This window comes from Solea senegalensis, linkage group LG5, assembly GCF_019176455.1.
Source record: "Solea senegalensis isolate Sse05_10M linkage group LG5, IFAPA_SoseM_1, whole genome shotgun sequence".
NCBI lineage: Eukaryota > Metazoa > Chordata > Actinopteri > Pleuronectiformes > Soleidae > Solea > Solea senegalensis.
This window is the reverse complement of record NC_058025.1, coordinates 16,867,867-17,012,045: the sequence shown is the minus strand read 5'-3', so window position 1 is coordinate 17,012,045 and position 144,179 is coordinate 16,867,867. Positions and strand designations below refer to the sequence as shown.

The window sequence follows — 144,179 nt, the reverse complement described above, 5'->3', positions numbered from 1 at the left end:
GCCAAGCCCATTAATTCCTGTGTTTACCACTGCCCTTGTCATACATTGATTCCAGTTCCACACGGTTCCCTACAATGGGAGAGAATGAAGCAGGAAGATTAGCTAACACAAAAGGAAAGTAAGTCACAAACAGCCCAGTGACAACACCATTCACAAAGTACTAACTCGACGTGTTTTCAGTGTCACAGGGAGAAATATCCTCCCTGAGGCTTCTTGTTTTGTGTTTATATTTGATGGCTGGCAGGAAAGAAGCAACCCAAACTTTATAAAGTGTGTGTGTGCGTGTGTGAGAGAGAAAGAAAACAACAAAGTGCCAGAAATTACCATGTGCTGGTTCTATTTTGTGGGAGACTGCTATAGATGAGTGAATAAATATCCTTGCTGGCACCATGAAGGAGCAGATGCCTCTGATTAGCTGCCATTACTCTTGTGTGGTGTCACACAAACATATTCCTGCTTCCCCCCATGGGCGATTGGGTCCAACGCTATCTTCTCTTTGTGTGTGTGTGTGTGCGTGTTTGTCAGTGAGTGATAAACAGGGAGATGACACACAAAATGGAACAATGAGATTGAGGGTGCACGGCAGAAAATGAAAGAAAGAAGTCTGTGCAAGGAGAGAGTGAAGAGGCATCCAACCACAGCTCTTACACTCAGTCTCTCTCTTCCTTCATGTCAACAGATTCAGGTTGGATGACATCATCAGACGCAGTCACACACACACACACAGACAGGATCCTCTCAACACTAGATTGAAGCCAGACAGCTAGCTTTGTTGCTGGCTGTGCTCTGTGGTGACTGGGGTGGAGTGGGATGGAGAGCTGGAACTCCAGCTTCTTCTCCCTGGCTGTAGAAACAGTTCCCAGTGGTTTGGACTTATAAGCAGCGCTCATGCCCCTCATAAGAGCCAGATATCATTCATGAAATGATGATGAATGATTTTACTAAACTGGTATTTGCTGATGCTGAACTGATGCTAATGTGACACCACGTGACACTTTTTTAAGTGGCCACCAATTCACGGGCGCTATCAACCTACACTTTTATACGCGTGTTGCTGCTGAGATTGAAATTTCTGAAGTTTGCTATCTTATCTTCTTTATCCTTTGTTTACTTACTTACTTGCCATACCGAGCTTGTCAAGATTGAATGTGCATGTTGCTTCTAAAATATCAGTTGTTACGTTTAGAAATGAGTCACCACGACTGATATGCAGTGAAAACATGAATATATGACACTTCAAGTAGGAAATCTTGATGTTGTCATACTTTAATTAAACCTGCTGTTAACTATAGGGTAAAGAACAACGTGCAGGGAAGGTCATCGACTGGATTTTATGGAATAGCATATACAGAATGTTTGCCCTATCATACTGAATCACCAGGACATCAATGAAGCGCACTATAGCCGGCAGAATCAATCAGTCTTTCTTTGTTAGCGGTGTTTGTTTGTGTGCTTCATCTCCTCACTGCTGATGATCTTGAGGGGCATTCAAGTCTGAGAAAATTAAGGCCATCAGTGCATGTGTCATGTAGAGTGGCTGATTGCAAATTCCCACATCGGGAAGCAAAGTCCATTATCATTAGTTTTTCTCAGATACGTGCTACTGAAAGTCAAGGATGATAGAATGAGGGGACGGCAAGGAAGGAGGGAGGAGACTGAAGGAGAGGAGAGGCAGCGAGGGAGGAAAGGCAGCAGCAAAAGAGTGGTGAGGGGAGAAAGTGAGAACAAGAGGGAGCTATTGATTTTTGCCTCTGCACCTGCCATAGTGAAAGAAAAAGCACCCCACAAAATCAAATGTCATTATTTGGGAGGAGACTGCCAGGTTCCCTGACTCATCTCACCGAAAGGCCACTCTGGCTGTCACCTGACATTCCAACATACTTTCATCAGCATTCATCACCACGGCCCAGAGTGAGGTTCATGGACAGGAATGTGCAGGCATCAGTCAGAGGAAGGTGGTGCAGTGACGTGTATATATGTACAAACAAGCTGACAGAAGGCATTTGTGTGAGGATTACAGTGGAAACGTTTTTATTCCAGCATTGGAAACTACTGCCTTTGCTGTAAAACAACCTAAAAGAAAAACAATTTTAAAGACAGTTTGATAGTAGTTAGTTAGTATTTAACAACCAACTGTTTGTCATCTTACCTATTTAAAAGTGCAAATGGAGTGGTATCAATATCAATATTCATCCTCTCAGTGCATGTAGTTTTGAATCAGGACAAGCAAATGCGTGAATGTTTATTTTACTGTGTCCTTGACTAAAATACACCTCTCATATCTGGTAACACACAGCTTTTCATACTTCAGTGTATGAACTAAAATGGTTGTCGACACATTATTCAGATTAGACAAAATGCTATTGAACCCCGGCGCTGGAGGCCATGATTTCTCATGCTACCTCTTTGCAGTTTATTAATCACATATTTGGTCTGACAGTCCTATGTTTTTCACTCCTCTCTTTGGCTGGACGGCATACTTTCAAGGACCTCCTCACAAAGATACTGAGAAGAAAACTGTCTTCATTTTCAGAACCAGTACAAAGGTCAAAGTGTGTTATCGGTAAGAAATAACGTTTTTAAAATAACCTGGTAACATGTTCATGTCAAAGCAGAAAACAAGAGTAAAAATCCAAATTTGCAACCTTGAGTTGTACATCAGGTGGTCGATAAGAAAGAAGGCGAACTGCATGTTGTTTTTGAAGCCACCCCAGTCGTGGCTCTTTCTCTTATGAAGTGTATGATTATCCAAGGTTCATCTCTTACAATCTCTTCTTTTGTGACTCTTCTTCAGCTGCTTTTGCTTCTCCGTCATCACAGTATCATTTCTATGAAAGATTGAGTTATTTTTGTCTATTTGGCTGTTCATAAAGACATACAGTTAACATACCTGTCCACTAGAAGCAGGGTCACCATGGCATCACTTTGCAGGCCTTTCTGTGCTTTCAGTTGTCACCACCACTGCACACGAACGCAGCACTGATGTTGACTCTGGACTTGGATTGCTCTGCATCCCCTTTTTCTTGGCAGTAGCTTTCCCCAAAAAAAACATCTTTTGTTTACGACCAACACACTTTTCTGCTATAATGTTGCTGCAACTGTCTCGTGTCCAGTTGAATGTTTATCCAGCTAGCACAGACTGGGGCGTTGTCTTCTGAGGACTTTATAAAGAAAAAATCTTCTAGAGCAAACACCGGGGCACTGACGAGAGGAGACTGTGATGTACAACGGCGCGGGACTAAATTTGGGCAAATAGTAGTGTCCATCAGAGGGACACAGGTTTGGAACACACTGAGGACTTTTGACCTTTGTGTGAATCGGGATTGACTTGATTGAATGTCCAGTTGTCATGGTGTATTGTCTGCATATGTATATATTTTTTTTATTTTTGGTGCGTGAAGAGGATTTTAAGCAATACAGTACAAAATGCTCCAGTAAATGATCTCCCACTCTGCCTTTAAATGTTGTCTATTTCTGCTTTAATGAGATATTCATTTTGTTCTATTCCTTTGTCTTTGAGTTAAATGTCTTGTTTGCTACTAGTCAACCTAAATTGCTGCCTTTGCTTGGTGCCTTCCTGGTGTGCAGTCTGGGCCTTGATACCTGCACAACACAAGCTTCTGTGGATCAATTGCCTCTTGACCTTGGATGGTAAGATTCACAGTGGAGCTGAAGGTAAAGGTGTGAGGGAACGCACTCTCAGTAAAACTGCCTTGACATCAGTGCAGGAGGGCAGGGTCCTTAAGAATACTGTTTATCAATGTGAAGTGTTTCCAATGACGGTGTCACATAAGGGTCCTTTTTTTGGAGCCAAAGGAGAAGGAGAGGCAGGGCAACTTCACAGGTTATGTTATGCAATATCCATGTTTGAATGAATTCCACACATCTTTTAAGCCTCGGGATTCAAAGAAAATGTTCCAATGCTGTTATATAATAAAGTAGTGAGGTGGAAACTGTTTGCTTTATTAAAAAAGAAAAAAGGCAGTGAAACTATGTATTTCCATATTTTTTATAGTCACAGTGCTATAGGCTGTTTACTTCACTACCATTACCTCCCGTTTTGTGTTTCATCTACTTTGATGTTTTTAAGATCCTATAAGTGAAACACCCAAATGTCAATTTACTGTGGTTAAAAAACAGTTTTCTTCAACTCTTCTTGTTTCTGGGGAAGAATATTTCAGTACTAGATACTGCAGATAAAGTCTTCCACTGAATCAAATAACCATTGAAATACACTTTCCAAATACAAATTGAGACCATATATGCATTTTACATTACTATCAAACACAATTTAGTTTTTTAGCATAAATAGTCACAACATCTAAAGATTGCAAACAGCAAATATTGGTTTATACAGGCAGTATTTCGAAGCCTTTTCAAAAAATATAAATGTATATACAACTTAAATCGATGTGTCTGGAAGCTTTCACACAGACCCCCAAGGGTACATGGACCCACATTTGAGAACCACTGCTGTAAATAGATTGGGTAGACCCACTGCATGACATGGTGACCCGTCTTTTTGCAGCCTGAATACAGTGTTCCACTGTCTGCCACTCACAGCAGATGTGAGCTGTCAGTCACAGAACCAGAGGGTGAATGACGGATCAAAAGGTCAACGCCGGAGGTGACGGAGCTGGCTGACACATGTCGTTTCTTCCTGCTGAAATTCAAAGAGACATGTCTACACTGCTGCGGCACACACTTTGAACTCAAATGTGACAGTACATTTTTACATGTATACACACTTACACACACACACACACAAACACACTGATACTGCTGCTTGTCATTCCTTCCTTTCAACCTCACTCTGCAGTGACATGCTCCCTTTTCCCTTTCAAAACCTATTCCTCCGTCCTTTTAAAATGGAGATTTCATTGCCATACCTTTGCATTAATCCGTCCGACTATAACGCCGTACGAGCAAGGCCAGAAAAGTCTATGAGGGACTTTCAAATGGAACATTAATCTGAATATGCTATTGGTGCGTTTGCATTTGAAAACGTTTCCTGCAGTGCCAGTCAGGAGAAACGTATAAAAACAAACAAGAGTTTGTAAAATCCCAACAATAAAAATGATTGTGAACAAAGGAGAACGAATTTGGCACCTACAACCCAGCAACGTGCCATGACGGCAATCTAGTGGGAGGATTTAATCCTTAGAACACCGAGCATTTCAGCTCCGTAAAACGTACAGTATATATAGAGGCTATAAGAATGTGCAATATAGAGTGTCTTATATCCCTTTTTTCAGCACAACCTTTAGGCAATCTAATGAAATTTTTTTTTTTTTTTTTTAATTTTCACCAACTATATAAACCAACTATATTAACACACCTGAGCAAAAAGTACTCCCAATGTTTAAATCTGGAAATAAGTCAGAGTTCAAAGTTCATTTGGCTCATTTTTTATGAACAAAAAGAAAAGTAATTGTGACTTCTGCACAATTATTGCTAATTTATATTACTCCTGAAAATGTGATATAAAATGCATCGTAACTTTGACTCAACAACACATAATAAGCCTGCATATGTGACCTGTAAACACACACCCCCAGCATGTCCATATAAGGAGTTGTGTATTACTCCCACTAAGGGTTAAATGAAGGACCACCAGGCATCACAAGTGCAGGTGGTGCGAGGGGACAGGGTGATCACAGCGCTGCAGTGACAGTGAGTGAGAGAGCATTTTGAAGTTTGACAGCTGATGAGTGATTGGCAGTCGGGGAGGTGTGAATGCATGACATTTCCCACAAGATTATAGAGCAGGAAATGTGTAGATTATAGAGCAGGAACTGTGTTTGTGACTTTGAAAACTTGCACTTTTCTCCAATCTGTGTATAAGAATAAACCTCCACAAATAAAAGCAACAAATAACCTTCTTTTTCTGTCTTATATTTACATATCGTTCCTTGTGACGCACATTGTCAGACATTCTTTAAATTATAGTAGCTGATGCAGCAAGCAGTTTTTATAAACATCTAATAATTTAGGGGGCACAGGTGTAGTTCGCTTGTTAGCAACACAGAAAACAAGGGATGTGCCTAATTTCGTGTCTTTACCTGTTTCCCTTTCTACGGTCATCTGTTTTTCTTTCTTAAATGAAGTTTTTACCTTCAATAGTTTTCACTGTATAGTTTTTCCCTGATTGTGTAATATTCTCTCCTTGTTGTTACAGTGCTGGCATTTTTAATTGCTTTATTTTTCTACTTGTAATGGACCAAATCTCCAGTGCAAATTCCTTGTATGAGAAAACCTACTTGTCAGTCAACATGGTTATACGTTTCATTCAGATTATTTTTGTGCACTGCATAAGTGGTAAGAATGTATAAGGTGAGGTCTATTTGCTTTAAGCTGCAGTGCATTGAGCTGTACAGTTTGGATGGACTCATCGCAACCTCTGTTGATGGGTTTTGTCATACTTTAAAGGATGGAAATTCAATGAATGGAAAGAGCTGAGCTGGCAACTGGGACAAAACATCACACCAACAACATCTCCCCAGCACCATGACGACCCTGAGCCTGAGCATAAAACCATAGACAGTGCTCCCATGCTCTTATCCTGAAAAATGTACTCACTCCCAAGGCCATGGAGTGTTAGGCGGGGTGGAGCTCTGGGCAGCCATTTGTGAGAAAGCTCAGTGGCACAAAGCATAATGCCACTTGTAGATAAAATAAAAGGACAAAAAAGAAAGAAAAAAAAGTGGAGGCTATAAAAAGAGCAGAGCTTTTTTTGTAACTGGGCGACTCAGTCTCAACAAAATCAAGGTTACAATGAGAGAGCAGATACACTTTTACAGACACTGTAACAGGATTAGTTTCACCACAGAGGATAATGCCGTTCTCAATGTGCTACAGTGTGTGTTTGTTTGATTTCAGGACAAAACCATCCCCCCACACACACTGGTCTGGTTTCCATGACTTCCGAGGACATTACATTGACTTACATTTATTTCCCGGAGACTCTAACCTTAACCATATCTCTACATAACCTCATCCTATAACCATACGACATGTCTTCACCTTAAAATGTAATTTTTTTGTAATAATTGCTTTTTGTTCCCACAAGGACCTTTGAGATAATGTATGTATTGATTTAGTGCTGCACAAATAAAACTGAATGTTCAGTAATTACTGGTTGTGAAGAGCAATCCAAATGGTGCCAGACTCTATAATAGATAATATAATAGTCTAAACTAGTTTATAATAGCCTGACTACAATAGACTATAATGTTACATAATGTAAAAAAAAAAACTTTCTGTCACACCTCCTGTGTTCTTGTTGAGGATTCATCCCACACCTGTCTCCTGTGAGTTGCTCGTGACCCAAAATTGACTTAAGAGAGTCGCTCAACTGTGGTGCCTGTTGCCAGAAGCCTTTCAGAATTGATCAAATATATTCATTGATCAAAGATATTAATGCATAGGGCAATTTCAAGACCATAGATTAAGTGCACAGTACAAAGATGTCCAAGCTGCAGTGATGAGGATTTCAGAAAAAGTAGCTCTGTTGTCACATTAGGACTCTGAGACATATCTTTAAGTGAATGAAAAGTGATAGAGATCAAATACAAAACCTTTAGGTGGACAGGGAACCAGGCCAGGCAATTATGTTTCTTCCTTTCTCAGGTATTTCCAGGCAGCCAGCAGTGCTAATTGAGATTCCACTCCAGTGGTATGGAGGTCCTATAGGGGACAATGTAGTGGGAAGCACAGGACGTCTTATCTCCTCCTGAGAAATTCCTTCTGAAGACTCACTCCCACACACAGCCCAAAATCATTTAAAAAAAAATAATCTTTGGTTTTTCACTCCTGGGGTGATTCTTCTGCTTGGAAAACATGGCAGTGGCATTATGAGAAAAAGACAATTCTCTCCCTTTTTGCAATACTAAAAACAGCAGACGACACAAAGCTCACAGTGGTTGGTAGAAGAACATGAAGAACAAAAACACAGTCAATGTTTGGAGTGTCAAATGGTGTGAAGCTTGTGAAAATGTAACATGTCTGCAATTGCACTGCAATGTACCTGAACTCCAAGAACTAATACAAGTTGTAAATGAACAATTCATTACTAATTGTTAGAAAAGCAGGTATGAAAGGGTTGGACATGATAAGCATTGTGCTACTTCCTGCTCCTTCTCAATGGTTTTGAATTAGGAACATTGGAAATTGTATCCCTTTGATGTATGGATTTCTGTGTTTTTTCAGCTTTATTATACTTTTTCCTAACAATGCTATTTGAGAAAAAGAAAGGAAGAAAGAAAGAAAGAAAGAAAAATGTTGTTTTTTACAGAAAATGTTGTCATTAGTATGATATCATATTGTTTGACTTGATATTAACACATTTTCTACTAATTATCACCTGTCTAACTGACACAATGTGTTTTCGAACAATCAGATAATAATTTTACCGTATTTAAAATATGATATGTATAAGATGCATTCAAATTTGTCTGCTTTAGCTTCCTAAAACTAACTGATATATCTTTATGTTTACAATTATGCTAAGAAAACCAGCTGTATCTGCTGTATACACAGTATCTAATAAAACAAAACACCAAAACAGTATCTAATAAAAACTCCAACAAAGAGACACATTAAAATACATTGTTTTTGACAAATTTAGCTTTATTTCTAAGACTATTTTAGAGTTTGCCTTTTTTTTTTACTCAATGGGACAGGAACATTTGTCTCTTTTTATCTTTTGATGAAACGTGCAGTCAAATATATTATCTCTGCTGCAAAATAAATGCACCATCTGCTTTGTAACATTAAATTAAGACTCGACAAGGATAATAACTGATAACACAATATTAATTTCCTTCTCAGTTACAAGCACACGACCTTTCAAGGAGGAAGACAAATCTTCTACCAATGATTGTATCAGGACTGTAGCTCCCACCTCATTTTCCCACAGTCAATGTTACAGGTACATGACGTAAATACAGCACCTAATAATCATGGAATGTCTATATCTGTTATGGCTCCTGATATCAGCCAATCTTCTAATTTAGGAGAAATATTCATGATTGCCAGAAAATAATGTGCTAGCCCATGTGTTAATTGCATTTTGGGATTCAGAATTGTACACCAGTTGGAATACATACCATTTCAAAGCAGCTACTGTGAGGATTCTTGGTGAATATTAAGAGCTGGGATTATATAAAGCAGAAAGCAAATGCGACGCATACAGCTAAGAAAAGTAGCAGTGGGGGAGATAGGCTGTTGGTATTGTGAATACAAATATTCACCTAGTCTGACTTTAAAAAAGGAGAATGTTTTGTTGTAACTGCTTTCCAACTCAAAGTTGAAATGCTTAATGCCAACTAAAAGCCAACTGAGTGTGTTCACTCTTCATCTGCATATGTATTATTACTGTTTTTTTTGTTACAAGATAACTTCCTGTCAAAGTTGTACCTCGTATTGCTTAAAAAAACAACAACAAAAAAAAAACAGTCTGTACTGTTGAGTTGAATCATTATTTGTGTTTTGTCAGTCAATAAAAGCCAAAAATGGGTTTGTTTACAACAACTCTGAAGACACAAAAGATAAAGACACTGCCATCTAAAATGACAAGAGGTCACCAAGACAGTATTGTGAGCTACAAAGCATTTAGTGGTACATGGTACATTGGATTTTAAAGTCAAAGTCAAAACTAGCGTCAATATAGTTCATGAAAATGCTCAGGCTGCAAATCCTTTTCCCAGCTGCTGTTCTTCCTTGAACAAACATGTAAGTGAGGGGAGAACTGCAAAGCAAAGTGGTAAATGTTTATGTTCCATTATCAGGGATTTACAGTGGAACAACAGTGAACTGCCTCTGTCACTTGAACAGGCAGCGAGCCAAGGGAAATGTGATGATGAACATTCAAGGCAAAACTAAACAAGATTCGTCTTCAGGTTTATCTGCAGGTTTAAAGGAGATGAGCGACACATGGCCCAAATAAAATACTTATTTAATGTTTATAGTTCACTGAATACATTAAACATGGATACACTCACACAATGTGATGAGAAAATGGTTGACAAAATAATGGGGGGGGGAAAACAGGGACATCATTTACTGTTAAAAAAATTGGTGGATAAATCATTTGCAAGGGTCATAATCTAGAAAATAAAAAAAGGACCAACAAATGAATCCCAATGATTTGTGTCAGTAGTCTGGATTATTTATTTTGTTGTAACAATACTTCTTGGCAATACATATAATACCATTGGGAAGCCTGCTTATTTCCCTTTTAAATGGTGCCACATGTGTAAGGGATAGGCATTTATGGGTTGAGCAGCAGAGTTGTGTTTGTGGGTTGCGCCCATGTAAATCTTGCCAATTTTTTCTCTGCCAATGCCCATAGTATAAAATGTATTGCCAAGAAGCATTGTTACAACAAAGAGATAATCCACCAAACACAAATGTCCTTAATTTTGTACTACGTTCAGTTAGCTTTATCTGATTTATCCACAAATAAGTAAGGGTATTGGTGCAGTAGCTAGAAATTAAACCGAATACCAGAAAACAATGTAGCCTTAAAAGTATGATACAAGAAGGCTGTCATTTGAAAATATTGAAAATGAAGTAGACCATTGCCATAAATCTGCCACTACTTTATAATCCTTCAAACACAATGTATATCTTGTAATTAAATACAGAAGGACAGACACTAACCATTGAGAACCGCAAACCACTTTGAAATTATTTCTTGTTCTTTGTCATTCAGTTCAACAATCTATTTTGTTTCACAAAACATAAGGACCCAAGCGTAAAAGGACTGCCTTGCAGTGCAGGGATTTACAGATCCAGAATCATACACAAGGTGCACAAATTTCTGTTCCCTCCTGCTCCAAGGTTTTGCGTTTTGTATACGGTTGGACTCAAAGACAAGGCCCTGGATCCAAGATATTTTTGTATTCAGTTTCTTAAGACACCATTCAGGGGACAAATCTTTTGTCTTTTAAATGTTTGCTTTTCCTCTCAGTGTGAGGCGGGAACAATTACCCGAAACATTTCCAAAGCCATTTTGTGCATCACAGTGGGAGCTGATTGCAGTGAGGCACTACATAGCTCTACCTGTGCTATGTATAATGCAAACACCATTAAGGTTTCCAATAAAGGCACTGCACATTCTTTCACATCGCTAGCTCAGTTCTGTGGCCAAATGGAAATGGCAAGGTGGGAACACAGCGGCCCCCTGCTTCCTTTGCAATATTAGGTTATAGTCTGTTTATTTTGCAGTTGACAATACTTTTAAGTGTTGCCCCTCTGGTCTGTGAGTAGAAACTGTAGAATTTATTCTCCAATTAAATACATATTGTATGACCTGCTGGGATGACAAACAAGTGCTCAGAAATATACAAAAATAACTGTTCTTGTTCTCTAACTGCACTTAATATATATGGAGCCTGTAAAGCCTGTACATGAAATAACCTCAAATTGTCTTAATTACGTTGTAGATACATTTTTAACAATTCAATGATTTCCCCACATTCCTATAAACGCTGGCAAGGACTAGCTTTGAATAATCTCTGATATTACAAACATTCACAAATTACAGTGTGTAACATAAATGCACATGGTAACTGTTTTACAGTTCACAAAATGTCTATATTAGCCCTTTAAGTACTTTCACATTCATAAACAAAACAAAACAAACCTCCTTCATGTGTCTAATTAGCATTTCTATTGTTCCATGCCTGTTAGCTAGCCTATTAGCCACAGGTCTGCTAGCAGTTAACATCTCTATTTCCTCAAATTACAGCAAAACGACTCAAATTAACACATGTCCAGTTATCACCAAAGATTCACTAAATTCTCATCCTCATACTGGGGCATGTGCTGCTGGTTTTAAGGAATATTTACCCACCCAAAAGAAAGAGTACCACAGTCGGGGATGAGGGTAGCTCAGTGGTCTTTCAACTCGAAAGGTTGTGGGTTCTATTCCCGGCTTCATGTGTCCTTGGGCATGAGTGATAGAAAATGTGCTGTATGAAGGTGTGAGTGAATGTGTGAGTGGCAAAACTGTGTAAAGCATAGATTTGAATGTTCATCAAGACTAGAAAAGCACTATATACACATCTATGTGTATACACAAACCATTTACCACAGAGAGTGCTGATGGAGAGAAGGAGATGCATTGTGTCTTTGTGGATCTAGAGAAAGCTTATGATCAGATGCCAAAAGAGGAACAGTGGTAACGTATGAGCAAGTAAGGAGTAGCAGAGAAGCATGTGACGGTGGTGCAGGATATGTATGAGGACAGTGAGACAGAGGTGAGTTGTGCAGTTAGAGTGATGGATGGGTTCAAGGGGAAGGTGGGATTACATCAGCCCCTTCCATCTACCTTTGGTTTATTAGCTATTGTTACAAATGAATCGCTGCTATTTTCACAATGTTACATGTCTGTGATTCAATTTTGTTTTATTTTTTTCTAATCTGGTGAATTGTTTCTGTGACATGTGACACCTACTCCACTGAACAAGTGGAGTAGGTGGATCTGAAGGTCAAAGGACAGAGTGTAAAGCCCTTAAAATGGACAACTGTCACCCCAGAATTATGTAAAGACACTAGAATATAAGTTGGGTTACAAGATCAAAAAGGCTTACATGTTGTCATAGAATTTAGAAGCTCGAGATTTGGAAAAGCTATCTTTGAGTTGAGTAAGTGGTAGCCTTGTATAAGTTGCTGATCGCATTCTGCACAGTTGTTCCTCCACTGATCTATGAAATCTTTCCCATCATTTTGTCATGGTGGATGGATCTAAATACAACAATATGAGCCTTGGGCACCGTAACTATGGAGAGGAAGTAGTTTAGAGCACAAACGGAGGATCCACTTAGATTTTTCCAAAAAGCACAGCACTATATACGTGTGTGATCAATTCATTTCCTATGCCTTAAGTCAGGATTGAAATGTTGAACAATTTGTGGTCCCTGAAAATGACATGATCAGTAATAGGCTATAACCGCTATAAACGGATACCAGAAAGTGGTATCCGTTTCCCCTATTGATTTTTACTATGGGGCTGTATCTATGCTAACACTACCTTTGTATAATGAATTTGTATATAATTTTAATACATTAATCAACAACCACTGCAGCTGTAGTTACATCTACATATCAACAGCAATAGACAATCTCATGTAACCATTTTCCTGGCCATCATTTCTCATGTACCCATCATAGCTACTGGAGCTGCCAAGCTATAAAGGAGGTAGACATCCCCATTAATCCCAATAATCATACTTTTTTATCATATGAAAACAAATTGACATAGTCAGCATCTTGGGGTGATGTCATCTTTCTCTGTCATTAAAAAACTGCCATTCCTCACCTCATTCTTCAACTCCCATCGCCCCAGTTCATTACCCGATACTGTTATGTGCTCAAAGCATGATGGATAGCGATCTAGTGTTTTGAACACATTTTGCACCTTAGTGTTGCAACACACACATACAGAATAATAAGGGCAAATATCGCATGGTGCATTTAATTCTAAGTTGGTCTATTGAGCGTATCCCCTTTTTACTGGCCACAGTTTGCTAAACTGTTTTCCTATGGCAAAAATAAGATCACATTATAAAGTGACAGCAGGAAAAAAAAGCTTTGCATATAGCTTTACAAAGCAATTAAATAAAGGCTGCATTGCCTGAAGGGGGTATAGTAGAGCGTGGTCACATGAGACTCCATATGGACCTGACGTATCTGTCTGAATCCTTTCAGACATTTTTCAAATGTTCAATATATATATATCTTTCTTATATCTATAACGTTGTTGACAGTGATTTATAATACATGTGTTTTCAAACAGAGAAAACAAGCAGTAACCACAGTAACAGTTATGTGTTATGACAGAGTGACATTGGATATGATCATAAAAGCAGAATGGTCAGTACTCCCTCAGGGTTGAGTCAGGTTCTAACATGAAAATGCTTCTCTAGTTTATACATGACATATGTGCATTGTCCCACTGAAACATAGCTTTCCCCCCCTTTCACGTCTTAAAAACCCACACATGCTCAGGTTGGTAACAGATAACAAATGCGATGGATTGAGGGAATAGAGTCATCATGAAAATATGCTTCGACAAACAATAGCCCTCTCTCCATATTGTGCAGTCTTGACTGTAATATGTTATAACAGCAATAGAGACTCAGCAACTCTGACAGTGCAGCATATCAACTTCCATAGCCAGAAGTCTGTGAGGAGCAGACTGTGTATATTAATAATTTGTGATATTACTTTGCTTGAAAGAAAGTGGCTTCTGTGTCATTATGAATCACTGTCAAGATACATTAGTGACAATGAAACCTCTGTTTGTTGTGTTTGTTGCAATGCTTAGCTATAAATTATATTTAAGAACTGAGGCTTTGAATTCTAATGACACGAGAGGCAGTTAACAACAAAGTCATCCATCAATAAAGAAAAACTCAGAAGCAGCTCAGAAACACTCCAATTCCTTCATGCCCTCGGAGAACACAGAGGCAATCTAAAGCTAATTATAATGAACAGCATGCTACAATAGCATTACAGTGAGAGTTCCAGCATATCATTAATCCCATGGCAACTGATGCAGTGTCAATGTGAGACACAGCAGGTCCTCACTTACATTTCTGAACTCGTCACACATTAGTTGAACGCAGGTGAATTGAAACGCAGAACCAGTACGTACCATTCAAGAGGCCGCTGCTTCTTCAGGACATTAAAACACTACAACCAGTACATACCATTCAAGAGGCCACTGCTTCATCAGGACATTAAAACACTAGAACCAGTACGTACCATTCAGAGGCAGCTGACATTAAAACACTAGAACCGTACGCCATTCAAGAGGCGCTGCTTCTTCAGGACATAAGAACACTGAACCAGTGCACCATTCAAGAGGCCACTGCTTCATCAGGACATTAAAACACTAGAACCATACCATTCAAGAGGCCACTGTCTTCAGGACATTAAAACACTAGGTACCATTACCATTCAAGAGGCCACTGCTTCTTCAGGACATTAAAACACTACCAACCAGTGCGTAACATTCAAGAGGCCATCAGGACATTAAAACACTAGAACCAGTCATTCAAGGAGAACCCACTGCAAGAGGTCTTCAGGACATTAAAACACTAGAACCAGAACGTACCATTCAAGAGGCCACTGCTTCTTCAGGACATTAAAACACTAGAACCAGTACGTACCATTCAAGAGGCCTTTGCTTCTTCAGGACATTAAAACACTAGAACCCCTTTTCCACCTATGGTCCCAGCTCCACTCGTCTTGCCTCGCCTCGGCATGGGTTCGGTTGCATTACCATTATAATAATAGTACCTCGTCAACATGGGCGGAGTCATCACCGCACGGCTGCATGAAACTGCCGTGACTTTGTTTGAGAAAAAAGTGGAGAAAGCAGATGCTTGATCATATGAAACAGAGACCTCAAGACATCAACGCTGTACTATACATTTACAAAGATTTTCTTATAATCTTATAAAGAATGTTGCTTAATGCACCTTTAAGTAAAGATGTAACCTCTACATTCAAAGCTCCTATTTTGGATTGACCTGGCAGATTGGCAAATGAGTTCTGAGAGATCCACTCTTTTCTTCTTCAGCTTTGTTACATCATCACAGCCTTCAACCTCTCTTATACACCCTCACAATACTTGCTTTGAGAGGGGGGGAAACAAATCTCGTCATGATTCATGATCCTTCATGTGTTTGTTTGTTTGTTTGTATCCCATAGCAGGCGAAAATCTCAAGTGGGAAAGAGAATAAAGCCTAATAACCTGAGCTGCTGACTCCACTGCTTCATAATTTTTGTGAGTTTTGGTGGTGTTTTGAATTTTATTATCGTTCAGGCTTTGTGAGGCTTTCAAAGTACAGTATGTTGCTTTCATTTCCAAAAGAGTAAATTGGAATTAGCTTTAGTGTAACATTAACTGCAAGGCTTTCACTTTTGTTTTTAACGTTCCTCGTAATATTCAATATTATCTTACTGCCTTCTGAGAGAGGGTAGTAACCTAAAATAAAATTATATGGCATGAATATGTGAGTTTTCTATTAAAATAATGTGCTGGAACTACAGGTACATAGAGGGTTGATCTCAAATGGGACGCTGCATTTACTGATAGTATGATTTTCATGTAGGAAGTGATAAAGAAATGTTTGGCCATTTAAAGAATTGCATTCAGCTTTATGGTCACTTTCTAAACAAATGCTTCTAAGGTTTATTACTCAATGTTTCCAAAGAGAACATTTACTGATGCTCCACTGATAAAAACAAGAGACAAGCTTGTAAAAAATAAAATATTAATAACAGTAATTGATGTTAAGCCTCAATGTGTGTTTGTTTTTTGCTTTGTAGCTGCAGTATTATTAATGCAAAACTACAACAAACAGAAACATGTAGCAAATGTGATGTGATGATATCACACAGCTTTGTACCGTTCGACAAACGTTTGACAATTAGGAGATAAATACTATTGGTGTTTGCTCTGTTTGTTTTGGATTTTTTTCTAATCCCTCGCAAAAGGCGAGGTACGAACAGGTCCAAGACTGCCTTTGTTCATAGATATCAAATTATATTAGTGTATCATAGACATGAATCACTGACAAACCAATTGATCTATTGAAAGATAAGATTTATGTCTTTTTTTCTTCTCCTCTGAAGCACAACCCTTGGTTGTGCATGGTGGATTGTAAGCGTACATCCCACTGTGCTCCCTGAGTGAAGTAAAATGATACACAGGGTAATAATTGTTGTTTTTTGAAGTAGTGCTTGAGACAAAGACATTTTCCTCTATTAACTTTGCCAAAATCTAATTGTACTGAACATAAGACCCATTTTACTTTTAAGTCTTGTTATAGATCACCAGTGGCCTCACTGATCAGATGTTTTTCTGTCTTTTAGCTATAGTGATAGTCTCTGTTAGGCAGTCCATTACTGATGTCTACAGCAAGTGAAAGGCCCTTTGAGCAGATAAGGACAAAGCATCTCATCATCAGTACTGCTTTTTGAAGAGAAACCACATTCAAAAGTGCTTTGCTTCAATATTATTTTTCTTCTGGGGCTATCTCCTGTAAGTGTGCTCACCCAGTGACCACTTTGACATTTAGTCTGCATGGAATGACCACTTGGACACACACACACACACACACTCATGCCTCAGGCCAGAGGGTCCATCAATTAGAGTGGATTCAGTCAAGTCATCATCATTGTCCTCTTTTCCATTTTACTCCCTCAGTGCACAGAAGTGGCACAATGGACTCTCAAGGCCTCTGAGCCCCTTATATCTGGAACACTTGCACGGGAGTCTGATTTACAGGCACGTAAGCGACAGTAAATCTTAGATTCCATGCATTTTTGGGAATGGATCTTATTTTACGTCAACGAGGAAAGGTGCGGAACTCTGGAGGATATGTTGGGGAATGGATATTGGTGGAATGAAGCTCTGATGTTCACTGTCATGGATACAAATGCTGCTGTGCACGACTGCTCGTGAGTGGTGTGGGGGTGTTTCTACTGGTCACATTACAAAGTGTAACCTAACCCTAACCGTAATAAAACCAAAATTCAAATCTTAGCCCTTAACTTATCCAGTTCAAATAAGTATATGGCATATTAGGACTAGGAATGGGAATCAGTATCGGTCAGTATCAGTAAATACTGACCATAGTGGTCAAAATCAATGGAAAATGTCAATCCTAAAATATCATATATTGAATGTAAATAGAAATCAGCAAAAGCATTTTAGCTGAGTCATGTTTGGGCATGTTTATTTCTTCTTTTGGCGAGAATAATATTTGTTACATAGTTGGAAAATTATTCCTTAATGGTTCATAAATTGTCTAAAATTACTGTATCCGACTAATATTGGTATCAGTCGTTTGTTATATCGGTATCGGACACAAAACAGTGGTATTTTCCCATCCCTAATTAGGACCCTGTAATTTGTGGCCAGGAAGTAGATATAACATGTGCACAAAATACTAATTAATAACATTAATTTCATTCCCATGAATTAGCTGTGCAAGAGGGCTGAAGCTGCACAATATGATGTGATTCTAAGTTGGGAATGAGTTACAAAGACATTCTCAAAAGCCTGGCATTGCAAATAATCATTATTACTGAATTATTACACAAATGAATAAGTTGTGTGCATGTTATTTTGAGTTTTGTCCCTCCCCCATGTCATGTCTGGGGCTCCTTACCACTCCAATAGTAAATGTTTCCGCTCTCAAACCTTTATTTGCCTTGCTCCATGCTGTGCCCTTCCTGGTCAACCTGTTTTGTAAATGGAATGCACTGATGGAGTTCTCTAGCACAGGGGTCAGAGCAGTGGCCATATTGTTTTTGCTGTTTAGAAAGACAGTGGAAAAGAAACCGAGTCTGAGCGCCTGAGGGTGTATCTTTTTTCACATCTCAGCCTGCCTCTCTGTTTACCCTAAGTGCATCTTTCTGCGTCTGTGTTCTCACCATCACTGTCGCAATTCTGTCTGTCTCTCTCCTTTCTTTTCTGTCTTTTCTCTCTCTAGCATCTATGATCCACATACACTCCTCTATATAGATGGTAATTTTAAATAGGAAGAAAGAAAATAATGACTGTCTGCCAGCAGCTGTTAGGAAACCAAGCTTCACAGAATATGGTGTTTGGACTTTTTTTTTTTTTTCCAGTGCTGTCATGGATTTTCCCTGACAAGTTGTGAAGTAATGCAATTAAATGGGCTGCATGTTGTTAAAAAAAAAGGGATTGTTTTTCACAGCTAAAGCTCATTAAATTTTCTTTGTGCTTTTGGTGCATGTTTCATACTGAGAGGTTTAGTTAGCGCAGATAAAACCAAAAAAGAAAATGGAATAAAATTGGACAACAATTTAGGGAGGGTGTCTCTCCGTATTGCACTGAAATTCAGTGGCAATTAAATTATTTGGTCATGACCATGGATGCAGTCTTCTGGGTTTTAGAGAAGCCCAAGAAGTAGAACAGAATTAGCACCTGAGGGCGACTCTGCTGGTGCAAAAATAAACCCCTTTGAATTCAAATCTATGGGGAAATGAGCTTAGTTATCATTTGATTTACGAGCGCTGGTATTGTTCAATAGGCTGCAGTTAACGTCTTCTGATTTCAAGGCTTCAAAAGTGGGAGTTTGTTTTGAAACCTGAAGACTATACATCCATTTTTATAATGAGCCTGTGACCCAGATGATTACATCTTATTTAGTAATAGATAGCTCAAAGTACAGAACTATTGGAACATTTTTATTTGAAATATTATTTGAAATTCCCCACACAGTATAAATAAAGGTATAGTGCAGAGGGAAATGTATCCTGCACACTTCGTCCGTGTCCCACCCAACCACCAGGTTTGAGGAAAACTGCTTTATCAGTTTATCTGCAATCCTACGACCATGCAGACACAGACAAATGTCACAGAAAACAAATGGCCCTCGGCCCTGGCAACAATAAGAGATCAGGTCATGATAAGATAAGAATTTAACAGCAGCAGTTTTTGTTTAGGATTGTGACTACTGCAAATTATTACGGACCATTTGAAAACTCTCAACATGTTTGCTCTCCGCCTGTTTGAAGAACTCACCATGGATGAGCATTATTCTGTGTCCTTAGTGTCCAGGAGAAGCAAGTTTGATCCACAGAATCGTCCCCAGTCTATTTATGCTCGTGTGGACTCGTAAATTTCATTTGGCAGGATGGGAGTGTCCTCTCAACCCTTGCCCTCGTGCAGCTGGATCTCTCCTTCAGCTGTCTGGGTGTCTTTGCTTATGCTGTGTCATGACTTAAAATATATTTATCTCCATGGCAATTTTTTGGTTTCTGGTCAAGAAATAGCAGCTGTGTTTTTTGGCTTTTCTGTATTGCATTGGCTCACATATCATATCTTATACCAGCGATCCCCAAACTTTACAATGTTGCAGCCAATTTTAAAATTTCAAAAATCTTCAAAAGCTTAAATTATAATGAAGTTCATAAACAGACAGAATACAACATTTGCACTGAAAATGTGATATGTTCATTTTTATCTCTTTTTTTTTTAGATCACCTGCAAGTGATCCACATTTGGCAGAACCTTTTTTTCTTTCTGCTGAATGCCCTTCCTGACTCAGTCCTCTGGGCTCGGGACCAGCACTGGGAGTACACTGGATGTGCCAATTCACTCAATTAACCCAATCAATAGGGAGCAATGAGGATTGAGCACCTTTGCTCAGAGGTACCGTAGCCGTTGACCTGTCGGGATTAGGATGAGAAACCCTCCTGTTACAAGCCAAGTTCCTTTTTCTACCAGGGCTGCCCAGTTTTGTTTAACTTACAAATAGCATGGTTAATAACCTGTTTTTATTTACCTTCATTTTATTTACAAGGTCAAGGCTCCTTGACCATGTAAATAAAATGTTCTTAAATCATACAGAGCTGTATATTTAACAGGAGCATTATTTTTTTATATGTTATATTATTTATTTGAATTTGATTATGTACCTCTGTGCACAGTTACTTTATATAACATTCATTAAAACTTCCAAGTAGCTATAATTGTTTTGTGAATTAAAAAAAATAAAAAATTGCCATCATAAATAAAGACCAACATTTCTTTCCAGCCTCTCGTTTTCCTAACCTTTGTTAACGTTCAGATTAAAATGAGCAACTTTTACATTCATTTATTAAACTAAAAAAACAACATGCAGGTTTATGATAAAGACTATCACTGTAGCGTAGAGGCACGTCAAGCGTGAGGAATTATCTATAATTTATCGCCGCAACTAGAGAAAGATAAAAGAGTAACGAGCTACAGCATGATTGGTAGTTACCGCGAGAGACTGACTGCTGAAACGCTTTTCTTTACATGAATCCATCCTTCTCTCTGTGACAGCGCTGATAGGCAGATGGAAATCCATTTATATTCTGAACAATGTGATCATGGAAATTTCCCGCAAAGGCAAAGGCATCCGACCACATCACACAGTTAGGGAGTAACTCTGCTAATTGTGAAAAGATATCTGTTTGAATGGAACATCTTGTCTATTTCTCACTTTCCTGATTTGTAATCAGTAAACATTTTCCTGAGGAGTTATTGATTATGATTGCTCGTTTCAGGTATTTTCCAAAAGGGCTTTAGTGAATTTAGTTTTTTTTTTTATTTAAAGGGAAATTAAACAATACATCATGCCAGTGTAAGGGAGTGTGACCGACAGTTGGTATTGTCCAATAGGTGCCTGCTTGGAAATGACATCTGTCAATTGTGTATTAGAGACATGATCTCACTACAGCTTCTTATAATAATTTGTCGGACTTATCATCAAACACACGTGCAGGGTATACAAAGCCTCTGTGGTGCTTTTCATAATGACCATCTTAGGGCACCGCAGACTGTTGAATATTTCAAAAAAGGAACACTTTCAAGGGACATTTGAATATTTAAATGTGGCTTGTTTTGATTTGGCTTGTTTTTACTGCTTATTTTTTCTTGCCACAAACTGTGTGCACTTTATGATTTTATTATAAGGTCATTTATGAATAAAATGTATTATTATTATTATAATTATGAATGATTTTCAGTGTGAGGTCAGAGGTCATGTGAATTGCAATGCCTGAATTATATGAATTATAGGAAACACCTGATCCGAACGCTCATATGAATAGACAATTAAGTGTTATCTGATATGACCATTACAGGCTTTGTCTATTGTGAGGAGGTGAACCTGAAGCGTAAGGCAGGTGCAGCTCAAGCTGAGGTGAGTTTGTATTAAGACAGGGCCACTCTTAATCCGTGTTACAGAGGGATGTAATCTCACATGGGTGACAATACGAGAGTTGAGAGTACCACGAGCTCCGCTAAATTCACAGCTGTTACGTGTTATGTGGGTTTTTGTTTTCCTACTTGCTCCTTAGGTGACACCATCCTTCTCAGCCGACTGCACAGTTGCCTTCTCTCAAATCATCAGGCAGAGCATTAAAGCACGGTACAGCAGTCTCCTAGTGTCAGTGGACCCACTTGAGCTGACTTCTGTGCTGTGCAGAAGAAAGTGATTCAGTGACCTTGGTCTCTCTACTCTTTCCCGGGTGTTAGGCTTGTGTTAGTAATTAGTGGACGCTTGGTTGAGTTGTATTTTCTAGTTAATTGGCTTCCCTCCTCTTTTGAAGCTCACTTTTTGCTGTGATTTGAAATATTGAATATTGAAATACAGACTTTTATAAACACAGCTTGTCAGTCTTTTTTTCCTTACATGGACATCCTGGGGTCACATATTCAGGCTTGACAAACTGTGTTATCAGCAAAGTTATCAGCAATTTTATATCAAATGTTTAGTATGATATAAACTAGCAATAAATGTGCGGAAGTCACAAAATTGACCGCTTTTTCTTTTCTTTTGTTCATAAAACATAGTGTTCATAGTGTTTTTGTTCTGTCATGTTAGTTTAGGTTTAAAGTCACGTTAGGTTCATGTCACTTTTGGTGTGACTTTGATTTTCACTTCCCCTTTTATTTTGGTAAATGTCATGTCTTCCTGTCTCATAGTTTCCTCAGTTGTTTTGACACATCTCCCCTAATTCCCTCATGCACTTCACCTGGTGATCTTTAAGTAATCACTCACACCTGCCCCTGATTCCCTCTCCCTTATATAGTGTCCCCAGCTCCTTTGTCTTTGGCCAGTGTGTCATTTATGTTTTCGAGAGAACACGTTAGACGCCAAGCCTGTTTTGCCTTTTGATTCAAGTCAAGTCTAGTTTAGTTTTTCTTTCTGTGAAGAAGGGATTTTGATTTTGCCTGCTTTTTTCAAGAGAAAAATAAAGACACTTGAAATCACACACCTAAACACACCTAAAACATGTTTCATGTGACCATTCAGTTACACACGTCGTGACTAAATGACATCTTAGTTACAGTTTTCTTGTCTGCAGTTGTTTGCTTACTAAAGACAAAATAACAGCGATGAAAAGTAGGACAATGATTTATTTGTATTAGGAGAAGAGTTGTAATACAGAAACGTTGTGGTTCAGAAGAGAAACAATTATGTGTTCTATCCCATCTACTCTAAAACACAGCCCCCAGAAAGTATCTTTGTTCGGGAGCAAGAAATTCCCCATCACACATTTCTTTTAGTGTTCATGACTAATTAGCCGAACTTTGAAGTTTAAAAACTTCACGCTGAACAAACGTCATTGCTTTGAAAAGTTTTCATTTTTTTATATAAGTAAGCTTAGCTGCCTTGAATTCTGTAGCGACAGCCCACTCACAGATAATACCAGTAGTTATATGTTAAGGCGCACACGCTGAAAATGAAAATGGAAAAATAAATGGGATCTGCTTTGTCAAGAAAGTATGTCTCTGGGTTTTTAGGTAGAATAAAGTATAGTTTTGTTTTTTTTCATTGTGACTTTCACCAGGAGCCTGGATGACTTTTAATATCATCAAGAACTTTACGTTTCTGAACAATTTGTCTTTTTCCTTCACTGTTGTATAGATTTGTGACTTAAGAAATCCATAAAGATGAATGCAACTGCTTTAACAAGTGCAATTACTGTCAGGTTGAGATCTGAGAGTGCACAGCCATCAAAGCCTTGCCAATAATGTTCCATATGATTTAAAAAAAATAAATTATTTCATTATTTACTTTGAAAGGATGCACTTATTCTTGCTTTTTTTTTTTAAAAAAAGCAGGTTTCAACAAGCTGTTGAAGACTGTTAATGCGATGTCTTGGCCATGAACACGTTTTATATTACATTCAGCCATATGATGCCACGGATCACTTCAACACAAATGACTCAGTGCCATTTTATTCATGAAATGGTTGTCTCTCCGTGGTTTAATTACTTTTTTTTTTTGTCTTTAGCTTTAAATCCACATAATACCACTGCAAGCATAAGCACTTCAACAAAAATAAAACTAAATACTCTGCCTGGAAGAAGTCCACCCCATTGCCCCGACACAGGCCTCCAATAAAACCTCCAGTCCATCTTACAGCAGGAACAGCTCTTTGACATTCTCCACCATGAATGAAACATACTCTGTTTGGCTGGGCAGGCTCGTCTCTGCCCCGTGGTTTGATTGGAGAGTGCCTCTGCTACATCTTTATGCAAAGCACACTGATGAAGCAGCCACTTATCATTAAGTGGCTGCTATTGTCATACATCAAGGTTTAATGTTATCAGCTAATATATGCATTATTAATCCAGATGATGGTCTTTATGCATACAGATTTGTATTCGCATCCACGTCTGCAACTCTTCATCGAGGAAAGCAGAAGTTCATCGTACCATGTTGTCAGGCTTGTATGTGGAAACTTTTATTTGTTTTTTTTGTTTTTCCAGCTCCTTGTTTACACTTGTCAGGCTTCAGACATGCACTGAACTCTGGAGATTCTCCACAGATTTTTTGGAGGGGCACATGTGAACTCAAGTTCTCAGAATCTCTTATTAAGATTTATCTGCCATCTCCCTATAGTAATCTCTGGTTAACCCTTAGTGCTCACACGGCACGGATCTGTGCTGCAGGTGCACCCATGTATCGCCGTGGGAATAATACACAACTCCTTATATGGATATCCTGGGGTGGGCGGGGTGGGTTGTTGAGTCAAAATTGTGATACCTTTTATATCACATTTTTAGTAGTGATGTAAAGTAACAATAATTGGGCAGAAGTCACTAAATAGACCTTTTTTCCAAAAAAAAACACGGCAAGTGAACTTCGAACTGTGACATATTTCCATATTTCACAAATTCAATCTGATTTTAAACATTTTTAGTACTTTTTGCTCAGGTGTGTTTATATAGTTGGTGAAAAGATCATCAAAAGAAAATCAATGTTTTACTCTATATTGCACATTCCTATAACCTCTGTATATACTGTATGTTTAAACATATTAATGGAAAGAAGCAGCCAAAATGCTCTTTGTTCTAAGGGTATATGTCCAAGCTCACTAATGTGGTCAAGAGGAAAAAACTCTGGCTCCACAGTAAAACAGATAAGTGTCTAATGTTCCAGCCAGGCACCAGCCTCTTAACTGGCTCTTCTGTAGATTCTCTCTGGATTGGGAATGCTCACCCAACCAATGTCTTGTTGCATTTGTAAGTTGTGAACTGTCGTACTGCCATATCATCATCATCAACAACAACAACAACAACAACAACATTAGCAGCACATTGTATGGACTCATCTTTGCTTTTTCGAAGCAGGAGACAAGAGGACAGACAATGAAAGCAGAGGAAGACTCATTGCATTTACACTTCTGTGTGGTCACAATGCGTCTCCAACCACCTCCCGAAGTGATTTGGCAGATCGGATAACAATCCGTCCTCAGGTGTATTTACACCGGTACTTATAAGTGGTCAGGTGCTATCCAACTGCAACCATGATCACAGAAAATACATGTTATTGCCAGGAGTAAAGGGGACCAAAGTGTAAGGCTTCTAAACGGGGGGTTCAGATACTTGTGGGTGACGTCACAACCCCTACCATGTTACTTGGTTGGTACCAAATAGCCGCCAACTCAAGTTGCTTTGGTTTGTGACGTAATAAATGAACAGGAAAACACCACTTCATTGACTAAATGAATTCTCTGCTTCACATGGTCAGTAATTAAATGGCATAGTCGGGAAGAAGTGTGTAGAGAAAAAAGGAAAGTCACACAAGGGAGGGGGATTGTTTGAGCAGTTGCCCTGTGTTACGTGTCCTGTCAGAGCAGAGCAGAGAGAAGAGGAGAGAAGTATCTGACGACAGAGAAAAGCCAAAGCCCCCAGGGCAGGTTTGTGTCAGCCACATGCTCCGGCGGGTCCTCACAGAGCAAGGCCTTTTGTTATGCTGATTTACTTGGCCTTTGGCCTGGAGTGTGTGTGTGTGCGTGTGTGTGAGAGAAGAGAGCACAAGAGCAAGAAAGACACAAGACAAATAACTGCAGCCTACATGTAGATCTAACAAGAATCACATAATCAGGGACACCAGAGAACATCTTACAGTATCAATATGTTCAGTAAATACAAGTCTTTCATGCGGCTGTTGATTAAGAAGATTTCATCAGTGCTCATTGTCATTTTTTCAAGATGTTTTGTGATTTTGTGGTGCATAATAACAAGATGCAGTTTGTAAAACTCTCAGTTTTCCATCAATCAAACCTTCAGCGTAGGTGTAAAGAGATGTCCACACCAACCTCCAGTTTTAGAGAACCTAAAACCTCTTAAACATAGAGAACCCAATAATTGATTTAAACTAAAACCGCCAAAGCGAAAATCTGCTTCCTGTTTCAACCAGACGTGAATAGTTATATCACACGAACCCTTTTTGACCCATAACAAATTTTTTATTTTATATTATTCACATCACACACAGGGCAGAAGTACAGAAACAATATAATGAAATAAACAAAAACATGTTTTAACCCAACTGCCATGAGTTGTTTTGCAAATAAATGTATACTTGGGTTACAAGTTACTCATAATTACAATATTTGATTTGCTTAAAAAAAGTCAGTTAATAGGCAACAAAAATCTAAATACAATGAAGAAACTGGAATCTGTTCATTGTCAGTGTATCTCTCACAAGACAGGAAGAATGAAAGAAAGAAAGAAGGAAAGTGAGCCGGTGTCCATTGTGTGAGTCAAGCAAGTGTAACAACACAGAGACACAGAGAACACAGAATAAGAGCGAGCGAGGATGACAGAAGGTGTCCCTCTCCTAACGTCCAGCCCCCAACTTTGACGTCACAGAGGCTGAGATACAAAACAAGCTGCTCTCTGCTACGCTCCTCACTCCACTTCCACTCCCACTCAAACACACACACACACACACCCTCCAAAGCACACGCCACAACACTTGCCTCAGGACCTGCTCGGTTCTGTGCCACTGAGTGTGGGTGTGGTGGCACTCATCAGGACCGACACATGCTTAGTTCGTCTACTTCCCTTTGAGTGGTGCCTGATTCTGTGTGCAGCCGCCGGTAGGAGCGAAAAGGAGCACTCGGACCCCCAACTACCCCAGCCCAGACCCCATCTCTAAAAGCAGCAGATGTGATAGAAGAGGAAAGGCGGAGAGGGAGAAACACAATCTCCCCTACCCCTCCTTCCTCCATCTGAGAGAACAATACCCAGCCTCCAGTTGGAGAGGGTCAGCTTTTGTCCCTCTCCCCACGCTCCCGCTCAAGAGTGAACGGCAGAAAGACGCGCTGACACACTGACCTGCTGCTGTGAGAGGAGAAGACTGTGTTACACAGACACCGCACACTGCACCGCTTCGTTCAGTACTTGGACAGCTCCTGAGCAACAACCCGTGGGACTGTGTTTTTCCATGAGCGAGTAGAGACTCGGTGAGGGACTCAAGCTAATTTGGTTTGACCAAGAACTACAAATGCAGCCCCCGTGTTCACTCCAGCTCACACCTTCCCCGTCCTTGGGACCGCAGGTCAGCACCGCCAGTTTCCAGCAGCTGGAGGAGAAGCAGCTCTTTGAGAAGTTTTGGAAGGGCACTTTCAAGGCGGTGGCCACCCCAAGACCAGAGAGCGTGATTGTGGCCAGCATCACTGCCCAGAGGAGGGTGACCAAGTGAGTTTTGTAGCTTCTAATTTCAAAGAACATGTTTTTTTTTTCTCCCTGATTGAAAATATATCTGACATCCAAGCTGCTCTAGTGAGGGTTGTCAAAGTCGTACACAAAGCAACAGCAAGAGGGTGAGGGGTGATGAGGAGAACAATGTTGTTTTATTGAGTCACTCCACCATCGGTAACCCATGCTTATTTCTATACCAAAATCCATAATACTCATATGGCAAAATCAAGAAAACATAATATGGTAATAACACAATATCAAAGTACATCAAAATGTCTTTGCTTGTGTTAGTTTGACTGAAATTTTGAAATTTTAAAATGACACACCCACGTAATGCGTTTGGGAGTTGAATGACTTTTGCTTCTATATGTTTATCTGGACTCAAACTGTCCTCGGCACACTGCGCATGTTACACAGTCCTCCCCAAGCTTCGAGAAAACAATTGATGAAGACAGCACAGAGAAGAGGAAGACAGCAGTAAAAAAAAACACAAACAAAAAAAAACATGGCAAAATCCAGACCGGTGCATTCTTGCACTGACAAATGTATGTTTTGTCAGCCTAAAGAATGCAATTTTTAAGTTTTAATGGACAGTAAAAACATTGACCACAAAACAGAATGGTGCTTGTCGGTATCTACTTGCCATCAGCTATAATTGTTTTGGTCTGTGATATAATTAAGTTAACCAGAAAACACCTGATACTAGTTTGCCATGAAAGATGTCCGCCTGGGCATGCACAAGATCTTTGACCGCACGTTTCTCTTCCCATACATCATGTTATTTCAAATGACTGAGCTAAATGTTAAACACACACAGTTTACATATCACTATTTTACTGCACGCTCTGTTTTCTCCGTCTCAATGGAACACAATCATGTGTGCTGCCACTTGTTGGGTGTTCATTTGTAATGCGGTTGTTTTTTTTTAACTACAGCAGTAATTCTTAGATGAAGTAGAACCTTTGTCATTGACATTTTGTTTACAGATTGTTGGATTTCTCACTATATATATGTATATATACGCACATATATATGTATATACATATATATATAGATATAGAATTCACATATATATCTACTTGCTTAAAGAAAACTATACATGTTGTATTTGAGGTAATCTTTCCGTCTTATTTACCTGTTACACCCTTGCTCCCATTTTGGTGAGCCAAACCAAACTGTTATTTTCCATTCAAAAGAATGATCGCTATTTTCTTAACAAAATATGAGCAAGTCCACAAAATGCTCAACAAATCCTGTCCACCCACCCATCTATTGCACATACCGCTTATCCTCTGAAGGTCATGGGGGGAGCTGAGCGCTGGCGTTGGGCAAGAGGCAGGTTACGCCGCAGGTCGTCAGTCCCAAGAGGAATAGAGTCTGAAATTCAGATGATCAAAAATCATTGCATTGTGTTGTTAAACATGTGATCATTTGGTTTTAAAAAATATACATATATTGAAATATATAGCATGGATATTGTTTTGACAAAATTTCAGTGCTTGAAAATCAAAATCCACTGGTATAGACATTTGTTACACATTTGTATGACCTTTGTATGTGACATATCGGCAAACACAGCCAGAATGTTTACTAAATATCACCTTATTGTGACACATGTGGCTTTGTGCCAGTGCCTGTGATGAAGGAGCAACATATCACGTGTTTGCTTTCCCACGTTTAGTCGTCAAACCAAAGGTTAGCTGCACGGCAGCCACGAAAGGACCAAAAAGTGATGATGAACACATGTTGCCTCCTTATCCCAACCGTCATTTGCTATCTTTGACAACTTGTGTCCGACACTACACATCAGCGGCCGTGACAAAAATGTTCCTGCAGATATTTTCCGACAGGTAGAATATTAACACGCTTGCAGGTGTGCACACTGGTGCACTTGTATATCAAATGTTGTAGCGTGGTTGAGTGACCCTTGAATGGGTTTGACACCCACTATCAACTTTCTCTTATGTGAAATTAGCAATGTTAATGAGGATTAGAATGGTCCATTTCATTCTACATTGGCACAGGCAGCAGAAAGACACAGTGAACCAGATAATGTGTCTTTAATGGCTTCTATTTCAGCGGGACTGCAAACGGTCTGGTTATTATGGCTTTTATTAGCCTGTTGGATATGATAAATGATAAAAAAAAAATTGGACCAAAGATATCTTGATTGTCCTGTGAGTCAACCATTCAAATTTGTTTGGGAAAACCTGCAAAGAAAAACTTAATCAAAGCAAATGGATCAGTGAAAAATAACAACAGATAAAATGTGACTGTCTGCCATGAAATGAGCATTCTTTCTGAAGTCGCTGGAAACTCTGGAGCGAGTCCCAGCTGTCTCTTTAGTTTTAGCTTCTCTGGGAAGGAAGCTCTCCCCTCAAATGTCTTTGCCTGTCCACTATGACCATCCGTCCCCGTGACACTGACGATGATGATGGTAACATGGCAGACGCTGCGAGAACAAACGTCCCCAAAGAGCAGACATAATGTTGCTAATTTGCCCGGGTCTGTTTGTTAAAGATGACAGAAGCTTCCCTGTAGCCTCAATATTTTTCCCCTGCCCTGCTTCTGTGTGTATTCTGAGGAGGGGGAAAATGCAGAGGGACTTCTGCGGTGATACAGATTGTAAATAATGAGTTAAAACACAACAAACAAACATGACACCCTGCGGAGAATACGGATGCAGGAGTAGTCGCAGACATCCTCCCTCCCTCCCTCTTTGCTGCGCTGTTGATTTTGCTTGAGCAGAGTGTAACTGGGGAACGCTTAGACCATCAGAATGCATGGCCTTAGGTCCTTTGCCTCTTTCTCTGCAAGAAGGAACATCATTATTCACTGTGGATAACTGAGGGGTGATGAACAATTGCAGTGAAAGCGAGGCGAGCATTATGTCCAACAAAGAAGAAAGGACACAGGAAGAGCCACAGGGAGATGCTTCATGTTCAATCAGTACAGGTCTTTTCCTTTTTTTTTTTTCGTATGTGCCATCCTTGTTTCTTCCTTTTCTGTTCTCCTCCTTCTCCCTTTCCTCTGTTTCTGAAATAATAAATGCTGTAGGGGCCCGAGAGCCACAGAGGAGTAATTAGAGTTTGTTGTTCTCCCCTCTGTCCTCCCTGTCTCCTCCTCTTCAGGCCAGTCACACAGAGGAGGGGAGGAGTTCACTGGCTCTGTGCAGTGGGGTTGGGCTTTGTTTGAAACCACTATAACCCTGCAAGCTGTTTTGTTCATGGGGGGGCTCCTTATTAAAAATGCAGCCTGCCTCACTTTGGCTTCTGTATAGAGTGTGTTTGTGTGCATTATTGTGTATCTGTGCGGTTTTCCAGTAGTGTGTGTTCTTTTATGGGTATCTTTGTGAGGACCAACACACTTAAACCTATAAGGGAGTGAGGACATTTAGACTTGGTTTTAGGGTTAGGGTTAGAATTGAGTTTAGGTTAGGGTTAGGGTAAGGGGCTAGGGAATGCATTATGTCTATGAGTGTCCTTACTACGACTGCTGCGCAAACACAATGTGTGTGCGTGTGTTCATGTGTGAAAGCTCAGTCCTCATGGGACCAAAACCTGGCCTTAACCAGGCAAAAACTAAATTCTGAGGAATTGGTTACATTTAGGGCTAAAATTGGAATTGTGGTTACAGTTAGGCATTAACTGATTGCGGTTAAGATTGGAGTTAATGCTTTGTTTAGGCTGTCCAAATGAATGAAAATCAGTGCAGTGTACAAGGGAGAATAGATGTGCAAACCTGTGTGTGTGTGTGTGTGTGTGTGTGTGTTGCTGCCATGTTAGTGGGCTCTTGTCCAACTATGGCAGATGGCATGCTCCAGAGAGTGCAGAGTGCAAGGGAGGAGGGGCGAGGGAGCAGGGAAATTGTCTCGCTCTCTCTCTGTGCGTGTGCGGTTGTGTGTTGTCTGTAAGGGATCGGAGGAGCTTGTACACCGACCGCACCAGTGGGGGCAGCAGGCTGCACAAATTAAAGGTAACACTTTTAGAATAGGACATAACACAGTGCGGCTGCAGCTTGGGAGCAGAGTGCAAAGCGGAAACAATCAACTAATTCATGGATTGTCTTGAAGATAATGGATGTCATTTTCCACCAAAAATAATAAAATCAAGGAATCATGTCGTACACACTATAAAACAAATATCTTAATGTTTGGGTGGATAGTTGTAAAGACATTTGGATAATAGAAAGAAAATTTGACTTTGGTTGCTTTGACGAGTCGTTTTAATAAAGCATTTTTTTATTACCCTTTATTATATCTAATTATTTCTTGTTTTACTACTATAGCAGACTGATTGAGATGCAGTCTGGGTCCAACTTTCAAGAGGTGTGACCAATGGACCTAGATCAAAATGCCTCCGTATGGAATATAGACCCAGTGATGGTGACCCCCGGATGACGTATGCAGAGTGATGGAAAATGAGTCATCAAATGCACGTGATATAGTAATAACATCTAAATAGTAATAACATCTAAAGCAGGGGTCTCAAAGTGGCGGCGGCCCTCCAAACAATATCATCTTGAAACGAGTAATTTCTATATGTTTTTATTTTTAAATTAATAGATTAATTTTGCATCATAAATATGTTTATTTTTTATTGTTGCATATTAAAACAAGCACTTATATTTTGAAATGATCCAATCCAATCCAACTTTATTTGTAAAGCACAAAACAAACACAGTAGACCAAAGAGTGCTGTACAGAATAATGAGGCAATAGAGTATGTATATATATATATATATATGTAAAGGAATACAGCATATTGATGTGTCATTTTGAGCTCATAACGTCCACTGCAACTGCTTTTGCTTTTCCCAAAAAAGTTGGGCTTTTTCTTTCCTTGACTGGCCCCCGACTGACCAGACGAGACCGTCAGTGGCCCACAGGTCATTCGAGCTGATCTAAAGGGAGCTGTGAAGCTAAAATGGAATCAAATCAAAAGCCAAATTGATAGACAGCTGCCCTTTAGCGGCCACCATGTTGCATGACGTCACACAGAGGTTTCGATTGGTTCCCTATTTAGAAGAGTGTAAACTCGGCCAAAATGGTGCTTTTGCCAGACGTGTACTGGCAGACTTGGCCGGGGTTACCCAGACAATGTCTAGGCCTGTACATCACAAACAATATAATCCAAGGCCTGTTAATTTAAGGTTAAGCTGAAATTGGACAGAGTTGTTCAGAGATCTTCAGATGCTTTTTTATTTTTCTTGTAGACAATGGCATGACCCACAATTAGAGCAGTTCGACAACCTGGACGGGTATAACACACACTCCCTTGATTAAATCACAACAAAACAGTGTTTCACTATACAGTATATGGTTGTTAGATGAAAAACAAAAAAACAAAATGTGAACTAATAATTCAATTCTCTAGCAAGCATATAGTCTTGAAACATGACAATACACACAATAGGTTTTTATCAGCTCCAGCTCTGATTGACACTAATGTAAACAAGACACCTGAGAGAACATGGTCATTTTTCCGACTACTACTTTATTTTGGCGGTCCAGTTGTGCAGTCTGCACTAATCTGCATGACGTGATGATGTGCACAGTTCCGTCAGCAAACTGAAATTGTTCAGTTTGAAAGAGCAGCTGAAGTGAATGGTATAAATGTACGATGATGACTTCTGCTCTGCTGCCTTTACGGCGTGTTTGTGTTGTCGAACATGACTCGCTGGAGGAATACAACCAGAGAGGCACACTCTTCTACTGACAACAGAGTAGCAGCTGCCATGCTAAATACTGAGAATCAAATGAATCAACATTGTATGTATGTTTGTTTGACTACAATTAGAAGCTCTTTTAATTTGCACCTGCTTTAGGGTTAGGGTCAGTGGCTTCTTCTCATGGGTATGTGAGTGTTTTTAGTGATGTGAGCGATGAGTGGGAAACAGCATCAATCGTCTCTCTTGGGTTTCAGTTTCTGTCGTGGTCACCTTTGCGTGTAAAGCATGAATACACCACCTCCTCACAAATGTATGCAGGTGAAAGTGGGATTTCATAAATACTGGATATAACGTAGTCTGAGAAACATCAAAGAGAAGCAGTCAGAGCTCCCACTGGGACAACACCTCTCTCTCTCTCTCTCTCTCTCTCTCTCTCTGAAAGAATGACACACATTGTTTGGAGACGGACGAGGGCTTTGTTAGCCACTGTAGTCTCTGTCTCTCTTCATCCCCCAGAGTATCTTCACTTGACTTCTCCCCCTCACCGAACATCAGTGTCTCTCTCCTTTCTTTCTCTCTGTAGCGTTTCACAGTGTGTGTTAACTCGCGCTCTCTGTGTCATGTTACTGGGAGCACGCAGTGTGCAGCGGCTGGAACATGCTGACAAGACAGTGAGGAGATGATGCCGACTCTCCATGCAGGACTTATCGCCAGAACATGTTCACGTTTGATATTATTCCCACAAAGTCCGTCCATTCGAGTGGAAACCGGTGACTGTGGCTTAACAGTGTTCAAATGTGTTTCACAAGCACGATGCATTACGTCTGTCACAGGCATTGGAGTATAGACGGGATTTATATTTGATATTGATTACTGCACCAATCAAATCATTAACACCTAATAACACTGTCACAAGTGCATTAGGAGGCATTTAAGACGCCTAATGGACTTTCCTGTTTTCAGTCGCTTTGTTGACACCCACAGTAAAATACTACAACCTCATTTCACGTTGTTTAATGGCAGAGGTCACAAAATCCGTTATTTTAACGAATAAGTGAATATTTTGTCATGTCCTTCTATATAGAGCTCCGGACATCACGTGACTGTTTCCAAACCTCGATGGCGGCAGGAAAAGCTTCCGTGAAAACGAACGGCCCCAGTGCCAGTTTCAAGCCGCCAGAGTTAACTACTTACTTATGATCCACGGAAATAGAGCAATATATCTCAGAACTTGACAGACTGGATATATCTGATCCTTACAATACCCCCGGGCGCTTTTCATTTTTCATTATTCCAGACCCTGCAATATCCTGACATCTTTAACTTCCTGATTCATTTTCTCTCGTCGTATTTCGGAGTATGCTTACACGTTGAAATATAAAGTATGTCAAAACAAACAAGATATCGACTTTAGTTAGCTTGGGTTTTGTAATTGCTATGAAGAGATCATTACACAAGCAGTTTATTATTATTATTATTATTATTAGTCCGACTAAGACTAGCTCGATTTTAGTTGGACTAACGTGTTTACAAAATAAATGATTGTCTTAGTCCAACTAACATTGGACATTTAACATGCATGTAAACACACAGAGTCATGAAAAAGAGTGGCTGGTAAAAGATAGATAGGTGTTGATGACGTTGCTACTGCTCTCCATGGTGTGTTTCTCGTGTCTGCTGCATTGTATTTCAAATAGCTGGTTTATGTCACATTTGTGACATATAACATGACTCACTCGACAATGCAACTAGAAAGAAATCATTCACCGTGCAAGTGTTTACCTGCGTTTAAAAGTCCCACGTCCAGCAACGGACTTTGGTGTAAAAAGAGGCATAAACGAGTGTGTTCTAAGAGTTTGCAAACAGCAGGGAACCGTGAGAGGAGTTTCTTACTTCACTCACAAGATGGAGGTGAGCAGCTTGTCACCTGCAGCTCTTCATCTAACACTCACAGAGGCTGCTCCATATTTCAAATTGATTGACTGTCAAAAAGGCCTGAAGAGGACCGGTGTCTTCCTTTGTAGACGCATCTTTGATGAGTGATCGCTGTAAGAGCAGGGCCCTCAATGACAAACACATTTGAAATTCCTCTGAAACTGTCACAAGAAGAGTGAAGTTAATATAAAGCTGAACGCAACATTTAGTTTGTATTCTGTGTAACATCGTACACATGTCCCAATGGCAATGTCTCTAAACACAGTTCACACACGGTAAAGACCTTTTTGTGAAATATCTTTATAGTGAATACTCTTTTTTCATATCTTATCAAATGATAATACTAAAACCAACAGTAGAAAAGATTTATAACGTCAGGGAACTTATTTGTTCCTTTCCAGTACAGCAATCCATGTACTACTACGTTATTAGCAGTAGATCTGGGTAGCTACTGGTGATGGAAGCAGGATCAGTGTTCTGGAGTCATGATTTTCTTTATTTGAATCATCATTTTGTATTTGTAAAATTGAGTAATTACTTATTGCAAAAATGAAATGGTCTCACTCTAACAGCGATGCATTTTATTAGTGGAAAGTGAGTCGTCAATCAGCAGAGATTGCAGCCCGTCAGACTGCTTCTACAGATCTATTTAGCAACCAGAGAACGTTTCTGTGACGAATCAGAGGATAGGACTGCCCTGAATCCTTCTGTGTATACCCACATACATGTACAGACATATCAACACGCATTACTGGGTTATACGTGACTGTAGTCAGTGGCTGAAGGCATCATTGAGGCTTAACTCGTACAAATCTGCACTACAATTGCAGTTTCGTGTTGTTCATATAACGTGTAGGAATCACAAGAACGATATAAAAAAAAGCGAACGCTTCAAATATAGCTTGGGAAATGTGACAGATTAAAAGGGGTCAATCGCCGTCATAACGACAGTGACAGCGTATGATTTGTTCAGTGAGACATTTTGAGAAGTTGATTATGGGATGTCAGTGCAGAAACAAAACCATGCACATAAACCGGAATTAGAAGCATTTCATATTTATGCCTTTGCACCATGTTTTTTTTTCTTTTTCCAAATATGCCTCTTTATCTATTCTATTTTATTTTATTTTATTTTATAAATGTCACTTAACCTGACCATTGTGCATCTTCATGTAATAACCATAATAACAACACATGTTTAGGGAGTAATGAGCACATTTTTGAGGCTCTTCTGTCAAACTATAGGAACAAATACACATGCACAAACTGCTGGTATATAGGAGACAAACGTGTGGACATACTGTGTATGGGCAAGGAAGCATATACAGCACATATGGAGACTGACAATACGCCATTGGGGGTTGACATGATAATTCCTCCAAAGCTGAACAGCAGCAGCAGCAGCAGCATTTTTAAAGATGAAAGCAAAGAGCTGAGCGTTAACCCTTTCCTTCCAAAGCTGTGAAAAATCCACTCGGCCCTTCTGAGGGGGACTCGTTCACATGTTTCATTTCATGTAGTTCAGAATTTGAATTTCGAAAATGAAAGGTCAAGTGTGGTGAAAGGTGAAGGCCTGTCTCTCGCTAGTTTCTTTATGTTGACTTCGATTTATTATTTAATTTATATTTTAATTTATATTTAATTCAACATTTGACTTTTCAGACTGTATTTTACTTCACATATGTAACCGGGTTACAAAATGGGCAAATGATCACAGTGATGTTAAACATATAAAAATACCCTAAAAAGAATATGTACAAAAATAGTAATGGTTACATATTCACCACAAGAGTGGAAAACACGTTTTTCAGGGAAATGTAAATCAAATATCAGAGAGAGAGAGAAATGAACTTGTGCATCTCCTCAAGTCACTGTAGACTTTAAACACAATATAATGGAATAAAATATTAATAAAACAGAGCTTTTCATAGATGAAGAAATTGCCTCTATACAGAAGAACTAAACAGTAGAATTAAACCGTCTGGATATATGAGACTTTTTTTGTGATTCTGCTTTAAATATGCAACATAGTTTCTAAACTTGTCATTTGTAAATGTAAGGAAATGCAAATGTTGTGTTTTCTTGAAGAAGAAAACTTACAAACAAGTCTGTTACCTTCACCAATATAAAAGCAAAGTGTTTTTGCTGTGGCATCTGGATGTTTTACTTAAATAATTCTTATCTGAGCATTGACAATGCATAGAAATAATATTTTATTGAAACTGTAGACGATTAATCAGCATCAGCAAAACACAGGTTGATACCATCGCACATAAAGAGAGTGTTTATGCCTGAATTCAATTTCAACGTCACCACAGAAAACAAATTAGCCTTGGTTTAAAGTGAACTTTCTTAATCAGAGAAATGTTAACCGCTCTTGAAGACCAGTAGTGCGGACTGTACTAGAGCAGTGTCGTTGTGTTGGTTTTGCACCTGGCTGCACTTACTTTGTGTAAAAAAAAAAACAAATCAAGTGCAATGACATTTAAAAAAAGACTTGTGGCATTTAGGTTCATTAACATAGTAAATTGTGCTGTTTGTTCACAGACGGTGAGCGCATGTGTCTGTGTGTGCGTTCATGTGTGCTTGTCATTTTGCCAAATTCACTCTCTGCAAGAACGAATATAACAGGTGGAGACAGAAAGGCTAAAATCACTTTCAACACTTAAAGCATCTCTGAGATGTAAAGAAAGATTGCTCCGACATAAAGTGACAGATTTTTTTAATCGAACAGACTGAAGCAAATTTTTTTCCTTTACAGAAAATGTCAAGACCCACTGGCTGTAATCTTTCCTACACTATTAGTTTATAAGTTCCTCACAAGCTTTATTTGGGTTTGTGAGTAACACATACAGACAGATGCAACCTCGAATACGCTGCCATTGTTTCTTGATATTAATATATAGCTAACCCTAACCTAAACCTTGTTCAAAGACCATATTGCAAACTTTGTTGACACTGAGGAGATTAAAGCTGACACCACTGACAGCAGTGATATCCATATAACAGATTTATATAACTGGCGGCTGCATTTTGTGAAACAAACAGGGTGAAAGAGAGAGGAATAAGAAAAATATGATCAATAAGTAGGTTGGGAAACAATATAACAGCAGTGTAAGAATGACAACAGCAAGGAGGAAATGAAGGAAAGTAAGAAAGCAGAGCCTGTGAGTGACATATTCAAATTGTCAATTTCAGGACATCAGAGCAGCCAAGGTTATTGCATTTTGTTGAATTTCATATTCCAGCCCATGAATAAAAATCTCTTTTGAGTCTTTACTACAGGGAATTGAATTAGCCTATATGTAGGCATTGAATAAACTCATAATAGATAATGAGAGAGAAGGTGACTCTCCTCTGTCCTTTGCTGACTGAAATGGACAGTGGCAAATCTTACAGACAATAAGAGATGTCCTATTCCTTTAAGCCAGGGGTCGGGAACCTTTTTGACTCAGAGAGCCATGAAAGCAAAATATTTGCAAATTTATTTCAGTGAGAGCCATATAATATATTTTAAGACTGAATTTAACTAAATGTGAGTATAATAAGCCTCTGAATGTATTCTTTTAAATAATGTTGTTATAATACTCACCATTAATGCGACTTCTGGTTCTTGTGGACCCTTTTATTGGCAGAACAGCAAGACTTTCTTCACGCAGTGTGTCACCAGCAGCATATCTTGCAATCACACTGAACTGCGACAAATGACTTACGTCTGTTGACTCATCCAAAGCCAGGGAATAGAACGGTGCTGCATTTATGTCATTCACTTGCGTTTCCTCCACTTCCAAAATCGATGGATGGATTAAAACAAGTGATAATATTTTATGTTTTATCTGAAAAGCCGAAATCTGCGAGCCAGATGCAATCATCAAAAGAGCCACACCTGGCTCGCGAGCCATAGGTTCCCTACCCCTGCTTTAAGCGATTCATTACCAGAAAGTAGTGGCTATGAGACGCATGGCTCTATCAATATGAATATGATTAGATCTTCACAAACCAGGGGTGTCCCTGAAAAAGATGAAAAAGATTCATTATGAGCCAAACTTTCAGCAGGAAGTGTGAGCAAGTCACTGCAGGCAGATCATATATAATCCCGTAAAATATGGTAAAACATCACCATAAAACTACTGTAAGTATTTAAGGTCAAATAAATCTCACGTTTTGATTAAGTCTGATTAAATAATTAAAAAAAACAAACAAAACCAAAACAATTTAGTGACTTTGCCATTGGCATCAATGAAAAAAAGCCTATGAGAAATAATTTGTTCACTTACATTTTCTAGTTGAGTTTATGGTCTCAAAAAGAAGATAGCGCAGGGCGTATGCTCCGGGGTGTGGCTATGGTTTGATTGACTTGGCTGTCGTGCATGGCACAGGTCCTTGAGCTCTTCCTTCTCTTCTGGTTTAAAAATGACAAAAAAGAAGATGGTCCTGTCCAAACTACAAAATCCCGAGGGCCAGTTCATCATCTGATGAGTGATGTTACAGTGGGTTGCCACTTGTGTGCAGCTGGGTAGTGGGACAGTTCTCAGTTTCTGTGCTTGGGTTACCTTGTTATTAACACATACTTCACACATTTGTTCATGTTAACAAGTTGCTCTCAGTGTGACTTAGAGCTACTCCATTTTTTCCATTCCCTAAAAAAAACTTAGATCTTAAAATACCTATATACGCTCTTGCGGTGACTTTGAGTAACCACCTCAGTGTCAACAATATAATGTGATGGGTTTTGAATATGTAGTGGCTGAAAAAGTCATAATCATAACAAGATCACTGGTGCTTTGGGGGATAGACAGATAGTTATTGCCACGTCCAACTGGAAAGTGCCATGAGGTAGTGCAATCACTCATAATGACAATGGACTGAAAACCTTCTCTGTCTTCTTCTCAGGCCTTATTAAATATGCACACATAGCCTAGTGTTGGCATATTGGAAAATCTGAAAAGCCCAACATAAAAGGCTGAAGTCGTTTTCTATTGACAACAAAATTACCTCTGCAGTCACAAAAAAGAACACAAACAACTTCCAGGAGAATCTTATTTACTCGATCCTCACAAACAAACACAAAGGCTTTAGCCTCAGTTAACTCCTAATAGTGACTGTCAGCTTGGTGCGTATCAGCATTTTCCACATTATTCTGCTAACTATGCTACATATTCGTAACTGGACCCCTGAAGCCATCATAGTGTTCATTATTTAAATGCAAGCTTCATGCAATGCAATCAAAGTCAACTCCCCATCACTCAAATAAAATAATTTCAAGGCTGAGTGCTTCCCACATCTCAACCTCCTCCTTCATTTTTCATTTTTGCATCTTGCTCATCCTCATTTGAGGAAGACGATCTGCCATTCATGTGAAATTAGCCCATTTACATATCTGATGCGGAGTTAAGGGTGGAAACTGTGGCAGTGTTGATGTTGCAAATGCAATCGGAGATGGGAGTCGAGGAATTAATTGGCCCGCGGCATTACTTCCTTCACTCTGCCTCGCGCTCACCTCAGCTGTAGCTTATTGACACGAAATGTCACACAATGACAAGTGATGCCAAAGCCATGACAGCCTCGAGGCTCACTCTGCAGGAAGGAGAGCTTTACTTTGTCCTTACAAAAGTTTCTGGTGAAGTTGCATCAGTGAACAGTGGCTTTGTTCAAAGATTAAACTATCTTTTATCTGCTCTTTAATCAATGAATGGAAGCATTTCCGACAACGTTTAAATGTCTACATTAAGAATTTATGCACCTAAAACTCTTATGATTCCAAATAAACAATTCTAACATTTAACTCCATTATATTATCATTCTCTGTTTTCAATAATGAATCCATTGTGTTGCCTTGTCCATTACTGTGCATTATAAGCATAGAAGCATTAGGATTCATCAGTGATGCATGTTTTTATTTGAAGCAATAATATAAATGTTACTCCCTTCAGCAGTAAGGGTTGACTGTCCAATACTACTCTTTTTTTTTTAGGACACCTATAGCACACAACAGCCTGTCAGTGGTGCATCTGTAGCTGCCCAGGAAAGGACACACAGAGTCATGGACAATGAAGCACCTTTCACAGTTTAACACTGTCACAAATGGGACGTAAATATCTCAGATTTTCACAAGATAAACCAGCAACACACTGACCGAGAGAAATCATTTTTCCATGGCCGAAAACGGCTTAATCCAAGCGTTAAATGCACTGCGTTGAACAGCATTTTGACTCACTGATGTAGCCTCTCGCACGGTAGCTTTAAATCAAATGTCAGATAACCCAAAGCCACTGGACAAAATATTGATCAGCTATGCCAAGCAACAAGCTGACTCTAATCAGAGGAACCAACTGCCATGTGAAAGGTAATGACAATGTAGCTGAACGGAGAGCTGTGCAGAGCATAAAACCTCATCTTCCCAATGTGCTACTTCCCAGTGTGAGTTATATTCCCAGTGGCAGGAGCATCTCACTGAAAACTGATTAGAGCAAACAGAGCTGACAGGTTTGTCATTGTTCCTGTAGTGAGAAGGAAGTAGAGTACAAATCTCCTCTTCATTCAGGCCAGAACACACAGAGAAGACAACGGAGTGATGATCCTTTTTAGCTTGAATCACTTCTTTGAGACGAAACACATCACAGTCTCATAACGGTTCCAAATGACTGCCAACAAACCGGTTTGTCATTCATAAGTGGATGATCGCTCATATTTTAATGGCTTCAGCAAAGTATAGGTCTACCATGCAATTTTATATTTGCAGACTAGGAGAAATCATTAAGGGAAGTTATTGTTTTTACATTACGTCAGCATACTGGCAAGACTGTTGCTCTTGTTTCTAGAAAATGGATCATTTCTTTCCTTAATTAAGTTTTGTAGCAGCCTTGTGAACTGCTCAGTCATTAGACATATGTTTAATGTGGTCAATGTTCAGTTGGGTTGCTATGGATATTGTGCGTATGGAAAATGACTGCAGATACAGTTTTGGCAATGGCCTTTTTCTCATCCACGCACTAAGAAGTGGTTTAGTTCAGTGATAAACTGAACAGCCAGGAGTTTAAATGTAGGAATGTTGTATGAAATATTTGTTTTCTACTGCTGTTTTCTACACAATTGCACGTTGAACTTGGTGGGAGTATTTCATGGGAAGGAATCTCCACATGATAAACTCGCTCGTAAGTCAAGGAGGTATACTGCCCTGGTCGCATATCACGGACCCTGGTACACTTGCGCATCAGGGTCCTGTAGTATCTGACTTTACCATCGGGTGGCGGTACAAGTCTGGAAGCAGGGAATAGAACACATTCTTAGCAAAGAAGAGAGCGATGCTACAGCACCCTCGGACACGTCTGTTGTGAGGGAATGCAAAGTTATTGTGGTAGAATGCAAAAGTATTGTGAGGGAATGCAAAGTTATTGTGGTAGAACGCAAAAGTATTGTGAGGGAATGCAAAGTTATTGTGAGGGAACGCAAAGTTATTGTGGTGGAACACAAAGTTATTGTGAGCGAACACAAAGTTATTGTGGTAGAACGCAAAGTTATTGTGGTGGAGCAAAGTTATTGTGACGAACACAAAGTTATTGTGGTAGAACATAAAAGTATTGTGAGGGAATGCAAAAGTTATTGTGGTAGAATGCAAAAGTATTGTGAGGGAATGCAAAGTTATTGTGGTAGAGCGCAAAAAGTATTGTGAGGGAATGCAAAGTTATTGTGTTAGAACGCAAAAGTATTGTGAGGGAATGCAAAGTTATTGTGGTAGAACACAAAAGTATTGTGGTAGAATGCAAAAGTATTGTGGTAGAACACAAAGTTATTGTGGTAGAACGCAAAAGTCCAGCCTGACCCTAGGGGGGCTCCGTACAAATCACTATATCGGACTCAGTATATTGATAAATAAGAAAGCTTCTGATCAGATATGAAATAGTGATATATAGCTATTCCTAGTTTTTTTTATGTTGAATACATATTAATTGACATCAAAAGTTAGTAATGCCTGGTTATAGGATTAAGTGATTAAGTTTCTTTGTTAGCTCAATTAGTTTATAGTAGATTAGATTTGCCTGTAGAGCAAATGTAGTGGCCAAAAGAATACCGTATGAAAGCACACATTTGTTCTCCCACCATTAGACAGTGTAAGTACTTTTTAACATAATGACAGGTTTAAGCTAAAACGTAGTCTCTTGCATGTATATGTTTATGTATGCATGTGTATGTAATCATCTTATTTCATCACGCAACGTGACACAGTCCTTGTGTTTAACATCATGTTAGCATTTTCAGTGGAAGCATCTGTTGTGATAGAGTGTGCTAACATGGCTGCAGTTGCTAACTCTTTCTCTGACGTCATTTTATACATTTGGTGTTCTCTGATCTCAAAAACATGAGACTATAAGTGCCCTCAATTTACCATAACATGCCTTATTTATCTTCACAATCCACAAATAATCAATTAATCAGTCGAGTTTTGTGTCATTAACCAAACAAGTCTTCCACAGTCCAATTTTGATTAAGACTTCAAAGTCTGGCCTATTTGTCATCTTAGAGAGGTAATCTGTTATATATCCAGAGCCAGTAATTCATTAGCTATAGGCAGCTCTTGATTCATGAAATGAATCACAAGCATGGTTCAAGTAGAAATTTGGAGTGCTGTGAAAAAAAAGAGTAATTATTGATTAATAATCACACTGATTTACGTATGAAACTCGGGTATTTGTAAAGAATGGTCATCCCAGTCACTTCCAGCCTCAGAAGATCCATATAAACACACAGACTCTGCATGTGCATTTGGATTTGTCAACTAATTAAATTTATCTGCAAGTGATCTGGGTGATCTGGGGATATTCTACCTAGTTATAAGAAATATAATTAATGTCCCTGGAATTTCAACTAATTTTACTGGCTTCCTTTTTTTTTTTCTCAGTTTGGCATCAATGAAAGAATTGGTTATCGTATTCTGCATGATTACTTTGGAAAACATGAAAGCCTCTGCGATAGCCACATAATTAAACTGTTATTTTGGGGCATTCAATTTAAACTTGGGCTCAGCAGTGTCCTTGCTGGAGAAATAGAAGTGCTTTGTCTCAGCACTCTCTTTCACTCTGAAGACAGTTTAAGGAAATCTAGTGGCAATAAAACACCGGATCTGAAGACAACGGGAGGCTCAAAATTAATGATATGCCTTTGATCCGACCGGGGCGACACACGGGTGCCTTTTGTCCCCATCTAATGAGTGCCTAGCTCCATAGAAGACTACTAAATTATTTAAGAGTGTGCTAGAAGTTTGACGTTTTGATTTTTCTTTTCGTTCTTGCATTGCACCAAATGCATAGAATTCACGGATCTGAACCATAATCTCATACACTGGAGTTGCGGAACATCTGCCTCATGTAATCAACTTCCACATTAACCTACATTGTCTGGATATTCAGAGCTTATTACAGTATGTGATGGGCATTGTGCTGTCAGCTATAATTTGAATACAGCACACCCTTATCCTGTTTGATATACTCAGCCAAGGTAGCCAGGGAACGGGGGGGACGGGGGACGTTTGGCATATCAAGCAATGATTTGCGTAAACTAATAGAGGCTGACTGGTGGCATAATTTTTCGTGATGGCCCAAGGGCAAAGTTAATGCACTGAGACGTCGTCAAAGTCAAAGACAGAGTTGGATTTTTCAAAATCCACTTGAATTTCTGCATTTTTCAGTCTGATGAAGAATGCAATTACTTTTTTTGAAACTGGTGGTTCTCATAACACAAAACTGGGGAGGAAGAGAAACAATTGGCTTGTTGGCCATCTTCTTCACTTCAAGAAAACTTCTAAGTGATTGGAGTGACTGATATATTTATTCGTCCTCCAGCAAAGTCCCCCACCTGACACATCATCCTGTCAAGAAATGGGCAGGAGATTAGGGGGCTGATATGGTATTGGAAAAGATGAATAATTGCATAGACACTATCTTTTCCATAAATTCTGAGGCTAGGGCAGTCCTCCCGCCTCTCTGTCTGAATGGTGCATCGGTTGATTGACAGCAGCCAAGGTTGGGGTATGTCAGAGTGGAGAAGTCATTTTAAAAGCCGGTTACAACATACCGTCTTAACCCTCAGGTCATTATCGGGATGATGCCTGTGCTATCAGCACTAATCCTAGCCTAAAGCTACCCATACCCCCATTCTCACAGGATCGATATTGCTTGGGGACGTGAGATGGTTTTTGCAGTAAAAGTTTCAGGGAAATTTTTCTGCCTGTATTTCAATAAAACTGGTAAGACAGCAGTTCAGCAGTCAGAACACAAGCTGGCTTCTTAACTGTCACGTGAATGTAAGACCCGAGTTCTCCAATTAAAGGAAGTAAGTGAGTAAGCCACCTTTTGGCAATGTATGCACATCATCATCATCAAAGTGGCAGAAGAATACGCCATTAGTCACGGTCCATGCAGTCTTTTTCAAACTAAAACTGACACTAAAAATAAAACAAAATCCCATCTCCCGTCTGAATAAATCAATTTTCATATCATAGCAGTCAAGTATTTATAAAGCTCTGACTCATTTGTGGTGGTGGTGGTGTGGCTAGCACTGTTGCCAGTCTGAATGAGGGCTTTTCTGTATGGAGTTGTGTGTTCTATGTTGTGTGCATTGGTTTTCTTCAAGTTTCCTCCCACAGTCCAAAAACATCTAGCCATTGTCTACTATTTTATCCTCCACATAAGGGTCACGGGCCACTGGTGCAAACCCACCCTGGACTAGATGCCAGTCCATCAGAGGGCCAACACCTGGAGACAAATTACAGATCATGCAAACTTCTTCCAAACCTGCTGACCGAGTGACACAGTCCAAAAAACATGCAGGGTTTAATTGTTCACTTTTAATTAGCCGTAGGTGTGAATGGTTGTTTGTCTTTATATGTTTGCCCTGTGATAGATTGGCAACCTGTCCAGTGTGTGACCCTGCCTCCCACCCTGTCAGCTGGGATTAGCACCAGCAACCCTCGTAGGTAGGCTAAACCGGTAGAAAAAGAATGAATGAATGAATGAATGACACATTACAAAGGTTTCCCACTCTCATTTCTTGCTATATTACCATACCATCAAAGGAAGTCTTATACAAGAAACAAATCATCTGAAACACATTGTCTTCTATTATTAGAACTGTACATTATGTCACAGAAACAGACTCGGTTGGCCTTGTCATTAAAATGTGGCCCCAATACAGTGGAATTATTGTCTGAAATCATTCTATTTGGTCCATATGAAATGATTGGTTGTATTAATTACAGGATTGCGAGGGCTATAGACACCTTCTCTTTTTATGTCTTTACGTATTAATGGCTATCAAGTCGTGATTAAGACCCAACCTTGCACTGCAGTTGTCTCCTGAGAATCGTTATCAGCGCTCCTACATTTGCCATTATTTTCCCCTGCTCCAAACTTGGCCATTCCTCAGTCAACTTTCTTAATGGCGCCCTTCCTTTCCTGTTATATCCTCTCTGGGAAAAAAAGGGCGTACAGGATTTCTATGATAAAAGGGAGCGACTCAACTTCTCATGCTGCCGCTCTTCAGTTCAATCCAAGAATGAAAGTGTCTGCCAGCAAGGTGACAAAAAGCAGGCTGTCAAGACACTGACAACATTTGAAGCAGATGACAGGCTTTGCACCAGATGCTTCATTCACGCCTTGAGGGATTATTTTTTGAACCTATCATATTTCCCAATATGTTCCACACATTTGAAAACGATATGAAGAGCAAGATGTATAATATTACACCTGTTTACCTACGTTATTAAGAAGTGTTGCTTTTCAGAGAGTGCTCAGAATAGATCAGTATGCAGCATGCCTCGGTGTGCCTGCACATTCGGTGTCCTGTAGTATTGATGGAATCTGTCTTCACCTTGAGAAGTTATTGCATTAGAAATGTTGTGCCTCCTCTGGCAGCACTTTTGATCATTTACACACAGATTTATATTTTTTTTGTCATCTCTATAGAAAATGCATTTAACACCGGGACCTTCAACAACCAAAACGAGATGAAGTGAATACATCATGCTAGTGTACAACTCGTCCTTCTGCACTGTTAACAAATGCTCGTCTGTGAGTTGTGAAGGTGCTGCATTTTAATACCTTTGGATAGATTTAGCTAATGTAATATTTATATTTATATCAGTAGTTATTTGGACCACCATGTTTTCACAATAGCCCACAATGGGATTTTACTGCAGTTCACAAATCATTAGGTGATGCCATGCCTGGTTGATGCAGTAGCTCATTTGTATTTACTAGTAAATCCCTGCAGTGATTTGATTTGGATTCTACAAATGTAACTAATAAGCTTCATTAAATATGTGCATTATTAAACTTTCTGTGACTCATTATATCCACATTACAGTACAATACGCAGCATGTCAAATCCTTCTCTCACCACCTTTGACTTGGAGGAGGATTATCCTTTAACAAGGTTTAAGCCAAATATTCAAGGACTCTAATGACACCAATCATTTCAAGCCATGGGGCTGTGATGCTTTCCACTTACATGTTATTACAGTTTCCTCTTTGTCTCCAGCCTACAATGAAAATCTATCAGGACACAGTTGTTATTTTAAAGCATATTCAGTGCTGTTTGTCAGTACGACAGACAGAAGGACACAGCATGAAAATCAATGTCAAATACTTGTTCTATAAGATTGATCCCACGGTAATTTGGGATATCTAACAAAATGTGTACTATTATTGTCCATTGTATCTATCTTATTGATGTAAAGTTGTTCTAAAATTAATTAAACCATGCACACGCAAGCATCAAAGAGCTCAGTTGTCACTTTTTATTTACTCTAATTGCTTCCTCTTGAGAAACAGAGGTTACTTGGTCCGGACCTTGACAGCTTTTACCTTCCCACACATTAAAGATAATGGAATAATTCACTTGCCCTTGAGTCCCCTCGCCATACATCCATACAAATCCTTTAACTGGGTTGCCAGCAAATTGGATGAACCTCCTTTCCATAAAGAGGTAATGGACTCCCTCTGATAGCCCTCCAAATAACACAGGTGGGAGGGGAGGTGATATGAACCAATTTATTATCTGACTTTGAAGAAGGTGCAGAAGGTCACCCCCTTATTGATCACAGGTTCTCCCATAGGGAAATGATAATTATGTGTACAAATATGGACAAAGGTCACCTCCAGCCAGGAGCAGGTTCGAAACCCTTTTCAAGTAATTTATCACGATATTTGTGACATAGGATTTTTTTTTTAAAGGCGGCATAGTCCGGAAGCTCCAATCAACGCTGCTTTTGTGTGTGTATCTGCATCATTACCTCGTTTATGAAACCCTAAAGTTTCAGAACAAACAGTTCAGCCACTGCTAAGAAAATAGGGTTTTATTGTTTTCCTGGGCTCTGCGAAGCGGAAAGGCATTTCCGTTTGCTGATGATGTCATCAGTAAACCTCACCACTCCTCCCACCACAGTAGCTCCTCCTGGTGCGGGCACTAGTCCGGGCACATCTGGTTGCGTACATTCAACCGCAGAAGAAGAACTACTCCTGTTGTAGCTGCTGAGATGCAGAGCATCCACTGTGCCAGAGGGGGAGCTGCGTATCTGAGAGCTGACGTGCTAATTACGTCACTTCCAGGTACCTGGCCAATCACAGGACAGTGGGAAGGCTCTCGTTGGCTGGCCAATCACAACCCAGTCCACGTTCTGGGGGTTTGATTTTGGTCTGAAACAGCGCAGCTGACGAGAGCATCAGTGAGGTGATATTTCGATCGGCTCGTTTGCGGCGATTAGGAGGATTTTGACCATGAAAACAAGTTAATATATGTAAGTAGACCTCCATAACTAACATATATGTGTGATATGAGCATTTAATGTCACCTTTAAGTGTGATGAAAAATAACTTGTTGTATCATTCAGGCTCCTCAGTATTTGTGTTACCACAGTATGATGAAGTTAGAGATATCATTCTTCTAATCTAAAATCTAATTTAAACAAAGCAACGATTCCATTAAATTCATCCAACTCGTCCAATATTTAACCATAATGAGAGCACAAGCAAACTTTTTGGTTCGCTTGATTTTGCTGGCAACGCTGTCAGTTTTCTGAAGATATAGAAGACGTCCTGTCCCAAGAAAAGGTCAGACGTCAACACCACTACAGCTTTCAATGAGTGTTTTTGATTTCATAATCTGTTAGGTTGAGGAGGGACTTGTATTAAAACAGAAATACTTATATCGCAGCCTCCCACTCCTTTGACTGTAGTATAGCTTAAAAGCTGCTCTGCTTATCTCTGACAGGCTAGGTTTTTTTTTTGTCTCAAACTCATATCGAGTCTACCAGACTGCCAGCAGCACCTCTTCCCTTGATGCTAATCAAGGGAAGAGGTGAACAAAGGCAGGGGAAGTCAGCGGGCGTCCTGATTGCTCTCTCTAGTCGCCACATTCGGTATGCCCTGCTCCATTTTTAAGAGGATTACTTTCAATGTGAATGCGAGCTAATAAAAGGCTCAGTTTTGGCACTGTTAGGAGCCTAAATCATGTAACGCTTGTAAGAGAAGCCTTCACATACTCCTACATACATTTATGTAAATGCGCGGTCGTGTAGAGTGGGTAGCATGGTAATTCTTGTTCCACAAATCCCGTCAGTCGTGAACGTGGAAGAGTGTTGTTCCCTGTTGGTGAGAAGTGGACATGATGGGGTGTTAGACAGCAGCGGAGATTATGCAAAGGGTGCAGTGAGATTTCTGCTACAGACATCAACTGCAGATGTGGACACTGGAGGGAGAATTACTACAGTGTGAGACAGAAAAAAAAATGTAATCCAGTGGGAAACGGAGCGATTACACTGAAGATTTGACACCCATGGCCCACCAAACAGCCTACAGGTTGTAGCTGCAGACGTGGGAGGAGGTCCTGACTTTATATCAGCACAGACGGCAGGGGTTGAAGGAGTGCAGAGCTCTACTTGCAAAGACTCATCTTTTTAGATGAGGCTCAAATGGACAGGGACAGAAGGTGGAGGCAGCACATGGACAAAGACAAACAAGCCTGGAGTCCTGATGCCCTTTATTTGAATAAAGTGGGAAGTTAGTTATGTTAAGAAGTTGGCTGCAGGCTGCATCTGAATTTTTCATTTATAGAATGGAAATGGTGGTGTGATCTGCTGGTTATGGTAGCTGCTGTGCCTCCATCTGGTTGCACACCACACCTGATTGGGGACAAGGGCAGAGCAGTGATGAGAACAGGAGGGAGGATCATGGGTGTAGTTCCTGTTTCTGCGCCAAATCCAATATGAGAAAACTGAGTGCACAGTGTGAAAACTATCATGTGCTTAGGTGAGGAGGGGAAAAAAACAGATGTCAGGTAATTCAAGGTTTATCATTTTCATCTCCTGAGTTAGAAAAATATATATATTTGTTAAGAGGAAGTTTCTTGATTTGTTGTGTTAACATTTCTCTATTACTGGCAAACAAGACATTTGTAACTTTAACTTGGAATAAATTGAATCCAGTGAATCCACCGCTATTGTATGATATTACTGTGAACTAGAGAAACTGACATGAGAGGGGACACAGAGGAGAACACACCATTATCTAGGAATCCAGATCTTTCTTAAAATCAGTTTTTAGTTTTTAGTCTCACCCCACCCAGCACCAGACTACACCATGCATTTACATTAACCTGAAAGACTGTCAAATCTGGGCAAGTTTCTATTTTCCTGACAGAGGGAACAACGTCGTCAAAGGCAAGGCTTTGTGAATAATTCACACAGCAATTTTGCATCGGGAGACGGTGACACAGAAAATAATGCAGCCGATGAAAATGAATAAGAGAAGGGAAGTGGAAAAGTAATGTAGCTCCTTTCTGAACCCGCTCTCTAATTACCAACACATCCAGATCTTGTCGGAGTTACCACGTTTCGGGGCTGCATTCGTCCTGTCATGGCCGGCTGCAGACCTGATGTGTGTTTTCCGACGCAAATGAATGTGGAGCTGTAGAAAGCTCATTAAGACTGAGGAAGCAACCTGCAGTGTCCCGGTCTGTTTGTTAATCAAGGTGTGTTCTTCTGGACAGGTGAGTGGAAAAACCCTCAAGATAAGGTCTTGAATTATTCCCACAGATACTACAAGGAAACACGGTGGTTGGATAATTGGTGGCAGAAATGGTGAAAAGCAACTCGGAAGGTCCTTGATGCACTGAGCTCTGGCTGCTGGTCTGTCAAAGCAGATTTTAAATTAGCTTCACTGTCACAGGAAAAAAAAGAGTTGTTTACAGTTTTCTGTGCAGTTGCCGCTAAATAGTATGTGTTTAATTGGCTGATTAGTTTTCCGCCAGATGGCAGTTTCATTTTCTCTCCTCTCTATTAATTGAGACAGGTGTGCAGCTAAAATTGTATGGAAATATTTATTTAGTTTTGTCACACAAATGTAGTTCTCACAGGACAAAAGTCCACATTTATAATGCAGCAGCTGACATTTCTAGTCTTGAATCCATCTGTCAATTAGCTGTTAGAAAATTAGACCTCATTGGGAAAAATAAATCCCTATTCACAGCATGTGGGGCCATTTCCCTAATCCAACTTTCCTACACTTTTTGTTCAGTTGAAAGACTCTTTGTCCTTGTCTTTGGTCAACCTCGGAACAAACACCTTCTCCCTCACCAGCTTCCTTCTGGCACGTTGTTCATCTCTGGTGTCATAGTTGTGCTAATTAAAGACGGAGTGCACAATGATTACTGCTGCACTCCACAGACATTAGCATCTGCACAAGGCTCTTCAGTAATCTCCTTCACACAGGAAGAAGAGCAATGAGGAAATGTGCCTCACAAGCTGCTAATTAAACCATACTACGCTCGCTTGCCTCCCTTTCCCCTCACAAAAAAAACCCCTCTTATCACTTTTAACCCGATTTAGAAGCCAGTAATTGATGCAAACATTAGATTTATGATGCATAAAAGAGCGAAAAACCCACCGCCAGTAAACCAGAGCAGCACACAGTAGCAATTTGGATCTTGTCCAAAAAGGTCATGACGATGATGATGATGACTAATAATCAATACTACTATGTTTACATTCAAATGCAGTTTTCAGTTAATCAAGACTTGTGTGTGCTTTGTGGAGCATTTAGCTGTTTGCCGGGTGGAAATCCCTTTGTTCTGCTGTTGAAACTGAACTGCTGCTCCTCACTGACATGAATGATGCTTCATGTTCTGCTTCCCAGACCAAAGCAGCTTGTAACAACAGTGAAATGTAAAGTAAAGTAAAGTAAAGTAAAGTAAAGTAGCAGCTCTGGGAAATGCCGACCCAGTCGCCATGAACGTCTGTAAACCGGTGAGCTTTGGTTGCTGGACCTAAATTATGTTACACGGGTGACATTATGCATTTTATTAGGCACCATGGATATCAATGGGATCCCCTGAGGGATTGGCTGGATTATGAATCTGTTAAACTTTTAGGTTTCTTCATATTTATACCTGTAGTTAGGTCTAGGCACTAACCTGGTTGGGGCGAATAAAAGATCATGGGTCTTGCTGGCATTGCAACATCCATTTCATAAAAACACATTTACAACGCCACAACAAGTCGGCAGACATTTGAACTGTGGTCGGCTACTTGGTGGAAGTTTGCCTCAAATACTTTTGAACTGCATTTTGGAGATGTTGCAGACTTTGGAGACACTGATGTGCAATGTGTAGTAATACATATACATGTAATACATATAGTATTTCCCATGTTTTTTTTGGGGGACTGCTGCCATTGTTTTTCAGAATCATCTTCTATCTCCTGTTCACAAGAAAGTGCTGCTGCCTGAACTCTGACACAAAATATTACCTTGCAGTAATAATTGTATCTGAAATGTCACTTGCGCAATAAGACGTTGTCTTACACAAATCACGCTCGCTTCCCTTCCTCATTCTCTCAGCCAGTAAAGGATCCTCAAACCACAGTGTTATCAGCGCTGCCGTTGTGAGTTGATTGGATTTTTTTTTTGCTCTCCAGAGACAGACAGCAAATAGAAAGAGCTCCCAGTGAAATTCAACAGGTTTACGCAAATCAAATGAAGCCTTTTAGGCTCTGATTTACTGTCTGAAAATGTAGTTATTTTTAAAAGGGAAGTTTATCCTTCAGTTGATATTACAGAGACCAGTTCTGAGGATTGAGAGGTTTGATTTTATTGATGAGCGTTTTTGATGTAACATTTACATTTTCTAACACAACAAATAATTACTTGCTATAGGCTTTGCACTTTGAGAAAGAAATATCCTAAAATAGAGGATGTTTATTTCATTTCAGTACACTATGGTACTCAGAATCACAATAATCACTTCAGATATGTGGAGTTTTCTAATCTTAGTCACATTATTGGATTGGATCTTTATTTAACCAGGGATATCAGTGCTAATTAGTGTTGATATGTTCATTTATTTATACAATTATCTTCATAATATCAACACTGATTGCCATATGATTTCCTTTTTATTGGTGAAAATATTTTTCGGTGTGTGGGGAGCTTTGATTTGTTCCAGCTCTCATCGTCTCTTCTCTCTTTCTTTCCGTCACTAGCATATTGCACACGCGCATTAACCCTTTAACGCCTGAGCCTTAAAATGTCCATCTGGACCTTTTGGCTTATTTTAACCGTAAAAGGGCCAGAAAATGTCCAGTGAGTAAGTGCTTTTGCCCATTTCCAGAATAACTTTCAGAATCAGGCAGTTATTTACAATTTACTGCATGTTAAAATAGTGTATTAGCAATTTGAAATAAAGAAAAACACAAATTTGACATGTGTAATTTTACATTTGAACAGTATAGAACATATTTAAAATAACATTAGTTTGAGTCTCTCTCAATGTCCAAAAACAGGCCACATTTTTCCAACTCTCTGAAAAAGCAACAGCGCAAGTTTTTTTTCCAGTAGCGTAATTCTAGTAAATGTGTTGTCTGCAATACGCAAAGTGTTAACATACAAAAACACGCTGACAGCAGACTCGTCTGCACAATCAGACGCTTTTATTCTTGCAAATGATCACGACAAACAGTCGTAGTGCAGTTGAGTAAAGGGCAAAGAAGACCATGATTCAGTCTTATGTAGTCATGGGAGACACATCCAGGTGTGAGCAGTTGTTTTCAGTGTCGTCACTGACGATACAGGTTACTAATAGGTCTGAGTGGGGCTCGCTATGTCTCACTATGCTTTTTTACACTGACCATGAATGGAGCAACTCTATTAGTAACTCATGTTTACATCATGATCTGTGAGAGGTTTTATTCAGAATAAGGAAAAAAGTCAGGTTGTGGGTGTTATTTCAAAACACTTGTGCGTCTCTGTTTGAGTCCTGACTGGCTTTTGAATGATCTCACTTTTGTGTATATACTCTAGCTTTTTTATTAGACAGGATCATTTATTCCTGACCTTCCGGAAAATATTAATCTGTGGTCTTTGCCTCGTCTCTGTTCACCAATTGCCAGACCTGCCAGTAAGGCTCTTTACACATTATAAAGGGCAAAATCCTGCACTCATGTAACTACACCATCAATGTTGCCTCATGTAGTAGTTGCTCTTAGAAGATCGACCTTGTAAATTCATCTTTGTGTGTACCGCTGAAGTGATTGGTGGTCATGGAGTTGTTCCTGTGTTATTATGCATTGACTTTTGACGGCAGCCTGACATTCACATAGTTCCCCCGCTGGTTTTAAATTAGCCGACCATGTGCTTCAATCACCGCTTAAAGCAAAAACATTTATCCGGGGTCCTGCATTGTTCGTACAGAAATTCTATTAATATTTTGGACATGTTCCGAGCTTTCTAATCAGCCTAGTAACCTTTGCTGGGAGTTAACAGTTTTTAGGTAAACACTTCTCTGACCTGAGGCGAAGGTCTCAGCCAATCGACTAATTTGTTCTGTTGTGATTTCTGCCGAGTGGCAACTGTTTTAATTTGATTGATGTGTGGTTCACCAAGCGATGGATTTGGTTGTAATTACTCTTTGTGCTCACTCTGATAAAGGAATTAATCAGGCCATTATGTTTTCCTCCTATTTTATCATCAGGACACAATTGAATAAACCAACCTCACTTGTCTTCATAGTCATTCTCTCTCACAGCACACTTTACTGCTGGAAGAGTATAGGGCTCAGTTGTGTTGATTAGCTGATAGTGATGTGAGGATGTTGGGCTAATTTCATATTCAAAGCAGGGGGAAAAAAAAAATGTCATTCTGATTGGAGTAATCAGGGCCAGTTGTTCTCCAAATGTGATCACAAAACCACATCATTAGTTACGCAGTGGGTGTACAACAAAGTAAGCTTTCTTAGCATTCATCATGGAAGGAAAGAAGTATTCAACTGCTTGACTTGACTCTTGCTGTCAATTATACTTTAATTAATTAAAATGTGTGTAATCCGTAGTCTGACAGCTATCATTAATCTTCAGCGTTTGGTCACTGACACGGGTCTCTCAGCCACAGTAGGAGAACCGTTTAGTTAACCAAGGTAACCAAGAATTAGCTTGAAAGACGGCAGCAGCCTTAATGTAAAAGGGAGGGAAACGTTTTGTCTAAATACACTAATGACTAATGCATATTATTGCATTGTTAATACATTGATAAAGTATAGAGAATTGTACAAACAAAAGGGAAACATTTTGAGGAGAAAAAAAGACTTTAGTGACTAGACCGGTCCAAACTGCTCAAAATCCCCAGATCAGATATTGGACAGATAAAATTGTAAAATCCGATACATTCCAAAAATCCTATATATACATATATCACGTGTTTCACTATGTTTGGTCATGTTTGGGCTGTTTATTTCTTCTTTTCGGGAGAACAATATTTGTTACACAGTTGGAGAATTATGTCTTTGAATTGACAAATGTGTTGTTAACAGCTTTATGGTTCATCAATGGTTTAAAATGGGACTAATATCTATATCGGTAGATAGTCAAGTTATTGGTCATAAAAAAGTGGTAACGTCCCATCGCTGCTAATAATTATACTGAAGTTGTTCTTGAGTACATTTATTTACTCATAGTTGCGTTTCTCATTCTTTGATTTTATTGAGCTCTACAGTATGTGACAACTGTTAAAATGTTGTTATTGACCACAAAACTTAGTAGTGTCACACGAGGTTGCATACGAAAGAAACTGCTAACTGCCTGAAGCCCAGCTGCTTTCTAACTGAACAGTAGTAAAATCTTTGATGGTCACTTCTGTTATTCTGCAATTTTACAGAATACATTCAAGGCTGATCTCAGCTCTCTGAAATAATTTGGATTCATCCTTTCAACTCTCTCAGGAACACTGCGTTAACATGTACACACTTGTTCCAAGAGACACACAACGCCCACCTCACTTTTCAAAACGTGGGTTCACTTTATAGCAGCGTCATGCTAGTTCAAATTTGAGATTATAGTCTGTACTTTCATTCCCAATTGCCCTTTCATGCTTCCAAATCCTTTAGCACAGATATGCGGTGACATTTCCCCAAAATTCATGGTCATCAAGTGGTTGGATCATTGGCTCATTTGACTAATTTACAGAGACTACTTGATTGCAACCCTATGTTTATGTGAGTGTGAAGGATTGCTTCATAATCTCATAACATTTAATCAATAACCCTTTACCTAAATAAACACACTTTTGCATTGGAAAGTTTGAACAGGTTTTGAGTGTGTAAGAGTCAGCCTTTTAAATGATGTGACTGATTTACTTTGTGTGGGTTTAATTGCTTTGCTTGTGCTCTGTGGGTGCCGATAAACGTGTTCTTGACTGGAGTCCGAAACTCACTTAAACAATCTCTTTGGAAATGAAAGCAGTGTGCATTGGGACCCCCCTGTTTGGGTTTTAATTGTGGTAGTAGATCATCTCTTTCCCCGATAATTATCTCAGCTATCATCACTCCTATAATAACAACAACAATCAATTGTTCCTGGTTGCTTTGACGGGGATAATGAAACGTTTATTATCCTCCCTGAACCTCTTGAGTAGTTTGGGAACTCTCATCTGCACAAATGGGACACCAAAATAAAGTCACTTTGCACACTCTACTGTGATTTACACTAAAACCTCCAGATTCCAGAGAAAATGAAAACCAGGCAAATCCCTCATCAGTCCACATTATCAACTTCAACTGCCTTCACATGTTTACGTGCTGTTATCTTAGAACATTAAATGAAATGACTTGTTTGAGCCATATGTCGAGCTATATTTCCAGCATGTCAACTGTAATGGGTTTTAAATCATTTGGGTTTTGCAAAGCTCCATAGCAGACAATGAATAGTAGATTTTCCTTGACTTTAAAACTTACATCCCCTTTGCTAGGATGCACAATCCAATAAGGGTGCTGTTTTCCTGTTGTTGCTGTAAGGTTAGCTGTATTGATCCCCTCCACGTATGTCCTCCAGCTAATTTACCACTGTTTGTTATTCACTTGCTCTATTAGGCGGGAGTCTTCTTGGCACTCAGCGGGACAACAGGAGTAGCTCGGAGGATGACATGGCAGGGAGTCTGGAGCCCTTAACTATATTTTATAAATGCAGACGCATATTTCTTTACTAAAAGAGTTATGATTCAAGATGTATTTTTGTGTCTTTAAATTTTAGTGTACACCAGAATATAAACTACAATCTGGGGAATCGATCTGGGGTTTGTGACAACACAGAGAGTAAGTAAAAGGAGGAGGGGTCAGAATCTGATCTAAGGGATTAGAGAGACAACAAATGTACTTTTCTTCCACAAAATCATATATCTTTTAGACATTTAATTGTGTTTTTCTTGCTTATAATTTATGTCCAAACTAGTACTGTCACATCTCTATGGCAGTGTTTCCCAACCCTGGTCCTCAGGGAGCACTGCGCTGCATGTTTTAGATGTTGCCCTGCTCCGTCACACCTGATTCAGATGGTCAGCTCGTCATCAAACTCTGCAGAAGCCTGATAACAAGCTGTTCGTCTGAATCACGTGTGTTGGAACCGGAGGCGACATCTAAGACGTGCAGGGCAGTGTTCCCTGAGGACCAGGGTTGGGAAACACTGCTCTATGGTAAATACAAGGATACAATTAATAGCTTGTCATCTTATGTTAAAACTGGAATGGGAAAAGAGTTCTTTTGTGCATTTTTTCTTTTTTTTTATCCAAAAAACATTCAAAACATTTTGGTGTTGCAGTGTGTGCGTTATAATGACAAGGGTTTAGGAAGTCACTGTGTAAAATTCAAAACTGTGTAAGATTTGAGAGCGATATTGAGCTTCGCATCTAGCAAGGAAATCAAATAACCATGTAAACTAACCAGGTTCACTACACTGTGCTTGACGCTATCTCCAGAGCAGGAAATGCACAATGTCCCCTGAGTGTCTCATCACCCTATCGACTACGATCTGACTCTCAGTGAGGCCTCGGTAAATAAAAGAGTAAGAAATAAAAGGTTGGATTCAGCCACCTCTGTGTGCTCCAGCAAAATATTTGGCACCTTTCCTCAAATGCTCCGAGTACAAACACTTGATTTGAAATAGTGGAGTGGATATGAAAACACATCCAGCACAATGTAATTGCAAATTGTGTTAATCATCGGCGTGATGTTGATTTTGACACATTTTTTTATTGCCACCACCGCCGCAGCCACTGTTCTGCTGCTCAGTTTATTGGCTGCCTGTGTGGCTCCTGCACACCTGTACGGCGTCAGCTGATGTGACTCTGAGCACCTCCAACAGCGAGCTGGTGTTGTGTAAAAACAGCTGGCACATTACAGCGAGCAGTACTGGCAGAAAGTGTGGCACTTGATCTCGGTGTCACGTCATGCATGCGGCGTGGACAATGAAACTGTACGCAGACTTCTGCAGCCGTGCACATGTGAACAACCCTATCAACTGAAAATCCTGTTTGCTAAACTGATGATTGACCCACTCAAACTTAAAATGGCTGAAAAATGCTTATTACAATAGTCTAAAGTAATCCTTAAATTGCTTGTTTTGGGAGCAGGCAGACATTGTGTTTGCTGTGACATGGAACAAAAAGAATTATTGATTATGAATCAGTTGTCGGAGCAGTTGGATGTAATGGCAGGTTATGTTGTCCAACGTGTTTCATTCAGGTGTTTTTTTATTCTTTTAATGTTTTTACAAAAGAGCAGAGCAGAGGAATAGGCTCTGTCACGGTGTGTGTTTCAGTCGCCTCATTCGCCAGCAAATTCCTGGACTGAAAAAAAAGGAAAGACTGTTGATTTAATCACTGAGAACAATTTTCTCTCAGATGTACTTGGTAAAGCAATGTGTTCAGATTCAAAATGTGTTAGTGAACAGAGGTGAAAAACTTGCCGTTTGCAGCCTGTTGGTAAGTGTTAACCACCCCCCTACAAGCAGTGCTTGTCAAAGCAGTGAAACCTTGTGTGGAGAAGAGTGAGAAGCTTCCTCTGTGACAAAACAGAAGCAAGCGCTTGTCACTTCTCTCTCTCTGGTGACAGTATTACTCATCGTCACCTTGGTAGTTATGCTAATTCCTTCATGAACTGTAAGAGAGCGAGGGACGACCCCTAGACGTGAGGAATGCTACCTGCATCTGCCGTGTCATTCACTGACATTACCATAGTATATCAGTGGTAATTGTAACTGTTCACAAACCAGTGTGTGTTTTTAACAAATTGTGGAGAATGAGTCTCCATGTGAGTGTACATTATCAATTACTCTGAAGTAATTGCATTCATTTTTATTTGTTATTGGGGGCCGCGCGACAGTGTGTGTCGATTGCAATGATCAGCTTCGGGCATATTAACTCGATCACACGCGGCAGAAATGTGTGTGGCACTAGCCAGTTCTTATATTTTTCTACATTCATCTTGTTAATGCATCTTGTTTGCTTTGTATCTCAGTAAAATGTTGAGCCAATCTCTAGGTTATTCCGTTTTCAGTACAGAAGCGCTATAAAACAGTATTAAACGACTGATAAAAATAGAAATGTGATGTTTATTTTTTTTTAATTATTCTTTTTGCCATATCGCGCAGCCCTAGTTGCCAGACAAAGTTGTTGGCCCTGAGACAGACGGACTGTTGTTCTGTTCAGGATGTGCTGCTTCTTGCCCAATGCCAGCAGGGATTTTCTCTGCAGCCCCCTGCAGATACGGATGAGCAGTAGAGAATAGAAAGTAATTCCTTTTATCAGTTTCATCCTTTGAACAGTCCATTTAAGAGAATATAATCCTTTATTACTCCCACAATGGGGACATTTAGGTTTTTTTTTAAGTATGTATGTATTTGAGACAAGTAGTATTTGATACTAACAACCAATGCTAAATGTAGGTTTAAGTCAGAAATTGGAGGGCTCAAAATCAATTACAGAAGAACTAGAAACATGTGAATTAAAATCATTAAAAAAAATGAATGAAGCCAGGGAAAGAGAAGTTTAAAGACCCTTTTTATTCTGGAAACGGAACAAGGTCCATCATGTTGCTGTGGCTTTAGTTTTTTAGTACAGTATAACAGGGAAACCAGCTCCACAATTATGAAGATTGAAACAAACAGTTCTGGCTCAAAAATGACTTCATTCATCAACTTTGTTATTCATTAATTTTCCCTTTTTTGACTATAGTTTTATTCCTAATTCAAGCAACCATAAGACGAGGTCAGTCAATAGAAATCCTATTGGTTATGAAATTAATTTAGTTCAGTTTGCTTCTCCATCAACACATGGGAGAAGTTCAGATGATTTCCAAAGGCTCTCCTTCCTATCAACCTCCTTGATCAGTCTAATTATCCTTCTGGTGGCTTTCTTTATCTCCCCATCACCTTTCGAACACTCAGTCATGTTGGAGTACCTAGTCTGCCATTTTAAATTATTAGTTCCCTGCCAGGGGCACTCGCACTTATGCAAATAAGCAGAACAAAATGAAAGGTGAGGAAGATAGAAAGCAACAGCTCCTGTTAGCCCGTCGCTGAGGGAGGAGGAGGAGGAGGAGGAGGAGGAGGAGGAAGTTGATGGCCTAATCGTTGGCTCTGATTATCTTCTCATTACAATCAGACAGGAGCCACTCGAAGAAGAGGGGAATGGGTAATTATGCTCAAATCTCCCTTGACTAAAACAGAGGATAATAAGCAGGGCCGTGCGCTTGCATCCAATCGTTCTGTCTATGTAGTCATCCGCTCTGCAGCAGCATTTGATTATGAATGGAGGTCTTTGGTTTTGGCGAAGGCAGTTGAATTAGTAAACAACAAAACTCCAAGGTCATTGGCTGCTGTGTGATGATAAATGATCATTTTGGTGTTGGTGTAGGCAGCGGTTATCTAGATCAAGACTCTGTGTTCTGTTTGCGTGTAGAGTCAGTTTTCGCCCATCTATCTGCTCAAGAACCACAGCCTGCTCTGTGCCTATTAGACAGAAACAGTTATATCTGTATTCTTATGTGCAGAGATTAGTATACATCTGATTTATGCATCAGCCCCCTTTGTGCAAAAGAATAACATGCCTCTGTTTGAAACTGTTTGAAATATTGTTTAAAGAAGAGTCTGAGTATATGATTCTATGGGGTTTTACACGTGTGGGTAGGTGCAAATTGAATGTTCTGGTTTATCAGAAATGGGAGCAAAGGTATCTGACAATACTGAAATACAAAAACACCATTTTTCAAAACGTCAAAGGCGACTGAAACACGCTAATGACTACATTTGAACTGACCTATAATTTTTCCAGGCAAATGGCTGCCAGGGGGGTATGGAGGGGTATAAAAATACATATATGACGGAAGCAATAACTGTGTGGACGACTCGAAAAAGCACTTAATAGTTGTTATGAGAAATCACAAAAGTTAAAGCAAAGTTTATTTTTTCTTTCCTCACAGCACAGAAACAACCGCCTGCCAGCCACTTAAGACTGATGAGGGGAAAGCGGTCGACACCAGGCTGGATGCAGTCAACAGAAATGGCTGCATGAAAGGAAAAGGACGCAAACACCACAGTCATCGCAGGGTCAGACGGTGAGTTAGTCTAAATCGGTTTCCTTAAAAGTTGCTGCATCGCAGCCAAGTTTTTGTATGGTTTTGTGTTGTTTTTGGAGGTGACGCAGCTGATGACATAGTCATTTAACAGAACATCTGAAGACTTCTTAGAGGCTTTGCTCACAGAAAAAAAAAGACTTAATCTGTGAATTCAAATGTGAACAGTCTTATCAGGTCGGGCCCGCTGGAGAAACACAAAGATGTTGTGAGGATTCTACACTGTGTCACTCAGATCCTCTCAACTTGAGTGAAAATCTCTTTCATACACCATGGTTAGTTTCCACTTGTCTTCTTCTCAAATGGTGAAGAGAGATTTTCTGAAGAACGGAACGGATTCTTAATTAATCTGACACCTTCAAGGCCTCTGCAGTTACACAACAGAGGCAAAGCCAGTGATTCAGTATGTAAACCACAATTGAAATGTTGTTGGAGAGGATCATGCACTTGAATCACATCGTTTTCGTTTGCAAAAGCAGCAAAAGGAAGGAGGGTCAACATGACGGTAGTAAGATCAGCTGTAATGTATGGCTTGGAGACGGTGGCACCGTCTAAAAGACAGCAGGTGACGCTGGAGATGGTAGAGTTGAAGATGCTGAGATTTCCATCGGGAGTGACCAGAATGGACAGGATTAGATATGAGTGAAATGATTTGGTGACAGCTCAGATTGAACAGTTTGGAAATAAAAGAAGAAGAGGCAAGGTTGAGATGGTTTGGTCACGTGCAGAGAAGGGATAGTGATTATATTGGACAAAGGATGTTGAAGATGGAGCTGCCGGGCAGGAAGAAAAGAAGAAGATTACAGAAATGGTTTGTTGTGAAGGAGGAAATGAGGACAGTTGGTGTGACAGAAGAGGACACAAGGTGTAGGATAAGATGTTGGAAGATGATCTGCTGTGACGTCACCTAAGGAGAGAAGAAGTTTGGCATCATCTACACATCACATTTTAGATGAACATTCTGTATGTGGCTAGAAAATCACAAAGAGTTGATTGTACCTGTTCTACTACTGTTTCATTCCCCTGTCCTCAAAAGCAATTATTGCACTCAGTAATTACTTTACTGACAATTAACCAAACAACGGTCTACCTGGGTCAAGCAGGAACCTGATTAAGCCTTTACAGTGTGAGTGAGTGAATGTTTTCAATTTGAGTGATAACAATCATTTAGAAATATGTTATATACATAAAGGCAGTCGTGTCAAATGTAAATTAAAATACACATGCCTTTACTGAACAATTTCAGTCCACAAAATAGTTTTGACCACACAAGGTAGCAGAAGGGCTAGACTTAAAAAAAATAGAACATTCAAGGGGCCAGCATCATGTTAGTGACTGCACTTTGACCTGTGGCCATTCAAATGCAAACAGTTCATGTGTGAAACCAACTGAACATTTGTGCCACATTTGAGGGGTTTCTCTTGAGGAGAAACCTTTAAAAGGCCAAGCAAACATTAAGGTCTTAGGGGTGGAGTGGATGGATGGATGGATAGACAGCAGTGTGCGAGTAGATGGGCTTTCAAACAGGGGAAACTCATTTCAGGCGCAGTTATTTATACATACACACTTTTATTAATGGAAAGTAAATAGGAAGCAGAGCTTGCCTTTCTGTCTGAGATCAACCCACACACAATCAGATCTTAATTGTGGACCACAGCTGAATATATAAAGTGCATCACAAATAAACACCATTCACTAATACAACAAAAAGCAGGTGTGTGTCTGGGAGGTGGTTCACGTGCAATAGATGCCACCATCACCTTTTTAACACAAGGTCAGCAGGGGTAGGAGGTAAACCTTGAGACAGAACAACCACAGGAAACCTTAACAGAGCTGCTGAGGCTGTGTGGGTGCATCTAACAGCCACCAAGGCTCACTGCTTTATGAAGCAAATGCATGAAATACAAGGAAGAAATGATGCATTTTTATCTATTTCCATTTAGTAAGAATACTGAGTTAGAATATTTTCCTAATTGTGTTTTGCAAATACAAAGACGTGCTAGTTGATACCTGAGAGAAATCTTCACATTTGTTCTTGTAATTGTCAAACAGTAGCAGCAGCAGCAGCAGCAGCACAGCCGACATTAATTATAATCTGAAACCACATGGCACCGACACCTTTCAGCTATAAAAATAGGCTTTATATATTGTGAGTGACTTTTAGATGTCTGGTGTAGTTAATAAGTACCGGCAAACACTGCCCACTCTCTATTGAAGAACTCCATCTGATCCGGACTGTACTAATTAAAATGCTGTGAAAACAAACACAAGCCAGTGTCTGACACCAAACAAGTGGTATATTTTGGGCATACTGACATATTCAGGGTGACGTCACATGTACTTCATTTATGGTATTCATGCATGATTGCAAACGGGGGAGAAAAGTAACGCACTCTTCAAGAAAATAGGCTGTATGCAGCTTTGTGTGTGACTTCTCATCTGATGTCCCCCGATCCCTTTTCCATTGTTGCACACAATCACCATTCCTAGAGAAGCTGGCAATTGACTGCTCTCTCATCCTCCCTTTCATTCTCGCCACCTCATCAAAAGAAACTGTTTCTGCTGGCAAGGAAACAAATATGCAAATGATTGCCTTGTGCTCCTTTTTTTTTTTTTTACAAGGCCAGAATCTTAGAGGTGTTAATGAGTGACAAAGCATTCTCATTACCAGCAGAGGGTACTTGGGCCTGGTCTGTCTAATCAGCCCTAATGCATTTCAGTCCTTAATGCTCCCAAACTGCCGACTATACAGAGCACAGCCATTTGTTATACCGCGACAGTCTCCTGCATCCAAAGAAACAGGAGTCTCCAGAGCGCTGCGGTCGCGTACATCAAGGAGTGCAGTTTGTCACTGTCTGGATCAGTTCTCATCACACTCGCCTGCGCACATGACCTAGTGCCTGTGCAGCGTGGACGTACTTTTCCTACAATTTGACTCATAAAAGGCAAATCAGTGGCCTTTATTCGTATAAGAGTGGTTTTTAAAAAGCATCATGGACTGTACGTCTGGTGTCTGGAGGAGCTCAGGCAAACATTTTGAACTTGGATATTTCAAATGTCATTCAGAAAATCTGGCTAATCTTTAATGCTTCATTTCTGTTCTTGTTGAAACCACCATCACACTCTGTTGTTTCTTAAGTTGTTTTCAGGCCTTTCAATTTGTATCTATGAAAAAGCAGCTGGAGATTGTCTGGGTCTGATATTATCGCCCAATAATAGCCTGATTGCAGGTGATGTCTGTAAATTTCCGTTTGTGAAAACGGTCCAATCTCAAGGCTTCAAACCAGGAATTCAGATTCTTATGGAAGACATGACAACCTTTTGACACTTGACTTTAACCGACACCAGGCAGCCTTTCCAGTTTCCCCAGTGAAGTGTACTTTCATTATTAACTTCCACTGTATGGCAGCTCAAGTAATTCGCAATTAGCGTCTTTTTGCATATTTCTTCTTCATGCTGCAACACCCTACATGCTTGCCCACCCTTCTCATGAATTTCAGTCGGCTTGTACTTGAAAGATCCTTTCAGTGCATCTGTGGCCTGTGGCTCTTCAGAGGGACTTCATCTCCTTTTCCACACAAGTAATTTTCAAAGAGCAAATGAAGTGGACAGCAATCACGCCGGTCAAAATATGAGACTTCAGAAGTTTCTTTTCTCTATAAATAGAAAGCCATGCTGTCAGAAGAGAACTCTCTGGCCTCTAGATACCACAAGTATGTCTTTGCCTCCATTTATATTTTCATATAAATAATTATTGGTCCTGTCATTTCTGTTCCTTTGCCTTGTCCCATTTACAGCTCCTTACAATTCCTTAAGTGCATTAATTGATTACCTTTGGCTTACAGGCTCAGACAATACAGTCTTTTCACAATAAAACACAATAAGTGTGTTTGAGTTTAAAAGATATCAAGACATAAAATCCTGGTATAGGGTCTGTTGACTGATAGGAAAGTTGTCACGAAGCGTCAGCTTTGTTAGTGCTTTGTTCTGCTTAGTGTAGTTGTGTTCGTTTAGGTTTAGGTCATTGCGTTCATGTCACTTTTGGTGTGGGTTTCTTTCCACTTCCCCTTTTATTTTGGTAAATGTCATGTCTTCCTGTCTCATAGTTTCCTCAGTTGTTTTGACACATCTCCCCTTATTCCCTCATGCACTTCACCTGGTGATCCTTAAGTAATCACTCACACCTGCCCTTGATTCCCTCTCCCCTATATAGTGTCCCCAGTTCCTTTGTCTTTTGCCAGTGTGTCCTTTGTCTTTTGCCAGTCCGAGTCAAGTTTGTCTCGCCTTAGCGCAAGTGTCAAGACAACTCTTTTAGAATAGTCTAGTCTAGTTTAGTTTTTCCTTCTGTAAGGAAGTGATTTTGTTTTTGCCTTCCTTTTCAAGAGGAGAATAAAGACTCTTGAAATCAGTCATTGTGCCTCCTGTCTCGTGCATTTGGGTCCAAGCAGTGTATTCCCCGTTCCTAACAAAAGTGGATCTGGATCGTCTCATAAAGCAGCCCATCCAGCACAGATATGAACAAAATGGAAATCAAATCATGAATTTTAAAGGCAGTCAGCTCCACGCATGCATTACTGAAGGACTCTGTAACATAAATGCTGCAAAGTTAACCAGGCAGTGGACGGGATATAACACACATCTCCCTCTCTGAGTAAAGCCACATTTTCGTGAAACCCACTGGCATGTGATCTACTTTGTGCTTTTTATCAGTCTGGATAGGATTTCTTCAGCCTGTTGTGATAGGATCATCTCATGTGGGACATTTGGTTCACAGATAATCTTGCTTGTGATGGTTCTGAAAGGGAATGGGGATGTGTGTGTTTCTGTGCTGTTGTGCCGTGCCAGTGATGAGTCATGTGGATTATTTGATTCCACCCTTTCTTTTAGGGCTATTTGTTTGTAAATAATTTTTGGGAGGAAATCAGTTCAGACCAGACCAGTCTTTTATAGCGCGAGTTTGACACTTGGCATTATATGCGTGGAGAAAACCCAATAAACAAGTTTATTTCAATCATATGGCAGGAGATGTGATATTTATTCAACCTGTGGGCATTTTTAGTAATTTATGTCATTTATGTTTTATCATTTTAGTCATTTATGAGTTGCATTAAATTACTGATTTGGCCACTGTGTTCTTCTGTATAGTCTGGTTTATTCAGTACACTGAGCAAAACCATTAAAAATCTTTACTGTCATGAGACAAGTTCATCAACCCAGAATGGTTGATGAACACAGTGTTAGCATTTAACCCTCAGGGGAACATGCTTGGCGTTGGGCAGTTCTGGCCCTTGGTGCTGGAGGCGAAGCAGAGCAGTGTCTGCCATCGCCAAATTCATAGCAGGAGATGTTTAATTGATGGCAAAAAAAAACAAAAAAAACACCAGCAACAGAAAGAAAGGTCTTTTCCGAGAGATCTCTCTGGGTGATGTAGTGTTTTTAGCTAAATACATAAATTTGTTTTGATCGACTAGTGCCTGTGCTGGAATACTTGCATAACATGATTTGAGTGCCTGGCGCTCGCAATGGTCCCACAATGCAGTTCAGCGACGTTTGATGCTGTGCCATTCAAAGTGAATGAAAAAACGTTTCATTTGACGTCTGCACCAAATACTAGTGTGAATCCCCGCTTTAGATGTCCTATTTTGTCCGTTGGATGCTTTGGATACAACATATACAGAATGTACTGGATTTAAAATGTTTATCTAAATATTCATATTGCTGTACTTTAGCCACATCAAGCCACAGAATCCAAAAACATACTAATATATATTTTGAGCGTCTTACTTTCTAACATGATCATTCACAACATTCATGTTGCGACAGAGCAGTGAAGGTCTGTGTCCTGATTTAAATTAGGTTTATTTCTACCAGGACATTTTTTAAGTACTCTTCATGGCTTCGTGGTTTGGTTAAGTAAACAACACAGCACTTAAACAACATTATTACTGGCCAGTTATTGTGGTTATGATCAATATTTATTTATAATGATGATTTATTTACAAAATGAAAGTGGTTGCTCCTTTAGATGACTTACATAGCAGTGGAGCTTTGAAATCATGTTTACATTTACACGTTTATAGCTTTGTCAGTGCACTGTGATTTTCACATTCATCAAATGGACAGTGCATAAAAAAATCCAAAGGGGCAGATATTGTTATTCACAAAATGTGACCTTTTTGAGATTTTAAATCTCAAATCATGTGATTTAAAAAATGATATGTAAGTGTCCTGTGTGCTGTCTCAACCCGCAGCCACTCCTACGATGAGGACCTCTACATTCGGCCCAAGGGGAAAAAGAAGAAGAGAAAGTCAGAACGCAAGAGGAAAAGGAAAAGGTGACTGCAGTGAGGCGTATTACATCTTTGTACGGGGGTGTACAGAACAATTCTCACTATACAATCTTGTTCTCCTGCTCCAGGTCTCCCTCCCGCAGCCTGTCGCCACTGAGGAAGAAGAAAAAGAAGAAGAAGAAAAGCTCCAAGAAAAGCAAGCGACATAGGTAGTTCTTGTTTACCATAACAAAAATAAGAAACATTGGTGTAACGTGTATTATTTTAGGGTATCCAACACATGTTTCTTTTCCACTCTTCCAGATATACCTCCAAGAAGTCAAAGCACAGGTATGTATGAGCACTCTCACACGTGTGTCTTGTCACTGTGGCTCTGTAAAAGTTTCATTGAAAGAATAAACTTAAAAGGGAAACAGTTCTTTCCTGGACACATGTGATGTCCAATGTTAACACTCCTCGCTCATGTTCCTATTCTCTTTCATCTCATCCAGCTCTTCAAGTTTAAGACATAAGAGGAAGGATGAGCGCAAGCACAAAAAAAGGTCTGTCTGTGTTTGTTGCATCAGAATCATGTCCTTTCAAAAACTCTATAACTTTTTCCCCTTCACCGTGTTAAGCCCATTCATCCTTTTCAGGGCAACCCATTGCTTAGGAAGAAAGAGAGGATTGCTCTAATGTAAAGGGCGCGAGGTGTGAATTCAGAAACATGCAGCTTGTATTTATTTCTTGCTTCTTCTTTTTTGTGAAGCATGAAAAAACCCTTGCTGGGAGTAAAAATGGTTTGAAAGCTCCAGAAATAGGAATCAGAGAAGGGAAAGAAAAAGGGGTGAAAGGGAAAGAGAAACCAATTTCATGCTGTGATCTTGCAACATTATAAGATTTGACTTTGGAGTAGTTGGCAGATGTTTGTAAACACAGATCCAAGTTCAGTCGCTGTTTACTTTAACGTGATTATAGATTTCTGCTTTATTTTGATCCTTTGAGATACTCTCAGCGCGTTTGTTCTCCTCGAACACACTTCCCGTATTTCAGAACAGAGGAGGGACAGAGCCACAATGCTTGAAAAAGAGCCTATTTGATACATGCATCTTAGAATGTAAACCCCAAGTTTATTTATTTTATTCACAAAGCGTCTTTGAGTCCATTTACTTACAACATAAAGCCCTTCAACTTTCCTGCAGCATCAGCAGTCAAAGACTGTTTTCTTCTTCCGGGTGAAACACCTGACCACACAGGAAAGGTTCCTCGCTTTATACAAATCACCAATGAAATGAAATGGAGTTGTTACCTTACCTTGTTAAAAAAGTGCTTCCCATCTATTATCGATAATGTGTCTGAACGTATGACTACATTTCTTTAAATAACCACATTTCTACAACAATTGCTGCAGCATCAACACATTTTTGCTTTGTCCTATTAATTCAATTCAATTCAGTTTTATTTGTAAAGTGCCAAATCACAACATACAATATCTCAAGGGACTGTACATAGTAAGGCAGAACCCTTTACAAAATGTATTTAAGAGAAGAGAAACCCAACAATCCACACAATGAGCAAAGCACTAAGCATCAGTGGAGAGAAAAAATAACATAAATCTCTGTCAGAGCCAGATTCAAAGATGTGCAGCGTCCGCCTCAACCGTTTGGGGGACAGAGGAGAGGTGGGGGAGGGAAAGAAGGAGGAGAGGTAGAGACCAGGAGCAGTTGTAGGTTAAGACAGGACAGTTCTGATTTGGTTATGACATGTTTATAGTACTACAATGTAATGTATACATGTATAGATTGTTGTTAAAAAAAGATAATACTACTGGATCTAGATCCTGCAGCCCAGGAAAGGCACACACTACGGAGAAAAAGACCACGGTTAATGTCATGTAATAAAGGATCTGGATCCTGCAGCACAGGGATTGTCTGCAACATGTGGACAGAGAGAGAGGGGACAGGAAAGAAAGGCACACACTACGGACGAGAAAGACCACGGTTAATGTCATATAATAAAGGATCTGGATCCTGCAGCACAGGGATCGTCTGCAACATGTGGACAGAGAGAGGGGACAGGAAGGAAAGGCACACTACGGAGAAAAGACCACGGTTAATGTCATATAATAAAGGATCTGGATCCTGCAGCACAGGGATTGTCTGCAACATGTGGACAGAGAGAGAGGGGACAGGAAAGAAAGGCACACACTACGGACGAGAAAGACCACGGTTAATGTCATGTAATAAAGGATCTGGATCCTGCAGCACAGGGATCGTCTGCAACATGTGGACAGAGAGAGAGAGGACAGGAAAGAAAGGCACACACTACAGAGAAAACGACCACAGTTAATGTCATGTAATAAAATCATATGTGTACCCTGAGTGTGAGAGAGTGAGTGTGAGCGCACCACACAAGTTCTCCCAGGAGTCTAGGCCTATCGCAGCATAACTAAGAGATGGTTCAACATTAGCCAGTTTGAAAAGGAACGTTTTAAGTCTAATTTTTAATCCAGCGTGGGTGTCCGCCTCACACATGATGTTGTAGTTTACAGCTTACTATAGTAGAATAAATATTCCAGAGGCTGATATTTTTACCCGGTATTGAACATTAGCAATTCATGCAACACTGATGAACTTTCATTTAACAGAATAGTTTATGTTGAGAGGTCACTGACTTTGGTGAGTGGGAGAACTGTGAGAAGTGTGCAACCAGTGGTGGAGGAACTGAAATATATTAGTTAAGAATTTAAAAACAAATGAATCTGCAAATATGTATTTAGGTAAAAGTAACTTAACTACTTTAAGTAGTTTTTTATCAAGTACCTGCTAAGTGTATCTATGCAGTGGTCTACTAAATCATTAACCGTGCCGCCTACTACATATTTTGTTTCATACAAATAGTTAAGAATGCTGCTGATGCTGCTACTGAAATCACTTGCATTTTCATATTAATGCCATGTACTGTAAGCACACACGTCTCTCTGCAAACACAGACAGCAGAAGGTACGACCCTTAAAATTTAAATATAGTCGGTGCTCAAACTGCCAGAATTAGGCCCAGCAAGTTTAAGAATAGTGCTGAACTGATTGTCAGCTAAAAAGACTGGATGTGAAGGTTCTGCTTAAGAAACACTGGCATATAAATATCCATCAGTTGACACATCACAATACTCATTGCTCCTTATGCCCTCTCCCTCTGCTCTCCTCATCACCTCCTGTAGTTCGCGGACTCACTCGCGGCGGAGACGTCGCTATCGGAGGTCAGAGTCGCACAGTTCGTCCTGCTACTCTTACACAGAGGACAGGTAAGAAACTCATCCCTCCATCCCCACGTCACTCCCGCCTCAGTTTATCTTATCAGTCCGAGGTGTCTGCCGAGTTCCTCGTCACGCCACAGTGATGACTGATAAGGCAGAGGTGACTTCCTGATCTGAGGCATTGGCCAGCTGTTATCAGTGCTTCACAAGGAATGGCCCCCAAATTCAATTCACAGATCAATGCACTCAATTAAAAAGATACAGTGGAAAATTCTGGACGTGAGATAATATGCTTTCCTTTATTACACTGAACAGCTGACAAGTGTATGCTCTCAGTGGTGATGATTGATTGTGGAATCATAATTCATCATCATCATCAGAGTTTTGCATTTAATCAAGATTAAGTTTGAGGTCCACTATTCAAAATATTCTTAAAATACTGTCCTGTATCTCCTGAAATAATGTTTCAGCAATACGATCAAAAATTAAATGGTTCAGAAGTACTCAGGTTAAGAGGTAGAATTTTTAAATGGTGCCAAAAAAAACAATAGCAGAAGATGATGCTCATGTAAATTCACTCACATTATTGTGTGCTGCTACATGTCATGGGAACTAAGTGGAGATTTTTTTTTTCTATAGATACTATCTGCAGAAATCCGTGGCACATCAGGATTTAGGAGGCTCTGCAGCTGTAGGAGACAAAACCAATGGAGTGCTCAGTCACGCGGACATGAAGAGGAGACCAGCAGCAACCAAATCAGTGTGTAAAACGGCTCCAAAATATCGCTCCATCCTCTCAACCAGCACCGTAAGTACTCCTCGATGACGATGCTACCAAAGTAAAATCATCTTGGTGCTTTGATAATGACATTGATGACAGGAGTACGTCTAAAGCCATTAGTTCACGTGGGGATTTATTTTTTACAAAATGACTTGTCAATGTTCTGATTTTGAGTTCATTTAATGAATCCTTTTGTTTTGCATTAATTTTGTTCATTGTCTTTTGTTTCTTTCTTTTTTATATATAAACATCTCCCAGCGCTTGGTGGTGACTACTCCACGTAATAATAGCAACACATTGTCTTAATAACAGCAGTGTGAATACAGTGTTTTTAAATCGTATTTTCCCATGTGTTGAAAATAACACCATCAACAACCTTTATTTTCGAGATCAGTTTCTTAGCACACGTTTAGTTTCCGCTCTTAAAGCCGTCCAATGTTTTGAATTAGAATAATACATTTGTAATTACTTCATATAACTTCAAGATCAACAACAATTTTATAAGGCATGCACAATATAAGATAAAACTGAAGATGACATTTACATGGACTGTGTATTTATTATTGGATTTTATTTGTCCATTTGTCCCTGAGGAGAAAAAAACAAGCGTCATCGTTTTTCTTTTTTTTTTTACCTTTGTGTTTACAAAGGTAAATCCTACTCGAGTGCACCTTGTCCGACTGTTCATTTTAAATACACACAGATTGCAGAATTGATATGAAGCTGAACTTGTTTAATGTGTGACTGACAACTTCTAAGCAATAGACATTAATTTTTTATTTTTTTTATTTAATGCAGGTTGATTTTCTTTTTTCCCCCTACGTGATATTCTCCCAAAGAGCCTCATAAACACAGCTATGGCTTTAAAATCGTTGTCTCATGTTTATTGGAGCATAGAAAGTATTTAATTTCTCCCCAGCAATCATTAAATTATGCTAATTGCACAGACAGATGTTTTTAATTACACACCACAGGGGTTTTAATTGAAATTCAATAAATTAATCTATATTTTGAATTATGTCTGACATTCAGTTTCCCAAAGACTTTCACTGAACGGTTGGTTACTGAGGGGTCAGCTTTACTGTATCAGCATTGTTCACTGGTGTTTGCATTTATTTAAATAATTTAATGAAGAATGATTTTTTATTAACGTTTCTCTCCCCACCCCCACCTCCCCCAAAAAAAGGTAGGTATGACAGGGCAGAAAAAAACCCCACTTCAGTTTAATAATCAACATAAATGTGTGTGAGTTTCTAAAATATGTTGACTTTTCTGAAAATGTATTTTGTGGTTGTAACAAAAGGAAAGGAAAGTGCGCAGGAATCATTGGCACAGCACAGATGAAATATTTATTCGAAGGCAGAGGCCAAATATCTTGAGGAGACAGTGAAGAATGTTTCCGTCAGTGAAATCTTTCACCCCTGAATACACACAGATTATGGGCAGATGCGAACGTACAGAGGAAAGTAGAAGCACACAGATTTGTTTAATTCCCCCCCAGGGGTCGGTCTGTCGTGTCGGCCGTTTGAATAGATGCTAGAGAATCTTTGAAAGGACAGACTGGATTAACCTCAGAGTGTGTCACGTTCAACAAGTAAAGAGATATAATTCCTTAAGATTTGTCTGCTCTGTTCCTTAGAAAGTCAGTACCTTTTACCATCTGAAGTGTTTGCAGTACAACAACAAAAAAACAAACCTGTCCAAATCCAGCGTGCAGTTGAATTCACACATATGAAGTCCTCTTGCTCCCCAAAAAACAAACAAACCCAAACCAATGCACCATAAAGGAAAGAAAAGGGAACATGCCAATGCAGGTCTAACTGGCTCTGGGTTTGAAGAGAGGGTTATTGTCTTTTTCTTTGCTATTTACGACTCTAATGATGCACTTATGTTGCCCGCTCTTCCCTTTTTCTTACACCTTACCTACTTAAGGAGGAAATCTTGATTGGTAAGTGGATGCTATCCGCAGATTTAGGGATTTACTTGTAGGTCGGTGCCGGCTAATTGTATACTTTTCACAGGAAAAAAAAAAAGATCACAGTCATCTGTCCTATACTGAGGGCTTTCTTAGTTAGACTGATGGGATCTCTCTTTGTCTGCAATCCTTTTCTTTTCAACATAATACCCATTTTGTGCTGTTTGTTCAATGTTCTTTAAATGAGGCTTTTTTCAATGGGGCTATTGTTTACTTTTCCTCTTCACTCCAAGTAGACTTGATTGGTAGATTTATCCACGTATAGTTTTTCCTTTCTTCTCTGCTCTTTCTGTTGTTCAGATAGTATTGTTTAGACAAATAGATTTTTGGATATGTTCCTTGTTGATTTCTTTGACTTTAGTTGACTTTCTTTTGAGGTTTATATCGCATGCTTTAAATTTGCATGATGTCTCTATCTTTCAAAGTTTTCTGTCCAGAGAGAAAAAAAAAAGAAAAGAAATCTCCTCTTTGTGTTTTCACGGAAATAAGCGCCTTTTGTACTAGAGTATGCACAGTGCATCAAAGCAGGTAACAGGTTGTAGTTGTAAGCACACACTTAGTTTTAAGCTGCAACCTGTTTGTCTCTTTGCAGATTTTGTTTTCAAAACCTGGGAGCGAGCTCTTACATGAAAAAGGGTCTCAGCCTTTATCAATCCAGACAGACGGTCCACATGATTACGATTCTGGGAATGACACGTCATCTCCGCCATCGAGCAAAGCTGGTGTTTCTCAGGCGAGTGTCACTGACAACAAGAGAAACGTTTGTCAAGGTCTGGCCTCTCCAGAGAAGCTGAAGTTCACCGACAGAGACAATGCCTCCGATTCAGGCAACTCCGTGACCAGCTATACTTCCTTATGCAAACCTTACAAGGACCACAGCTTGTCTGGAACCCTTTTCAGTGGAAACGGCAAGAGGTAATGTGCTTCCCTGGGAAAGTTCAGGCTGTTTATCTTTTGAAATATTCATTTTATGAAGTGTTGCTTAAAAACAGCCTGTTTTCCTTGTTTTGATTTTACAGGGAGCAGATAAGTTTGGGGTGTCATGTGGACGTTGTGAGGCCTCCAAAGACCTGTTCTCGGAAGACGAGCGCGTCATCTCGACGGCGGCCGAAAACCCGGCCGTTCAGCAGCAGGAGCCGGAGCAGATCCTCGGAGAGTTCCCGATACTCTGCACGCTACTCTCGAAGCCTGTCACTTTCATCCTGCAGGTGGGTTTAATTACGGACAATAAACACTGTAATTCCTTAATAACTTTTCAGCATAAAGTGATCTGAGCGAGCGCTAGATTTCTCCACCACCTGTGGACGTATGGGACATCTGGCATGCGATGGTGGAATTTGATCACTCACAGCTCAGTTGAGAGAAAAGGAAGAGCTCCAATTGTATTTTCAATAATCAACATTATATGTCCTCTTCAGTGGACAGGTCAAAACTCCAACATTGAAAATAACTGCCCACACTGCAAATTAGCCTCAGAAAATCAACAAAATCTGTCCTCAATATTGGAGGAGTGTTTTAGAGAGGAAGAGATTACCTCAGGTTTTTGGTCACATATTAAGCATGTGCATCTGTCTGTGCTCACCTGGTAGAAGGAGACAAGAGGATTTTAACTACCTGCGGATGTCACTCAGCACAATATCTTCAGTGATCCTGCACTTACCCACACATTTACAGCTGCTGGATGATGAATCCAAGCATAATCTGATATTGAACATCCAATGCAGCAGTCAGTTGTGTACATAGAGCAGCTGTTGTAAGGATGCGTCCCTTTCCCTTACACAGAGGAGAATCGTTGTACAAAGTGATGACAGCTGGCTGGAATAATTTCACTCCCTGTCAAAGCATCTTACTCCAAATGCACCACTCCTTGAAATCAGATCATGGCAAAGTTCATAAAGTGAAGATTACCACATTAACTGCAACACACTGCACACACTGTAAAAGGACCCCGGGAAGTAGACTGCACTGTCCCTGTCCTAAACAAACTGTGTATGTTTGATTTTAAGGTGGAAATCCTCACAAACATGTCAATCGTTATCGTCATTTCTTCTGTTTCCAGCTCATACTCTCCGAGTTGTTCGGCTGACTTCAGGCGGCGAGGCAGCGTGGCCAGCCTGAGCTCCAGGGGAAGCCACTCCAGACACAGTACCGACAGGTGAACTTCGCCAGCTGTTCCAGCTTAGTGGCATAAAAGCACAACCATGCGTATTTACGTTCTTTGTGATTTCTTTTTTTTTTTTATGCCTCCCAGACTACGACACAGAAAGAGGGCAGGGAGCTATAGAGAGACAGATGTGAAGTATGCACGTAAGGTTAGTGGGAAGAGACAGCGACGCAAATCCTACTCTCCAATGAAGAAACGGAGGAGAGACTCACCGAGCCATCTGGAAGCACGTCGTATCACAAGGTACAGCTTCCCGAGCCGGATTATTTATAGTTACAATATATATTTTAATACCTGGAGGCAGAATGAATTCATTGCTGGTTCATTGCCACTCTCCACCCCGTCATTTGGACAGCTCTCCAGTGTGGAATCATTCGTTCAAGTGAGGGAGAGAGGGGGAGATAATTTTAAAATCACAGGTGCTGCAATCTAATAATGGACAAAAAATGGCCAAAACAAAATAATGCAAGAACAGATCTTGTCTACTGCAGTTAGTGTTTGATTCTTTAACCCTGGACGTCATACAAGCAAATGAGACACAGAAAGATGTCTGCAGCAGAGACCCCCAGAAGCATTAGCACACATACATAAGGGACTGGGTTGCACTTTCCACATTGTGTGTCCACTTTCACATACATGCCACTGGTTCCATTCAAACTCCACATATGCATACATTCCACTACAGCAACAGCGACATCTCCACCAGGAGTTTGCCGAGCAAGTTTCCATGGTTACCATTTTCTTTGTCGACTTAATTGTCCAAAGCGAGAGTGCGCCAACAACTGGACTGGAAAGTGTTGCGCTACAGGGAGCAAGAGCAGTTGAGCATGGACTCAAACTAGAGGTTAATTTGTGTTTGTCCACATCTGCATCTGCACAGAGGACAAAACTCTTATCATGTGGACCTTGCTGATCTGTACACACACACACACACACACACACGTAGAAAGTACGACCTGGACCTCACACATTTTAAGCCACAAACTCTGGGAAATGTCCTGAAATTGGCTCAGCAGGAGATTATCTGGGTCAGACGTGTTGGCATCAGTAAAGAAACTTCTCCAAAGTTCAGGTGGCACCTGTGTCGAACATGGAGGAGACAGGTCACGTGCTTACATGGCATGGGCTCAGTCACACACTTTGGAGAAAGAGGGCTGGCACAAACAGTTCAGGGAAATGCCATGTTTGTGTCCTTAATTCAATTGAAAACTTGAAACGTTCCCGGAGAGCAATTCAAAGGCTCACAGAGCAGCTATAATAAATGTGGACATCCTCATCCGGACACGGAAAAAACAATTCAGACATAGCACTTTGAGTTTTTCTGCTCCGCTGTTGTTGTTACAGCACTCACCTTTTACTTTCTCCGCAGTGCCAGGAAACGACCCATCCCTTATTTCCGACCCAGTCCCTCCACCAGCATGTCGTCCTGGAGCAGCCTCTTCACCCGCAGCCGGAGTCGCAGCCCGATCCATAGCATTAGCCGGAGCAGGAGCAGGAGTCGGAGCCGGAGCCGGAGCCGAAGCCGTAGCACCTGTTACTCGTCCTACAGAAGCTACAGCCGCAGTTCATCCTTTATTTCAATCTTTGGGACTCGGAGTCGCAGTCGGAGTTGTGGTTCATTGAACAAGCGCAACAAAACCAGGCATTAGGTGTCCCAGAAAACATTAAGGGACTGAAGCGCACCTCAGTTTTCCACTTGAGAGCAAGGACATTGGCTGTTGAAGCAATCAGCGATGTGTGTCTCTGTGCTTTGCTTTGATGCTTGATGGGAAATGTCCCCAGCAGGGATCCAACCACTGCATTCATTTAGGCAATTGTATTGACTCTGCCCACACAGAGACCACTGGAGACTGAACTGTCCTTTTGTATGTCTGTTTGTTTGTTTTGGTCTTGTACTGCCTCCTCCTCTTGCATTAGCACTCAAAATGGCCTGATGATGATCACGAGTCACATTTCTGATCCCATTAAATGAATTATAAACTTCATCTTTTGAATATAAACTAAAGAACATGAACTGAATGTTCATTAAAATGGTACGTGACGTGGTTTAATAGGCATTGAAGACTTTAAATGGCTTGCAGAAAAAGATGTCACTGTAAATGCAGACACTCCAGTATTTGTGAATAATTAACGTACGTTCAAGTTTCAAGAACACGTGAGCCATTTACTCCACTTTGTTGTTAGGAGGAATAAGGGAAATGTTTATTTCTAAAAATGGAACGAAAGGTTATCTGTCAGCTTAAATATCAAATTCATGTGGAAACGATCAAGTCAGTAATAAACAAATTCATTTTTCTTGACAGCATTTGGCAACATAGACGTAAATATAACGTACGTGATTTCTTTTCATTCCAAACGTAATGAAAACAATAACTGGGCAGTAGTTATTGGATTGGGATTGTGTGTATTTACTTGAAGTAAAGGCTGCATCGTATATGAGCCTTGAAACTCTGTGGATTCTCAATTTGCTTGAACGCTGTTTTGTCGCTGGGACGCTGCAACCAAACTACACGTGTTTGACCTTGACAGAGGAAGGTCAAGTTTTGATGTTTTATTTATTACTTATTTAATATTTATTGTTTTTGTTGTCCCCTCTCAGTAGTGGTCAATCTTTCTATGCAACGCTGTCAGAGTATAGTTATGACACTGCTGTAATTTATTTTTCACTCGTTGTAAATTATTCTCTATGGCTCGTACCATTGTTTTTTCCCGGGTTTTTCTTGAACTAAAGTTTGACATTTTTGGAAATGTTTTCTTTTGCTGCCTTGCCAACAGTTAAACATGATGATAAAAACCACTTTCACGTCAAACAAATATTATATATTATAATATATAATATATATAAAGGTTTATAATATATGTCCATCGATGCTCCCACGAGCACAATGACATTTCCTACTCAAACAGTGTGGCCACTGGAATTAGAAAATAGCAACAGTGCCATTATTTTAATTTCTAGCTTTTGCTGTGATTGTCGTGCTCCTCTGTTGACTGTCCACCCCAGCAAATAAGCATTTTTGCCCAAAATGTCTTTTGTTTTTACGTTAATTCTAAAACTGCTTTGACTCCAGGGTTTGGATCCGCAAAAAAGTTTGAAACTGCTTTTGCATATGATTAAGAAAGTCGTATTTCTCAATCATCCAAAATCCATCATCGTTTCTGTGTGACTGCTCCAGGCCTGACTGCTCTCTATGCACTCAATACTCTCATCTTATTTTCTGAATGTCAAGAAAATAGAACAAAGGGAGGAAATATGATTGTGGAGGAGGAAGGATGTCCTCCACAAACTATAAACTGATGGTGACTCGTGTCAACAGGTGTTGGTGCCGGCAGATGATTTGTGCAGTCATGTTGATAATCTGTCCAGATGGGCACCCGGACCAATGTCCCTACACCCCTACCACATGTGAGTCTTTGTGTAAAACTAACTTTTAAATATGTAATTACTATGGTGTAAATATGCAGCTTCATTATAAAAATGATACACAAGGTGTGACGATTTGATTTACAGAATGTGATCTGGAAAATGTTGAATGTTTTTTATGGATATGATACGTTGACCAGTGAAGTTGAAAACTGAGACAATGACTATGTTCACTTGGACAGCAATGTTCGGATTTTAACCTCATGAATACAATAGCCAGAATAAAAAAAAAAAATGCTGCGTAAACAGGTGTTTAAGATTAATTTAATTTGAACAAGGTCATAGTCAGTGTGTTCGTTGTGTGTTCTGATTCAGTCATGTTGATATGTATTAACTTTTATTCAGATTATAATGCCCCGTCGGAGTTTTCAAAGCAATTGGATCAGGTGAAATGTAGAAATAAGTCATAATCGTAACAGGTGAACACCATTATGAATGCATGTAAACACAATGAATCAGACTATTAACAACATGCTGAATGAGAAAAATTGGTTGATGTTTACGTGCTATTTCTCCCATATTTCTGTTTGTACAGATTATGACTTACATCCACTGTGGTAGGCATGGTAATGGTCCATTTCTCCTTTAGACGCTTCAGATTTGTTATGTTTCTTTGCAGAGAGTGGTCAGTAATTCAGCACTGACCTGGTCTATCTGAACTACAAATCCTGCATACTGCAGCTTTAAGTCCACTACAGAGTAAACCCAGACAGGACAGTCTTATCTGATTAAGACGTGTGGAGTATTTTTTTTTATTATTTTTATTTTTTTATCTTGGTTGCATTAAGTATCCAACAGATTTTAACACTCTACTGGAGTTTTCACAACAGTGGATGTCATGTCAACGGGAATATGAATGAAATATTCCACTACCAACTCATTTACATATCATTGGAACCATTTGCCGTTTTATTCAGAATGAGATCAATATTCGGATTATTGGTGTCCAGGTAATTGTAGTCATTATAGGCATCAGTCAGTGGAATCTGTCTTTGTGTATACGATCTCTCTCTTCATTTAAATTAAAAAAATGTCATACAGCAATAGTGGTCCAGTGCTTTAGTGTTTAAATCCCCCTTTTTTTTTCCATATGAAAGCATAACTTGCAGAGGCACATGTTTGTTTGTTTTTAAAGCTGTCACATTTTATCTTGTGTCAGTGTCAAGTTCACTGTAATAATATGTCACATTGAAACGCCATAAACCGCTGATCCCCCCCACCACCACCCTTCCACAACACTGAAATAAAATCATGTTCTGAGTGAAACGCCTGTGAAGTCTCTTTTGCTCCGTGATCTGTCAACAGTTGGTTTTTCCCTGCAGTAAACAGAGAGCACGTCTTCTACCATAGCTGCTTTGTTTTTATCTGCACTCACTGTGACATCAGCGAGCCGCACACGAAGCGCTGCGTTATTTTCTATTAAAACGCCAGTGAGTCACCAGGTGCAGGGAGCTCCAGCTGAGCGTGAGTGACACGGAGTCGGTGCCTTAGTATGGTCAACGGGAGGCTGGTCTCTGGTCAGCTGTGGCGCCTACACTGCAAAACAAATCCACAACAAAGACATGTCATCCCTTTTTTTTGAAGCTTTTTCAAAAACAAATTTTGACCTGAGTATACAAATGATATATTCGGACTCAAAGCATGTTATTCTTTCGCAATATGTTATAGAGAATAAAGGTTTGAATCTTCAATTTTACTTTGGTAATGTTTTACAGTGTGCGCGCTTGCCAGATCCTCCCAGATCCTCCCAGCACTTTCCCAACACACACACACACACCAGCTGGGAAGGTCCCAGTATAAAAACCCCAGCACAAAAAGGAAACTCATTAGTTTACTTCAAAGTTCACGAAACTTCTCTTTGGAGCTCGCTGTCGGATCAACAAGTGATTGATTGCGTAACGGTGATGCGCGTCATCCAAAAGAGATTCTAAGTTTTGCGGCACAGGCGTAGGGAATTACTGACTTTAAGAGAAAGGAAAACTTTGGTTAACTTGGTACAAGAAAGCCGAACTTTCCTGGACATGGCAGAGGGAGACTTTTACACCATGGGAAACCGGCAGAGGTTTCCCAGAGATCCGTTTTGTGAATCACCGTTCAGGGAGCAGTCTCCGTTCCGGGATCAGCTCGCGTCCCGGTTTATGGACGATGAGTTTGGGATGCCACCTTTCCCTGATGAACTGGGGATGGAGTGGCCGGGCTGGGCGCGACCGGGTCGGCTCAGCTCGCGCCTCAGTCCGTCGCCCTTCAGCAGCACTTTACGCACGGGTTTCCCCCCGCGCCATTCCACGGGAGGCCCCGCGCTGTACACCAGCAGGTACGGGGAGCCTTCTTCCCGGAGCTCCCCCACCACCATCGCCACCAGCAGCAGCAGCAGCAGCTGCAGCAGCGCCGGGGGAGAACCGTGGAAAGTTTGCGTGAACGTCCACAGTTTCAAACCAGAGGAATTAAACGTGAAAACACGAGACGGGTTTGTAGAAGTGTCAGGTGAGTTGTTTGATGTTGTTTGATACTCACCAGGGAGTTAAGAAGGAAAACTGAACTCTCATGATGGATGAATGCAGGACATCAGTTCACAATCAGATGAGAAATGATTCCGTTTTATTTATAGATGACATTCAAAGCAACACCTGCTCTCCAAAGTGCATTTAAACCAGAGACACCAAGGTCAGGTCATGTCCTTAAATAATATTTAGATTTTGAGAATATGAGGAGTTACATATTAAAACCTTACAAAAAAGGCAATTCATGATCATGATCTTTGAATATCACCCATTTTTAAATCTCTAAATCAAGGTGAAAGAGCACATAAGGCCTACATTTATAGTAGGTATTTTGTTTAAGTAATGTAATTTTATTTCAGCCATGTAATTAAATAATTGCCAATGTTTACATTATATTATAAGTCAGTTTAAAGTAAAAGGCATTTAGACTGCCGTTCATCAAATAATTGGGCAATATGTCTTTAGCAGCTGAGAAAGGGTTTCAGGATTGTCTTTGTACAACTAAGTCGGGTTCTACATAATAATGTAATCAATGAAATAGCCTCTTTTTCACTCAGGCAACAGCCTGGAACCAGTGAATGAAGTAAAATGGTCTGGGTCGGACGTTGGCAGGCAGATCCTCAAGCTTAGACACCTGTTTCAAATTCCTGGAGATTCATTCCCTCGGCCACTCAGGAGCTGGATTTAGATTTGAGGCAAGGCCCGTGACAACAGTCTCTGTTTACATTAAGAGAAGTCACTCACTGCCCTTAAACACCAGAGAGAATGTTCTGGAAATAGGGCATCGCTTTGACCTAGTGGACCCTGCTCTTCTTAAACCGGAGCCAGGATCACGTTCCAGCTCAGTCACTTATTATGGGAGTAACTTATAAGAATTGCTTCCTCAGTTCACATTCCTCGATGATTTAAAAGGCGAACCTGAATTCCAGGGATACCCGGGGTTGTGGAGGACACAGAGGACGCCCCCCCCCATATGCGCTGAGTTTTTTATAAACACAATGCTTGTATGCCAGTTGTGTCATTCAGTCAGCGCCATGTTGGGCCTGCGTGTCTGCCACAATGACCCAACTCCTTGTTCCAAAAGTGTGACAATGATCGTCCAACTGGTCTTTTAACAAATCAGCTTTCACTGAGGTTCACCGTGTTCATTTCTGGTTAAAAATTGTACCGGAAGATTGTGAAATCAACACTGAGCATGGTGCGGCAGCTCTGTGGGAGACAGTTTTTAACGGATTAACTCGCAAACACATTTTCTGTGGGCCCTTGAATGCTTTATAATATCTGTAGAAGGCCCATCAAGACAAAATGCTCAGTTAACACTCCAAGCTATAACTCAGTTGATCAGATGAACATAAACAGGCAATTGGTGTGGGGGTATTTATAGTTCTTATTATCCAGAGTAGAAACAGTTACACAAGACTGATGGACCAACAAGCTGAAATCATGTGTTCACGTTCTTAAAATGACCTGGGCTTACATAAGGGCATTCAAGGAGTTGTTATTTTGAGATTTTGCAAATACTGAGCAACATTTTTCACCGTTTTATTGACAAAACTACTTGGTCAGGAATGCTGGGAAGTTGTGAAGTGTATGGTCAGTATTACAAAACCACAAGTCGTCAAATTCAAGTTGAATGTTTTGACTCAGCAGAAAGTAATTCAACAAATCTGACCATACAGCACTGATTGGAAGCATGATTCCCCCATGTCACATCAAACAAAGCTGTCTCGCCCATCTTCATTTGTGAAACTCATCCACAACCATAAGGCACCATCTGCCACGTCTCCTCCCAGAACATACAATATTACGCACAGCATCTGGTATTTGGCATCTAAGCTGTAAGGGAACTGAGAAGAGGGACAGCCATGTTGGACCACTCTCCAACCAAACCTCTGTTATTCATCAAATAACCGAGGGATGTAATCAAGGGCCCAGTTTGACGTCTGAAGTCAAGATGAGGTTTTCATAATAGTCTCATGACTTCACCGGCGATCGTAGCTCACTTCCCTCTGGAGCCTCAAACTCTGGCACAGTCCAGCACTTTCGACTGGAGGAGATGTCACTGTGGGGGTATAAGGTAGCGCATAGCCGAGCCGCCCCTGAGGTCAAGGGGTGGAGCTGGCCACGGCGCTCGCGGTGGCGTTGACATTTAGCAGCCTCAGAGCAGCTGCTGGCAGGCCTGAGAGATAGAGCAATCATAAACAGAGCATGGAGGAGAGGGAAGGTGGAAGGGAGGTGGGGGCATTCCAGGCCGAGCTGTTCTCCCCAACTTCAGACCAGTGTGTGTCATAAGCAACTTGAGGGAATAAATGAGTGTTAATCATTTCAGCGTGTCTGTTGCAACCCACCCTGGAGGAGTCACTGTAAAGTCACTGCTGGAACTGAGCAACAGGGAAATGTGTTGCGTCACGTTAGGGCTGAGCGATTCTGAATAAATGTGTACGTGCGATTATTTTGGATGGAAACTGTGATTGCGATATGATTTGTGCTATCAGAGGGAATGGTCATTTTTTACGTCCTTATTCTCGGTTTCATTTGAATAATTTCTAAATCTAAAAGGATTATTTGTGCAGATCTGTGAGAAACAAAGATGTTTTTGCCTTTAAGAAATATTGCGCCTCCTGCAATCGTTGTGCGATTTTCATAAAATGTCAATCAATTGTTCAGCCCTACGTCACATCCCTCCTAAATCTGTTAGGTATAGATTCAAGGGTAGACCACATAATCAGTGTCCTGTTGATAAGGCCATACATTGATGATTTACGTCACAAACTATTACACAACTATTGAACTTGGCCTCACTTGATTCTTTGCTCATGTGTTGTTGTTTTTTTAAACAGGGAAACATGAAGAGAAGCAGGAGGAAGGAGGGATAGTGACAAAGAATTTCACAAAGAAGATACAGTGAGTACAATTTCAAGTGAATTATTAGAAGCACACACTACAGTATGTTTTCCCTGCTTATGCTAATTAATCATATCATATCATTTATTCATGACAACTGTGTATTTCTATAGACAGATTATGTGTGTGTGACCGATCATGTTTAAGCAGACTTTGGTTCGATCAATTTTATTTGCAAAGTCCAAAAGCTTTAGCTTCTGTACATGGTGCAACATCCGCTGACCCTTTTTATTGGGTAAGAAACATTTCCCAGCATGTGAGTTGATCTGCATTCATATGCAGGTACCTGTTTTTAGAGATTAGCTTTAATGTCACCCACAAAAAGGGTTTGTGTGTTTTTGTGTGGAGAGACCTTAAAGTCTGTCGGTGATCATTTCAAAGTCAGATTATAACTTTGAAATGAGAAATGAGTCCTCAGGTCTTATGTTTGCATTTGTCAAGCAGATATTTTAAACAACGCTGCCGCCACGGTTCTGAACTGTTAGCTGAGTACAAATGTGCTTATTGTGAAACAATCTGCCCCTAGGTAATGTCTTTGACTCCAACTCAATCCCTGCCTCTGACTGTTAGTTGGAGTGTAAACAGTGTGTTTGGCCCATAAACCCGCTGTCTACACTGAAAGCACCAAAGATCCGCTGCCAATCTTAAGCCAATGGGATCTGAGATTGTAAAGAAAAAATGTTTTACAGCTAATAGCTGCTCGCTGAGATTTGTTATGGTGACAGCATTACATTACATGGATAATTATGCATCAATATTATAAAATATTTAATAACAATATTCTTGTTCCCATCCAAGGAGTCAAGAAAACTGTTATTAGTAATAGCGTATATTTCACCAAACAGTTCATGAAGGCAACAATACCCTAGAGGAGTTCTTTCATTAGTTTCTAAAATGCCAAAACATTATACTTGTCACTAAAGGAGTTTATTTTCCCTTATGTGATTCTTTTGCACGCTAAAAATATGTTTCACATCTATATCCTGTCAATGTGAGCTTTCACATCCTGTGGATAAATAGAATATAAATACAAACTTATCTGAAGCAAGTACATGTGTGTGTCTCTTGTGTCCACGTCTTTTACTGTGAAGAGTTTTGTGCTTCAGTCTCATACCTGCTCCGAGTCCTCCAATCGAAGCCCATTAGCTGTTAGCCACTGACAAAAAAACATCCCTTAATATTAAAGTGCACACAACACGGATAAGTATTAAGCAGTTCTCCTGTTATAATAAAGCCGAGCCCAATGGGCTGAAGAAGTTTCCACGACCTGTCTCGCTCTCTGTCTCCCCCTGTTTTAATTGGACAGTAGGAGGACTTCAAACAGCAGCTTTAATCGTTGGTGCGAATCACCGTCTCGCTGGTGCGTCACTCCAGTTCTGCTAATTTCCTTCTGGGTAATTGAAGAAGCAGTTGCACTCTAGGCCCCTACTGGTCACATCACAATCCTTTTAATTGGACCCCCCCAGATCAGACTTGTGCGCCCAAGCAAAGCAAAACTTGCAACCATGGTGACAGGATAGGGTGGTGGAGGGAGGGAGGGGTGGTAAATAAATAAATAACTGCCTCCAATACACAAATCAAAAATAAAAGAGAGAGCAGATAAAGCATTGCTTTGCATTGAAGAGATGTTTTATTGTATAAAATGACAAGTTTTAAAACAATTCCCTCAAGTTCGAACTAAGCAGTTTGACATGTTTTGTTATTATCCTGTGAACCAACTGTACATGTGTACAGTTCCTTTAAACTATTGGAATGATAATGTGTAAAATGATTAGTGCACAGGCAAAGAATAATTGGCAAAATCAATTTTTGAAGTCGGGCCACACGTTGGTGTAGTGGCAAGCACTGTTGCCTTGCAGCAAAAAGGCCGTGGACCCATGTGCGAACATGGGCCTCTGCATGGTGCTTGCATGTTGGCTCCGTGTTTGTGCAGCCGTTCTCCAGCTTCCTCCTACTGTCCAAAAACGGAACACTCGTAGGTGTGAATGGTTGTGTGTCCTGTGATGGACTGGTGAGCTGTCCACGGTGTATCCCGCCTTTGCCCTGTGCCATCTGGGATTAGCTCCAGCTCCCCGTGACCCTCATGTGAAGGATAGAGCGGTCGACAATGATTGAATTAATGAATTGTGGACTGTAATTAAAAGTCAAGAACCATCCAAATCAACTTTTGACTTGATTGCGTATATGAAAAACATGTTTCCCGAAGTCAGATTTAAAAAAAAATACTATTTCCTGATGTGTTATAAAACAAGCAATGCAAAATATTTCAGAAAATAAAAATACTATCATTGATATTTTCTTTTTTTAATAATATATGTAAAGGCACTTGGTGTGCAGAATGGTTTGCTATCACTGTGTCATTATATCATTGGATTATTATCACTGATGTGTTGAAGAGCATATGCTGCATTTTAATGTTAAAGCTGATTGAAGCAGAACCTAAGCTAATTTATCCCTTTTACATTCACAGTAATTTAAAATGCACGAGTTAAACATAAATTGTGAATCGTAATTGTAGTTCAAATGCTTCACTCTACAGTCACATGTAGAAGTAAATAACAACTTAAGTGCCGTTAAAACAGTATAACAGGGAGCCGAGAAAACAGCAGATGAAGGGAAACGACGTGAAGAGAAAATTGTTAATAACACAAACATGAATTCAGATCACCATGGATCATAATAAACTGATGACATGTTGAAGGAGTCATTTTTTTTCTCTTGAACTCTGATCCAAATCTGTGAGAAATGTGTAATTTATTAACTATATGCGCTGACCTCAGGTCATGTGACACATCTGCAGTGGTTTAATATTCAGGAAGCTGATACTCTGCCTCTGTTTCTACTCTCAAGAGATTGTGTGATGCTGACGTGTTTGTGTGTGATGTAGGAAGGAGCATCTATAGTTCATCTACTAAATGATAAACATGTTTCAATGCAAGTACACTAATAATAAACACAGCTTCTGTTGTTTATTATTATGTTGTGGGTAAATTGGCAGCTGCTATACTTTTAGCCATTTCTGCTAAAAGGATCTCTTCTCTGAAGTATCCAGAGAAAACCCCAAGGACACATGCGGAGAACTCCATGCAGAAAAGCCCTTGTTCAGACCAGGTCCTGAAACCGGGTCATTTTGCTGCCAATGCCAGCCACTACTCTGCCGTGTGGTTCGCTTTCGGCTCATCAAATAAAAAAAAATATCATGATTCTTGGAGAGATAATTCATTTTTAAATGATTTAATAACATTGTGTACTCTCTATGAGCATACACGGACACACACACACACACACACAGTACAAACACCAGGTCGTTCTGCAAGGCAAAAACATATTGGGCCGTGTTTTGGCAGCCATACAGAATTGATGTGTGAGATAAAATGTGAGCTTGCGATAGTTAAACAAACTCCCCAAGCTGCACAGATAAGGATTCTGCTCCCATGTAATAGGGCGGCTGAGTGATTTGACTTTGTCAGGAGGGGCGACTTTGCTTTGCAGGAATTGGCTCCCTGATAGATGCTGAAACGTGTAAATGTGTAACTACAGCTCCCAACCGAACATTGACCTGTAACATAACTCTCTAGGCCTTTTTACTATAATAACATTAATCTTTTGATGTCAGATGGGATTAACTAAAATCCTAGTTGGATTTAAAAGTAATTGTTATGGCCTATTTTCCATCTACAATAGCATCAATAACCATTTGAGGATTAGGGGATCTCATTTGATTGAATCCACGTTTTCTCCCATAATGTTTTTCCTTGCATTTTTGTGGAGAGATCTTCCCTCTTTACTTTGTGATTTTGGAACAAGTCGAGAGGTTTAAACCTGAGACTTCTGACTTTATATGACCACAAGAATAGAGCGGTATTGACCCCTTCATACTGTACAGTATATGTGCTGTGAAGTCTTCAGCCCTGTTTGCTGTATTTCTCAGTGGAGTGGGAAGCCTGTGGAGAGTACTCTCTAATTAAATAGAGAGTCGGCCCACAGTCTTCTGCTGTGAACAGGCAGCCTAATGTTTATATTAACTCGCAGAGACACTTGGCTGCTCACACAGAAGAGGAAACCCACAATACCCATATTTGGCCACAGTGTCGGATAAAGACAGAGTGTGCTGGGATCTCTTTCTTGCAGTCCCTTGTGTGTGTGTGTCTATATAAAGTGTGTATATATGTATGTATATATATATATATATATATATATATATATATATATATATATATATATATATATATATATATATATATATATATATATATACACACACACACACACATAGGTAGCTCGGGTAGTCAACATATTTGCCTCGGGGCACTGTTTTGGAAAAATCTGGCCTGTCACAGGAGGAGTCGACCAATCACAGAGTAGCCAGAGAGAGAAAGAGGTCACTTCAGAAGGGAAAGGTTGTGGAGCATTTCAGAGATGAGATTGCCTTGGCTCATCTGTCACGTCACCCGACAGTGCCCGTGCTGCTCTGGTACAGAGAGCTCAGGACAAAGAGGCTTCATGCAAAAATGGTTTTATTTTATTTTACTTTTAACAACCTTGAGATGAGACTCGGGTATGTTTTCTGGCAGTGCTGCTTTTTTTATGGTTAGAAATATTGGTTTAGGTAAGATTAAGATTAAGATTATCGGGGGCATTAGTGTGTCTTCACAAACATAAAAAGAAAAGAATGTGTGTGCGTGCATCATATTTTTAATATCTGAATCTACAACCAACTTGATTATCAAAAACTAAAATCGAGCTAGTCTTAATCAGACTAACATACTTGGATAATTTGATTCATAGTCTGATTACTCCTGCATTTATACACTTAGTCGGACTGCAATTGGCCTTGGCGTGAGAGATACAGCGCCACCTGCAGAGGCGGAGTCAGGCGTACAACGGCCAACAATGTCCTCCTCCGAATGTATACCTGGACACTGCAAGTTGTCCGATTGCCTGTGTTAGTCAGACTACGGCCGGTCGATTAAACTGAGAGTGTCTAATCTTTCCATCTACATTTAATATTTTCCTTGAACTTGAAACAACTGTCTGACTGTGGATAATTTTAATATTTTATTTAATCATTTAAAAAAAAAAAACATGGTGCTAAATTGTTTGTTAATAAATCTGCTGTGTGAGCAGCACATTAGGAAAGTATAAACAGATGGAAATTTGTGTGAGAGTGTGAAACTTTGCAGACAGACACACGTTAATTGAAATCAGGTTTTTATTTTATAAAACTCTCCCCTTGATCCACTGTTTGTTTTCTGTCCCTCCTCTTTATTAAAGAACCTTTTTTTTTAATCCTGATGGCTTTCAGTTCAGCTCTGGTGTGTGAGATAGTGTCTTTTTTTTGCCAGCAAAGAATGACAGGGTGAATGTTTTTAATAACAGTCTAACTCCTGCACTAAGCCTTGTTTTCCCCTCTCCTAGACATATGGTGCAAAAATAATCTGACTGCAGGCAGTTTGTGTGTATTGACAGAGCATCAATCAAAAGAATCCCAGCATTTAACTGTTTTTACACAGCTATTATAGATAAATGTCACAGGTCCTCCAAGAAGGAATTTTAACCATTTCCTCTGGGCTGTTTTCTTTCTCACCAATGCTTTTCTTCATTTCCTTCCTCCCACTCATGTTTTTTAAACAGTCTGTCTACACGCAGCCATTTTACCAATAAACACATTTCTGATACCAAACATGTACTGTATGTTTTTGCGTAAAATACATGCAAACTATCCCTCACACACCGTCTTCTCTGTTTGTCCAGGATCCCATTAGATGTGGACCCTCTGGCAGTCTTCGCCTCTTTGTCCCCCGAGGGTGTCCTCATCATCGAAGCTCGACAGACGCCCCCGTATCACCTCTTCAGTAACGAGGGCTCTCAGGCTGACGAAACACAGGAGGTGGAAGTCTCCAGGCCCCAAGAGGCAGCCATGGCCTAAACCCCGACTCCCTTTGACTAACGTGACACATCACCCGGCTCAGTCAAGTTCAAGTTTGATGTGAAATTTGTGGCTTTCAGCTTCATGTTGTTACAAACCTGGATTATAAAATGTGTCAAATATTCTAGGAGGTTTTCAAGATGTTTCAAATTTTATGTCAAAAACGCCTATTTCAACAGTGAAGTTCCTCATCTTTCAATTGATGGTAATGGTACAGTTTTCCCTCTATATTGATTCTCCTTCACTTCTCTCTATGGCTGCAGCTAATAATTATTCTATTCTATTTCTTTGGACCGTTTTTTGCACAAAAATAATACAAAACAGCCTGTAAATGCCAAAACCTAATTTCCACGTTTGTGAGTCCACTTGCAGTCCAGGATTTGCGACCATGTGACTTATTTACATTGATTGTGACGCTCCAGTTAAGACAATATATACAAATGGAACAGCATGTAGAATTAGGTTTGGGTCAAGCTCAATGTGAGCCCTCATTTTAGTTAAGTTAAGTATAGAACCACAGGCACATACGTGTGACCAGTATAGAATAGAATAGAATAGAACGTAGTTCATTTACTCTGATTAATGAAAAAGAAAAATGACTGACGAAAAGTGATTTTTGCTGTAAACTCGGCTGCCAGTAAAAGTTCTTTCTGTTCCCTTAAATTTAAATAGAAAGCTTAAATTGAGGATAATAATTGCGGCTTAATCTTTTATCTGTATTGTGTGATTTTTGGTTACAGCCCAGCTGGTTTGGTGAACATGAACGTGTCATCAGCATTCAAGTGATGTCATGCTTTCACTGTGCTGGAGGTCAAAAATATCAGATGTGCTTTTATATTAGTTAATGAATGTCACCTAAACTGATAACACACTTAGAAGGTAGAGGGGTGGACTATGTGCATTCATAATGTGTTCTAGCAAAATGTCTTGTACATACACTGTACTTTTGATTAATTATACATATTAAACTGAACTCTGAAGGGTTTGCAATATGGTTTGAATGTATTTATAATCTTTTTTTAATTGAGAATTCAAAATTATGTCACATGGATGTTGGAGAGGACGGCCTGACTTGTTAATCAAAGACTTGCTTCCTGTATTCTTTACATTCTGTTGATGTCTTTGTATTGGCTGTTGCAATTAAAAAAAAATAAGACTAGTGAATCTCTCTGCGTGTCTTAACATGTGTCTTTTATTGATAGTCGTGCCACTCATGGGCCCAGTTCCAGGGATCCAGGGAGGCGGCGCTTTGATTGATGGATAACAAAAGGATTTGGGCAGTGGATTAGGCACAAGCTTAATGCTGGGCGAGAGCGCCGCTGCTGTGTTCTGCAAAATGGACCGAACACTCGGGCAGCAGTGCCAGAGCCTTTGGATGCGGTTGCAAAAACTGAGACAGTTCCATGACATGCTGTGAATTTGAAAATGATGTAATCGTCTCTTTCAAAATGGAAGATTGATATAAATGTGGGGAATAAAAACGTCAAACTTGAACCACCGTAATCGACAAAAGGCCTCAGTAGTTTAAGTGTTGTTCCAGCTTACATCATATCTGTATTAGCTGATAAATGTGGACTTGTGCTGCCATGGAAACAGCATAATTGGAATCACACCAGACTTTCCTTTGGCGTGTTTCTGTAGAGGTGAGGTGATGAATGCACAGCTGTGCAAACTTATGGTATCCGACTAATGTCAAATCCTCTCAGCTAAAACAGCATGCTAATTAATCACTTTGAACTCTGAAACACTGACTATGATGTTCAGTTGCATATTTTCATGTATTTATCCGGCAATTTAGGGCAATATCGAGAAAAATATAATAACACCAACACAGTATTTGTTACATGCTATTTGCTTTATTGGAGCTCCAAAGGCAGGAATAGTTATTTGGCTGCTTATTGATTAAAATGCATCTGCAGACCATGATGCAAGGAAAGCTGTGCAGGCTGTTTTTTCTGTATGCATTGTGTGCAGCGTTTGAGCGATACTGTGTTTCTGTCTACTCAGTGTGTTCTTCTTGTTTTATGTCTGGAGTCTCCAGGTCCTGGCTCGTGACTTCACTCAGTGGACCTTTGCCCAGCTCCTGCTCCTCAGGCAAGTTGATCTCCTTGGCAGCCTCAGCTGATCCATGATCTGGATCCATCATCTGGATCTCTCCATTTGTGGCTGGTTCTTTGTGTTCTGGCTGCTTGGACACGTCTGTATCTGGGTTTTCTTGGTTTTCCAGGTCTTCGTGCTGCTTAGAGGAATCTTGAAGAATCTCTGCAGACACTGAAGGGTGGGCTTCTCCGGCTATCTTTGCATGGATTTCCTCCTCCTGCTGCTCCTGCTCCCCCCTCTCCTCGTGTTGCTGGAGATCAGCTGTAGCACTGTCAGGTTGGACCTGATCACTGTGGGCCTCTAGTGGAGACTCCACCTCATGATCCTCTGCACATACACAATCTATGGCTTCTGCTCCTCTGCTACTATCTGAGTCTTTTTCAGGGGTCTCTTCTTCCTCCCGTTTCTCCTCCTGTTCTCCCGTTGCCTCCATCTCCAACTGCAGAATGAAATGAGTGGCCACAATTAAGGTGAGCAAGCTCGGCTTTCTGAGTCTGAATGTCAGTTTCTGTCATAAGAACAAACGTCAGAGATATGGAACTAAGTGCATTCAGGGGTCATTGCTCAGAGCTTGTCATTAAAAAAAATGCAGTGTAGAGAAATGACTTTTGTTTCACCTTTTACTTTTTTAGCTGAAAGAGCAGGACGAAATAGCTAACCTATATTACCCACATTATACCTCATATAATATTTAATTTAACCCTAAAAATAGCCTCTACATGAGACTTTTTACAAGTTGCAAGTATTGCAAGTACTCTTAAAATTCAGTAGCCTGGTGACATGATTTCTAACTATGGTGTCTTTGCAAAAGTTCCATCTTAGCAGATCATTAAATGTAGGTTCTTGCAAATTGTCATTGCTATGTATGAATCATCAATCAGCTGTTTTCAACTTGAGGCTTCAGGCGATTGCCTGCTTTGCATATTCTGCTGCAATGCAACAATACACTGCAGTTTTTAACCAATTTAAAGTAAAGATCACAAATTGAGATATAATATGTTAATTTGCACGCTGAACTGTGAGACAGATTTTGTTGAATTTGGCCTGAACAAGAGTAGCTGTTTTCCCCCAGTTTACCCTTTTTATGCTATAAACTAAAAAAAACAGCTGCTGTTTGTTGACTCGTATTTACTGGGCACAAATTTAGGAGGAATCGATCTTCTATTTTAAATGTAAATAAGCATTTCTCGAAAGGTCAAACTTCCCATTAGTAATAATCACCTTAATGGGAATGATAGTGGCAGCAGGAACCGATGCCTCTGGAACAGGAGCTTCCATGGTCAGGATACCGTCAACAGAAAGTGTGGACGTGATTTCGGTGCCATCGATTTCATCAGGGAGCCTTGAAGTGACAGATTCACATTTAGCGTTGCACTATAAACAGTGTGCCAGTGCTGTGTCATTTTTCAGCGCAGTGAACACAGGGCACTGCTGAAAACAGACCTCTGGTGCTGCTGTAAATAGACATACTGTAGTAATGCGGGTTAATAACAATGTTTACCTGTACTTCCGTGTGAAAGATCTGGCAATAAACCCGTGCTCATCTTGCCTCTCCTCATGCTTCCCTGGGGAGAAATTACCATTTATGAAGAAGAAAGTGAGGACTCAAGACAAATCAAGCACAACACAGGGAAACTATCAGGACATAAATTAATTTCTGCCTCAGAGCTATTCTTACATTGTGTCTCCTTTCCATAAGTGTGAAGTTTTTAGAGTTTTATTCTGTGAACTGTGAGAGACTCTGTGAGCTATATATATAAGCAATTTGTTAATAGTACAAACTATCTTGTGTGTTCAACTAACTAGTTAATAAAGTGAACTTTTAGAGCTGTTTCATTAACAGAGCTGTACAATGTTCTGTACCTCCAACCACCAGGAATCCATCTTTGACACTGAGAGAAATCTCAGAGGGGCAGAAGTGGGCCACGTCCAGGATGACCCTCCACTTGCACGGCTCCTTACTAATCTTCTGACTGGTCTGATGCGTCGACCCAGAGATGTAGGGCACATACAGTGGAGCAGGTATGTACCCTGGCCAAGCCGAGGTTGCCAAACTCCTCTGGAGCCAGTCTATATTCCTCCACCAAGCATCTCCAGGCTCCAGGAAAGGCGGCAGGCCAACATCCTGATTGAAAAGTCGACTGGACAGCCACCATTTTCTCAGCGGGTACCCGGGGCCACACCTGCTGTACCCCCCGTGTGACGGCTCTGTTTTTGCCTGTTGACTCATGTTCCAGAAAAATAACAGAAACTTGGGAGAAGATGAAAAATAGCTGCCGTATTGGACTGAAAGTTGAGTTAGTGAGCAAGGGAATGATAAAAGAAAGACTCACCAACCCAAGTGTGGCGAGGCAGAGGAATGTCCGAGGGGCTTTATATATTGCTCCTGTCTGTTATAGCACATATTAAGCAGTCATCTCGAGCCCACGAGAAGGGTGTGTCCTGGGAGGTCAGCAGACTAATTTGTTGTATTTATAACTTTTAAGGGCACGATGGTAAATAGCAAGCAGTTGACTGAGATTACAGTTTGTGTTTGAACTGCTGCATCTGTTGCCCAAAGGCTGCTCTTCTCACATCCCGGTAAACTCTATTCTCTCAGTGGTGACTAGGCCTCTCAGTCATGTCATGAGCTGGTGATATTGTTTCCTCCCCCTGTGTGTCACCCCTCAGAGGCCACAGTGTGGCAATAGTTTATATGGAACGTTAAATACTTCTGCCACAGGCCGCAGGGGCAGAAATACTCTCTATGTTGCTATCGAAGACATTGTACTGAGTTACAAGCTTCCCTCACAGTCAGTGTTATATTTTTAGAGCAAAGTGCCCTTAGATCTTGGCGGATTGTCCACTGGAGCACAGATGAAGAGATTGAACAGATGTTTCTGACACTTTGTGTGATGCCTCACCCACAGACTTAGTCTGTCTGTAGGATATGCAGCACTGTGAGAGGTTAACTTGGGATTCTCTGCTACTGCTCAGTTTCAACCACAAAACTATGGACAATAAACGTGCATATGCAATATGCTGTTCTTCATTTTTATAGTGTCCTTCTGCTTTAACATATAAAATGCTTTTTGCTGATATGTTCTTTCTGGCTGGTGTGGGAGGCGCAAGATGGCAACCTCCATAAAGCAAGGGCCTTAGTATTATAAGGCCAAAAAAAAACAAAGTAGTAATTTTAGGAACTATTAGAAACATTCACAAACATAATTTCAATTTATGCCAATAATTTGATTCCCTTTAATTTTTTATCACGTTTCATATCTGAAGAGCATTTCTTCATTTTTTTTCTATCAAAACCAACACAGACACAATCAGAATACATTGCCACACATATTTATTACATTGAATTGCTGTAATCACTTTCTGCTCTTTTAAATCAAAAATTCTTCAGAACTTATCTGCTCATGTGTTGACAGTGAAAAGAAAGAGAGCACACTTTGCCAGGCTCTGCTCCAGCTACCTGCTTGAGAATTGAATTTGACATTCTTTCAATAGGCTTCTAAAGGTTTGTAATAGTCTTGGTTGTACCTTTTCTCTGTCTTATGAACCTTCTACATCTCATTTAACATTTTTATTACCGGAGTTCACGTCTCTGAAAACCTGAGAGCAGAGAGTTTTAATATTCTCGGAAGACCTTTTCGGTCTGCTGTTTAATTGGATTCCATTGATTCTGTTTATTTACTGTTGCTTTACTGCATCGTGTATCAATTTTTATTTTCTCCACTTTTATTTTCCTTTTAATTCTCTACTTTTTATATCTGGTTTTATTCACTTCATTGCATCCTTTCTCTTGAGTATTTCACAATTTAACCCGAGTTTTCATTTTAATATCCAACAGTCTTTTAGAAAAGACGATAATAAAAGAGTTAACTTTTTGAATTTGTTGTTATTTCATTTATAAATTAAAAAATACATGATGTATTAATTCTATAAGATTCATAAGAGGTTTTATTTATTTATCTGGTCCTTCTTTAATAACTACGATGGAGTATCAGGGCCAAACTGTAATATCACGTCAAGTTTGTTAAGTTCAGTCACTCATGTTTTGTTTTCTTATGCACTTCCTGTTTTATTTTGTATTCACCTTCCCTCTCATTTCAGACCCTGACTTCCTCCCCTTGTGTGATTTCCCGCCACTGTGATTGTTCGCCCCGCCCCTGATTGCTTTCACCTGTTCCCACTTAACTCCTGTATAAATAGTCCCTGACTTCCCCTGTCATGTCGCCAGTTTGTATTGTTTGGTCCATGAGTTATGTCGTCAAGTTCGTTCATAGCAAGTTGTTCTTTATCCCCTGGTTTAGTTTACTCGTGTTATTTGTGGGATCCTCCTGATGAGTGCTTTTTGTTAATGTTTTTGATCCTCCTTGTGGGCGTTTTTTTGTTTATATTCTTATTAAGTAAACTTTTTGTTAAACTTTACCTTGACTTTGAGTCGTGCATTTGAGTCCTCCAGTCTCGTGTCTAAAGACATAACAGAACGAACTGGCCTTAAAATGGACTCAACCAATTCAACGAAACTACAAACCGCTCTGTGTGCTCAGGCAGGGTGTGTGCAGAGGCACAACTGGGCACAATCAGTTGTGTTTTCAAGGACCTCACAGAGCGCCAGGAGGAGTTTCAAGCCACCGTCACCACTCAGATCAACCACCTGCCAGGACAACTACACCGAGTCCTCTCTCACGTAGGGACTACCACGTTGAATACACCACCAGCTGAGAGTGCTGCGGTGGCATCAACAGAGAGATACGTCTCTGGCTTTGGCCCCCCCGGAGAAGTTTTCCTGGAGATTCAGGCAACTGACGAACTTTTTTAGTCCAGTGCGACCTGCATTTCAGATAATCCGACAGCCTTTGTGTCAGACCAAACCAAAGTGGCGTTTGTGGTGTCCCACTTAACCGGCAGAGCCGCCATAGAGTTTCACAGAACCCATTAAGGATCATTTAGCACAATTCTAAGTTCCCCAGGATCTGGACGACTGGACAACAGACTATGGGAGAGGGAGAAAGAGCGGCGGCGAACTGCAGCTCCTCCTCCCAGTCAGCAGGGGCACAGTGCCACCCCTCGGGAGGAGCCAATGCAGCTGGGGGTAACCAAAATTACTCCGGAGGAGAGACAGCGCCGGCTGCAGGAGGGCTGTTATTTCTATTGTGGACAACGGGGCCACCGACTCGCCACATGTCCGATAAAGGATCAAGCTCACCAGCCAAGAGGAGTTCGCTGGTGCGCAGGATTACATCTGATTTTGCTCCTCGACCTCTTACTCAGGTAAAACTCTCATTAAATGACCATAATGTTACTCAGGGGGTGTTAATTGACTTTGGGGCAGATGAAAGTCTCATGGACTGGAATTTTGTGCCACTGAACCAAGTTAAAACTGTTAAAGCGACTGTTTTGGATGGTCGTTTATTGTTCTGCGTGACTCATTGTACTGAACCTATCTGGGTAACATTTAATGACGGACACACTGAAATTATGCAATTTCATTTGTTTGACTCTGCACAACATCCACTGATCTTAGGGTTCCCCTGGCTAAAGAAACACAACCCTAACATTGATTAGAATTCAGGCATGTTTTTGATTCTCCTTGTGAGCTTTTTTAGTTTATATTCTTATTAAGTAAACTTTTTGTCAAACTTTACCTTGACTTTGAGTCGTGCATTTAAGTCCTCCGGTCATAAGACAAACAGAGGAGAAAAGTATTAATCTTTTGAGAATAAAGTCGTAATATAATGAGAATAAAGTCATAGTATTAAAAAAAGTCATAATATTACACATTACAAGGAAAAAGTCACAATATGAGTGAAGTTTCTTTTTTTTGTCATTATCTAATGTATTCTTATTAAATAGCAGCAGCACGCAGATGTAACCAGCGTGATCCTTGCAGTCGACCACTATCAGCCATTTCCTCCCCCACAAAAGAGTCTGTGTGATTCTCTCTTCCAAACAGACTCAGTTTCTTTCACAATCTTTCACAAAGCCCTGATGCTAAAGATAATGTGGCGCTGATGTGCCAAAAAATATGAAGTATTTATTTATTTGTGAAGCCCTAAATCAAAATGTAACTTCACGAAAATGCTCCACAGTTGCAGCAGGTTGCAGCTGATCATCTGAGATTTTGCTTGAATAATAATTACTACTTTATATTTTACCTCTTTTGTTTGTTTGTTTTTTTAATTCAGGCCAACATTGTTTTACTCAGTAACGGATGTGATTTAAATTGTAGTGAATTACAGTACCTCCAAAAAAACATACTTAAGCAAGTACACAAAAAAAACCATCCTCTATTACAGTAACACGAGTAAATGTAATTCATTACTTTCCACCTCTGCCTAATACTCCACCTTTAAATAACAGTGGTTGACGATTCCTTGCATGATTTATGGGTTGGCTGTGTTGTTTTATTTTGTAAAACCCTGTGGAGGTGGGCGTGGCTGTTGCTCAGCAGCATGAGGGAGTGCAGGTGTGAAGATGGCTCATGACAGCAGTCACAGGTGAGCTAATTGGCACAGCTGAGGCTGCTTTGCAATCATGCTCTCCCTTTATATTCAGAAGCTCGGTGGCACCAGAAGTGACTGACATGCTGCACGCGAGAGGGAAGCGCTGCTAAGTTTATATCAATTTGTGTCCATCTACAAATCGAACTTTATGTTAAGCTGCGAACAAGCCGTCTACATCTGTGTCGACAGAACTCGACATACGTTGTGTTTTAATGGGAAGCACTCTACAAATAAATGTTGAATGACGTATTGATCAAGGTTAATATCAGAAAAACAAAGTTTGAAAAAATGATGGGGAAAGCTGCGGCTTATCTCGTAAAGCTGATATCACCAGATATGGTCAAACTATAGCAACCTTTATTTCATTATTTGATTCTGTTATCTCATTTTTCCTTTGTGCTTAGATTTCTTGGGCTCTTTGTCAATGCTGGTGTGAAGAGCTGGAGCATGAAAATGGATTAATGAACTCAGGGAATATTGTTATTGATCATGCAAAATGATCTCAGTGTATACATTTTAAGTGTTTTAGTGACGTACTAAGCTTTGGCATTTCAATATTTTGAGGATTACTCTCCAGCCACAATCTGAGAGTTGAGTGATTATGAGCTTGTACAACTTTAGTCGTTTCTGTACAGACTCATGATTTAATTAAATTACTTCACTAGATCCTCCACAGTTTTGCACAGTGAAATCTGGCTGTTTGTGACAGCAAACTTTATGTGTGGAGCAAGATGTTTGAGATAGAGCTGTGAGACTGCTGGAAGAATCATGGCCACTAAAGAGACACTTCCCTGGAGATCATTCTCTGCCTCATCAAAAAGGCTGCACAGTCTCCCCTGCTTTTTCCTCCCTGGAACTGCTATTTAGGACCATAAACATTGACTTTGTCATGGGTCCAAAGTTAACCTAATACCTAAAAGAACCTAATTCCTGAGTCTCTGGTTAAGTATTAACTAGTTATAGTTAACAGTAAAGATCAGGCTTTTGGTTAATCTGTGCAAATGAAGGAAACTCAGTGCAGTGTCCTAACAAACATAGCTGCACAAACGTGTGTGTTCATGTGCTTACTCATTTCATGGCTAATCTCATATTCATTAGTCACTTTAGTGCCCCAGACCACTCACTTTATCACTGATCCTCCTTTGCTTTTAGCACAACACCACTGTGTTGCAAATAAATAGTTTCTAGCCCCGACTCTGGACTAAGGATTTCGTCAGTGTTATTCAAATTGTCCTCATCAGTGAGGTGTTATGTGTGATTCTCCTAAAGTCTGCCCTATTGCCATTTGTAAGATGATTAGTCACCTGTGCTGAGGAGGGCTACGCCGCAGCACAACACAAGGCCCCAAGCAGCCCGCCATGGATCTCCGGGATATTAGCAATGCATCAAGGGGGATGAAGTGTCAAATGGCTGGTTTGTTCTTGGAGACACTGTATTCATCATATTTATTGTGAGGCAGACTCAGGTCCCTGAGGCTGGCCAGCTGGCCGGCAAACAAAGATGTAGTCTGTATCAAACCTGACACATCAGAGTCGAGTGGCTTATCAAGAAATATATATTTTGAAGACCATATTATTACAGTGGGGCAAGAGTCAGGAAAAAACCCCACAGCAGTGGCACTTCCACTTTGATCGAAACGATGCTATTGCCTGCTAAAATGTGTTTGCTGGATGGGTTTTGATTTGCTTGTGCCAATCTATTGTCTCTATGACTACAGTGAACAACAACAGGCCTATATACACTAACTGACCAAGCAGGGGACACAAGGCAATCTCATCTCTGCAGTTTCCTGCTCCATGTTATTGCATTTTCAATGGTTTTGGTTCAGCTCTCTATGGCACTGTCAAGACAAATGCATTGCTAACAGCATTGTTTTGGTGTTTGTGTGCCACTCCTGGGTGTCTGTTGCAGGAAATACAGAGGCTCAGAGGCCATTTCTGAAACAATCACTTCTTCCATTTCATGTGTGAATGCAACACGCGCTTCCTTGCGTGCATCGACGTGAGCACCTACAGTATCCATATTGTGAGGTCTCTCCTCGCTGTGTCTAACGACGTAGCGCAAAGGCAACAGCAGGGTCCCGTTTGACTTGAAAGAGATTTGCAGCAAATGAGCTCATCCATCAGCAGAAGCGTGTTGACATAAGGGAATGATGAGGGGAGGGAGGGTGTGGAAGAGAATGAAGAGAGACGGTGGGGTGGAGCAGGGGCAAGACCGCTCAGAGACGTCTCATCGTGAAATATTACGGTCGTGACATTTCACTAAGACCTTCTCTTGTCCTCTGGATGTTTCAGCTTAAAGACTTGAATTCTAGGCCACGGTTCGCTCTGGTGCCACACAGCATGAATGTTTTCATCTTGATTGTTGTTCAACTGCAGCATTTCTGTGGATTGCTCACTTGGTAATCTGGCTGTATAGTCCAGAGACATTCAGACTGGGATTAGGTTACAACTGGGATGATAGGATTAGGTTAAAGAGAGAGACAACGCTCCTATTAGTAGTTGTACCTCACAGCTACTCACATACAAACATCCTCTCCATACAGAGGGTTGCTATTCCAGCAACTAGCAATTACAACTACTACAGCTTGAATTGGTGATTTGTTGGCATGAATGTGAGCGTAATGTTGAACTTGGACTGGGCTGGCGACCTGTCCACAGTGGCCTCTCCACCAGTGTTAGCCGTTAGCTTGCAGTTGGGCTCTCAAAATGCAAACTAGTAAAGTCTGGTCTCTGACGCTTGATGTGAATCATAATGATAAGCACAGCCAGACTGGAAACAACAAATGAAATTGGTTTAGCCAATAAACTGAAAATGATGAAAGTTCCAACCATGTTCATGTTTTTTTTTTTTTTTTTTAATTGGTGAGCAATAACTTCAAATATCCCCAAAGTGGCGTTAAGAAGAGCAGCTAATGACTCTAACTACATAAAACTCACTATTGTAGAGGTGAAACGATGCACAGTGGCTATGACATGGGAACACTGTGATCCAAATACATTTTTCGAAGCAGATTTTATATTTTTTAATTATTCATACTCATGCAATTAAATAATCATTGGGTTGTATTATTTAAATCTCCACTGTGTGGAATTTAGTGCCATCTAGGGGGTCCTACAGTGTTTCTCAGGGTCTTAAAATCAAAATGACAGTGACAAAATATCCAAAGTTCCTTTAATCCTCTAAATAACCACCTCATGCATCTTCCTGTCATGTCTATTTAAAGACAAGTCCCAATCACACAGCATGTGACTCGTCCACTTACAGCAATCTTCCAGATTCCGCAGGAGAAAGTAAGGTGTTAATCATGACGCCCGCATGTGTACGCCCGCTCCTCACACCCTGTTATAAATAACGCTGTACAAAACATCTGTTTATTTTGCTTAAAGAGGCTTGTTACTCATTGCAGTTGATTATGTAGAGAGATTTCCATAAGCATATCATATTAGAAACTCTTTTTCCTCTTTTTCCTTGCCTGCTGCCTATTTTTGCCTCTGCAGAGGTCACGTGGGGATGCAGCACAGTCTTTCACGGGTGAAGAGTGTTTCCAGAGCAACTCGGTAGACAAAGCTAATAATTGTGTTTCTTTTTGTGGTTTCATGCACTTCCTTATAGAGTCTGCCAGTTCTTTGAAGAAAAGGAGATATTGTTTCCTTGAGGAAACATCTGTCTGCTGGTGTTTAGCAAACATGGGGAGAACTTATCTCCTTTCATTGTGTAGAGTTTTGAAATGGATATGTGAGGTTAAGCCATTGTTTCCCCTGAAACAGATGAAACGGCAGTATCACCCATTAATGGGAAAAGTCACTTTTTGCTCATAGAAAAGATTCAAGATTCAGGATTATTTTATGCTTGACTGTACAAGTAAAACTATTCCGTTTTGTGCAAGGGGAAGAATAAAAATAGAGAATATAAAAATATGCATAAATATCTAGAGCTATATACATTGTTATTCACCGAAAAGGGGAACTGTCACAGTTTACTCACTGCAGGTTTGGTCGGCTTTCATTGCCTCTGCGTCCTGCAGGCAGTGCAGTCCTGGCACTGAATAAGCTGTGGCATTTGGGTCCAGTGAGTGTGCATGTGTGTGGTTCATAGGTGTGTTGAGAGTGTGAGTGTATGTGTGTGTGCACAACACAACCCTGTAACCCCACCACAGGGTGTGGAGACAACTTCCTTTGGGGGCAGCCAAGGGTACTTCGTAGTCACTGACATTTCTGACAGCCTCTGATAGAGCCCAGAGTGCTGAATTATTCATACAGGTGTTATTGCGAAAGGTTTGCTATTTTCACGGGAGAAAACTGACCCCCAGAAAAGATTGGGGCTGTTTGTAGCCTGCAAGTGGATACAGGAGAAATGAGTTGGGGCCGTGGTGACTTTTAGACCAAATGGCAACTCCATTCTCTGTCCGTTCACACGTAGACTCGTACATCTTCTTTGGTCTGAGCAAAACTCTTGTGTTTTTTAGCTTAAAAAAAACATCTGACATGAGTTTTGTTTCCATACCAATTTTCATAATGGATGTTGAAATGGGAATGTGATCCAACCAAAGAGTCATTTCACCACAATAGAAATGTGTATATTGTGTATTGATAATGCTGGTCATTTTAGTTTTGCTTCCATAAGCTTGTGGGACAACATACTTGGAGGATAGCGGTGGATAAAAGGTCTTCTTCCACTTCAGTAACCTGCACAGATAACCATGACAGACCAAAACAACAAACAACTGTACAATAAGAGCAGCAAAGAAACCTGTGTATATATGTGCGCGATTCTATACAAAATGCCACGTTCTTACTGCAATTCTTAATTTTGCTGTGTTAAAATAATAATAATAATAAAACGAATGACGTAATATATGTTGCATGATGTCAAATCCTGTAATTCAAACGGCTATTTAAAGATTAGGTTGGAATTAGGAAACACGTTAATTCACCTGAACCTCTTCTTTCCTATGACATAGATTATGTTGTACTGTAATTGGACAGTGTGATTGTTTTTACCTTCTCCAAACCCATTCACGTCCTTAACTTGTATACTCGCTTTTGGATCGGTTTCCGGAGTCAAGCGGTGATGCTCAGTGGAACGACCTGGTTTCAACCACCTCAAGAGTCTATTTGGGTTTAATATGTCCTGCTGTTTCCTTCCTGTTTCGTCTTAGTAGATGCTGCAGAGCCTAATGAGAGACTTTTGGTCCTTACCCTCGCCGGTAGTAACTCAAGCAGCAGCTTGTGTCGTCTTGCTCTGCCATTTGTTCACGGCAACAAGCAAATACCTACAATCTCTGGCATTGAAGCTAAATGATATGTACAAAGTTATGTGATTCCTCTAGATTTATAGATTTAGATTTAATTATCACCTCTCTATCATCTTAATTATCATCTATGATAATGTCTTTGAACTTGTTTATGTCACACAGCAGTGGCTTGAACATCATATACTTGTAAAATTCACCATGCTGTTGCTTTTTATTGAAACTGGGCTGTTTCAGCAATTGCCCCCCCAGGGATCAATAAAGTATTTCTGATTCTGATTCCGATTGAGGATTAAATAAGCATTTATGATCACATTATAATAGAAACAATTTGTTATTATTCAAAGAAGACATTAATGGTGACATTCCAAGCATGATTGCTGCCTGGCAACAAGCTGCCAACCAAAAGTGTTCCTCTACTCCACCACTGTTCCTCTGTGCAGAAATATCATTTTTTTCTTATATCAAATGCTCCTTCATTGTCATGTTTAATGAGCGTTCTAAGCCCAACCTGTAATTTCACTCTCACAAAGAAGAATAATGTGTTATTGACTGGAAGAATACTGTGGCGGTGACGTGAAAAGGCACAATGGAGTTTCACTTCAGAGCTTCTTGTCTTTCAAACACAAAACTTTCATTGTGTCTTTACATTATTGTCACACCAAATGCTGCAGCCTGTCTCATTCTGCAGCTTTTGTCTGTTGCACACCAATATTTGTGCTGCAGGCACATTAAACATGTCCTCCACTTCACTTTGAAGACATGTATTTTTTTTAAAAACATTCCCTGGATTCGTGTGAAAGGAGCACTTTGACACAAAGAGCAACTGGAATCAGTCATGTCGGAATCAAGATCACTGATCCACCTCCCAAACAGCCAGCTGCTCCTTGAGAAAGGAAATATGTGTCACATTTCTAGCTAGAACTTATTAGCAATGCTGATAGAAACACTCATAAATTAAATTAAAACTGCCGCTTTTTGGCCTTTGATATCACATCTAAAGATGAATAAGTAATCGCACCTGTGTGGTGGCACGCAAATAACAGACATGCCTCTGAGCTTAACTCTGTCCAGTCTGTGTATCGCCAGACACAGCCAAATTAGCATGCTGGAACACAAGTGCTCGTTGCCCTCTCCAAGGCTGAGGTGCTTGGCTCCACTTGTGGGCAAAACATTACCAGCCAGCTGCTCGCTAGATAACAAATAAGAGCTGGAGCAGCAGAGGGTCGGAACATATGCAGGCATTTGTGCCTTTTGCTTGTCTGGTCTCAACCCTGCCACAGTCTTATTTAGCTGTAAAGAGAAGGTCGAGAGGTCACCTTGACTCTGACCCTTGTCGGTTTTCAGTTAATGTTTACACTCGCGAAAGCCAAACCTTTTTTTTCACCTTTTACACTTCAAAAATCACTCTAAGGAAATCTAAGGATAGTCAGACGAGGTTTGTCAAGCCTGATGAGTGTTTTTAACTCCACAAAAAGCATTTATGAAGCTGTTTTTAACCTGCATGATTGCACTGTATTATTATCTGAATTAATCAAAGGAAAGAGTGTTGAATCAAATTCAGAATTTGAGTAAAAGGACTTGAAAATCAGTGCTGATCACGTTCATTTTTCCTAGTTATCTGTCTATTTGGTTTCCTCTGGCACACCACCTCATTCCTTGACTCATTACTGCCACATGCTGTTGATTTGTGAAGTAGCACTGCAATGTGCACATTACTTCCTTGAAATATAATGCACATCGACTTGGTCTCTGACACTAAATTGACCATAGATATCAACATGAGTGTGAATGGTTGTCATTGACCCAGTAACCGTCTGGTGAACCTCCAGGATGTATAGCTCAAGGTCATCTGGGATTAGCTCCACCTCCCCCCACAAATACTCAAAGGATAATAGTCCATAAAGGATAGTATATGGATATACTGATGTAAAGTGAAAGATCTTCATAAATTACATCAGAGTCAGTGGAAGTTATGTTCAGTTCAGCATCAAAACAACTACAGCTATTACAAAACCAAATACTTTGGTTAAAATAGTTGAAATACTTTTTAAAATTCTGACATATTTCACGGTCAGTAAATCAAGTAACCCACAACACTTTGTCTAATCAGGAGCCAGACGCCCACAAAGAGCAGTCCACTCTGCCGCTCATGTGGCCAGGCTCTGTTTTTCACTCACCCACTATTGGAATTGCCTGTCGCGTCACAGCAGCTAGTGTGCGTTTGTTGTGCATCTTTTAATTTTAAGCCACAGGTAAATGCGTGTTCACTATGAGGAAAACAAAAAGCATGGAAGTATGGTCGTAAACAAAATGGCAAGGATGAAGTTGTTATAATTTGGCCTCATGTGGCATGTGTTTCTCCCATAATGCTCTAGGTCGGTGTCATTTGCTCCCTCCTGCTGCTTTGCTGTCCTCTGATATGGATGACTGACAGTTGTATGTGTCACTGTGAGGCTTTATTTTCGAGACATGTAGATACTTTTGTCATTTGGGTTATTGGAAAGTGACCATATATCGTGATTAAAGCAACACCGTCTGGCTGCGACTCTCAGCGCTGCTTTGCACATATCTGGCATCAGAAATGAAGTGTTGACTAAGCTACTTCCACCTCCTTCAGAAAGAGGAAGAGTGGGAGCTGGAGGAAGAGGAGAGGCAACAGATGGTGACGGAGGGAGAAGCAGATAAGAGCAGACCCATGACTTCCCAGTTTGATTCAGACAAAAGGTCAGGAACGGTGACTCATATCAGCCCAGATTCACGTCATCTGCAGTGTCTCTTGATAAATGGTGTTGTGTGTGTGTGTATTCTCCACACTTTTTGGTTCTATATTGCTATAACGCTTCTAGTCATCAATCTAAACATAATTGCAGTTTCCTGGAAGATAGTTTTATTTATGTGCTCTACTTACTTTTTGTAATATTGCAAAGATAAAGTTCAAATTATTGTACTTTTTTGTTTTATGTTCCCTATTTATCTCCCAGGCCCTGTCATCACTGTACTTCTATTTGTCCAATAAAAACAATAATAGTCTTGAAGTCCTGCTGCTGCTGCTGCTGCTGCTGCTACATTTCTGTCCTAAAAGTTGCATTCTTCAAAAACTTTTCATTGATCCCAGGGAGAAATGTGATTTCATTAACATTGCTCCATGCAAAAATACAAAAATGTATACTGAATTAGAGAAAATAGAAAGATTTTATATTTCCTTTTTATTGTATCTGAAATACAGAAATATAGGAGATGGGATAGAAAATAGGATTATGTAAAATAACTTTGTTACTTTTTTGTTTATTGAAGTCTCAGATTCATAAGTTTAAAAAAAGTTCCACATGGGAACCCCACATTTATTTATTTATTTATTTATTTATATATATATATATATATATACATATATACATATATACATACATACATACATACATACATACATACATACATACATATAGATATAGATATAAACACATTTGCCTGATGAAGGTCGAAGTATCCAATCCAACTTTATTTGTTAAGCACTTTAAAACAACCACACGTACAGAAGAATAAACAAAAGACACAGGAAATAAAAGGCGTAATAACTCACAAGAGGCAATAAGATGCATCTAAAACAACTACAAGACATAAAACCCAAAAACACAACAAATAAAACAAATAACAGAATTAAATGGAAATAACATAAGTACTGAAACATTGCAATAAATATGTCAGTGCAAGTTAAACCGGTGTGCAGGATTTGTAATGTGTTGTTTTGAAAGAAGTAAAATGTGAAATTCTAAAATAAAAATATATACATTTTAACATAACATATAGAGAAGCTGGATCATGTAAACATGTGAAGAAGAAAAAATCAGTATACACATCAGAAAAATAACATCCTGATGCTCTATTGTGTATCAAGGTGGAATGTTTATTGTAGAAGCTGCAGTTGAGTGTTGTCTCTTGTACACGTTCAAATCTAATCTATCCACGGAAAATAATGTAAATATTTTTGAAAAACAATCCTCACAAAAACATCCAATCACAATAGCCTATAATACATGAAGGAAATTTAGAAAATTAGATAATAACATCTTTGTTTTTCTTATGTCATTTTCTTTTAGTCCATTATCAATTTCCTGTTTTATTCTGGCATTCACTGGCAGTCAGTGTTGTTTCCTGTCTGTCTAACAGACCTGTCACTTGTTAACTACACTCACCTGTATCTGTATAAACCTTGTCAGTTTGCCAGTTCCGTGTCATCTGTTGTTGAGATGTTTGAAAAGCGGTTGATTTGAAGCGTCATCCAGCCTTTTCTGTCATTGTTGTCCCTGATTCTTTATTTGTGTCAAACAGACGTGTTACATCAAACAAACAGGCAGATTGATACACATTTCATACATAGTTGTACTTTCCTTCAGTGTTTCTTTCATACAGCAGACTCTCTTTGATGTGATGTCAGGAAAAAGAAAAAGTTTTCTGTCTTGTCAGAGGCAGGAAATGCCTGTAGTGTCGTCTGCTGAAGATATATTTACCGAGGGCCAAAGAAGTTATCATGATTAAAAATAAACCATTAAATAATGATAACTCGAAACTTGTTAATTGTGGCTTTATAGTCAAAGTAATTGTGTTCAATATGTAATTGACGTCCCATCAGCAGATGGATTTTACCCAGTTTTCTATGATCAGAAGAAAATTATAGCACATATAAAATGTTTTATATTTTCTGCCAAGGCTAACTCTGTTCAGAAATCACCTCAAATGACTTTATTTGTTCATTGTTTTGCAGTCTTAAGACAAAGATAAAAACTTTCTTACAGACAGAACAAGCTAGACAGACATAATAAAACATCATAAAATATTGAATAAAATCAAGTAAAGAATAAAAAGTTAAGAGTAAAGACTTAAATAAAAGATGCTACAGACTCATAATAAAATGCAGAACTCCACCATCATCTACTCTTTGGGTGATAACCGACGGCATATCCCGAGAAAATGTCACCAAAATCCGTTTGATTTACAAATACTCTTTGATTTACACTGTTCAGTCCAACAAATATGACCAAAAACTTTACAAACAAACAAAACCAGTGGACAAACATGGAAGGAGTAAAAAATATAATCAATAAATCAACAAAAAATGTGCAATTTTCCTTGAAACTTCCATGTGCAAAGCAGCATTTTTTAGGGTTCTGCACTATTGTTGTACAATAACATTTCTAAAATGTTACTAAATAAAATTGAAGAGTCAAACAGCTGCATGTGAATCATCAACAAGGTAAACAACTCATTTAGAGGGACTTTATTTAAACATTAAACTCATACTTATACTCATACTAAATCGCTTACAAGTGCCCTTGTAAGCGGTTTATTAATCATTTATAAACCAGTGACAACTACTTCATACAAGCGATGATTCAAGCTCCATTACACTTACAGTATCGCATTCGTCTGTGGACTATTCCACACACTTCCACTCTAAAGCCTTTATTTGTTGGCGATAAACTATAACTCATCATACCCGTCCTGTGGCGCTGTGTCACTGCCACTAACGCGACACAGTCCTGATTCTCTGGTAAGACCGGAGGGAAATAACAACCTCCTATTTGAAAGCTGTTACCTTACAATTGTCAGAACCTAAATCCAGGGAACTATCCACCTGGCAGACAAATGGCCTCGTCGCTAATGAAAAGACCTTGGAGCACGTCCACGGGAGGCAACATTTGTGCGCCGGTGAGAGTGAGGCACAAACAGGATGCAGGGTTCATATTGCATTTGATGTGTTGGGAAAGATCACGGGAATGGATATGGACATAAAGCCCTGGAGCATGAAAGTGGGGAGACGATGGGCGACACTGCTTGACTCCAAAGAGAGTGCTCGAGAGAGAGATGGCATGTTTTGCATTTTTTAGGCCCAACATCAACCTGACTTAGTGTTTTAATCAGAGGATTTCACTGAAAATCAAGCCCTGAGAACTCCGTCACCGTGTGTGCGTGTGTTTTCATCTGACAAGAAACAGCAGCAGAGGGTGATGAAGTCGGTGCTTTGCCCTCCCTGGGTGACAACTCAGGGTGTCTGTCCACGGCAAAGGAAATCATCCACGACCACCTCCATCCCGGACACCACCTGCTCAGCCTGCTCCCCTCTGGAAGAAGGTTCAGGAGCACGGAAAAGCAGAACCAACAGACTGAAAAACGATTTCTTTCCCTTCCTTTTATTGGACTGTTCAAACATTTCTTTTATTTACTTATCATATTATCTAAATGTTGTTTTTATTCAAATGGACCTTCAGCTGCAGCCTTTTGTTGTTCGGGTTTCTAGGTGAGACGACCAATGATGGAACCTCCGGTGATGAGTTCAGTTGAAAGACTTTATTAAAGCGTCTCGTATCCGAGGAGAAGTGAGACGATGCCTGACATCTTCACAGTAATATATCTGATTCGTAAAGTTAGTAAGCCTTGAGGTAGTGTATCCGCTCCAGATGCCTGGTGCCTTGTTATCTAGGGAGGGAACCTTGAAAGAAAGTCGCCTATGGTATAGTAATAGTGTTGTGATTAAACTCAAAGTTGGCTGAAGGTTAAAATGTTCTCTCACAATCTTATCTCAAAAATAGTTTTCAGTCTCGTTTATGTTGTATAGGCTTTTGAACTGTTGACCCTTTGATTCCAGAGTGAGAAATATGGCGGGGTATGATTAACATATACTCTCAAAACGCACCAACCATAATCCATGAAGTGTAATGTCTCATTAAAGTGTGATTCCGCCGCCTGAGGGCCTCAGCCCAGAGGCTACGACACATCCATCAGCGACTGGCTCATTACAAGCGCTGACCTCTGCATGCTCTGAGTGGACTTGCGTCGAATCGCCGGCGAGCCACCTGAAGAGCCGTCGTGTCTGTGCGAGGAGAGTGCCAGTGACGCAGGGCGGAAGGTGATCGGGAGCTGCAGGCGGCAGCTGACAGAGCTGGATGAAAGATAAAGTCCAAAGTTCCAGAGGGGAATCCAGGCTTAGCGATGAGATTGCATTCTTCCATCTCGGCTCCCACTCTCACAATCCAGCTCCCGTGTTATTGACCCTCCACAGGGAGTCAAGAGGGAGGAACAGGAGGAAAAGTGCAGCAGCAGCAGTGATGTACTCACTGCTTTTCTAATGCACCGAATGCACTTCACGTCTCTGAATATATAGTTCTTGCATTGATATTGATCTGCTGATTTTCATGATCTCTCTCTCTCGCACAATCACTTTTAAATCACTTTCTATGGTAATAGAAAGTGAGAGGGATTATTGTGATTTTAATGCTGCAGGTTGGAGTGTCGGAGGAAACCTGGATCGGTAGAATAAATGAATTCATAAAGTTTAAAGGCAACTGCGGGTATTCATTCATGGTGGCTTCTTGTGAAATGCAGAACGGAAATATTACTGCACACCATAGCACGCTTTAAATAATTGAGAGCAAAATAAAAAAAAAAAAGAGTGAAGAAAGGAAGGAAAGGTAGGAAAAGAGCTACAAAAAAAGATTTTGTTCTCTACCAAACGTCATTATGCTACAGCCTCCAGGGCCTTCACTCAGCTTTAAATCCAGTTTTCCAGAACGTCTTAAGTTTTATGGTCCACATGATCTAGCGGAGGTATTACTGTACAGGAAGACAAGGAGAGGATGAAATGAAACATTATCACAAGGTTGAGCCACTGCCGGGCCTTCCACCAGGCAGACAGCGCTGAAGCCGGGCCATCAATCTGAAACACGGCGCGCTGTAACGATAAGATGAATTATGATTCTGATAATGGCGGGAGCCACTCTCGAGCTGCCACTGCCTCGAAGGCCAGTTTTCAGCTAGAGGTGAGACCCAGAAGGTCACCGGAGCGAGCAGTGTTTCACATCAGAGGCCATTACTTTCCATTCGCGGAGATCCTGACCCAAGCTCGAGCCGAGATAAAGATGCTAAAGAAGAGAACAAAGTCATTCTCTGATCTTATTTACTCATTCGTATTCTTATCTTGTGTGTTTTGGGTTTTTTTTTTCTTTAGTTCCAATTTGTTCCATTATGATGTCAAAACCGATTGCACGCGGTTTACATTGACCCCATAAAGTCCTTGCTTTCGCAGAAAATCAACAAAGTTTACCGCACTAAGGAACTGTGTTATTCCAAAAAAACAATAACAAAACACTGCAGAGAATAGCAATCAGCCAGTGGGGGTGTAAATTATTTTTTTTTTTTATTTGGTCTATGATTAAGACACAACATATGATGGAGGAAAAGTAGATGTTTCCTCACTGGCATCTTTAAAGGATTGGTCCCTTTATTTCCAACAGTTTCTATAAATGATAAACAATAAACAACAACAAGTACTGTCTATTTATTCAAACCTGAAATATAATAACATAGTGCATTTTATTCCATGTCCACTCCCAGATCATTCGGCTGTAAATGTAGAAATGTGTTTATCCAAAGATCAGCTGTTAAAGAAAATATCATATCAATATAGAGAGACACTCCACTGGTCTCATGCTGTACCTGTTTACAGTGTAGTGCAATCCCGACTGTGTAAGTGCTGGACCTTATTCATGCCCGAGTGACACAGTTTTGTGTGGAGCACCTAGCCAGAAAATTGGATGTCGTTATAGCAACAACTTGTTTATGGATTCCAATAATCAGTAATCCCGTGTGGGTGTGAACAGACAGAGCGTCTGACATTGTTTTTCTTGTTTGCCTGAGATCTGAAACAAACTTTGATGTCAGCGTTAGCGCGGCACACAAAAGAGTTTACCGAAGAACACTGAGCAGGGCTTTCCAGACACGATGGAGCAGACAAAGACTCTTGCATGAACAAAACAACAAACAAACATATTGTGCGACCATGCTACAGATTCTCAACATAATCTTACTTTACATTCAAGGGTATAAATCCAGGAGGGGTACATTTTAAAGTTGCTGTGCTAATTATAAATGTCAAACAATGTGTTTTTAAAGGCCTACATTTAGTTCCCGTTTATAATTTTAATGGATGTTTAAGTTGTTTCATTATGTGACATCGTCACAGTTTGTTTCACTTTGTTGTCGACATTATAATAAATATATACTTTTGAAGACTACATGTAGATTGGTGTAGTTTGGTTTGGTTATTTATTGAACCTAGAACTTATTATTTATTTTGAGCCATTAGCTCTTGTAAAGTCACTGTAGTTGAGATTAGACCAGTGAAATTCTGTTTGGATAAATATTGTGTATTTATGTAAGTGCCAAACAACATGAATTTTATTGATTTTTTTTACAATGTATGGTGCAAGTGTTGAGTTACCTGTATCTTTATGTAAATGCCTTGCACACTGACCGTACCTTATAAAACACCTCTTTGTATTAGATTTATGTGTCTTTTATTTATATGGATATTAATAATTTCAATTGATGCACATTTATTTCCATAGCTTGCATGTCATCTGGCACACTGACTGCCAAATTGAATTAAAGCTGTAGTGTGTTACTTTTAAATCTCAACAAATGTCCGTTACATTCAAACCATTGTCAAAAGAGCAGTGTTGTGGCAACATGTTACTCGCATGAAATACAAAACAGTCAAATAAAATATACTTCACAGTCTTGTGTTCTTGTAACAGTTGCATTTATCTCGGCTGAAACCAACTGAAACACAAACTGGGCCTAGAGGAGAAAAAAAAGAATGAGGCAAAACAATCTCTCTTTGCAAAAACAATGACTGACTGACTGCGAGGAAACTGGGAAAACTCATTTCTGTTGCCACAGCAACAACACTTTGAGGTGCACTAACGACCACAAAGCCTTAAATAGTCACTTTATTCTATGGATGGAGACAGAAGACAGCTTTATGTGAAGACAATAAGACATGATGGCGCCTGAATTGCCTTTTCAACCTGACGCCAGCACACACCACACACATGTACACACCGATGAGTCGGGAATGGAAACTAAAATATGAATTGGATCTGTTTGATTCACTGTACTCAGCTTGGAGGTCAGTGCTTTTGTGCCAAGGCTCACCAGTCCTGCACCCTGCAACGCCTCCCAGAGTGCACTGCTTCAGGCCAAAGAGCGGAGTATAATTAGTCATCTGATCTCCACCAGCACCCCTGCCTTCATGAAAGACTCTGCAGCTCTCTTTCTCCTATTCCTTTGTCCTCCCTCCCTCCTCTCTCCCTCTAATCATAAAAATGAGTCCAAAAATCAAAGGATTAATTCAGCGTCATTGGTTTAAAGCAATTAACTCTTCCAGCTAATCCCCAAAGTTAAGTCTCAAATCCGGCTACTGGAGTTGAGCTGCTCTGCACATACAATAGTGTTTTGCATCTTAAATGAGTGGAAGTTTGAGTTTTTCTTTTCTTGCGTTGAAGGGAATAAGACAAGTCATTCTTCAAACTTCTTGATGAAAAGGGGAAAACTGTGAATAATTTGGTTTATCTTCACATTGAAATGGCTCACATAGTTAGCCCAATCAATTGTTTTGGGATAATTAAAATAAGACCTCTGTTTATAAAATCTAAAGCCCGTCAATTTGCAAAAGTTATTGGCTTCTACATTTCTGGCTGTGCTGATTTATACTCATGAGAATCCACTATACATTTTAATAAGTGTCTAATTGTGCTGATTTGTCACACTGTGATTAGTTTTGTCACAGCTCATGGAGAAGTTGAGTCATTTAAGCCGGTATTTAACATTTTAATAGTGGCTTTATACTCTCTGCAAGCGGCTTGAAGATGAACTGTGTCATGTGTGACATCAGTGGGATATGTATGGATCAACAAGACAACAAGTGTAGTAACAACATCTGACCATAAGAGGGAGCTATGAGATCATGTATTTGAAAACAGTGTAATGAGACCTTTCACATTGTGGAAGTATAGGAAGCATCATCTTAGCAATGCTATATTGACCATAGAGTGTAATTATTTCTTAGTCACTTTAGTGGAACACATGAAGAAAAGCTCTTTTTAAAACTGGAGTTGAACCCTAATTCACGGACAAAACCTGTGTTTGTGCTACTATTTCATGTTGATAAATATCTGTTTGTTCATATACAAGAACAACTTTCAGTCACATCACGTGACCAGGCCATCTCAACCTTGCCTCTTCTTCGTTTATTTCCAATCGTGTCCATCCTGGTCACTCCCAATGAAAATGTCAGCATCTTCAGCTCTGACACCAAAGACAGTGCCACTGTCCCTTTCTCTTTTGTTTTAGCAAAACACAAGAGTGTTTGCCTTGGCAGGAAATATTTAAAAAATATTTGATTATGTGCTATGACTTATTTCTTGATTCACTTTCAAGTTGGAAGCTGAAAAAGCTTTTTATAGGTCACATAGTACACACATATATAATGTTTTATTATTGTCTTTCTGTAATTATTATTATTTTTTGTAAGGTGACCTTAAGAGTCCTGAAAGGCGCCTATAAATAAAATGCATTATTATTATTATTATTATTATTATTATTATTATTATTATCATTATATTCAGGCTTTAAAAAATGTGGGGGGTTTTCATCTTCTTATGTGTTGTTGAGTCAAAGTTATGATTAATTTTAAGTAGTGATGTAAAGTAGCGGCAATTGTGCAGAAGTCACAAAATAGTTTTTTCTTTTTGTTCATAAAAACGAGCCAAGTGAACTTTGAACTGTGACGTATTTCCAAATTTCACAAATTCAATCCGATTTCAAACATTTAGAAAAGGGACGCTACATCTCACATTGTTATGCCCTCTGCATATACTGTGTGTTTTAACATAGTCATGCTCTGTGTTCTAAGGGTTAAGTTAATTCTGCAGTCTGAACCTGATCAGCAGTTCTGTGTATCACCCAGTATCAGCTAATACATAAATGATCCAATTCTGTAACATTGATGTCACTGATCAACCGCAGCCAATCATTCAGAGGACAGAGGTATAACAGCTATCACGACCAGAACAATTGATTGATTGATTGATTGATTGATTGAATGTGTTAAAAGAGCAGAGGAGTGGAAGCAGCAGAGGAAGCTCAACCTGTATTTAGTTTTTTTCACACCCTTTGTGATGAGAACCTTTCAGTTTGTGTTTCTATTTTAGTCTTTCTTCTTCTTCATTCCTCTGCTGGCCTATTCATAGCTTTACCGTCAGTGATGTCAAAGACTATGTCAGGAATTCTTGTGCCGCGTTAGTGGAGGTTGCGGTAACGTTGTCGTGAGTGATTCAGTGTTGTGCTGATGTTTATCTCCACTGGTAAAGGGGTGATTACATGTCCACCTCCATTCAGTCACTAATTATAGGTGCCAGATGGCTGTTTTCTCTTATTGACTAGTGCTTTCAGAAAGTATGTGTTTAAGCCCAGCAGTCGGCATCAACGTTGATCAAGTGTTTAACCTAAAACTTGACTTGGATGAACATTTTGGGACAAATTCATGTAGCACATATCCAATGTCTTTGTATTGCTGCATTATACAACAGAAGACAAACACAACATGTCTTTAGAACTCTTTCAAAATACTAATACAACAAATATGGGCCCTACATCACCAACCAGCCAATCTTGTTTTATTAGGCTTGACACTTTTCCATTGGACCCATCCCTGTTTTAGCTTCTTTAAACAGGTCGTACCTGTAATAACTGTCCAATGTTCCAGTTTAATGTCCATAATGTCCTGTAGACAGTTCATAAACCAACATTGTGTCACTGTTTTCATCAGTTAAAGTTGATCTTATGCACATTCTGTGGGATGAAAGTGTTTCCTCATAAAAAAAGAGATGAAGGAAACACTGTGTTTAAGGCAAATAGTCTTAAACGCCACCTCCTGACTGATACAACTTGTTATATGAGTTTCTGTACACAAAGAAATAAGTGTGCCAAAGCATCGCGACAATGTGCCTATTTAGAGCACTCTCTTCTTCCTTTCCTTGTTTAGTTTTTCCTTCTCCCATCCAGGTAGCGGTTAAGCGCCGGGTCTCCATAGTTGTCCGTACCTATAACGCCGGGTCACATGACCCGACCCCACCACTCTCCCCATCATGTGATCCACAGACCCCGAGAGACAGAGGCTCCAAACAGCAACAATAACGACAAGCACAGCGACTGTGGTATGCAGCCTGGTGAAGACATTATCCTGTCTGGAATGTGGACTTCACTGGATAGGGGGGGGTTTATTGGGGCAGAAGTGAGGACAGATTTGTGTTTGCATGCATACACATGTGGACCTGAACACTTTTTATTTGTGCTGTCCGCTGACTGTGCACGGTGTGTGTGTAAGGCGCGAGCGGTGAACTGGGGGCTGCAGAGTTCAGATCAGAGTCTGCCTGAGCTGTGTGGGGCCATTAAAGTACACAAAGCACATCACCACATTAATGGAAGGTGATACACATTTAATCAGTGATTCGCTGCATTGAATACATGCAAACTAGGGTTGTTTTTTCTTTTTTTTTTTTATCAAGCTTCTTTCACACTGTAATTAGCAGGGACACATGGGATTTTTGTAAAACAACAACACAGTTCACACAACTCCCCTAGCCAGACGCCACGCCCTCTAAAAACACCCCTGCCGTTCAGAAATTAGGGGTAATCCATTCTACCTTGACTCAAGCAGATAACTGAAGGTGTAATGACAGGGAACCAAATGATGAATAACCCTTGAGGACAGAGAAAATGGCTCACTGATTTAAAGGGTCAGAATTGGACGTTTTCTCTCTATTTCTTAACAAGACAGTTGTGGGCGGAGTCTCTCTCTCTCTCCCTCTCTAGTTAGTTAGTAATGGGGGTTACTGTCATTACTGCATTAGTTTTTAGTTTACATACTTTATTTCAAACATGTTCAGCATTTATTTTTCTATTCAAATATTTACATTTCCTTCTCATCACATGTTTGAAAAGGAGTAGGCAGAGGTGTAAACAGAGATGTTCCTACCCTCGCTCTCCAAATATTTGCTCGATATACAGTTTATGCAATGTTCTTAATGTACTCAATACAACACAACAATATGTCTGGCTTTAAACACTGTCATTTCCATTACCGTGCCGGATTAAAGTGATGCTCTTCATCCTTACATTTATTTAAAATGTGTATTTTGAACTGACTTCTGTTTTTACTTTGTTTTAATTCATCTTTTAGACGGTCTGTTCCATAATTTAACCCCCCAGATTGAAACACACTTTCTTTTACTGCCTTTATTTAATCACCCATTACTTCTCCTATATTAGCATTTGTGGGACTGAAAACAACTTTGCCTGAAATTCTCATGACTATTCAAACTTGCAATTGGGGGCACACGTGTTGGCACACATGTACAAAGGTGTTTTAGAGAAGGACGCTTAGTCTTTTGCTTATCCGTGTATGATAAGATGTACTTTTCCCGTTTGTGATGGGGCAGGTTTACTGCGGCCGGTGTGTGGGTTTGTGTTCACTGGTGGTGGAGCAGCACAGAATGCAAGTGGGTAGATTCTTGCCCGGAAGAGGAGGGTGGGATCAGGAACAGGAGCAAGCACGCAGTGCAAGAATGCCACACAGTCTGGGAACGGCGGCTCAACTCAATTGCACCACCACCACATATTTTAGTCCTGGGCTGGGTAATGGTGGGGTGCAGGGCAGCAGAGGCAAGCATGAGCGAAAAAAAAGCTTTTTCTTTTTTTCACGTGAACTCCTCACTCAGATTTTAGTCTGGACCAAATAAAGTGGACGTAAATACAATAGCTGCAAGGCAGTGGATTTATTTATGGGTAAGATTTGAGCCTAAAAAAGAGGGTACACATAGAAACACTGGTGGTTTCTCGTGCATGTGATCACACAATATTGAAAATGGGTGCTCTGCCAAAAGAATGCTTAGCAAATCGAGCACTCCCTTAACCAAAGCCTGCATGTGCAATCACAGCTGCTGCTGTTCCTGCGCCACACAGCTTCAAGTTTCCTGTGTGCAGGCCGCGAGTTGCTATCCCTTACATTCAGTAACACCAGGTCGCTACAGCGTAACTGTTTAATTCTTCTTTTTTTCTGCTTCTTCATTTAAAAAAACGGAACAGTGGAGTAAGGTTGTGGCCATGCTGTTGTCATTCACAGATACTATCCGCGTTGTTGCTGAGTCAGCGCCAATCACGGGCCCAACATACACTCACACAAACAACACAGTGACAATTAAGAGTTTCAAATGAACCTAACCTCATTCTGTACTGTATTGAGTGAAGGAGGTACTTAAAGAAACCTCAGACCGGAGGAGAGCATCCAAACTCCTCTCAACCTTCTTGCTGTGAGGCACCATTAACTACCTCGGAATATGATTAAGTCAATATGACAGCTAAACAGGAAACTGCCTAACAAGGGGCCATAGTGTCACCTCGTGTAGTGCAGGTTGACACAGTACATTTCCTTTCCTCTAATTCTTGTATGCTGAGACAACAAACTAACTGTGCGTGAAAATGTACCGACTGTTTCTTTAGCCTCAGGTCTCACACGAGGATGGGGAAGTGTAGTTGTCCCCGTCATCGCGGCACATCTCACCACATCAGAGCGGCGGTGGCACAACAACCGAGCCGCCCACAGGAAAAAAGTCAATATTTGCTCTCCAATTTACAAGCAAGGGCTTCTCAAATGCTGAAAGTGCTGCTGGAGAAATATTGTGCAAGCCACAGCACAAATGGTATCTAAATGATGTCAACTTAAAATCCATCCATTCACAGCTTCTGAATCGTAACGCAATAATATTGCGTTTGTAGCCCCTCTGAAAACTGACATTCATTAAAAAAATAAAAAATAAATAAAGCAAAAACAAACCTTTCACCTTCAAACAATATGATTCATTCTTCATAATCCATAACGTGAGTCTTGTTTCCTCAGTGTTATGAGATCAAATGTAAAGCAACAATGGCCACATAACATGTTTTTATCAGTTCTTTTATTGTATTTTCCTGCTCCAGTTCACCACCACACTATAAGCCCTTTGTCCTACTGATAAATCCCCCGCAGCTGGCTCTTTCCCCATGTAGACTCACTCTTATCAGCTCAGGGCAACCTCACTTCTTTCAAAGTCAAGCGCACGCTGGAAACATCTACACAATTTTTTCCAGCGAGAAGAAGTCGCGACAAACTGGACCCCAGCGTTACCATGACAAATGTCACTTAGCCCAAGTTCATAGTGACTTTAGAATGTCACACAAAGTCCCACACAAGTGGCAGAGGAAAGGCTGTCTCCACCACCGACCAAAATAGCTGTTAGAATTAGCTTCTAAGAACACACACGACACTTTTACAGCAGAGGCCGCTGAGGGGAAATGACCTGTTGTGTGCACAGCATTGAAAGTGTGCTTCTTCAGTTTTACAGTATGTTATGGCTGACCATGACTGTTCAGTGTGTCAGGAAATATGTCTTTATGTTGATCACATAATGGACTATGGAGTTATTAGTAGCCATGTTGTTTTCTGTGTTTTACTTAATGCAGCCGTGTGAAAATATGTACAAAATGATTAATTTTGGTCCCTAGACTAGTGGCCTTTCTTCATCTATTAGTACATCCCGACTACTACATTTTACAAATGTTTGATGGTCATGATTCATCTTTGACGTCAGTCTTAAAAAAAAGTCTTTTATTGGGTTCTTTTCTTTTTTTTTTACTGAGAAAACTAAGAACTTTAGTTCATTCACATCAGTGCATGGTCACTATTACATGTTCGTTTGTCATGTTAACGTGCTCCAATTGCCGAGCAAGCCTTGCCGCAGACGGTAAGTCGTTACATAACACGTGAGTTTCCAAAAAGGTTGGCGTATAGAGTACAAAGTTATCTGGCAGCAACACTATCGATCACTGACTCTTCCACCAATTGGGGAACTGTTCAACATTGCAACACAGAACAAGCTGTGACAGTGAAGGGGTGTTTACGGTCTCAGTGATCCTGGTGAAATCACATGAAATGTCCACAGAGAAATGACTGCACTTGTACATGTGTGTGCATGTCTGTCCGTCTGTGCTCTGTGATCACATTCACGCTGTGTAACTGCAGGCAAACACAGGCCGACGCGTGAGGCTTTAACCTCAGAAGCCTGGCAGGAATAAGTAGTTCAGTTCTGGTTTGTACCATCCCCATCCCCGACAAGAAACTATCATACAAAGTTAAAACCTCAAGATTTGAATTAGATTACAGCTCTAGAAAAATGCAAAACTGTGTCCAGGTAAAGATAGTTCTAATGACATAAAAGATAATTGCTTTATAATGCAGTTAAAATCCCCCTGTTCTACTCTGACTATGAGGAGGCTTCGAAGGGAGAGTCTTCCTCGCTGTGGGGAAGGAGGCCAAGTGATTAATGTTTTTCTTCCAGCAGACAGGCTGCCTCTTGCAGACCTGCCACATGTACAGGAAGTGAAACCATGGCAATGGAGCCTTGTGTAATGTGTGACGCCAGTTCTCCCACAGCTTGCATTAGCTTGTGCCTATTAAATATCACTCCAGGAAGACTCAGCTGGAGCCTGCTGTCACAAGGTCTCATCCCACTTCTTCTCCGCAGCTGACCTCGCATTTGTTCTGAAGAATAAGCGGTTGTTCGGATTTTGTAGCGTAATCTGGTTACGTGAACTTTCTCCACAGATTTCCTATCTCAATTAAATGAATGTGTGAAGTCATAGCGACTCCTGGACTGATTGGCCAAGCACCATTCTCAGCCAAACAGGGACAGAGCACAATACCGAGACCCCCAAAGCAGGACAAAGAAAAAAGCATTTCAAACTTCTGAGCCTGATAAACTGTGATCTAGAGAGGTGAAGGCTCGGCTGGTGGCAGCAACACTTCACCAGAGGCAGCTTGACATCAGCAGGCTGTCAGCTGATTCCAGTCGGAGTTTATAACCACATGAACTAACACAGGGCTTCATTGGGACTTGAGCTTTTGTTTTTAGGGGCAAACCCACGTTAAACAAGCATGTATATCTATTTAAACATATACAATCTTAGGTTACTTCTGCAACATTACTTTCAGATTGCGTATTCTTTTCTTTCAGGTTCACACCTGACTCCCATTAGTCGCCTGACTGTTTGCATCAGTGGGCTCGTCACTGTGCTTCAAATATGCATGAACACACTCCTCTGACTGGCTTTTGTTGCCAGTGGTGCCGGAGGATAGCGATCTCTCTCTCTCTCACACGGCTCAAGATCAAGCTTCCTTGATTGTGAAATGTGCATCCGTGTTCGAGCACACACTGGTATTTGTGCGTCACCTTGTTTGCGCACACACTGGAGTCGTGATGCAATAAGGAATGGTTGGCATGACGGCGGGCAAGGGACAAAAGGTTAGCGATTGTCTCGTCAGACGGTTTTCTTTTGGTTGAGAGGTGAAAACCAAATTGCTCAAATGAGACGAGGCAGGTGAAAGACTGTGGATAGATAGCATTGTCTGCGTGTTTCACAGCTAATTAATCATTTGGAATAATGGCCATGACAACAACCCAGAAAAACATGCCTGACACGAAGGGAAGTCTTGTGACGGAACAAACCGTTACAGGAGATTACGAGGCTTCTTCCTCAGAATATGAGCACAGGACTGAGCATAGCAGTTTGTCTTGTGAACACGCCGGTGCGTCGTGTTTCTCCACGTCTGCGGGCAGCGATAGACAGATGTCCTTTGCTGGAAATTGCAGGGATGATGACTCACTTTTTCCTGACTGAATCAATCATAAAGTGCCCTAAATACCGTGTCTGTGCCCCTTTCCTTACACAGCTTGTGCTCAGCCCTTTAATATAAAAGGCCTGGGGGGGTTGCGTTTGAGCAATCTTCACCCCTCATTAGGGTCAGGTGACTTGATGTGTTCGGGTCTCAAAGGCTATACATATGCAGAGAATGTGGCTCCAGGTTGCCCCCGCCAAACAATACCATTAGCATTAGCATTACCCCTCACATGAGAAAACTGTCACATGAGCCACACTGTGTGCTTTCTGTTCGCTACCTTGACCTCTTGTTTGCTTTACACCTGACTCCCTTTAACCTTAAATCCTGTTTGATCAGCTGGTCCACTTCTTTATCCCTTGCTTACATTTTACATTTTGACTAATGAAAGAGTCTCTGTTTTTGCATCAGAGCAGATTTCACATTTTTTTTGCCCCACAATGGAGAAATGCATATTTTGTTAGTTTAGATGTTGAGTGAACATCTTGAAAGCTCCACCTGCAAACGTGAATTTACTGTACATTGATGTGGCAGCTGCCAGTGAGGTTTAGCAATCCTCTTTATAATACTGCTGAGTGTAGTAACTCGAGTACGGTTTATTCAAAGCCATGCATCAGTGACAACAGTGTCATATTAACACGACAAATCTGGCTCTAATTTGAGCATGAGCGTTCGACCAGGTTGGTTTCACACTGGTTTACAGTGATACTGATCTGGAGCCTGTCTTTATCAAATCTGAGGCCACAATAACTGACAAATAATGAAATCTTTGCATCATAAAATAGCTCATATCAGCGTTGGCACTACCAGACAGAAACTGTCGAATGACGAAATCCTGTTGATAAATAAAAAAAAAACAGTTGCGCTGAAGATAATGATTTCGGGGCCTCAATAACCTCGGCTTCAGATTACCAGTTACATTATTCAAATCCGATTCTTTAACTGATTAGATTTGACAGTTCACACATATCAGTTACAAGCATCTCAATCAGCACACATGCGCACAAATGCCCTTTTCCGTGTGTCATCATCAACAACAGGAAACATTGGCGCAGGAGATACGTAAGCTAATAATAATAATAACTAATAATACTAGTTTTATTACGAGCCAGATCTCATTCACATGTATGGAAAAAGTACTTATCTGCACTCTAGTAAAATAAATTGAAATAAACAAATACACCATACCAGACAGAGGATGCCAAATACAATAGCTAAGGGGTTTTCTGGAGTTGTCAGTTTTCTGTCATAGTTGATACCTTTATCATTATCATATCATTAGCTCATGTCATGTCACAGCTTGAATGTAACATGACCGTTCTGCTTAAATAACGATGGGTTATAAATCCTAAAAGTACACAGGATGTATATCTCAGTGAACACGTATTGTTGTAGTCAAGAGTACCTTTTCGACTGATAATCATTTGAATATCACTTCTGAACGGCCTTAAATCTCAAGACTACTAAAGGCAGATGGAGAGGGTGTATTATAAAGGGAAAAGGATAAGAAATAAAAGCAAGAGAGTTGATTTGAGAGGTGATTAAATGCTCAATGGAAAAGTGCTAGAAGTCCACATGACAAACGTAACACCATTATTATTCATTTTACTGCACTGAAATCAAAAGACCTGCTTCAGCAGATATTTCTCAGTTTCATCTCCACAGCTGTGAGGCTGTTTTTGTCTTTGCTGTGGTTTTGCAGCTACAACACAGGAAGCTCTAAGTTTCTCTCTAGTTTTTCAGTGGAGCCGAGGAGGAAGCAATGTCAAAGGCTGGTGTGTTTTTTTTTTTTACCACAATAAACCACAAATGGAGGTCAAATTGCAGTAGAATACCGGTTGTTCTCCTCCAGTTTACTCTATACTTTGCACCTAACACGACATGATGGAGTGCGTAAGACCAGAAGCATTAGTGTTGCATCTAAAAACCTGCTGACCTACTTGATGATCGCTGATTTGACGATAAAGGCTGGGGGGGGGGGCCTCTTGTCCATTGAGTGAGCAGTTACAGCCTTGGGAAAATAAAAGAGGCAACGGTCTCCTCTAACAGGCTAAATGAATCCTCATTGTCATTAAATAAAGACCCCAGGTGAAAGGTGTGGCCCCCCCCCTCCTCCTCTTCCACACCAGACCAAAACACAAGACACAATGCAAAAACTGACCTAGTTCTGTTGAGAAGTAAATACTTACGACACTCTCAGGTTAGACTCATGTAACACAAGCAGGCCTCTTCGATCAATAGAGGAGAAATGGGGAAGGTAAACACACATGTGAGAAATGATTTCTCAAACAATGGTCAATTATGTGGAGAGAGGAACAAGATGTGTGTGGATTAATGAGATAAAATGATCGTCACTCACATTGAATTCATAACTGACATAATGTAATGTATGTTGAAAAACCTGTTTTGAGCTAAACTTTGCCCCAGTGTTCAGAGTACAGCAAATATTTACCGGTCTAACCATCCTTTGTGGGAATACAGCCTCTAAATTTTAAGTGACTACTCCTCAAATTGGTACATTTTAGTTAGCTTTAAATGAATTTGTGGCCAGCAATACCTCAAATTATACTGTTTTATCTTCAAGAGCTGAGCCATTCATCATTTAGGTGATTTAATTTTCTCAAATGGTGTAAAGAATAGAGCCGATATTGTCACGATATTCTAGCAGTAGTTTTCACCATGTGCCATCTTACCAGTACACATATATACTGATAACATTCCACTGGACTAATCTGTTTGTGGGGGAAAGAAAATAATCATTCAGTGACTGAAACAAGGAGCCAAAAGATGCAATGCAAAAAGTTTTTTTATTGCAGTAATTAGACTACAAGGAGAGCGGCAGACAAATTAGAAGATGGCCTTTATACATGCAAACATACAACGACTCTGAAGCAGAGAATACAAATAAATAAAATATTTAGATGTTCAGCCCCCCATCCCCCTGACAAATTCACAAAAATACTGAATCCACATTTCCCCCTTTTGAATGGCAGTTGAAAGATTTGTATCCAATCTTAGATCCTATACAGTAAATTAAGTGGAGCTAAAATTAAGTCTGCATAAACTCCATATCCCACAAGTCAATGCAGTATCAGTGGTACAGACCTGCTGTAATACAAGGAGATTATGTGCTTAACTTTAGCCCACACATAAGTGGGTGGTGTGTTGTTGTTTTTTTTTAAGTTATTCTGAAGCATCTTGTGCTTAATTGCAATAAAACACTACTTATTAGCTGGATTACATTAGAAGTTGCTGGGGTTGAATTCAGACACTGATAAGCTGAGGGAAAAGTTCATTGGCAAACATGTCCTCCCAGGAGCTCTCCGAGCACAAGGGAGAGGACATGTCGCTGAAAGGGGAAGGGGGCCCTTCGTATCCAGAGTCGCTGTAGGTGTCCGCAAGGCAAACTTCCTTATCAAGGGGGGCACTGAAGGCTGGGGAAGAGGCCGCAGAGAAAAACTCATCCACCTGACTGTGACTATTACAGCTGGGGATGACCACTTCCTCTGGCTCATCTTTGATGGAGACGGTCTCCTCCTCAACCACCACCTCCGTAACAGGGAAGGCAGCCTCGTCCATCTTCTCCTCCGTGTCGCTCTCCAAGTCGCTGCACTGCGCATCATCAACCTCCTCCACGGGCTTGGTGTAAATGTGGTCAAAGTGGATCAGTTCATTAAGGGCCTCCAGCTTAACTGATGGGGCCCCCAGAGCCTCAGGTGTGGTGGCAGGTACTGGGTCCCCCCCTCCGACCAGCAGCACCTGCGGCTCCTGGCACTCCTGCTCACATGACTTGAGGAACAGCTCTGGGTCAAGGATGTCCAGAATGCCCAGTAACAAATCAGACTAGAAGGGGTTGAAGAAAAACAGAGATTAACCTCGTAACCCATGACCCGAGTGGTGTTAACATGAAGCTAGGAACAGGGTTTAAAATCTGTGTCAGAGACTCACCTCATTGTCTGTAGTGTCAGAACCATCTGTATCCATTGAGAAGTCTTCAGATTTAGGGACTGCTGGGCCTGTACCTGCTGCGGAGGCACACATAGCCTGAGTACTGCGGACTCAGAAGACCCGACCCCTAAACTTGAATCATTCCCCGTGGACAATGGAACCTGCACCTGTGAGAAGAATAGAAAGTGGAAATTAAGATCATCATGATTTTTTTATTATCATTATGAGGACATAATTGATTTTTGATTGAGTCCAATCAAAAATAAAATAAGTATGGCAACTCAATGCAGCCCACTCCCCTATCTCAACTCAATCTTACCTTCTCTTTTGAGTCAAGGGTGTCCAACCCGAGCCTCTGTCTCAGTTCCTCATTTTCTGTCAGTAGGCCACCCGTCTTTTCCCGAAGAAGCCTGTTTTCAATGTGAAGTTTCTGATTCTGTAGTGGAAAGAAAAAAAACGGATGTTTGAGCTTGAACCTTGCATTAAAACTAGGGATTCAGTTGCACAGGTTTGGTTTTGACATGACTTTTCTGTCAAAAAGACAAATTACCTCAAGCTCCAGCTCTAGGACTTGTTGTTCTAGTTCCCCCATTTTGGCCTTTTTCCTGTCTCTGGCCGTCTGAGCTGCGACTCTGTTCTTGAGTTTCCTGGGGAGGAAGGGGGAAGTGGAAACTGATTAAGTGTGTGTACATAAAAAAAAAAAAAAGGCGGAATTTCACACATTATTTCCATGATGCTGACTAAGCTCTCTGACATGACTCGGGATCAGAGTACTGCGGCCATGTTCCTGCCACGCAAACGTTTCAGGATATCTGTATCCTGCTCTGTAACGGCAGAGGCGGGCGGGTCCAGTCACAGTCAAAGCACTCACACAGCGGTTTGACAAGCTACTCCAAAGTCCAGGCACACAGAATAACCCCGTTTGAGTGATTTAGCTCACACAAAGGCCACTTAAGACAGTTCAGATAAGCTTCTTACTGAACAAGACGTAATACATACAACACCTTTGGGCTTTATATTGGACGATTGATTTGATTACTGCTGTGTTTGTATATACTGTTTAGGGATCGATAAGTTAGGGCGTGTCCCTGTGATCATTCCCAGAACAATGGCGGCGCATACGCAGTACAAAACAGACGATTTTTTTTTTGTAGTAAAAAACAAAACAAAAACTAACCTGCGAAGTGCTTTCTCTTCCGGACTCAAGTGTGTGAGTCTCTGCCGTTTCCGTATCGGCGGCCCCGCTGAGCTGCCGGAGTCTGAGTCCGACGACACTTGGCTGGAAAGTGACGGTAAAACGACGGATAGGGGTCGGCTGTAGCCCGGCTGTGAGCCGCCGGAGGAGCCGCTCTGCTTCCCGGATATGAGGAGCACCTTATGTGCTCCCCCGGTCCCTGCTGCCACTACCACCATGTTGAATTATCCCACTAGCGCTGTCTGAAATCAGAAAATACCCGGTATCCTTGTTGAATTCAGTAGAGACCCCTAAAGTTACCCCGGTTCAACTACACCCGGTAAGTCACCACCTCTGAATCTGGGGTAGAGTTCCTTGTGCGATCGTTTTCTACAGTCGTGGTAACACCTGATTGGCTCTCGGCGCCTCTGATGCAATAGTTCTGCGTCCTGTGATTGGTCACTCTGCGAAGGTGTTTTGCATGTTGTAGTTTCACTGTATTTCATAGTGTTCTCCGAAAATGTAATTTCCCGTGAACACTGGTTGCTGTTGCTGGTTGCTGTTGATGTTATTTGATTAAGGGCAACGTTGACCTTTGATATTCTATAATAAAGGCACCGTTGACCTTTGATGTTCTATAATAAAGGGCACCATTGACCTTTGATGTTCTATGAGAGCTATGATAGGTATATAGATAGATAGATGTTAGAAAAGTATGGTGCTACGTTTATGAATGATATATAGTGTTTCTTACTTTGTGGAGCCACGTTACCACAGTGTCCACCTTCTCTTCTCTCCCCAGCCTGTCGTGCTGAAGGAAACAAGGATTTCACTGTGCACTGTTTCCATGAGTTGCATCAGATTGTACTGTCTCATATTCTCCCAGTCATAGTCAGTCTACTGTATGTGCCTACTCCTCCACCTCAGTTCAATGTTAACTTCTCCTTTGAGTCAAGATGTGGTGGGCAGTGGAGCTGGAAGCATTAGGTCGAAATGGCGAGCATTGTGTGGCATTTACAACGTCTATCCAGGAAAGATAAACAGAACTACAGTCATGACATTATGTGTGTTTCAAAGGTCAAAGATCACAAAGCTATAGATTTTTTTCTTTTAGCAATTGGACCTAATGACACTACAGCTTGTTTTTCAGTAAAATGGATTGTTTTATTATTTTTATCATGTCAGGGTTACAGTAGCTGGTCTCTTTGTTGCATAGTACACTCTGTACTCTTAGTATTTATTGTTCCTTGTTCCTCAATTCAAACATATAAAACCAGCTTTGCCACTGTGGTGGCTTCCTCAAACCCTCATTTCCTTTTTACTGCCAAGGAGCGATGACAACAGGTTCTTCTTTGTCAGATGATTCTTTTCACTTTTATTTTCTGAGGAAAACAATTGAAAGGCATGATTGACATACTTTTTTTCTTTTTTTTACAGGCATTGGTTTACGGGAAATTAAAAACCATTTCACTTTAAATTGAAGCAATAGGAATCGTGTTACAGCAACTTAGTTGACTGCGAATGAATCATTTGTTGAACAAATGTCATTTTGATACCTCCCACTGGAATCAAATGAAGGGCAGAATTAAAATGTCAATAAAAGACCTAAAACTCAAGCAGGAATTCACACATTCGTGCAGTGTCTGTCCACCACTACTGTTTACAACTCGTGTCCCTTTTCCCCTTTAGTACCTCACCCCAGGAGGAGTAACCACTGCTTCTAGAACAAACACAGGCCTTGTTTGCAGGGCTTTACCAGCGCTGCTGAATCAACATCTCAGAAAGTGAGAGCAGGGGTTTATGGTTCTGTGTGCGAGTCATTGTGTAGTATATTGAAGAAAGAAAACAGGATTTCAATACAGGGTGTGCTTTATTTTCAGCAGTATACCAAAAGTATCAAACTTCCTCATGACCATTTCAGTTTCTTGATGTCACTGGAAAGACCACACAGACAGACATATGTTATATTGTCTAACACCCTCTTTTGCCATATCATTAAACACAGTTATTTTTGACCTCAGAAGTCAGTTGGGGGGTTTCCCAGCATGGTGAGACAAGCGTCACATTTGTCATTAGCAAAGTAACCATAACTGGATATTTGCATAGCTCTTTGCTATGTGGGAAAAAAGACCAACAACCAAAACTTTCTGGAGAATAGCCCGAGGGATTTTTAATTGTCATGTTTCATTCTTTCTACATTCTGTCCTGTGTACAAAATAGTCAGCTGTCAGCGTGGCGATATCACAGAAATAAATAGTCAAATACTTGCTTTTGTTTGGTGAATGCGGTGCATGAAAAATGCAAAGCGTGTTTGTCAGTATCAACTGTCTTTCAACGTTCCATAGCATGAAGGGCTATATGCAGTAGGGGCCACTGTAGAGAACGTAGTGTTTGTGAATGTGCCTAATGGAAATCCTCTTAATGCATGATGTGCTTACGTGGGTGTAACAATACAAAGCACAAACAGTTAATGCTCAAGTGTGAGACAAGGAGATTGAGGACGTCACGTCTTTAAAGGCTGTGGCTGCCTGACTGGTTTTGAAGACTCCAGTGTGCATTACAAGAACACTTGAGCTAGACCTTGAAGAAAGATTCCTCCAGAAGAGCCCTGGAGCTTCTTAAAACACCCGTTCAACTTCAGAATGCCTACTCACTCAGAAACCCAGCAGAATAAACCTTTTTCTTGTTTTGTCCTTAAGTGAACTACAGCCAGCAAACACTAACCTCACAAAGGGGAGTTCTCCCCAAAAGAAAAGACAAAGTGCCAATCTGGACCTCTGCAGACCTCTGCAGACCTCTCCATACTTAATGTAACCCATGTCATGTTGTGAACACGGTCCATGCAGTCAAAATTGTCCTTGCAGTGTCCACATTACTGTCACAAACATGAGTGGACTTGTCTTCACAAGACCTCAGTGGACGTCTGGATGCTGGAAGTGTGGACTGGCTGTAACTGATATTACAATTCTTCTTTTTACGTTTACTAACTGGAAGGATTAAAGTTTGTGCTAAACTAAAAGTGAACAGGTTGTTACCTTCAATACCATCATATTTAACATAAAGTGGCAAAAATATTTACCAGAATGCAATTTTCAGCAATTTTATCCAGCTGGTTGAGTATAGTTATTGACTTGTATAAAGTCATATAAGAAAGTATGAGTAGGAAAGTGAAACTATGCTAATTCTAACTGAATATTGCTTCATCACGTCTCAGGATGTTGCTTCAGCAAGACTTGTCCCATCAATTTTTGTTGCAAAGGCTAAAGTCAATCAATGTTTTACATTTTTCAGCAGAATAAGTTCCAGAAAACCAGCAACAGAGATAAAGGAATGTGCAATTCCATCCACGTTTTGTGAATATTAAGAGTATAGCTGTCCTGAAGGTGAGATTTGGGAGGAAAATGTGAATGTCATGATTTACAATACGCCAGTGGAAACGATGATACATCAAACATACAACAACATCAGTTAGAAATGATTCCCTCATTTGTTTCTAATAAGCACTTATTTGTATCGTCTCACCAAATGGGCGTAATGTTAATGTCAATTCAGATAATTCACAATGACCTCACTACAAGCAATTTTTCAGACGCGCACTCAAAGAACTTGTCCTGAGATGCAGGTCATGCAGGTTTGCTGTTCACACATGACGAACACATCGGGTCATTGTGTGGCTGAGACGGCAGTTATCGGACCAGAGTTTCTCTTTCTGTGTTCCTACATGAGCTCAACTGGAAATTACAGTTGACTAATCCAGGGAGCGAGCACAAGAATCTCCCAAGGTCACTCTTTGCAGCTTTGTGTTCACACATACTGTATATACAGCCTTTGCTGGACAGTCCCCAGAAAATTCAGAAAAGAGTTCAGTATGTGTCTACAAGCAGCTTTCTGTGTGAGGCATAAAGACTAAAATTCCAATATAATTTCAATTCAGTTTTTTACCAAATAAAAGTGTCAGAAACCACTTGCAAAAGTTTTTTTTTTTTTTTTTATCAAACTAATATTGTATTTACAGTGCCAGCCTTACACATCCTGGAATTAGAGAATCCTTGTTGGCTCTGAGAAGGACCGTGTGCACAGCCAAATCTATGTATAGTCTGCCTGGCTGCTAGACTCTGCTTAACCAGTACTTAAACACACACACACACACACACACACAGCCAGATAAACATAAGAAGGGATCCTCCCTGCTGTTGGAGCCTGTAATTAAGGTGGGCAGATCCTCAAAGGCTTTACTCAAAACTGACCGATCCCAAAAAGCATCTCAGCGTGTGTGGATTGCATCTATTTCATCCAGATGGTGACATAACTGCATAGCTGTGCTTTAACCAGATTAAACCAGCACCCTGTGGTATTTAAATGACTGTGTTGAATGTGGGTGTACTCCACTATTCTGTCTGACTACATGGCATGTCGTTTGTAATTTCATAGGAAGTCTCATTGCCCCTTGTCTTGGCCAAATCCCCTTAGAAAACTTATATCGATATTATGAATAAACAGATTAAAATTTTAGTCTGTGCTTGTTAAAAAACTCACAGAGCAGTTAAATATCTTTAAAAAAACTTAGTTTTTGGGGGAGGGGAGGGGAGGGCGGGGGTGTCTGAAACCCAGACAGGAGTGTCTGGCAGCTTATAAAGACTCCACTTTAAGAATTTGCATGCCGCCATGAGAACAATTGGCAGCTTGTCATTATAGTCAAATGTACGACGGTTGCACCTCACAGCGTTCTCATTTAATTAATTGTAACCATGATTACGAATAACGTTAATAGATTTAAAACCATGCTCAGTTGCAGCAATCATGATTTAATTAAGTACACTCAAGCAAACCGCTGTCAAGGCTGTGTCTTTTCACAGCTCTCCACAGTGTCTATACACTCCCCCATCTCACAGAGTTAACACTTCATGTTAACTTCACACTTCACTACTAACATTAAATCATTTCCTCCTTTGGCCATAACCTACAGTGCCTTGTATTGTATTGTATTTTATTTTTTTTTAACTCAAAACCCGACAAACACAGCCATAAGCATAACCATACTCGGCGCATGCTTAATTACAGGCTGACTCGTTTCTCCTATTGCTTAGAGTGGCTTGATTTCTGCAGTGACGCCACGGCATGGAGCATAAACAGCAACACCCGTGTGTGCTCATCGGGGTGGGCACTGGTGTAAACAACGCTGTTATGGGGCGAAGCCCGGCTGAACAATAGAGGTGAGCAGGGGTCACACCCTGGGACAGCAGCCAGCTGCAGGGGGCGGTGGGTGGATGTGTTTGCCAGTAACCCCTTCCCATCACACATTTCTACCCACGATCCACTGGGGTGTTTGTTTGGCCTGGAGCCTTCCCACACCCTTCAAACTCTATCTCTTGCTCCGTCTATGTGGTTGTTTTGCAGTTCCACTATTGCGTTTCACACACGAGTTTCCTTCACTTGTTATTCATCATGTCAAGTTCCTCTTTGTTTTTGCACCGTTATACGAACCGCTCTGCCATATATCATTATTCAGAAACTCCATTCTAAATTCTGCACACTCGTCGGCTCTTTATCTTGTGTGAGTGTGTACGTGTGTGCTGCATGTACATCCTCGCCAACCTATCTAGAGATTAGGTTTACACCACTTTGAATGTACTTTTGTGTGTGTGTGTGAGAGAGAGAGAGAACAGGCAGTAAAATAGATTAGAGAGACACCAGTGGTGCTCAGAAACACATAGACATCCCTGCAGCTGGATTATAGAAATAATCATTTTGTTACTGTGCAAAATTTTAATTAAAATCCATCCATCATAGAGTTTCTGCATCAAATCTACCATTAATTAAGAGATATCAGAACAAAACCTCTGAGGCAAATACATAAATTGACCTAAATCCAACTATTGGAACAGAGCCTGTTGTCTGTCCTCTCCATAATTGTCTCAGGGTCTCTGTAAGCACTTTGTCAGCCCAGATAAGCACTGCTTTGTTAGTATAAATAGAGCTGACATGTCACTCTTTTTGTTTCATGGGCCACAATTATGTAACTCTCACTGTACCGACAGACCAACAAACAACAGCGACAACAGCAACGTAATGTCCCCTTTAAACCTGTTGATGCCGTCGTGTTGACTTTGACTGTAGAATCTTAAATCTGGGCTTAAATGATATGAATCAATAATTCCATGATAACCTTTGAGCATAATGTAAATCTAGTGATCTGAGAGAAAACAAGACATCTGGGGAAATCTGACTTTGACCAATCACAGGGCAGTTCAGAGAGAGAGAGAGAGAGAGAGAGAGAGTGGGTCTAATAAGCTGTTATGTTTTCGTGTCCCTTTTGTGGAAAAGTCACTTCTCAAGCTTTAGCGACAACAGACTTTGCTGAAAGAGACTTGAAAGTCAAAAAGTAGAGTTGGTAAAAGTCAGTCGACTGAGGAACTCTTACAGAGGATCAGATCCTCAGCTTCATACATGAAAGACACTTTAGTCATACTCTCCAGATGCAATCAGCTGACTGCCATCTATAAGTCAGGCTCCAACGACCACTGCCTTTCTAGATTAGAGTTTGACGTGCTCAACAATGCTCTTTTATTGGGGTTCCCTGCATTGTACTCACTGTTTGGCTCAACATGCTGCTTGGCCAATCCCGGGAGCATCTAAAGAGCAGAGCCATCAGTGCCAAGTCTACGCATTATTCCCTCTGTTGCAATAAAGAGTATGTGCCATTTTCAGTCATAAGAAGTGAGAAGACATATCATAAAATGTGCCAAATTCAATTCAAATTCAAGTAAAACAGGATATGATTCTACAGAGCTGTGCAACGTTGCACTAATGCAATACAGGGCTAAGCAGGAAGGTATCGAACCCACATTAACTCTTATTCATCATAACCTGACAGTCACTTCCTCTTGCTTTGACGTCAGTATCACAGTTTGATGTGTGGTACATACACACACACACACACATCCCCAAATTAAAATGCTGTTATGCATAATATAAACTTCACCTGACTTGCAACGTCAGACAATGATATGTCAATGCAAAAGTCAGACTGCCCTCTGGTGTTTATAAAAGCACATTACACACAAAAAAATGTTCACGCACTGGAAATACTTTTATGGCTAAAAACAACTTGCCATAAAAAACAAAATGCAGATATTGGGATGTAAAGAAAAAGAGCAACAACTAATTTAATAGTACAAGAAAAAAAATGGTTCATGTCTCAATTGACATTGAATTGAGGAAAATCTTCTCTGAATCTTCTTCTCTGAAGTTGAGCTGTTTTTCCCTCTACACATTTTTTTTCATTTCTTAAAGAACAAATGATTTAATTAAAATGATTTACTTTCAGGTGCTATAGTTCCTAAAATATACTCATTGGTACAAAAGGTTAAACTGAACTGAGTCAAAGTTAAATTCATTGACCATTTTAAGACAGAAAGAATTAAGATTAAGAATCTATGGCTAAGCTTTATGATACAATTAAATTGAATTATCATTAGCGGTCCACACCTTTGGAATTACAGCCTTAAAGATAAAGGAACAGCAAATGAGAGTTATATCTAGATCTATTTAAGTTTATAAAGTAATGAGTACAGCATGGAAAACTGAAACTATGTTTACTGGCGAGGCTTTTTGTGTCTTTGATATTTTTACGCTACTAGATCCTATACTGTTGTGTGTGTGTGTGTGTATACATAGGCATTATGGAGTATCACACATACACTGTATATGAGCCTCGGAGGGTGCATGAGGCCCGACAACCACAAAATCAGCAGAAAACAAAATAAGTCTCACAGACGTCAAAGAAACACAGGAGGGAGTATGATCTGTTTACAGTCATGGTCAACCACATGTCTCTCCCTGACCATGTTCTCCAGTCATCCCTCTCTCCAACCTCAATCTTTTACATCTATGCTGCCACCCAACCACCGGGTGGCACATGTGGCAAAGTGTTGCACCATGTCAGCATATCTTTGCATGCAAACCAAATATCTTTCTCTTTGAGACACGTCCGAGTGACGTAGAGAGCAGCTTTTCTTCTGGGAATTTGGATGTTTGTGATTTGGCGCTGTGACGCATTGTTGTCCTGCTCAGAGAGATGATGTGTGTCCGCAGTCAGAAGCAATAAGAGTGATCAAATGAGAGGTTTGGGAATAGGACTGAGCCATCAGAGTGAGTGATGGGAATTTAGATGAGGTGAAGAGGGGGTGACAGAAGAGCTGAATGAAAATGACAGTGTGATTAATTTAAAAAAAGAAAGATACAGTGTCATTTGATTAACGTCAGAAAAAAGATTTTTGATTCAGAATCATGTATTAGTTTATTTTATAAGCATTTCTGTTCAAAAGCTGTTTTCCCAGCCAATGTCCAAGTGGAACGGAAACTTGGCTTGTGACGGGAATGTTGCCGGTCCAAGTCCCTGCCAGGTCAAGGGTTGGGGTACCCCTGAGCAAGGTACCCAGTCCCCATTGCTCACTGTTAATTGGACATTCTAATTTGACCATGCAGGTCAGGAAGGGCATTCAGCGTTAAAATCGCGGCCAAATCACGTGTGCGCATCATCTGCTCTGGCGACCCCTAGACGGGGAGAAAGACAAAAAAAATGTTAGAGCCATTTTATTTAAGATGAAATGTTACTACTTTAACCTTAATTAAATACATTCTTAAAAAAGGTGTGACAGAAATAATTAAAAACAGTAAATGAGGGTGTCAATTCTCAATTAATTATTCATGTAAATATATGGGTATATGTCATTTTAAGGAGAAAGTTTTATGGTTTTGCTGTTCGGGTATTCATTTTGACTAACTAATACACACTTCCAGATCTGAGACTAGGATTGACTTTCTTATCCAGCTTTTGGCAAGAAAATTAGTGAGCACATCTCACATTCAGAGAATGGGTCAACATTATTCCCTCAGTTTAAGATTGTTGTCTAATAATTCCACTTAAATCAGCAAATCCCAAACACCAAATCGATTACAGTATCGATTTCCCTGCAGTCACCATAGAAACATCCCACTGCACTTTATGATCATGCACAAGTGCACATTTAGATTAAAAACAAAACAATTTAAATAGTTGAGATTTGTAAAGTGAAGGAAGTTACTAAGATGAAAACAAACACACACACACACACAAAGATCCTCGTCCATTTTCCTTAACTACTCTTTGCCCACTGATGAGGACATCAGCCTTAAATCTTTGTACACAAATGGCTTCCATTAAGTGGAGTCAAATCCATGCCAAGTCAACAGCTGGAGATACAGTATACCGTATAACTTTAAAGCCTTGTTGGCAAATCAGAAGAGAGATAGATAAAATGTGTTCTGGCGTTCTTTAGACATACATAGGATTACTTTTAAAACCTCCATTTTCAGAAGTACCCAGTCAGTATGTGCATGTACAGATTCCTCCCCTCCATCCGTCCAGTCTTTTTGAGAACATGTTCACGCCTGTGTGAGTGTATCAACATCATATCCCCCACATATCCTCCTCGCTTCTCAGAGCAGATGGGGAACTTCTCTAAAGTCCCTAACCCCTGGGAACAAACCTGTTCTTGCAAGCCTCGAATGTACAGGTGCCTCATTTCAAAAGACTCTGGCCCTCGTCTCTTTCTCTCCCTCGCTCACTTCACCCTCCCCCCCTTTGGCTGCAACTTTACCCCTTGACTGAACTAGGGGCCTATTGAAATACCTCCCCCTGGTTTAGTCTGCACTTCAAAGTCGACTTTCACCCTCGAGCCAGATCCGAGGGGAAAGGAAAGGGCCCAGCCCCTGAATAGTTAGGTCTTCAAAGCCTGTAAAATGTAGTTATGACCTGTTTGAAAACTGGAGAACACTAAAAATGTGGCTGATGGATGCTATCATTTGTCCACTGTGAAGATGATACTGTAATTATAATTGTCACACCAGTCTGGCTAAATCACTTTTTTTTTTAATAAACTATTGCTTAATAAACCTGTGTGATATCGAGAAGAGAAATCCAAGTTAGGATGTCTACTTTCATAGATTTGTTGTAAATGACAACACTAATGTAGAGAAAGATTATGACCCAAACAACTTAACTTAAGGTTAAAGCACATTAAACTAAATATAAAACAGCAAAGAACTCAGGTGTGACTATAAAAATGTTTTTCTCACACAGGATGGCCCAAGTATATTGCTAATTGTGCCCATTTATTTTCTCCCTAAAGTAGAAAATAAATGTTGTTTGTCTCCTCTTTGATTTAATTTATTGTTTTTTATGTATTGATTTAAGTGGAGTGGAGTGGCACAAAGTGGGTAGGAACAACTTAGTTTAGTGCTTAGAATTTAACACACTATTCCCCAGGGTTACCCCGTGACTGAGTTAAATTCCTGGGGCCCATCTTGTGCCATTCAGTCTATAAACACTGGGAAGTTGCGTTGGGTGCAGGGGACGTCCAGAGCAAGCAAGGTCAGGGTTCCCCTACTACGTGGCTGTATGTTTGCCCGCTACATCTCTATAGAAGCTGTAAACTGGGTCAGTTTATTCATTTTCTAATACTGGAATAAGTGTGGGGGGGGGGCCACACAGTGGTATAGTGGCTTGCACTGTTGCCTTACAGCAAGAAGGTTGCCTCTTCGAATCCCGGTTTTTAAGGAGTGTGGAGTTTACATGTTCAAGTTTCCTCCCCGAGATGTTAATTGGACGCTCTAAAATGACTTGAGGTGTGAATGTGAATAGTAGTTTGTCTCCGCCTCTGCCCTTTCGCCCTATGCCAGCAGCGATTGTTTCTGGACCCCCCACCCCCATGCGGATAATAAAGTGGTAGACAATGAATTAAAAAATCTGGGAATTCAGAAGATTTTAGGACATAGGAGGTAAACCAAAGGAATTGAACATGGAACCAGTCGATGTGCCTGAGAACCCACAACATGTGTGTTTTGATGCAAGCATCACTGCACGTCTAACATATATTGAACACCTAGAGGGGGCGCTGCATCATTATCGCTACGACCAGCTGCTGCCGTCACATAACAGAGGGTTAGTTTGATATGTTCTGTACGTACTGAATGCTTTAAAATGTCATAGTAATTGAAAAGCTTCTTCAAACAGTTCCCCATCCATGTCCTAAAGTGTACATTACAGATTATGAGAAGGGAAGATTTTGTGAATGGCTGTTCATTGATTTTTACCAATATAATCTGCAAGCAGGGTGCACATGGTGAACAGCACAGTTGCAGATTGCAGATTATAGCCTCAATGAAATATTTATATCTCTATTTACAGCCTCTCAACTTAGAATGCTTTGCAAAACATTTCATGAGAGTTTCCCACTGGGTCTTGTGAAAATGACATCATTGCGGCCATGAAATACACTCTGAGCTGACTGAAGTCAATAGTCATAGGGAAAGCATCCTCCCATAATCTAGGGGCTGTGGGGCCCCCTAATTGCTTTATGTAATAATATGCTGCAGTGATGTGCTCTCTTCTGGGAGCCATGAATGTAAACCCCAATCTTCCCCGTCCTTCATTAAAAAAATAACGTCAGCACTGAGCCAACAAAGGGACGATTCACAGAGGCCGAGAGCACAGTTGGTACATGTAGTGCTGCAGTGAAGCACTAATCAAGCAAATGTTCCCATTGGGTATTATTGTTATTATTAGTAACCCATGATCTGGTCTTCATTTCATATTTATTTACTTATCCAGGCGAGTAATTTAAAGACAAAACCTTATTCTCAATGGAGTAGGGCTTTACAGAAACAATTATATCATTGCAGAGTTTTTAGAATGGCGTGAAGGAGTTTGCAAAAGAGTTAAAGTGGCGTGGGTTCACACATGAGGACTTGGATACATGTTTAAGATTAATATCCAAAATGAAACAGCTGGAAAACACAAGCATTTCACATATAGCTCACAATGAAAAAAGTACTTAGGAGTAATAATAATAATAATAATCTGAAGGAAAGCAATAGGTTCCTCACACAAATTTGCACCGTTTCGGCCCCTGCCATTCGTGCTCGGTCCCTAACTAGCTAAAGATAATAATGCTAATACTAATAACTTTGATTTATAAAGCGCCTTTCGCGAAACCCAAGGTCACTCTACAACCGAAAGATGTCTCATCACTTCACAGCACAGTAACGCACAGGCCATCGTTATCTCTCAAAGTCATCCTCGTCCTCAGCACTCTCTCAGCCTAAACAAGCTGACAGCTGATTCTTCTCATTGTGGCCTGAGTTTAAACACTGGAGGAGAGGGAGACCAGAGTGTCAGGAGAGGGTTCACAGCTGCTGTCAGTTCAAACTTCAACTGGAGGAGCTAAACAGTTTGTCTGCTACAAAGTGAGGAAATGCAATTTTTTTTTCTTCTTCTAAAGGTCACCAAAAACATCTTTAAATAGAGTGGAAAGTGCACTGGTGAACATTTAAATGGAAGTTATACTACAAAAAAGGAGGTTGAATTTGATGAGTGAGGACTCAGCGCGACCAGCAGAGGGCAGACTTGCAACAACAGAGGAGCATGGATCACTGAAACTTGTTGCCCTAATGCATTGTGTTATCCATTAGTGAACTGAAAAAGTAAATCAAATTATATTTCGTCATCAAGCTCGAACACACTGTGCCTTCAAAATGCCATCATTCATGGATTTCATCATCCAGTCATATGTATTTCATGCACGTGCGAGAGAAACACAGTGTTAAGTGTCATAAGACAGATCCAGAGACATGTGGTGTGGATCAGGATTCATAAACCAGAGTATGATCTGTAAATTATTGTCACGCTGGAGCCACTGCAGACCTTCTAAGGTTTTGGCTTTTACGTTTTTTTCCACACACATCTTTTTTTTTTTCCTCCCTTTCTTTTTCTTCTTGAGCCCAAACACATGTTGACCATCACGCTTTCTTCCAGAGGCGGCCACATTCTTGACCTAAAAAGTCTTCATAGTTGGTTTTCATAATCACACTGCCACACAGCTGACAGCAAGATGGAAGCTTGTTTTCAGAGCTTTTTTGGACAGCTACCACGGAGCAGAGCTCGCCCTTCATAAGAAACACAAGTGTTTCCATCACAAGAGGCCACTTTGGAAGAGTTACTGTCATATTACGTCTTTGAACTCTTTTCTTTGGTCACCTTATGTCTTGTAACCTACATTTCAGACAGAACAATGCATGCCACAGAACTATGAGCTCTTTCCACAAATTGTTTAGTGACACGCTGATTGAAGTTGTTGTCCTTTCTTTGTAGGGAATGAAAACAGATCTGGAGTTGTTCATTTATAGTTCGTTCCTTTCACATTGTGCTTACTTGCAGACACTTAATGAGGTTCCTCGCAAACTGAGAGACAAGGCAGAAGACTGACTTCCAACACTTCCATTTCTAAACATAGAATAGTTGACGTAAAATACTTTTTGCAGTTTGTTTCAAGAAGAAATACTGGATATTAATATTACAATTTAGAGGTACCACTTTACCCCCAAAATATACAGTTTTTTATTCAATCATCAGGCAGTGGATCTGAGATACAGCTCTCGTTCCCACAGCAACAAAGGAAGTTGGGCATTAAATAATAATAATAAAATCAACAAAAAAGTCGACATCAAAGTCACTTCCAGGTGAAAACCGCCTTTTAAGGGACAATAAAAAGGTAAATACACAGAACAATCATTCACTCAGCCACCAAGTTCACTCTCTCTTCATTACATGTAAACATTTTTGACATTTGTAAAATGTCTGGAATGATCTATGATCAGCTCGCCATGCCAACAACAACATGTCTGCTGATAGATAGATAGATAGATAGATAAATAGATAGATAAATTATTTCAAACTGCAGCTAATAAAATTGTAATCGGATTGAAAAATTAGCCTGGTTAAATCATGGACTGTTTGTTTTAAGGTGGAACGACAGCGGAGTACGGGACCCCGTGTACACTAGCGTTTTACCAGCACCTGAAAATGTGCCCCCCGCTTCATATGCTCAAAAAATAGTGATACAAAAATGAATAAACACAAACAAAAACGTATAACCTTAAACAGTACGCCTCCCTCCTCTCCCTCCTCTTCACCACCCCCCTGCTCGGCGGTGCGTCCTTAACTGAGTGCTGGCACTTCAGAAAGGGGAGTGAAGGGGAGAGGGTCAGAAAGATTGGTGGGTGGGGATACAACCCTTTTGAGAGAGAGAGAAAAAAATCACGTGTTTGGAGATCAAAGGAGATCCGCTTTGTAGAGGAGGAGAGGAGGGGGGGTGAGAAAGAAGGAGGGAGGGAGAGAGAGCGAGCGAGCGAGCGAGAGCTAGAGCGTCTGCAGCCAGTGTAATTGATAAGGCTTGCAGTGGTGAAATAAACACGCCTGAGCTCAGGCGCAGCTTTTATTACACAATTCTGACTCTTTTGACGCATCGGCCGCATCGCGCACAGGCCTTACTTCAATTACCCGCACCCGATTAATTAATCCGTGTGAAATTATGTCCCGATCGGCGCAGATCCAGCCGGCAAGATGATGATTTTACCAGGCTCGGATCGTGTGCCCGACTCGGTGGTCCTGGTGATCTTGGTGATCGCCGCTTCTGCCGTTGGTACCGTTTGCGCCAAGGACACTGCCTTTGTGGAAGTGGTTCTGTTCGAGTCCAGTCCCAATGGAGATTATACGACTTACACGACTGGCTTGCAGGGACGGTTCTCTAAGGCAGGAGCCACTATCAGCGCGGAGGGGGAGATCGTTCAAGTACGTGGAAAGTATTTTGTTCTTTTAACAGCGGAGGGGGGGGGGATGATAAACAACAGTCCCGGGAAACACCGCCGAGACGTGGTGTGTGAATGTATCACGCTGGCCTTCTTCAAACTTTTTCCACGGGGGTTTGAGGGTTGACAAGAGTTGTGTTGTGCTTGTGTTGTGTGTGTGTGTGTGTGTGTGCGCGCAGGCAGTGAGGATGGTACCAAGCATGCAAGCGTATGCGGTCACAAGATGGCTCCTATCTGGTGGAATTCATTCACTGTGAGAACATGCTCTTGCAGGTTATTTTGTTGATGTGCGAAACTCTCTCCCTGTCTCTGTCTGTCTCTCTGTCTGTCTCTCACCACGTTTGATGTACCGTCTCGCCGACGTGCACGTCTTTACGTCAAGTGAACAAACAAAAATAAAGTTGTGGATCCTGGACCAAGCTCAAAGTTATTAAAGTTCCCCCCGCGAGCAGTGCAGCCCGTGTTCGGGTGTACAACAAGGCTGCGAGGCCACTGTTCGGCTCCGGTTTTGACGGAGTTTACGCCGTTTTGGTGGCGAGTGTTGTTCAAAAATTGGACTTTAAATGGAATGTCATGTTTTAACCAGCGGAATAAGTTTAGCATGTGCACCAGCCCACACGTCCAGCCATCTGTCGACT

The 144,179-nt window shown here is 40.3% G+C and overlaps 5 protein-coding genes across 7 annotated transcripts in view; 3 read left to right on the top strand and 2 right to left on the bottom strand.

The window, feature by feature from the left end:
- The first annotated feature begins 26,735 nt into the window (after window positions 1-26,735).
- Window positions 26,736-80,793, top strand: srrm4 (serine/arginine repetitive matrix 4). Of its 2 annotated transcripts, none has more exons than XM_044026828.1 (13): window positions 26,736-27,523; window positions 61,919-62,053; window positions 68,323-68,406; window positions 68,490-68,570; window positions 68,665-68,691; window positions 68,853-68,903; window positions 71,560-71,643; window positions 72,235-72,403; window positions 74,944-75,266; window positions 75,371-75,559; window positions 76,411-76,506; window positions 76,603-76,758; window positions 77,885-80,793. In XM_044026828.1, exons 1-13 carry the CDS (start codon window positions 27,330-27,332, stop codon window positions 78,162-78,164), a joined length of 1,869 nt encoding a protein of 622 aa, XP_043882763.1. In that variant the 5' UTR covers window positions 26,736-27,329; the 3' UTR covers window positions 78,165-80,793. The 2 variants fall into 2 exon arrangements, with proteins under 2 accessions (XP_043882763.1, XP_043882764.1); XM_044026829.1 differs by lacking the exon at window positions 26,736-27,523 and adding an exon at window positions 57,739-57,757.
- Window positions 80,794-81,754: 961 nt separating this feature from the next.
- On the top strand, window positions 81,755-92,441 carry hspb8 (heat shock protein b8). The gene is made up of 3 exons (XM_044027001.1): window positions 81,755-82,423; window positions 85,281-85,344; window positions 91,099-92,441. The coding sequence occupies exons 1-3, from the start codon at window positions 81,961-81,963 to the stop codon at window positions 91,271-91,273; spliced, it is 702 nt and encodes a 233-aa protein (XP_043882936.1). The 5' UTR covers window positions 81,755-81,960; the 3' UTR covers window positions 91,274-92,441.
- An 831-nt stretch (window positions 92,442-93,272) lies between these two features.
- si:dkey-1k23.3 (heat shock protein 67B1) lies at window positions 93,273-95,603 on the bottom strand. The gene is made up of 4 exons (XM_044025979.1): window positions 95,237-95,603; window positions 94,875-94,938; window positions 94,595-94,715; window positions 93,273-93,812 (listed from the first exon to the last, which is right to left on the bottom strand). Exons 1-4 carry the CDS (start codon window positions 95,601-95,603, stop codon window positions 93,273-93,275), a joined length of 1,092 nt encoding a protein of 363 aa, XP_043881914.1.
- Window positions 95,604-126,519: 30,916 nt separating this feature from the next.
- xbp1 (X-box binding protein 1) lies at window positions 126,520-129,226 on the bottom strand. Its single transcript, XM_044027187.1, is given in 6 exon segments — window positions 126,520-127,574; window positions 127,680-127,787; window positions 127,790-127,846; window positions 127,999-128,115; window positions 128,230-128,326; window positions 128,857-129,226. Coding segments are annotated over 6 exon segments (1,194 nt in total). The 5' UTR covers window positions 129,093-129,226; the 3' UTR covers window positions 126,520-126,995.
- A 13,892-nt stretch (window positions 129,227-143,118) lies between these two features.
- Window positions 143,119-144,179, top strand: part of znrf3 (zinc and ring finger 3) — a 64,045-nt gene continuing 62,984 nt past the window's right edge. For both annotated transcript variants that reach the window (XM_044027000.1, XM_044026999.1), the window contains exon 1: window positions 143,119-143,524. In XM_044027000.1, coding sequence (XP_043882935.1) covers window positions 143,297-143,524 — 228 coding nt within the window. In that variant the 5' untranslated portion in view covers window positions 143,119-143,296. The remainder of the gene's footprint in view (window positions 143,525-144,179) is intronic.

Bases quoted from the DNA above. Each gene is read 5' to 3' on its own strand.
- srrm4 (XM_044026828.1), top strand. From the start codon at position 27,330: ATGCAGCCCCCGTGTTCACTCCAGCTCACACCTTCCCCGTCCTTGGGA. The intron at 68,904-71,559 runs GTCTGTCTGTGT...CACCTCCTGTAG, and splicing joins GAGCGCAAGCACAAAAAAAG to TTCGCGGACTCACTCGCGGC. The intron at 75,267-75,370 runs GTAATGTGCTTC...TTGATTTTACAG, and splicing joins TTCAGTGGAAACGGCAAGAG to GGAGCAGATAAGTTTGGGGT.
- hspb8 (XM_044027001.1), top strand. From the start codon at position 81,961: ATGGCAGAGGGAGACTTTTACACCATGGGAAACCGGCAGAGGTTTCCC. The intron at 82,424-85,280 runs GTGAGTTGTTTG...TTTTTTAAACAG, and splicing joins CGGGTTTGTAGAAGTGTCAG to GGAAACATGAAGAGAAGCAG. The intron at 85,345-91,098 runs GTGAGTACAATT...CTGTTTGTCCAG, and splicing joins AATTTCACAAAGAAGATACA to GATCCCATTAGATGTGGACC.
- si:dkey-1k23.3 (XM_044025979.1), bottom strand. From the start codon at position 95,603: ATGAGTCAACAGGCAAAAACAGAGCCGTCACACGGGGGGTACAGCAGG. The intron at 94,716-94,874 runs GTAAACATTGTT...TGTCACTTCAAG, and splicing joins TCTTTCACACGGAAGTACAG to GCTCCCTGATGAAATCGATG. The intron at 93,813-94,594 runs GTGATTATTACT...TTCATTCTGCAG, and splicing joins CCACTATCATTCCCATTAAG to TTGGAGATGGAGGCAACGGG.